This window comes from Dipodomys spectabilis, unplaced genomic scaffold (assembly GCF_019054845.1).
Source record: "Dipodomys spectabilis isolate Male_0828 unplaced genomic scaffold, ASM1905484v1 ptg000051l, whole genome shotgun sequence".
Classification (NCBI taxonomy): Eukaryota; Metazoa; Chordata; class Mammalia; order Rodentia; family Heteromyidae; genus Dipodomys; species Dipodomys spectabilis.
In genome coordinates this window covers 12518536-12658885 of record NW_024870728.1, presented here as the reverse complement: position 1 = coordinate 12658885, position 140350 = coordinate 12518536, and the positions used below count along the sequence as shown (strand labels likewise).

The 140350-nt window shown below is 46.5% G+C and overlaps 6 protein-coding genes and 1 non-coding gene across 10 annotated transcripts; 4 read left to right on the top strand and 3 right to left on the bottom strand.

Moving 5' to 3' along the window:
• Positions 1-1197: 1197 nt before the first annotated feature.
• LOC122107404 (C-X-C chemokine receptor type 1-like) lies at positions 1198-6040 on the bottom strand. Its single transcript, XM_042679100.1, has 2 exons — positions 5976-6040; positions 1198-3500 (listed from the first exon to the last, which is right to left on the bottom strand). The coding sequence occupies exon 2, from the start codon at positions 3490-3492 to the stop codon at positions 2422-2424; it is 1071 nt and encodes a 356-aa protein (XP_042535034.1). The 5' UTR covers positions 3493-3500; positions 5976-6040; the 3' UTR covers positions 1198-2421.
• A 32258-nt stretch (positions 6041-38298) lies between these two features.
• Arpc2 (actin related protein 2/3 complex subunit 2) lies at positions 38299-79795 on the top strand. Of its 3 annotated transcripts, none has more exons than XM_042679090.1 (11): positions 38299-38378; positions 38594-38675; positions 50056-50090; positions 51856-51968; positions 59418-59463; positions 64661-64847; positions 66870-66963; positions 72854-72980; positions 75262-75362; positions 75629-75729; positions 79342-79795. In XM_042679090.1, the coding sequence occupies exons 2-11, from the start codon at positions 38602-38604 to the stop codon at positions 79364-79366; spliced, it is 903 nt and encodes a 300-aa protein (XP_042535024.1). In that variant the 5' UTR covers positions 38299-38378; positions 38594-38601; the 3' UTR covers positions 79367-79795. The 3 variants fall into 3 exon arrangements, with proteins under 3 accessions (XP_042535024.1, XP_042535025.1, XP_042535026.1); XM_042679091.1 differs by having other exon boundaries at positions 38342-38387; XM_042679092.1 differs by having other exon boundaries at positions 38374-38391.
• On the top strand, positions 56690-56821 carry LOC122107591. Its single transcript, XR_006147377.1, has one exon. It is a non-coding gene; the product is annotated as a small nucleolar RNA SNORA63 (small nucleolar RNA).
• Positions 79796-88778: 8983 nt separating the features above from the next.
• Positions 88779-91542, top strand: Gpbar1 (G protein-coupled bile acid receptor 1). Its single transcript, XM_042679044.1, has 2 exons — positions 88779-88939; positions 90235-91542. Exon 2 carries the CDS (start codon positions 90280-90282, stop codon positions 91264-91266), a length of 987 nt encoding a protein of 328 aa, XP_042534978.1. The 5' UTR covers positions 88779-88939; positions 90235-90279; the 3' UTR covers positions 91267-91542.
• A 106-nt stretch (positions 91543-91648) lies between these two features.
• Positions 91649-100175, bottom strand: LOC122107369 (angio associated migratory cell protein). Its single transcript, XM_042679043.1, has 11 exons — positions 99940-100175; positions 99316-99471; positions 97493-97612; positions 96076-96215; positions 95708-95852; positions 95412-95495; positions 95201-95316; positions 93345-93448; positions 93112-93202; positions 92759-92913; positions 91649-92158 (listed from the first exon to the last, which is right to left on the bottom strand). Exons 1-11 carry the CDS (start codon positions 100058-100060, stop codon positions 92083-92085), a joined length of 1308 nt encoding a protein of 435 aa, XP_042534977.1. The 5' UTR covers positions 100061-100175; the 3' UTR covers positions 91649-92082.
• Positions 100176-100370: 195 nt separating this feature from the next.
• Positions 100371-136362, top strand: LOC122107334 (probable hydrolase PNKD). 2 transcript variants are annotated; one of them, XM_042678947.1, is made up of 3 exons: positions 100371-100572; positions 101369-101537; positions 136156-136362. In XM_042678947.1, exons 1-3 carry the CDS (start codon positions 100506-100508, stop codon positions 136334-136336), a joined length of 417 nt encoding a protein of 138 aa, XP_042534881.1. In that variant the 5' UTR covers positions 100371-100505; the 3' UTR covers positions 136337-136362. The 2 variants fall into 2 exon arrangements, with proteins under 2 accessions (XP_042534881.1, XP_042534880.1); XM_042678946.1 differs by lacking the exon at positions 136156-136362 and adding an exon at positions 102653-103020.
• Tmbim1 (transmembrane BAX inhibitor motif containing 1) lies at positions 105774-121269 on the bottom strand. The gene is made up of 12 exons (XM_042678945.1): positions 121181-121269; positions 112193-112433; positions 110454-110551; positions 109623-109687; positions 109437-109490; positions 108914-108964; positions 108244-108283; positions 107859-107896; positions 107577-107664; positions 107210-107305; positions 106355-106408; positions 105774-106014 (listed from the first exon to the last, which is right to left on the bottom strand). Exons 2-12 carry the CDS (start codon positions 112392-112394, stop codon positions 105868-105870), a joined length of 933 nt encoding a protein of 310 aa, XP_042534879.1. The 5' UTR covers positions 112395-112433; positions 121181-121269; the 3' UTR covers positions 105774-105867.
• Positions 136363-140350: the final 3988 nt, after the last annotated feature.

Below are 140350 nucleotides of genomic sequence, written 5' to 3'. Positions count from 1 at the left end.
ACACTTATTGTCTCTTTCAAAGTCCTTTGACTCCATGTTTTGCATAGTAAAATCTATTCTCCACCCTTTTTTCCACATTCAAATGATAGCAAACAAAAAAAGCAAAAAACAAAAAAAATACAGGCACCTAACAAAATCATTGAGTTTCTAGGTGACTTGACTACAGGCCTAGACTGGAGTCTAGGCTGGATCCCTCACAGCTCCAAGGACACCGACAGCTAGCTATGCTGCTATTATGAACTGGGTATGGCAGTGCCAACTGGAATGTTCACTACCCAGGAGGCAGAAATTGAGAGGACTGTGTTGCAGAGCCAGACTGAGCAAAAAGAACTAGCAACCCCATCTCAATCAACAAGCCTCTCTGGAGTCCAGCTGCATGGGAGGAGTAAGATAGTGGATTGTAATCTAAGGACAGCTAGGTCAAAGCACAGAGGAATGAGGTGTAGGAGAGTAAATATGGTTGAAGTTGAGAATGATACAAAGGGTGACCTTGATCACGATGCATTATACTCATAAATTGGCAGGTTGGCTTGAACCCCTTTGTACAACTATTTAAAGATAATGAAAACATTTAAAAATGGTTGAAGTACTTTCTATGCATGTGTGAAAAGAGAATAATGAAATCTACTGCATTCTTTTAGGAAAGGGAAAAAGGAGATGAAGGGAATGCATTTAATCAGCATACATTATATGCAGGTATGAAAGTGTCACAATAAAAACTCTACTTGTGAGATTAATTGGAATATATTGTAAATGTATGTGGAAATGTAACCGTGAAATTCCCCTCTGTAGAGCTAATATAAACTAAGAAAAATGCTTGGAAAAGGGATAGAAAACTATAATCAGGAAAAAGTTTTTTTTTTATTTAAAAAATAACAACCCCCCCCCCCCCGCACCATGTAGAACTAAGGCATGCTAATAAAAAAATTAAAGGAAAAAAATGACCCTATTTCCCATAAACTAACGCCTTCTCTGTTTTCCTTTAAGCTAGTTTGCTTTTCTAGCATAAGCAATCAAATGAACTCTGATGTCTTCAGTACTGACTTGCAACATTTTTACACAGCTAAAACTGAAATAAAAAGAAACCACATAGGCAAACTCGATGAGTGAAATACAGAGACTGGACAAGTGAAAAGAAATAGATGCTCTGAGCAGATGGAGTGAAATGAGCATTTTGAATATAACTCACTCATTCAATAAGATTTACTGAGGGCATTTATTGGGTCCCAAGAATGAATCAGACACCAAGGATGTAGAGTAAACAAAACAGAAGGCTCCTGCCTTCATCAGGGAAAATCAGATGTAGAAATAGCAGGTTCTAAGGAAGCTTCTGGAAGGAGAGAATTGGGAGCTATTCATCTCAGGGATCCAGCGAAGGTGCACCCAGAGAAGACATTCAAATGGAGTTGAAGCTGAGACTCTCTGAAGGATCCTTCCATTCACAAAGGGACAAAGGGACTCTCCTCAGCCTGGGGTGTAAGGGTGATCACGAGACTGTGCTTCCAGAAGCAATTCTAGCAAGGGTGAAATCCCAGGGACAAGCTTGTCGGCCTAGAAATGCTTTGGGGAGAAAGCCACGCCCATTCTACTTCAGGAACAACCAGCCATACCACACACACACTTCTTACTCTATGTCACAAACCCCAACCCACTTCCACAGGGACAAACATGGAACAAAAGTTTTATTGGAGAGCGCTCTCTGTCCAACTGATTGACGGCTGTGTCAATAACATTGCTGATGCTCCAAATCAGATTGGAAGCACCAGAAGGACAAGAACTAAAGCTGCTGGTCAGTCTTGTTTGGTCTGTGGTTAGCAGGGACTTAGCACACATAGCATCATCTTGTCTGGGATGCTGACCATGGGAAGAAGGGGATTCCCAAAGGGTCTGGCTTCCCAGGGGAGATGCTTTCCAGCTCCAATACACGGCTACCTTGTAGCTTGATCTCGCAGTAGTAGCTGGCTGAGTGTCTCCAGCACACACAAGTGATATCTGAGACACGAGCTCAGATCATAGAGCTACTTTAGCTCGAACCTGACGAGGCCATGCTCAGCATTTGCAGTCTAGAGAGGATCATCAGGAAAGTCCAGCCCACAAAGGAAACCATTGTCAGTCCCAATTCTTGAATGTTGGATTCAAACTACAGATAGAAGCATTCTGGTTGCCCAGCTGGGAGATCCAAGATGGCTGAGTTCAAAGGAAAGGATGACTCTCCAGTTCATGGAAGTGAGACACGAGTGTAGGAAGTCTCTCAGCACTTCCTCAGAAGAGGTGTGTGAGCCTGAAGACTCCTTCCAGAAGATGCCTTCCTCTCAAACCCAGAGAGCATCTGCCCAGAGCAGACGAACAGCACACACATGCCATCTTGGGGTGATGGTTATTCTTTCCTTGGAGGGCGAGATTTTCTTTCGGTGGTACTTTTCAGAGGTTTGAGGGGACAGTGATGGAGGAAGAAGTATAAGATGGAACACGATGACGTGTCAAGAACTCCTTGCTAACCAGGCCGTGGGTGGCCAAGATCTTGAGGAATCCATTGCGGAAATTTTGGCCAATGAAGGCGTAGATGATGGGGTTGAGGCAGCTGTGGAGGAAACCTAGAATCTCAGTGGCCTCCATGGCCCGGTCAATGTCACTGCGGCGCTCACAGGTCTCTTCAATCATGCCGGTCCTCATGAGGGTATCTGCCAACAGGACCAGATTGTAGGGCAGCCAGCAGAGCAGGAAGACAAGCACCACAGCAAAGATGACCCGCATGGCACGGTGCTTCTGCCCCGTCTGGGTCTTAAACAGTGTGCGCATTGTGAATCCATAGCAGAACAGCATGACCAGCAGGGGCAGGAGGAAGCCGAAGGTGTGGGGCAGGATACGTAACACCATTCGCCATTTGGCTGTATTATTGCCCAGGACCTCATAACAGGCTGGGCTTGAGTTATTTGGACTATAGGCCTCACGGAAGATAAAGAAAGGCAGGGATAGCAACAAAGACAGCCCCCAGATGCCCATACATATGAATTTCACCAAATGACGCTTCTGGGTCAGTGTGCGTGTGGCGTGAACAATGGCCAAGTAGCGGTCCATGCTGATGCAAGCCAGTAACAAGATACCACTGTAGAAGTTGACTTCCTTCAAGAGGGATACCACCTTGCACAGGGGTGTGCCAAAAACCCAGCCTTTCTCTTTGGCAGCTGCCCAGATGGGTAAGGTCAGGGCAAAGAGCAGGTCTGCTATGGCCAGGTTCAGCAGGTAGACATCAGTGACGGAGCGGCTCACCCGACTGTATAAGATGACCAGCATCACTAAGGAGTTTCCCAGAAGGCTTAGCAGGAACACCAGGGAATAGATGACAATAACAATGTTCTTGTTGACAGTCTGAGGGTCTATTATACAGGGGCTGTACTCATACCCAACAGGTGGCATGCCAGTGAAGTTTCCAAAGTCATAATCAAAGTCCAGATCAGCAGCAGTGAAGATGAACTCCTTACTTTGGGTCATGGTGATATCTAATTGAAAGAGTTGAAGAGAAAAAAAAAGTAATTTAGTTACTGGGATAGCAATTGCTTCTCTGTTGCTTTGGCCACCGGGGATCACACAGATTCACACACACACACACACACACACACACACACACACACACACACACACACACACACACACACGCCCTTCAACTTTAGCTTCATTAGAAGTTGGCTTTTTGGTGTTATGAACCTTCCAAAAGTCCAAGGCCCAGCCTGAGTATAGACTACAGGGAAAATGTCTTTCTTTGCCTTTGATTGGCTCAGCTTTACCCCCAGCTCTCTCTCTTCCCATTCTAGCCAAGCCAGACATTTATGTGGGAGGACCAGGCTGCTCTTGTATAAAACCTAAATGTCTATTTAGGGCACGGCCAGTAGTCAGAAAAACGGGAAGAGAAAAGCCTCTCCCAGCTCTCCCTTTACACTTCATTATGCCTATGTGCTCCCTGAATCTTATTTACTCTTAAAATCTAGGAGAAGCCAGGAGCTGGTGGCTCAAGTAGTAGAGCACCAGTTGTGAATTAAAAAGCCAAGCAATAGTTCATGGCCCTGATTTCAAGAGCCAGTACCAGCACAAAGAAAGATCTACTGAGAGAAGGAAGAAATGGTGATAAATTACACTAAACTGCATGGTGCTCCTCAGCTTACAATGGAGCCCACCAGAGACATGTCATAAACTGAGCATATTCAATACACCTAACCTATATCATAGTTTAGTCTAGCCTACCTTAAATGTCTTCAGAAGATTATATAACTTGGCCAGGCACCAGTGATTCACACCTGTAATCCTTGCTGCTCAGAAGGCTGAGATCTGAGAATCACAGCTAGAATCCAGCCTAGGCAGGAAAGACAGTGAGACTCTTATTTCCAATTTACCACCAAAAAGCCGGAAGGAGAACTGTGGCTCAAGTGATAGAGGACTAGCCTTGAATAAAAAGCTAAGGTGTTCCAAGTCCTGATCAAGCCTCAGTACCAGCAGCAAAAATAAATTACATTACTCAACAGTTGGCAAAATCCTTTAGCACAAAGCCTATTTGTAATAAAGTAAATAACTCCTGTAATTTATTTATTTGATTAAATTTGTTTATCTGAATAAACAGTTATATATTCAAATAAAATTAATATTTACTTAATTTATTATTTAGGTTATTGTTTTAATTATTTAAATGTTTAAATTATGTGAGCTGGGCATTAGTGACTCATGCTCCTCAGGAGGCTGAGATCTGAGGATCTCCCTTCAAATCTAGCCTGGGCAGGAAAAGTCTGTGAGACTCTTATCTCCAATTAACCTCCAGAAAACCAAAGTGGAGCTATGGCTCAAAGTTGTAGAGCACCAGCCTTGAGTGAAGGATCTCAAGGACAGTGCCCAAGTCCTGAATTCAAACTCCACAGCCACCAACAACAACAAAAAGTTATTTGAATGAATAGTTAAATAAATTTGTTTGAGTAGCTCATGGGATTTATTTATTGACTACTATAATGGAAATGAAAAACAGAATGGTCAGATGGGCACACTTTCACACGATTGGAAAATCAAGTCTCTATTTTGGCCCCTGAGATGCCTCCTAAACATCTGTAGAATCATGCAGTAGTTTTCAAATCATTAGTAGTACTAGTAGTAGTAGTAGTATCATTCTCATGAATACTTGGTAGAAACAAAACCCTCCTGGAAGCCCAGGAGGGCTAGATGGAGGCTGAGCTGCTGGGGAAGGGGCAGTATGCTCTTCTCTTCTCCCAGACATCCCTAATGACCCTCTTCTGGACCCCCAGGGCTCTCCAGAGAACAGTCTAAAAGCCTTTGGAAGTTTCCAGGCATTCTTACCTCCCGTGTGGTCTTTACTGAGGCCTTTTGTCCCTAGAGATTTCCATTTTCCTACCTGCAAGTTAAGGGACACAGCAAACCTCCCTTTTGCCTCCCAGTCTGTAAAATACTGTTAAGTTCATTCACACCCACACACCCTGCCCGTGACTGCATTTTGACAGAAAACCACATTTGAGGGAAAAGCACTGCATTAGAGAATTGTCTATCTCTGCCCACCACAGGAGAGAAATAAAAAAGGAAAGCTATAATCCTAGCTACTCAGGAGGCTGAGATCTAAGGATTGAGGTTCAAAGCCAACCCTGGCAGGAAAGTCCTTGAGACTTTTCTCTCCAATGAACCACCAAAAAGCCAGAAGTGGTAGAACACTAGCCTTGAGATAAAAAGCTCAGAGACAATGTTCAGGCCCTGAGCACAAGCCCCGAGACACAAACACACACACACACACACACACAAGGAAAAGGTGAAGAGGTTGTGACATTTTGTCATCTGCTATAACCATGAAGGTCAAGGTTGAATGCGTGGTCCCAGGGAGGAGACAGAAACCCAGATCCTAGAGAAATGAGTGAATTTTCCAAAGTTCAGTCCAATCAGTCCTCCCTCCCACTAAAGAAAAGTCTTGGCCAACAGAGTTGGATTCCTACCTGAGGCACCAGCCAGGTGTGTTCAACCACTGAGCTTGAGGCCCAGAAACCAGAGTAACCTAACAGTTAGAGGAACTGGAAGAATAAAGGGAAACAAAGAAACCACAGCAAACCACACCTCCCTTCTGAGTCCCACCCATGCCCATATTTGGTGAACTAAAGATTTAAGTCATAGGATTCTGGGCATCCAAGTTTCCAGGGGTCCCTATGTCCAGCAAGGTACCTTGTGCGAAGCTGGAGTTGAGGGTTTCGTTGTCTGGACTCTCCACTTTGTGGATGATCACTTTGACTCTCTCCATTGCCTGAATTTGCCTCTACTTGTTTATCCTCAAATTCCCAAGTGGGTCATCTTCCAAAGTGTCCAATGTTGCTGGCAAGGAGAGAGGCTAAATAAAGGATGGGTCTTTAGATAGCTAAGGTTGTATGGTGGAGCCCTCCACCATAGACTGGTAAGCTGGTATAAAGAGTCTCTCACTTTTACTTACAGCTGGCACTCTACCACTTGAACCATAGCTCCATTTCCTGAGGATCTAGACTTATAGGTAGGAGCCACAGATACTTGGCTAAGTATATAATTTTTAATTCTATCTTAGACTTCTTTAGCATAGTCAAGATTTAGAGGAGAAACCCAAGTCCTCTCTTTCAGACAATCATTACCAGTCATTGGATGGTTTGAGTAGCTCTGGGCTTAGAACACGGACCATTCCTGGAGTCTGACTGGAGGGCAGAGAGATCATTAGGGCTGGAACAGTCACAGGCAGAAAGCTTGGGGGTCCATGTCAATATTGCTCCCCATTTAGTAATAAAGGGCAGCAACTCTGGGAAGCTGCCCTAGCTGTCTACTAGCCTTATTCCTCTGTCATTTAAATCACTTCTCCATTTTAGCATAAACTCTACTGTACAGTAGTCATGAGTTTACAAGCCAGGCTCTGCCCCTACACTGTGAGCTGCTAGAAAATAAGAATCTCAACCTAGCTTTTCAGGAGGCTAAGATCTAAGGATCAATTTGAAGCCAGCCTAGACAGACAAATCCAACACTTTTGTCATCAATTAACCACCAAAAATCTGGAAGTGAAGCTGTGACTCAAGTTATTGAGCACGAACTTGAGCCAGAAAAAGCTAAGAGACAATGCCCAGACCAGAATTCAAGCCCAAGTACTAGAACATACATACATACATACATAATAAAAACAGAGCTGGGAATGTGGCTTGGTGGTAAAGTACTTGCCTAACACCCATGAAGCCCTAGATTCAATTCCTCAGTATCACATAAACAGAAAAAGCCAAAAGTGGCACTGTGGCTCAAGTGGTAGAGTGGTAGCCTTGAGCAAAGAAACTCAAGGACAGTGCCCAGGACCTGAGTTCAAGCCCCAGAACTGGCAAAATTGTAATAAAATACAATAAAACTCCCCCAATTTGTCTTCACATCATCTGCCAAGGAATATTCCAAGTTCTTGACTATAGTTATAGAAGGGGAAAAATATGACTTGTTTCTTGTGACTCATGAAGCACAAATCACTTCTAGCCTCTAGAATCGGCCTTTTTTGGCCACATACTTATACCTCTGGTATGTCTGTCAGCTTTGCTTCTATAGCCAGGCTGCATGGCTCCTGCCCAGCCTCTTATGCTATTTGAAGTCGCTGCCAATCTTTCTAAGTGTAAATCCTGTCCCTCCCATAAAGGCCAAATTTCCATGTTGCTCATGCCTGCAGTTGTGCTGTTGAAAGCCATATTGGTTTTGTTTGGTTGGCTTTGCTTTGGTTTTGGCTGGGGTCGGGGTACGCGCTGGACAGTGTATTTTTTTCGGCCGAGTTGTGATCTTCTCTGGGATGGGAGAACAATAGGAAGTGTCAGAAGACCATTGCCTGGGAGTTACACTACTTTTTACTGACGCATGTCTCTTTGGATCTGATGCCTGGACCAGAAAGGACTTGAAGACAGAGTAGCCCCAGAAGGAAGGGAATCCCTCTCAGTTACCTTGAGATAAGGCAGTTCATGCCTAGAGTGCATGACACTTCACAAGCAAGCCAAGTTGCTTAAGAGGGAAGAGTTTTCACCACAAGGGGGCAGCACTCACAGGCCAGCCAGGCACTGGCAGGCAAACCCACTGGGTTGTCCAAGCTTATATGTTAAACCCAGTTTTCAGGGCTTTCTCTAAGCCCTGAGACAAGCCACTCCTGTCTACTTCAACAAATGACTGTAGAAGCTGGGCGCTAGTGGCTCATGCCTGTAATCCTAGCTACTCCGGAGGCTGAGATCTGAGGATCAAGGTTCAAAGCCAGCCCAGGCAGGAAAGTCGATGAGGCTCTTATCTCCAATAAACCACCAGAAAACCAGAAGTGACATTGTGGCTAAAGTGGTAGAGTGCTCACCTTGAGTTGAAGAACTGAGAGGCAGCACCCAGGCCCAGAGTTCAAGCCCCATAACCAATAGGAAAAATAAATAAATTATATATATTCATACACACACACACACACATATGAATGACCATGGAAATACATCTGGTCTACCTTGGTGGCTCTCCAGGGAAGCACTCAGTGACAACAGTGAGGGCTTAGGTTCCGACAGGAAGGTAGATCTGGAGGACAGAGGTTGGAAAGAATCACTTATCATTTTATAGTAGGAAAGCGCATTATCGATGGAGGAGGAGGAAAGGCACCCAGAGATAAGCTTGAAGTACAATTTTCCACTTAAAAATGTTCCCGCAAGTCAGCCCACCCCGGCCCCACTCCCACTCTTGTGTATCTCTGCTCCCTCTCGCTCTGACTTATGATACTCCCATTAAGAAAGCATCGTTCTAGTCTAAGAGAACACTCAGTCCACAATCATGATCCTGGCAGGTCCAACTCGAGCGCCAGTCAACTGGCAAATCTTGAAGGCAAGGACGCTCGGGTCTCTTTGCCACGACTTTGTCCTTGCCATTGCGTTTTCAGAAGGAAGGCTCTTAGGCAAGATGATGTGAACAGGTGGGAAGTGGCAGCTCACACCTGCAATCCTAGCTACTCAGGAGGCTGAGACTTGAGGATCAAGGTTCAAAAGCAGCCCAAGCAGCCAGATCCAAGAGATTCTTGTCTCCAATGAAACAGCAGAAAAGTCAGAAGTGGAGGTGTAACTCAACTGACATAAAGCACTGCGAATGAAATAAACCTTTGGAGAATGTAAAGGTCTGAATTCAAGCCCCAGTGCTGTCAACAACAACAACAAGAATAAACTGATCTGAGTAGCACAATGCAATGTTTCTTTCTTACCCCTCCTTCAGCTCAAGTGCCTGCCTAAGCATCTCCTCAAATTCTTCCAGAAGAAACTGCTTGGCTCAGGAGATCAAAGTGAAGGAGGGTTTCTCCTCTCTTTCTGTGACATCTCCATGGCCACAGAGACCTATTTTTGAGGGTAAGTATGTAACCGAAGATAAGCCACAGGTCAGGTGTTTTTTTCAATGCCTAGGAGAAGCAAATGTGTCATCTCCTTACAACTGGCAGCCATTTTGTATTGATACCAGGAGTATCAATACAAGTCTACGGAGCCAAACTACACACTGGGAGGAAGGCAGAGTTAAAAGAACCACCAGGAAATGGACCCAGGTTCCTGAACAAATCATGCCAAGGGCCATCTTTCCTCTGTACTTATCAGTTCCCTGAGGTAGTGAATTCCCTTCATTGCTAAGACTAATTCAAGTTGAGTTTTCTGCTACCTGAAACTCAGATCATGCCCAAGAGAGAATTCTGGAGGACAAGAGTGATCTTGGATGAGAGGGGTCAGGGATGTCAAGAAGTCTACACTATGACAGAGGACAGAGCAGTCCCTGGCAGAGGTGCATCCTAGACAGCCACAGACAGGTACCCAGACTCCAACGAAAGCCCAAGATGGATCTTTTTGTTTTCCTTTTTCTTTTGTTGGTCATGGGGCCTGAAGTCTGGGCTGGCGCTCTACCACTTGAGCCACACAGCGCCATTTCCAGCTTTTTCTGCTTATGTGGTGCTGAGGAATCGAACCCAGGGCCTCATGCATGTGAGGCAAGCACTCTACCACTGAGCCACCTTCCCAGACCCTTTTTATTTTTGATCCAATTTTCTCATTGGCTAGCACTCTACTAACTGAGCCATGCCTCCAGCCCCCTAAGAAGAATCTTGAAAAGTAGACACACGAGGACTCATCCTGAAGAGATTAGGAAATCCTTCTGAAGGATCTAGAAAGCCCTGCTTTCAGCCAGACCATGATTCAAATGCTGCCTCTAGCTTATGCTAGTACATACCAGCACGTGCCTGCATTTTGGAAATAAACCCTACCTCATGTAAACAAGTGAATTCCGCCATTTTTATTTCTCTTCTTTTGTCAGTACTAGGGTTTGAACTCAGGACCTTATGCTTGGTACACAACTAGACCACTTGAACCACACCCAGCCCTTCAGCCCAGTGAATTTGAGAAAATCTAAAGGCCTTGAGTATCTCAAGGGGGGTAATCTGTCTCTTCCTCTCCCTCTGGGCCTCCACATTACCAGCTGACTTTGTTTACTCAGGCTGCCCTAACAAAGCCTTACAAATGGAGTAATAATACAATGTTACAGTCTCACAGTTCTGAACAGTCCAAGTCTATGAACAAAGGATCAGCAGGGCTAGTTCTTTATCTGAGAGCTGGGGACAGTCTAGGCCACACCATGCCTCCCCTCAGCAATCCCTGGCCTCCTCTGGCCTGTGGACATCCCTGGCCTCATCTCTGCACTGTGTTCTCCCAGGGTGTAGGTGTTTGCATGTATTCCCCCCTTCTCTAAGGGACACCAGTTTCATTAGATTAGGGCCCTCCTCTCCAATGACTTCATCGCAACTAATCACATCTGAAACAAACATAATTCCAAACAAGATTGCCTCCTGATCTTCCACCCAGAGCCTCCTCCGGCCAAATCCTCCTACTCTACCTGGGGGCTCTTCTGCTTTGGACACCCACCTATCTGTTGTTTCTGCTGAAAAAACTCTTCCTTAGACTCCCTCCAAGTACATACTACCTGCTACCTTCTCCCAAGGCCCACCCTGTCAACTGTACCCCTCCCACACCCACTTTCCTGATGTCCCTTCCATAGTCTATTTTAAACACTGTCCCTTCCCACCGAGCTCATCCCTTCTAACCTAGTTCAGACTTCGTTTATCCAATAGTTTATTGTTTGTTCTCTCTCTCTCTCTCTCTCTCTCTCTCTCTCTCTCTCTCTCTCTCTCTCTCTCTCCCTCCCTCTTCTCAAGGCTATAAGCATCAGCAGGACCCAGCGTCCCTATTATTTGGCCACCATATCTAAGCTACATAGGAGACAGCCTCACAGGTGAACAGTGCCTTGAAGTTGTTGCAGAAACTCTAAACAAAGAAAGATAAATTCCATTGCTAGATACCAGGAGGCCCACCAGTGATTTTTCCCCTTGTGTCTCACGTGCCTTCAGCCTCTGGGAAATCACACTGGAGGAATAATTTAGCTCACGTGGCTGTAAGAAGCTCTGCTTAGCAAGTGGAGCTGTTCTGGTAATACACCTGGGATCAAGCAAAGGGGAGATCTATTCCTAGAGGCCATGGGTGTCGTTACAACACTTTTCCAGGAGGGGGCAGCATTGCCTTCAAAGCAAACCAAGTAACTGGAGAGGGCCAAAGAAATAGTCCCCAAGAGGCTGGATGTATAGCTCAAGCTTGCAGAAATAGCAGCATGAGGGAGCGTTGGGTTCAATCTCCAGTACCTCCAAGGAAGAAATAAACCATCCTGGGTACCCCCATAGCAAAGTACAATGGTATCTTGGGCTAGGCAGCACACAGAGAGGACCTAACTGCAACTTAAGGTTTGACATTCTTTGGTGTACATTTGTATTCCCCAGAAGTCCCTCCAGGTCAGCATCAAGCAATTGCCAGAATGTGAGCAGAGTTTCAAATCAGCAATTCAACTCTCTTGCGCCTTCCGGTGCTCACAGGTTATTGACATTGAGGTAGAATTCAAACATTTATGATTTCTGTCCCTTGGACCAATCTCTCTGCCCAACCAACAGACTTTTCCTCTAGTTTGCACCTCTTTTAGTTATTCCACATTTTTTGTTGTTGTGGGGCTTGAACTCTGGGCCTGGACGCTGTCCCTCAGCTCTTCAGCTCAAGGCAAGCGCTCTACCACTTGAGCCACAAGGCCACTTCAGGTTTTCTGGGGGGTTAATTGGAGATAAGAGTCTCATGGGGGCTGGGAAGGTGGCTCAGTGGTAGAGCGTTTGCCTTGCATGCCTGAGGCCCTGGGTTCGATTCCTCAGCACCACATAAGCAAAAAGAAAAAAGCCAGAAGTGGCACCGTGGCTCAAGTGGTAGAGCGCTAGCCTTGAGCTGAAGAGCTGAGGGACAGTGCCCAGGCCCAGAGTTCAGGCCCCATGACCGGACACCCCCCCCCCCCAAAAAAAAAGAGTCTCATGGACTTTCCTGCCCAGGCTGGCTTTGAACTGTGATCCTCAGACCTCAGCCTCCTGAGTAGCTAGGATTACAGGCGTGAGCCACCAGTGCCCGGCTCCACTTTTTTCCCAAACCCAAGATCTCACTATGTAGAGCAGGTTAACCATCTTCCTGCTTCGGCCTCCCCAGTACTGCGAGTATAGGCCTGAACCATTCCAAATAGCTTCTGAATCTCTGGTCAGTCAGGCTTTCTTACCATAGGTGACATGATACTTGACATTAACAATTTAAGGGAGAAAGGATTTATTTTGACTTGAAGTTTCAAGTGTTTCTAGCTGGGCACTTGGTGGTTCACACTTGTAATTCTAGCCATTCAGGAGGCTGAAATCTGGGGATCACAGTTCAAAACCTGCAGAAAAAGCCATGAGACCCCATCTCCAAAATAGCCAGCAAAAAAAAACGGGGCTGGAAGTGTGGCTCAAGTAGTAGAGCATCAGTGGTAGAGTACCAGTCTAATAACTGCAAAGACCTATGTTCAAAGTCCAGTGCCCAAAAGAAAATATAATTGACCACCCCAAAACCTCTTCAGTACTTCTCAAGGTCTGCACCCCCAAACACCATCCCACAGATGCATTTGGGACATGGATTACTTTGGAGTATTTAGGATTCCAACACCTGTCAACACAAACACTCAGTCCCTAACAAGGATCATGTCACAGATTGGGCTAGAACAATTTCTGTCTCTGGTAGTGTTCTCTTACATATTCATGAGGGAAGGTTCCAGAGAGTTCTAATAAACTTTTATGTCAGGAACAGGCTTATTTATTTTCTCTGACACGCGGCCAGCTGTACCAAGCTTTACCCTGTGTAGCCCAACCAGCATAGTCAACATGCTGTCTGACAGACCCGCTGCCAGAGTAGTGAAAATAAACCCCACACATGGCAACGCTGGGAGTGAAGGGCTGACGCTGGAGACTGGGCAGATGGGAGGGGGAGACTGCTCTTCACAATTTTTAATATTTTGAAACATGTGAAATAGTTCGCATTGTACATTGAGTGAGAGAGAGAGAGAGAGAGAGAGAGAGAGAGTGTGTGTGTGTGTGTGTGTGTGTGTGTGTGTGTGTGTATGTGTGTGCTGGTACTGGGGCTTGAACTCAGACCCTTAGCTATTTTGCTCAAGGCTAGCCCTCTTCCATTTTGAGCCACAGCCCCATTTCCAGCTTTTTGGTGATGAATTGGACATAAGAGTCTCATGGAGTTTCCTACCTGAGCTGGCTTCAAACCATGATCCTCAGGCTGGGTGCTGGTGGCTCACGTCTATAATCCTAGCTACTCAGGAGGCTGAGATCTGAGGATCATGGTTCAAAGCCAGTCAGGGCAGGAAAGCAGTCCCTGAAACGCTTATCTCCAATTAACCAACAGAAAACTGGAAGTGGCAATGTGGCTCATGTGGTAGAGTGCTCGCCTTGAGCTGAAGAGCTGAGGGATAGCGCCCAGGCCCAGAGTTCAAGCCCCACAACCGACCAAAAACAAAAAAGATCCTCAGATCTTAGCCTCCTGAGTAATTAGTATTACAAGTGTGTGAGCTACCAGTTCAGGGCTCCGTTGTACCTTTAGAATGCTAATAATAAATAAAATAGAGAAAACTCCAAAAGCAGTACCTGAACCTCGGCCGTGGGAGGTCCGGGGCTGCTGAGAAGCCTGCCCTAGGCTCTGCATATCTCTGGTGAAATCTTCTTGGGCCCTGGGCTTCGAGGCCAGCCTTCCCTGTATTCCTTCTGCTCTGGCCTCTGGTCTCCAAATCAGATTTGGGTCCTTGTTTTAGCTCAGTAGGGGAGAGTGCTTGCCTGTGTGCCGAGGGGGTAGGGAGGGGAAGGAGGGAAAGAGAGAGGAGGGACAGAGTGCAGGAGAGGAAGGGGTGCAGTGTCTTTCCTCTCTGGGCCCACAACTCTCCAGCTGATAGTGAGAGAAAAACAGCCAATCAGGGAATTGCAGCCTGTGCAGGTGCAGGTGGCAGAAGAAGGTGATAACCAAAACTTGCCTGACAGTGAAACGGGGTGAAACTGGGTTTCCAAGAGTCTCAAGTTAGATCTGGCCACTCGCCCCCATGTCCAGTAAAGAGACACGGTGAAGGGCAGAGAAAGGAGATTTATTCCACGGCAGCCCTGGGAAGACTGCACGTCAGTACATTATCAAACCATCTTCGGAGGTGCAGACATTGGCTTTAGGTTAAACAGGGAGTGTCTAGGACAAGGGAAGAGAAAGGTCTGCATAGGTTAAAAGGGTCCCAGGTCCCAGGTGATGATTAGCTCAGTCTTTGTCCTTGGAGTTCTGGAGAAGTTATTATTTTTATGTATGTATGTATGTATGTATGTATTGCTGGCTGTGAACTCTGGGCCTGGGTGCTGTCCCTCAGCTCTTCAGCTCAAGGCTAGCGCTCTCCACTTGAGCCTCAGCGCCACTTCCGGCTTTTTTCTGCTTATCTGGTACTGAGGAATCGAACCCAGGGCCTCATGCATGCAAGGCAAGCACTCTACCACTGAGCCACCTTCCCAGCCCCGAAGTTATTATTTTATTACTGGAACAGAACAGGAATAAGGTGACCTCTTGAGTGTGAGGCTGTGTGTTTGAAGATGATAAGGAGACTTTGCTTGTGTGAGGGACAGTTTGCCTTCCACACAAGATTGCTTATCGGGCAGTCTGGTCTTTCTTGGAGCCCAGGGTGATTGCAAAGTTGACTGCAGCAGAGAATAGCTCAGATCAAAGGGCACAGATACAAAGTTGGAGGGCTTTTAGTCCACTCACAGGATCCAGCTAAAGCATTTTTGGCCCCTGTCTCTTACCCAGGCAGGGAGGGCTACAAAAGAATGAGGAAATCAGAAGGCATGTTTGTACCACATTCTCGTTTTCCTGTATTTCTTTTCGAATCAGCTTTGCTATTTTTTTCTTAATTTTTTATTTTTGCCAGTCCTGGGGCTTGAACTCAAGGCCTGAGCACTGTTCCTGAGCTTTTTTGCGCAAGGCTAGCATTGTACCACTTGAGCCACAGCGCCACTTCCAGCTTTTTCTGTGTATGTGGTACTGAGGAACTGAACCCAGGGCTTTATGCATGCTAGGTGAGCACTCTACCACTAAGCCACCTTCGCAGTCCAGTTATCGCTTTTACTTAGATGCAAGTCTTACCTGAATTCTTCCTTGTCAGACGCAAGGATCGAGTTGGTTAGCTGACCTAAACTCTTGGGTAATGTATTTGACAAAGTGAGGGATTAAGGATGGCTTTTTTCTGGCTTGGCCTGCAGACCCCTCCAGGTGTTCAACCACACAGATGCTCCCCAGCCCTGTCCTTTGGGGGTTTTGTGGAGACTTCACTGGACAGGCATGACTGCTAACAGACTGAGGGGAACCCGGCCAGGCCTGTCTGTTGGGATTCTAGGCTTCTCCAAGAGGAAGCATTCCTCCAGGGTAGGATGGAATGCCTGTGAGGCCGAGGGTCTTATGACATAATGTGTGCAGCCAGGGTAAGTCACAGAGTTTCTGAATGACCAGCTCCAGGACAAAAGGAAGGGGATACGCTTTTCTGAGATCCTCCTGAGGGAAGAAAAGCATCCGTGGCCTGCCTTGAAGAGGGAAATTTGAACTACAAACCGGGGATACGCTCTCCCCAAGACCCCCTCCCAACCCCCTCCCCCTCTCTCTCCCAATATGGTTATTCGGGAAGCTGAAATCTGAGGATCAACATTAGAAGCAAGGATAGACCGGAAAGGAAAGTCCATGGGACTCTTATTTCCCATTAACCTTGCAAAAATCCAGAGTGGAGCTGTGGCTCAAGTAGCAGAGCACCAGTCTTGAGTGGAAAAAGCCAAGTGAGAGCCCATGAAGCCCTGAGTTCAAGCACCAGTACCAGCACAAAAAGAGAGCTATCTTTAATTGTCATGTTTAATGAACACCTACTAGAACAAAAAACACCGGTCCTGTGGGCTAGGCATAGGCTGTCACAGAGGTGTCAAGGGAATAACTATACAAACACACCAACAAGCTAAGGGAAGTGTCTTAAGGAAGGTCATGTAGGTATATACAAGTTCTTCAGCGAGACTGGGGGAGGACAGCTGCCTGATCTGAAAGAAAACAGTTAAGGCCTTGAGTTCAAGTCCCAGGACTGGCAAGAAAAGAAAAGAAAAAAGAAAGCCGATGAGACTGGACAAGGAGACAAGATGGACCCATCCTGTTGGTCCTGCCTCAGAGTTTGGGTTCTGTGCTGTTGACCAAGAGCCCCTTCTCTTTTTTTCATTTTTGGTGTGGTTTTGTTGTTGTTTTTAAGTCTTGATTTGTAGCCCAAGGCTGGCCTCAAACTCATGATCCTCCTGTCTTAGCCTCCCAAGTGCTAGGATTACAGGAAATATACCACCATACCTGTCTCAGAAAGACTGTTCTACATTAGAGTAAGGCTAGATTCACGAGAGAGAGAGCGCTGAGGCATGAGACTAGCAAGGATCCTATGAGATCCACGGTTCAAAAAAGGGCCCTGCTGTGCACGCATCTGAACTCCAGCCCTGTGGAATCTAGGCTGTAATCAACAAGTGCCCTGCACTTTCCAACATCTGGCAAAAGAGAGTTCCCTGAATGCCAGAGCCCGAACACTACGGGAGGTGAGGGGCATGTGGAAGAGAGCTGCAATGTGATGCCACTTTGCACACCTGGATAAAGATTTTGTGCCTGCCTGGCTGGTTGTCTGTTCACCAAGAAAGGGGGAACAGAGAACTGGAAGTGTGGTTCAAGTGGTAAATCCACTCGCCCCAACAGTGAGCGAGAAAACGGAGCAAGAACATAAGGCCCTGAGTTCAAGCCCCAGTGCAAGCACACATCAAAAATAAATAAACCATAAGATGCCAATAGTTAGATGCCAGTTGCTCACACCTTAATCCCAGCTACTCAGGAGGCTGAGACTTAAGGATTGCAGTTAGAAGCCAACCCTGGCTGACAAATCCATGAGATTCTTCTCTCCAATTGACCAGCCAGAAGTGGAGGTGGGGCTCAAGAGGTAGAGGTAGTGTCAGCCTTGAGCAAAAAAGCTCAGCAAGAGCTCAAGGACCTGTACTGGCATAAGGAATGGCAGACAGAGAGTGGGAAAGAGGGAAAGGGAGAGAGAGGCAGAGGAGAAGGGGAGAGAGAGGGAGAAGAGAAGGAAAGAGAGAGGAGAGAGAGAGGGGGAGAGAGAGGGACAGAGAGAGGGGGGAGGGAGAGAGAGAGAGAGGAAAAAGATAGGAGAGAGGGAGAGGAAAGAGGAGAGGAAAGTATCAGCTAGAACAGGAAACTGTCCCAATATTGGCTCTGAGGATGAGTGCACCAACAGTGTCTTGGTGACAAAACCATGGTCAGCTGAGCTGGCCAAGGAGACCCAAGAGTGACAAGGGTCCAGATACCCATGAGGTCAATTGTGCTCTCACATGCATCTGTGCCTTACGCTCCTTCTTACCACGGTAAGTTGTAATCACAGCAATAAATTACCTCAAGTTTGGAAACAGACAAGCAGAGAACTAAACATTCCCTAGCACTCCAAAACCCAGATGCCTACCAGAGGCACAGGCCTTCCTGCCTTCTGATTTAAGTCCAGGACAGCTAATGGGTGACATTGACAGGCCCCAGAGGAAACTCAATCTCCCATCTATTTATTCCCTTTGTCCTCTTACAGCTATTTAAGGAACAAACACTTCCCCTTTAAAGATAGAAACAGCTGGAAGAATATACTAGCTGTCAGAGAACCAAGGTTCTAGTCCTGTGACAGTAAGCAACTTCTTCTACTACTCCTAGCTCTTTCTTTCTCTGTGTAAAATAAAGATAATACTAATACAAGAAAAAAAAAAAATGAGGGAGCAAAATCTTTAGCCAGGAAGTTCACACCTGTAATCCTAGCTACTCAGGTGGATGAGATCTTACCATCTGAAGCTAGCCAAGACAGGAAAGTCTGTGAGATTCTTATCTCCAATCAAACACCAAAAAGCCAGAATTTTGGAGCTGTGGCTCAAGTGATAGAGCATCAGCCTTGAGCAGAAAAGCTCAGAAACAATGCCCAGGCCTTGACTTCAATCCCCAGTCCTGGCATAATAAAAAAAAAAAAAAAGAAAGAAAAAAGAAAGGAAGCAAGGGAGGGAGGGAGGGAAGGAGAGAGAAAAAAAACCAACTTTAAAATGTGTACAAAACGGGCTGGAAAGGTAGCTCAGCGGTAGAGTACATTTGCTTTGCAAGCATGAGGCCCTGGGTTCGATTCCTCAGCACCACATAAACAGAAAAAGCCAGAAGTGGCACTGTGGCTCAAGTGGTAGAGCTCTAGCCTTGAGCTGAAGAGCTAAGGGACAACGCCCAGACCCAGAGGTCAGGCCCCATGACCGGCAAAAAAAAAAAAAATGTATACAAAACTCTATACAGGGCTGTAAAGAATGTGAACACATTTTAGGAGCTGAAGCGGAACTTGAGCTGGTAGAGATAATCACCAAGCCAGGTGCCAGTGGCTCACAGCTGTAATCCTAGCTTCACAGGAGGCTGAGATCTGAGGATCGCCGTTCAAAGCCAGCCCAGGCAGGAAAGTCCATGAGACTCTTATCTCCAATAAACCACTAGAAAACCAGAAGTGGCGCTGTGGCTCAAGTGGTAGAACGCTTGCCTTGAGCTGAAGAGCACAAGGACAGCGCCCAAGCCCAAAGTTCAAGCCCCACAACCAACAAAATAATAATAATAATAATAATAACCAAGACACTCATCCTCAGAGCCAATGTTGGGATGGTTTCCTGTTTTGATACCTTCCTCTCTTCTTTTTATTTTTTTATTTTTGTCATTTTTTATTGTGAAAATACTGTACACAGGGGTTACAATTACATAAGCAAATAGTACATTTCTTATCAAGCATTGTAGCCTCCTCCTTTGTTTCCCCTCCTTCCTCTCTTTTCTCTCTCCTGTCCCTCTCTCTCTTCTCTCTCTCCCTCTCCCTCCTCACTCCCCCCCCCCCTCCAGTACTGGGGCTTGAAAAGGCATTGAAGTGCAGCTGGTCCCTGAGGGTGAGTTGCTCCTGCTTTGGCACGCCCTTTGGGGTCCTTCGGTCACATGTGGCCATTGTCTCTCCACTATTCAGTTCTCTTCCTTCCTCACTAACAGGAGATCTCTCAAAACAAAGATGTCCGTTTACCTGAGGAAGAGTTGGAGAATACTGGCCAGTCCTTTGCCATGTCCATACAGACAAGCTACAAGGCCGAGGAAGCAATAGGATGCACAGGCCAGTGGACACTGCTGGCCCAGCAGAAGCAGGAAGTTCCTTCATGAGATCCGCAACCCTCCAGCTTCATGGATGTGTGTGCATTCGATTGTAAACCTAACACTTCAGCTGGCACCAGTGGTTCATGCCTGTAATCCTAGCTGTTCAGGAGACTAAGATCTGAGGATTGGGGTTGGAAGCTAGCCCAGGCAGAAAAGTCCCTGTGAGACTCTTATCTCCAATTAACCATTCAAAAACCAGAAGTGGTGCTGTGACTCAAGTGGTAGAGCACTAGCCTTGAGCAAAAGAGCTCAGGGAGAGAGCCCAGGCCCTAAATTCAAGCCCCATGAACAAAAAAAAAAAAAAGGAAAAGAAAATGAACTATGCAACTTGCGGGTAGAGATAGGAGGGGAAAACTGGGAGAAGGGGAGGGAGGGGTGACACTGTATAAAAAGAAATGTACTCTTGACCTGGTTTACCTAACTGTAACCCCTTTGTTACATCACCTTTATAATAATCAAGAAATGAAAAAAAAACATCCTGGAGAAAGCTGTATAAAAGAAGACCATGAGCCAAGCAGAGAAGGTTCTATTCCTTCATCTGACCAGGAGGGCCTGTCCAGTCCTAGGTGCCCGGGAACCCATCTCAGCGGCCCCCTCTTCATGGTCCTTCTCTCTCCAGCTATCCCTTAGTCTCTCCTCCCTTTCACCAAGGCTTCTAGAAAGAATCCTCTGCTGTCCTTCCATTCCCTCACCCATCCCTCCTCCACCCATGAAATCAGCTGTGAATCCCACATCCCACCTAACGTTTCTCCCGTGCATGCCTCCAGTCCCGCCTCTGCTTCTCAGCAGCATTTACCCGCACTTCTCAGTGTCCTTTGTCAGCAGGTCCTCTCTGAATTCACTTCTTAGTACGGGGGTTTTCAGAACTCAGTTCTCCCTCTGCCTTCTGTCTAGTCCCCTCATCCAAGACAAAGTGGGATCACTATACAAGCAGTAATGACTTATTTCTCCCAGTCCTGAAGCTAGCTCAAAGCTAGTGCTCTACCACCTGAGCCACAGCCCTTTTTTTTTTCTGAATAGTTTATTGGAGATAAGAGTCTTACAAACTTTCCTGCCAGCTGGCTTACCATGATTCTCAGATCTCAGCTTTCTGAATAGCTAAGATTACAGGCGTGAGCCACTAGCACCCAGCACCAATGCCTTCTGAAAACCTCATCCATGGAGAGCTCAGTCAGGCCTGGCTGTGGGAAACACTGGCCTCCTCACAATCTCAGTTTCAGTGTCTTGCAGTTGTCATTCGTTCATTCACTCCATGCAACTGAGCACCTGCTAGGTGTGGCAAACCACAGTGGGCATTGGCTATCGAGTGGAGAACGCAGCAGGCATGGCTCCTCTCCCCGAGTAACTTAACTCCACATTGCAAGACTGAGTTTAATGCCAGGCACCAGTGGCTCACGGCTATAATCCTAGCTACTCAGGAGGCTGAAATTTGAGGATCTCAGTTCAAAGCCAGCCCAGGCAGAAAAGTCTGTGACACTCTTATCTCCAATTAACCACCAGAAAACTGGAAATGGCGCTATGGCTCAAGTGGTAGAGTGCTTGACTTGAGCTGAAGAGTGCAGGGACAGCATCCAAGCCCAGAGTTCAAGCCCCACAACCAACAACAACAAAAACAAAAAACTGAGCTCAAGGTCCTCCCTCAACCATGCTTTCTCTCAATAAACAACACGATTTTCCACACCCACCTGGTCAGGCCTAAACCTAAGCATGAGAGCTAGGACTTGTTCAACCTGTAGAGTCACACACACACACACACACACACACACACACACACACACACACACACACACATCTGCAATGAGTCACATCTTTGTCTACTCCTGTCCCCTGAGGGAGAATCTGTGACACAACTGATAGAATATATGGCCAGGTGGTAGCTGTTATGTCTTATGGAAAGATGGCACGCCCATGGTTAACTTAGGGCATATCAGACTCCATCTCCATAGGCTGGAGTGAGATAGACTCCCTAGATAACTTGGAGAAGGAAGCCATCATGTTTGCTCAGGAAACATGAGTGGCTTTGAACTGCAGAAGAAAAATGGGTTACAGAGGCAAGGATATGAATTTTACCAATGATAAGGAAGCTTGAAAATCAATCTTATCCCCAATTGAGCCTCTACTGAGACCACAGGCCTAGTGAACATCCGGATGGGTCTGGTGTTCCCCAAATCAGGGGGCTAGCTTGCTGAACCACAGACACTACGATATAATAACCGGGTACTCCTAAAGGTTTCTGCATTGGTGATTCGCTATACCACAGAAAGAACTTACAACACATGTGCAGTTCCTCGGGAGAACTTTCGCTTCCTTTACGGAAATAATGCTTGAGTATATCCACTTCTCATCTCCACCCATCCCAGAACAAGCTGTCATGGATTTTCCTTCCCCGGGCTGGATTTGAACCACGAGCTTCAGATCTCAGCCTCCTGAGTAGATAAGATTACAGGCATGAGCCACCAGCACCCGGCTAAATGTTTTCTTCTTATAGTTTTCTACTTTAGGCATTTTATTTAGCACATTGATTGAATGGGAATTCATTTTTGTATAGAGAATGAGACACAGGTGTGGCTCAGTGCTCCAGCTCTGTACCTACCAGGCCTGAGGCCCTGGGTGTGAGTCAAAGCACAAAAATTTGCTAAGAATACAACTCCTTTGCAGATCCAGTTGTCCTGCCACAAGGCTATTTTTCCACCCATTAAGAGACACTCTTGTTGAAAGTCAATTGGCCATAACTACTTTTGTTTATTATTAGGATCTCAACTCTATTCAATTAGCCTATTTACATCTATTTTTATGCCAGTTATGATTGTTTTGATTGCTGTCATGTTTTGGTTAAGTTTGACAATTAGACCATATGAGTCTTCTACTTTTTTCCCCAATACTGTATTGTTTTGGCTGCTCAGAGGACTTTGAAGTTTCACGTAAGTTTGAAGATTAATTTTAATTTCAGGGGTGGGGGAGCTATTGGAATTTTGACAAAGGTCACATTGACTCTGTAGATTGCTTTGAAAACTATCTTAACAATATTAACTCTTCTAATCCATGATGTCTTCATATATATATAATTTTATTTATTTATTTTTTGTCAGTTGTAGGGCTTGAACTCTGGGCCTGCACACTGTCCCTCAGCACTTCAACTCAAGGCTAGCACTCTACCACCTGAGACACAGCGCCAAAATTCCGGCTTTTTCTGCTTATGTGGTGCTTAGGAATTGAACCTAGGGCCTCATGCATGCAAGGCAAGCACTCTACCACTGAGCCACCTTCCCAGTCCCAGTGTCTTCCTATTTATTTAGGTCTTTTTAATTTTTTTCATTGTGTCTTATAGTTTTCAGTGCAAGATTCTTTCATCTCATTTAAATTTATCCCTAAGTAATATTTTGGATGTTATGATGGGTGGAATTATTTTCTTAATTTCCTTTTCAGATTGGTCATTGCTGGTATAAAGAAACACAATGTATTTATGTGGTGATCTCATATCCAACAACTTCATGGGGTTCATTCATTTACTATCTCTAGTAGGTTATTTTTATGAATTTTGTGATACTCTATATAGAGCCGTATCATCTGCAGATAGAAAAAGTTTTACTTTTTTTTTTCTTTTTTGTGGGTCCTGGAGCTTGCACTGACAGCCTGGGCGCTGTCCCTGAGTCTCTTTGTGCTCAAAGCCAGCGCTGTACCACTTGAGCCACACAGATGCTTCTGGATTTTTCTGAGATAAGAGTCTCACAAAGACTTTTGTGCCAGAGCTGATTTTGAACCCAGATCCTCAGCTCTTAGCCGGCTGAGTAGCAAGGATTATAGGCATAAGCCACTGATTGGCACTCAGTGTGGGTTTGTTTTTTAAACAAGTTTTTCTGTGTAACCCAGGCTGGTCTCAAACTTGAAATTTTTCTGCCTCCACCTTCCTAGTGCTAGGATTATACTATGCCCAGATAGTTTCCTAAGCTTTTATCAAGAAAATATACTGTCAAATTCTTTTTCTGTATCTATTGAGATGACCATGACTTTTTTTTCTCTGATTTTGTTAATGTGTCATATTATGTTAATTGATTTCCTTGTATTGAACAATTTTCATTTCTGGAATAAGTTTCTCTTGATTATAATGTATAATCCTTTGAATCTGTACTTTCTTATATTATCTTTTTGTTTTGTTTTGTCGATTGTGGGGCTTGTACTCTGGACCTGAGTGCTATCCCTCAACCCTTCAGCTCAAGGCAAACACTCTACCATTTGAGCCATAGTGCCACTTCCAGTTTTCTGGTGGTTAATTGGAGATAAGAGTCTCACGGATTTTCCTGCCTGGGCAGTCTTTGTACCATGATCCTCAGATCTCAGCCCCCTAAGTAGCTAGGATTACAGGCATAAGCCATTGGTGTCCCGGCTTCTTGTACTATCTTTATCTGATTTTGGTATCAGAGTAATTGTATGGCCTCATAAACTGTCTTCTATTTTCTGAAAGAGTATGAATAGAGTTGATATTCTTCTATAAATGAATTACAAGGACTGGGAAGGTGGCTCAGTGGTAGAGTGCTTGCCTCCCATGGATGAGGCCCTGGGTTCAATTCCTAAGCACCACATAAGCAGAAAAAGCCGGAAGTGGCACTATGGCTCAAGTGGTAGAGTGCTAGCCTTGAGTTGAAGAACTAAGGGACAGCACCTAGGCCCATGACCAACAACAACAACAACAACAAAAAAGAATTATAAATATGTTGTTCAAGTTCCACATATTTGCTAACTTTTTCAGTTTTCCTTCTATTACTAAATTCTATACTAATTCTAGTTGGAAGATATTTTGAATGATTTTTCTATTTAAGTGTTTTGAGAATTGATTTATGGCCTAACATAGTCTCTCCTGGAGAGTGTTTTATGTACGCTTGAGAAGAATGTGTATTTTTCTGTTGTTCAGTAGAATAGTCTGTATGAGTCTGTTAGATCTGATTAGTATATAATGTTATTCAGTTCTTTTTAAGACAGATCTTGCTACATTGCCCAGGCTGATTTTGAAATCTTAGGCTCAAATGATCTTCCTATCTCAGCATCTTGTCTTGATTCTACAGACACCCCCAACACACAAATCACACACACACACACACACACACACACACACACACACACATCCCTTGCTTATTCAACTTATTATTGAAAATGTTATGTTGAAGTCTCCAACTATCATTGTAAAAATATTTATTTGTTCCTCCAATTCTATCAGTATTGGTTTCTATGTATTTGGGGGTATTTGTTTGGCATATATTTTTATAATTATATTTTCCTGATGAAGTGATCTTTTATAATATATATAAAACATCTTTCTTTCCTTCTTTCTTTCTCTCTGTTTTTCTTTCTTTCTTTCTCTCGTTGGTCATGGCTTGAACTCTGGGCCTGGGCGCTATCCTTCAGCTCTTCAGCTCAAGTCACAGTGCCACTTCCAGTTTTCTGGTGGTTATTTGGAGATAAGACTGCTCTACCACTTCTGGTTTTCTAGTAGTTAATTGGAGATAAGAGTCTCAAGGAGGGGCTGGGAAGGTGGCTCAGTGGTAGAGCGCTTGCCTTGCATGCCGAAGGCCCCGGGTTCGATACCTCAGCACCACATAAGAAAAAAGAAAAAAGCCGGAAGTGGCACTGTGGCTCAAGTGGTAGAGCACCAACCTTTAGCTGAAGAGCTGAGGGACAGCGCCCAGGCCCAGAGTTCAGGCCCCACGACCGGACCCAAAAAAAAAAAAAAGAGTCTCAAGGAGTTTTCTGCCCGGAATGGCTTTGAACCAGGATCCTCAGATCTCAGCCTCCTGAGTAGCTAGAACTACAGGTGTGAGCCACTGGTACCCAGCTATCTTTATTTCTCTTAGCCATGTTTTACTTAAAATCTATAATTCAATTACTAGTGTAGACCCTTCAGCTCTCTTGTTGTTTTCCTTCATTGTTACTGTTGTAATAGTGGGTTTTCAAACTCAGGGCCTTGTGCTTGCCAGCCAGGTGCTCTACCACTGAGCCATGCCTTCAGCCCTTGTTTGCCAGGGTTATTTTTAAGACAAGGTCTCAATTCTTGCCTGGACATGTCTGGACCACAATCTGCCTATTTTTTTGGCCTTCCCTCTTGTAGTTAGGATAATAAATGTGAAACACCAGGTCCACCATGCTCAGCCTTATTCTGTCTTCTTTTGCATTTGGTCCCAGTGTGTAATGCAAGCTGAGCTTAAATTTTCAGTCCTCCTACCTCAGCCCCCAAGTGTTGGGACCACAGGCGTACACCATCGCACTTGTCTGTGTTTGATTTTTCCAGTGTATTATTTCAATTTCATGTTTATTATTTAAACTTGTTTTCTCAGTGGTTGCCAGGGGACAACAATTGAACTTAAATATGTGGTTTGAATTGATACCAGCTTAATTTGATAACATGCATTAACTCTGTATCAACCCAGCTCCATCTCTCTTTCTCTGATGTTATTGTCACAAATGACATCTTTATACATTGTGCCTATAACAGGCTTGCAGTTACTGTTTATACATTTGACTTTTATTTAGTTTTGGTGCCAATACTGAGATTTGAACTCAGGGCCAGAGAGTTCTGCCTTAGCTTTTTCACTCAAGTGGTATTCTACCATTGAGCCACAACTCCACATCTGGCTTTTTGCCAGTTAATTGGTGCTAAGAATTTCATAGAATCGGGCATCAGTGGTTCACGCCTATAATCCCAGCTACTCAGGAGGCTGAGATCTGAGGATCACGGTTCAAAGTCAGCCCAGGCAGGAAAGTCCGTGAGACTATTATCTTCAATAAACCACCAGAAGACCGGAAGTGGTGCTGTGATTCAAGTGGTAGAGCACTCGCCTTGAGCTAAAGAGCTGAGGGACAGTGTCCAGGCCCAGAGTTCAAGCCCCACAACAGAAAGAGAGAGAAAAAAAGCGTCTCAGAGACCTTCCTGTTCAGGCTGGCTTCCAATCATGAGCCTCAGATCTCCTGAGCAGCAAAGAGTACAGGCATGAGCCACCAGTGCCTCACTTGTACTTGGCTTTGAAATCACATAAAAAATAAGGAAATCACATTGAAGGTAAAGTAACACTGTTCATCATGTTTACCTATGTAGTGTCTATTTACCGGTAATCTTTATTTGTTCGCAGGGCTTCAGGTTGCCATGTGTGTATTGGGATCCAGTTTGTATTAGCCTAAAGGATTCCTCTTAGTGTTTCTTTACAAGATGAGACGCTAGTGACAAATTGCTTTAGCTTTTATTGGCCTGGAAATGTCTTCAATTTGCCTTTATTTTTGAAGGGTGGTGTTGCTGGGATGGTATTGCCCTCAGCACTTTGTAGATATCTTCATTTCACAGCTGTGAGGAGGACTGCAGCAGTGGTCACCAGCTTCTGCCAGCTTCTGCCTTTGTCAAGCACTCCTGGATCCTGCAGCCATCTCAGGACAGCCTACACTTCTGAATAGTTGATACTGCCAGCGCACTGGTTACCTCGGGGAAGCGACTGGTACCTAAAAGACACTACACTGCCCGTTCCATGGAGTTATCTTTTGTACTCTGGACTCTCCTTGATTCCACAAGAAGCAAATGTCACCCTCAAGGTAAGATGAAAGAAGATGCATTTGCACAGGCCCCTTGGCAGAAGTGTGAATGTAGGAGAACCCCCAGAGAGAAGGCAGTAACCCAGGGCCAGCAGCAGCCAAGACAATAGTCTCAAGTTAAGTCCCAAATACTAAGAACCAGGAAGAAAAGAAAGAGCTATGTTGAGGGGACCCCCTTCACAGAAGTAGTGACGTTCAGTTAATGGCACTGCCATTAACTGTCAGAAAAAGAGAGTAAGCCAGATTCTGGTGGCTCATGCCCTGTAATCCGACCTATTCAGGAGGCTAAAATCTAAAGATCAAGTGCTTTTTTGTTTTGTTTCATTTTATTTTTGTGGGTTGTGGGGCTTGAACTCTGGACCTGGGCGCTGTCCCTGAGCAATTCAGCTCAAGGCAAGCACTCTACCACTTGAGTCACAGCGCCACTTCCAGTTTTTTGGTGCTTAATTGGAGATAAGAGTCTCATGGACTTTCCTGTCCAGGCTGGCTTTGATCCTCAGATTTCAGCCTCCTAAGTAGCTAGGATTACAGGCATGAGCCACTGGTGCCGGGTGAAGATCAAGGTTTAAAGCCAGCTCAGGCAGAAAAGTCCTCAAGACTCCATTTCCAGTTAAGCATGGTTCAAGTAGTAGTGTGTTGATTGTAAGTAAGCAAGTATGAGGCTCTGAGTCAAACTCATAACACTAAGAAAGAAGAAGAGGAAGAGGAGAAAGGAGAGAGGAGGAGGAAGGAGGGAGAAAAGGAGGAAGAGGAGGAGGAGGAGGAGGAGGAGGAGGAGGAGGAGGCCAGCAACACTAAGAGGAAGAAAAAAGAAGAGGAGAGGAGGGAGGAGGAAGAGGGAGAAGGGAGAAGGGAGGAGGGAAGAGGTAAGAGGAGGAAGGAGGAGGGAGGAAGAGGAAGAAAAGGACAGAAAGCTCCAATAGGGTCCCTATTAGCCAACCAAATGCTCCCAACCCCCAAACTACCTCCAGCCTCTATCTTTACCATTGAACTTAGCATATTTCTGGCTATTTCAGAACAGTTTATACTTTGGCCAGCAGGGTGCAGCAGGATAAATGTTTTTGTTTGTTGGTTTGTCGATTCTGGAGCATGATCTCAGACCTGGGTTCTCTCCCTGAGCTTTTGTGCTCAAGGCTAGCACTATACCACTTGAGTTACAGCTCCATTTCCAGGTTTTTGTTTTGTTTTGTCAGTCGTGGGGCCTGAACTCTGGGCCTGGGCGCTGTCCCGCAGCTCTTCAGCTCAAGGCTAGCGCTCTACCCACTTGAGCCAAAGCCCACTTCCGGCTTTTTCTGCTTATGTGGTGCTCAGGAATCAAATCCCGGGCCTCATGCATGCAAGGCAAGCACTCCACCACTGAACCACCTTCTCAGCTCCATTTCCAGTTATATTTGGTAGTTTATTGGAGATTAGAGTCTCATGACTTTCCTGCCCTTCCTGCCTGGGGTTGGCCTTGAACTGTAATCCTCAGACCTCATCCTCCTGAATAGCTAGGATTATAGGCATGAGCCACTGGCACCCAGCTAAAATAAATGCATAATCAAGAGGTTATTGACATTATTTTTAAATGGATAATAACAGATCTAATGTTCTCCATTCTAATTTTATCACACTTAAAACTATAATACAGGCTGGCTTGTACCTGTAACCCTAGCTACTTAGAGGGCTGAGATCTGAGGATCACGGTTCAAAGACAGGCCAGGCTGGAAAGTCTGTGAGACTCTTACCTCCAATTAGCCAGCAAACAGACAAAAATGGAGCTACAGCTTAAGTAATAGAGTGCTAACCTTGAGCTAAAAAACTCAAGGATATTACCCAGGCCCTGAATTCAAGCCCCAAGAGTAAGCTGGTATGGTGACTCATGCCAGTAACTACAGCAACCTTAGAGACAGTGGTAGGAGGATTCCTATCTGAGGCTGGCTTCAGGCAAAATGTAACCACTCTAGCTGAAAAGTAACTAAAGTAAGAACAAAGCATGGCTCAAGTGATAGAGTACTAGCAAGGATGGTACTTTGAGTTCACAACTATGAGACGAACAAAAGCTAAAATACAAAACTATCCCATTTGGGATATGCTTAGTGACATGAGCTAAGTCCCAGCTCAACCACTATATATATGCGTGACATCAAACACATTCTCTAGCATTTCAGCATCTCTTTTATCATCTACAAAATGAACTAATAGGAGCATTTGCCTCTTAGAATCCCTGTTGTCTTAGGGATTCAAGGAGACGTAAAGTTAAAACAGCACCAACATCCAGATCCTGGTATCTCATACCTATAATTCTAACTACTCAGGAGGCTGTGATCTAAAGAACACAGTTCGAAGCCAACCTGGGCAAACAAATCTTAGAGATTCTTACCTTCAATTAACTAACTAAAAGCCAGAAATGGAGCTATGACTCAAGTGGTAAAATGCCAGCCTTGAACAAAAAAGCCAAAAGGGAGTGAGGGGGGCTGGGAAGGTGGCTCGGTGGTAGCATGCTTTCCTAGCATGCATGAAGCCCACATACACAGAAAAGGCCAGAAGTGGCACTGTGGCTCAAGTGGCAGAGTGTTAGCCTTGAGCAAAAGGAGCTCAGGAACAGGGCCTAGGCCCTGAGTTCAAGATCCATGACTGGCCAAAAGAAAAGGAGAGGCCTGAATTCAAACAGGAAGAAAGGAAGAAAGAAAGAAAGGAAGGAAGGAAGGAAGGAAGGAAAGAAGGAAGGAAGGAAGAATGGAAGGAAGAAAGGAAGGAAGGAAGGAAGAAAGAAAGAAAGAGAGAAAGAAAGAAAGAGAGGAAGGAAGGAAGGAAGAAAGGAAGGAAGGAAGGAAGAGAGAGAGAGACGATAGGATGGAAGGACAGAAGGGGAAGGAATGAAGGTGGGAAGAAAAAAAGAAGAGAAAGGAAGAAAGAAAGAAAGGAGAATAGAGGGAGAGAGAAAGGATTTAAAGGAGTATTTTCAAATGGAAATATGCAATATGATAGTTTCTATACATAAAAAGCTTAAATCATAGGAAACAAACCCTACATATTTATGGAAATATATGTAAAATAAAAGTATAGAGTAAAAGTATGGGATATATAAACACCTCCTGCAGTGTGCTGGTTATATTATTGTATAGAAGGATGGCAGAATGATAGAGTAAAAGTATGGGATATATAAACACCTCCTGCAGTGTGCTGGTTATATTATTGTATAGAAGGATGGCAGAATGATAGAGTAAAAGTATGGGATATATAAATACCTCCTGCAGTGTGCTGGTTATATTATTGTATAGAAGGATGGCAGGATGAGGGACATAATGGATGGGGCTCGCGGGAGGATTCAGCTACATTTTATGTTTTTTGTCTGTTTGTTTTCTCAGTTGGGCTTGAACTCTGGTCCTGGGTGCGGTCCCTGAGCAATTCAGCTCAAGGCAAGCGCTCTCCTGCTTGAGCCACAGTGCCACTTCTGGTTTTCTGGCGGTTTATTGGAGAGAAGAGTCTCATGGAGTTTCCTGCCCGGGCTGGCTTTGAACCGTGATCCTCAGATCTCAGCTTCCTGAGTAGCTAGGATTACAGGCATGAGCCACCAGTGCCCAGCTTACATTTTATGTTTGAAAGACCTAAAGCAAATTTAACTATAGAGGTTAAATTTCAAGAAATCTGGGTGGCAAGTACAAAGACATTTGTTCAATGAATCATATATTTAAATAGACCAAAGCTAGATAAAAAAAACTGAGATGACTGGTTGAAAATCCACATTGGAAGCCGGTAGATTCCAGGTCCCTTAACAGTCCATTGAGTCTGTCCTTTTCTGCCCCACCCATCCCACCCACACCCCTTTCTCCGGCTCCACCCCTGAACTTTAATTTTCTATACACTGCAGCTGGGCAGTGGAAGGCAGTAGAAACAAGGCTGGTAAAAGGAAAGAGTGGAAGTCAGAGGAACCCAAAAAAATCCATTCCTGCTCAGTTTACTCTGGGAATACTTTCACACCACCAAATTCAGAAGTCTGAGTGATTTTCTGGCATGTTATAGTTGTAGTGAGCCCATCTTAAAATGCAGTCTGCTACTATTCACATTCTTTTGCACTTTGTGTGGGTTTTTTTGTTTTTGTTGGTTGTGAGGCCTGAACTGTGGGCCTGGGAGCTGTCCCTCAGCTCTTCAGCTCAAGGCTAGAGCTCTACTACTTGAGCCACAGAGCCACTTTTGGCTTTTTCTGCTTATGTGGTGCTGAGGAATCGAACCCAGGGTCTCATGCATGCAAGGCAAGCACTCTACCACTGAGCCACCTTCAACCTTCCCAGCCCTTTTTTTGTTTGTTTTTGTCAGTTGTGGGGCTTGGCACTGTCTCTGCACTCTTTAGCTCCAGGCAAGTGCTTTTACCACTTGAGCCACAGTGCCACTTCTGATTTTCTAGTGGTTTATTAGAGATAAGAGTCTCACGGACTTTCTGCCTGGACTGGCCTTGAACCATGATCCTCAGATCTCAGCCTCCTAAGTAGCTAGGATTACAGGTGTGAGCCACGGGTGCCTGGCAAGAGGCATTCTTTTTTTTTTCTTTTTTTGTTGTCGGTTGTGGGGCCTGAACTCTGGGCCTGGGCGCTGTCCCTCAGCAAACCAGCTCAAGGCTATTGCTCTACCACTTGAACCACAGTGCCACTTGCGGCTTTTTCTGCTTATGTGGTGCTTAGGAATCAAACCCAGGGCCTCATGCATGGGAGGCAAGCACTCTACCACTGAGCCACCTTCCCAGCTGGAGAGGCATTCTTGAACAAAGAAAATACATAAAAGGAAATAATAAAATTCTTCCTCATGGCATGCTCAGAACCAAAAAAGACCCCACAACAACCCTATAAAAAGTTACTGCAGGGCTGGGAAGGTGGCTCAGTGGTAGAGTGCTTGCCTTGCATGCCTGAGGCCCTGGGTTCAGTTCCCCAGCACCACATAAGCAAAAAGAAAAAAGCTGGAAGTGGCTCTGTGGCTCAAGTGGTAGAGCGCTAGCCTAGAGCTGAAGAGCTGAGGGACAGCGCCCAGGCCGAGTTCAGGCCCCACGACCGGACCAAAAAAAATTAAAAAAAAAAAAAAAGTTACTGCAGCCCAGTGCCCTTGGCTCACACTTTTAATCCTAGCTACTTAGGAGGCCAAGATCTGAGGGTGTGGGTTCAAAGCCAGCCTGGGCAGGAAAGTCCGAAACACTCATCTCCAATTAACCACCAGAAAACCAGGAGTGGACCTGTGGCTCAAGTGGTAGAACACAAGCCTTCAGCTGAAGAGCTGAGGGACAGCGCCTAGGCCCTGAGTTCAAGCCCCATGACCCAACAACAATAACAAAAGTAACTGCAAGGCACATCATTATAAAACTCCCAACCAGCTAGGCAAGAAAATAATTCTATTTCAGAGAAATTAGAAAGTGTTTGGCTAAAAAACACTGACTCCTCCCTTGGACCCACAAGTTAAAAGCAGGATGAAAACTTTGTGTCCCTGCTTTTACTTTCTTTTTTGTATGTCTCCTTTGTCTTAAAACTTTGGCTCAGACTCCTGCTTAACTGCACATAGGTTGTTAATCACTCAAGGAGTAGCTGTCTGAAACCTAGTGATACCTCACTTACTTCCCTTGTGCCTTCAAGGGTGAAGGCACAAAGGTAAGAGTGACTAAAGCCTTCTTCCTGCCACATTTCACAATTGTTCCAGGCATTCCCTGGAAAAGTCACAGGAAACAAAGTTTTCTGACTTTTCCAGGTCTTCCATTCCAGCAGGAAATAGTTACTGAAGAAAAGGACTATTGACCTTCAACCCTGCCATAGACAGAGTGATCATTGAGAGTAGATATTTTAAGGGGAACACTGATGACTGGCAAATCAAATTCCATTTTGTCTCTCTTTGGCTGTTTGCCTCTTTTTTTTTTTTTCTTCTGAGCCACTCTTGCAATCACTTTGGATTTCTGCAAGAACAGGACTGATTGATAAACATCTTTATGACAAGGGAGTGAAACTACTCCTATGCAACAGGAAGTTTAGCGAAACAGATCTCACACACAAACACACATACACACAGGCAAATGATGACTATTGCCTATGGTGGTGATGCTGTTACCTGAACCAGGAGCAATCTCTCCTGGAAACTGAATTGTCCCCTCAAGCCATAGGACTTGCTTGGGTTTTGGTTATTCTTCTGGACCAGAACCAATAATCATCAATCATCAGCCTCATTTAGACCAAGACTGCTTAACTATGCATATGCATGATTCTTACCCCCTGCCCCAATTCTTCCTCCTGGATTTAAACCTAAAACTCATATTAGTACCCCAATGGTGGGTTGAAATGCTTTTCCTTTTCCCAACATAATTATTCTTTAAATCCTGCCTATCTTTTATCCATTACTTCTCTATGTGTGTGTGTGTGTGTGTGTGTGTGTGTGTGTGTGTGTGTGTGTGTGCACATGATTTTGGGGGGGCGGGGGGAGTGAGGAGGAGGGATGAATAGCTGGACCTGATATGTTGGAAACCTCATAATAACACTAGGATTCAGGTTATTATGAAGCAAGAAGGGCTAGGGATAGCTCAATGATGGAGTGTTTACCTAGCATACATAAAACCTTGGGTTCAATCCTCAGCACCACAAAAAGAATTGTTTTTTAAAAGTCCTTTAATTTGCCAGGCACCCATGGTTCATGCCTATAAGCCCAGTTACTCAAGAGGCTGAGATCTGAGGATCACAGTTCCAAGCCAGCCTGGGCAGGAAAGACCACGAGACCTGTTATCTCCAATTAACTACTAAAAATCCAGAAACAGTGCTGTGGCTTGAAGTAGAAGAGCACTATCCTTGAGCATGAAAAAGCTCAGGGACAGTACTCAGGCCTTGAGTTCAAGTCCCAGGACTGGCATACACACATACTACACACACACACACACACACACACACACACACACACACACACACACACACACACACACACACACACAGTCCTTTAATCATCATCTAAAAGGATCAAGAATGTAAATAAAGGCTGGGAAGGTAACTCAGTGGTAGAGTGCTTGCCTTGCATGCATGAGGCCCTGGGTTCAATTCCTCAGGACTTCATAAGCAGAAAAAGCTGGAAGTGGCACTGTGGCTCAAATGGTAGAGGGCTAGCCTTGAGGTGAAGAGCTGAGGGACAGCGCCCAGGCCCAGAGCTCAGGCCATGCAACCGACAAAAAAAAAAAAAAAAGAAAAGAATATAAATAAAATCAAACTTTTTAATAAAAGTGTAGAAGTGTGAAGATAATGAAGTGGTATTTTCAAAATAAAACAGGAGGGGCTGGGAACGTGGCTCAGTGGTAGAGCGCTTGCCTTGCATGCATGAGGCCCTGGGTTCGATTCCTCAGCACTACATAAGCAAAAAGAAAAAAGCTGGAAGTGGCTCTGTGGCTCAAGTAGTAGAGCACTAGCCTTGAGCTGAAGAGCTGAGGGACAGCGTCCAGGCCCAGAGTTCAGACCCCACGACTGGACCCCCCCCCCCCAAAAAAAAAAAAAAAACAGGAGTCAGAGCCAGGTACCAGTGGTTTATGTCTATAATCCTAGCTAGTTACTCAGGAAGCTGAGATCTGAAGATTGTGATATGAAACTAGCCCAGACTCTTAACTGCAATTAACCAACACAATATCAGAAGCAGAGGTGTGGTTCAAGTGCTAGAGTACCAGCCTTGAGCACAAAGCTCACGGACAATACCTAGACACCAGGTTCAAGCCCCAGTCTGTCATTAAATATATGCATACATATTTTTTAATAAAAGGGAAATTCTTTTCAAATTTGAATATCTAGCACAACTACAAATCATGTCAGGATATAATTAAGAGATTTTCAACACACAAAGATTGGGTGGGGGATGTTTTGTTTTGCACCACCATATTTGGCTTTTAAGTTACTATGTAACCTAGGCTGATCTCAAACTCATGCTCTTCCTGCCGCCTAAATTTTAGGATTACAAGCATGTACTGCCACACTTGGCTAAATGTTCCTCTCTTAGAAAGTTACTAGATGAGATGCTTGAGCAAAACTGAAGCAAAGCAAACTTAAGAAAGAATATAGGAGGGGCTGGGAAGGTGGCTCAGTGGTAGAGCGCTTGCCTTGCATGCCAGAGGCCCTGGGTTCGATTCCTCAGCACCACATAAGCAAAAAAAAAAAAAAGAAAGAAAGAAAGAATATAGGACATCCCAGAAATGAGCAAAACCAGTTCAGACCAGCAATGAAAGAAAATCCAAGCCAGGCACCAGTGGCTCATGCCTGTAATCCTAGCTACTCAGGAGGCTGACATCTGAGGATCAAGGTTCAGAGCCATCCTGGGCAGGAAAGTCCGTGACACTCTCACCTCCAATTCACCACCAGAAAATCAGAAGTGGCGCTGTGGCTCAAGTGGTAGAGTATTTGCCTTGAGCTGAAGAGCTCAGGGACAGCACTTAGGCCCAGAGTTCAGGCCCCAGGACCAACAAAAAAAAAAAAAAAAAGAAGAAGAAGAAGAAGAGAAAAGAAAACCCCAGAGTAACAATAGTACTGCAAGACTCCAGAGCAGTCAAACTGAAACCAGAGTGAAGAAGGCTCTGGGACAAAGACCTGAAAGGTGAAACTCATATATTACGTATATGGAAAATATTGCTAGGTTGTTTGACAGTCTTAACTTGGAGAATGGGGAACCAACTGAAATATATTGAAAATCAGACAAATCAAAGTAAAAATAAAAATAATTACTCTAAGAAAAATGAAAGGCTGTATAAATTAGCAGAACTGTCACTCTTCTTGGCTCATCAGTGAATATTTGCATACATAATAACTTAAGTTCATAACTGTATGTCAGAAGTGATAGAGGAGTTATTATATACCATGGCAGGAACTCAACAGATAAAGCTTAAAATGAGCAAATCAAGGAAAAATGGGACAATATGAATGTACACATCAGGATGAATTTGTAAAAGAGTTGAGGCTATTGCCTGTGAAGAGGGTGCTTTTTTCTTGACAAGTGCTTTTGGTGTCATATGTAAATATTTTCAAAACTATATGCATCATTTTAGTTCAAAAACATCAACATTAAAACACTGTTTATGTAACTTGAGGGGAATCTATAATTTCCTAACATTATTTCCAGCCTCTAAGGAAAGGAATCTGTTTTTCCTGGGGCAGGCCAAGAGTGAGGGGCAGAGATAGGACTTGAGATGAGGGTCAAGGGTTCTGTGAATCACACACACACACACACACACACACACACACACACACACACACACACACACATTTTTCTCCCAGTGTTCTGTAATATTGAAAAGTCATTTCTGAAAAAAAGAGTGAAATTATAAAATTAAGGATTTTTATTGCAAATAATCAAGTTAGGATGCTTGCTTGATGAGATGCTACCTATGAGTTGCTGATAGTAGGGATCAAAGCAGGTCTGTCAGCTGGGTGCCCGTGGCTCACGCCTGTAATCCTAGCTACACAGGAGGCTGAGATCTGAGGATCATGGTTCAAAGCCAGCCCAGGCAGGAAAGTCCGTGAGAGTCTTATCTACAATAAACCACTAGAAAACCAGAAGTGGTACCATGGCTCAAGCTGTAGAGCGCTCACCTTGAGCTGAAGAGTTCAGGGACAGCACTCAAGCCCAGAGTTCAAGCCCCACCACCGACAAAAAAAAAAAAAAAAAGCAGGCCTGTCTTGCCATCTGTACAGTATGCCAATCACTACAAGATGTGTTTTGAGAAGTTCATTCCCCAGGCAGCCAGCATGGAGACTGGACAACAAATCTCAAACCCAGCTCTCTGAGTAGGGTGAGGAGATATCCATCGGATAAAGAAGCAAGATGTTTAAGGGCTGGGGAAAGGTGGTTGGAAAAAGGAAGTAAAACAATCTATGGTATATACACACAAACCCAGGTTCATGGCTCTTCATGGGTCAGCAGTGGCTTATGTATCCTCTGAGATTTTGGCCCTTGGAAGTCAAAAGGTCACCCTAAGTGAAAGATGTCTGTGGCTGGCTTCAACCAGCTGATGCTAGACAAAAGCTGCCCAAAAGTTCCTGTAAAACAACTGTGGGAAGCCATTATCAGGACCATACATCTGAGGTAATATTTATAGCAAAGCTAGTGGGAGTCTAATAATAGCTTTTATAGAGCTCTGAATTTTGTGATTTTTAAAGTCAACTAAGGCCAAAAGTGGTACTTTACACCTTTAGTTCAAGTTACTTGGGAGGTGGTGGTTGCTGCCTGTGATGCCAGCTATACTAGACACACAGGTATAAGGGTCTTGGTCCAAGCCAGCATAGGATCTTAGCTGAAAAATAAAACAAGAAATGGATGAGGGCATGACACAAGTGGTAGAGTATTGCCTAGCAACCAAGTGGCCCTGAGTTCAAATCCCTGTGCATCAAAAATAAAGTCAACTAAAAACAAGTATGTAAAAGCAAGCCAGGGACTTAGGTGTCCTGATCATCATCAGATTTGCTCTTGTATTTAATGCTTAGACCAATTTATTATTTAATTTTTATGCTGGTGCTAGGGCTTGAACTCAGGGCCTTGTGCTTTACCACTGGAGCCACACCTCCCGTTCTGACTGTAGCCCAGTACAAAGCAGGACCCTACTAAATATTTAACCATGAACCTGGATTGAGGGAGCCTCTACAACAAACACTCCTCCTGTGGAGAATCCTGAAACCCTGGCCCAGTTACATGCTTCTTGCAGGATCTCTGAAATGACACCACCAGAAGAGTGGAATCCATCCTTTGGGATAATAAGAAAAGAGCAGCTGGACATTGACCCAAATCTTGGGGGACACGAAGAGAGTAGAGGAAGTACTTGTAGCAGGTCCCTAGAGTGTGTGGTTGGGAGGTGAAGGGGGCGGGGTCTGTGGGAAAGTGGAGGCAGGGAGGCAGGCGGCACCACGCACGCGCAAACGAGTTCTCCCGTACTTCCCCCCGCCCCATCCTCGCCGGACGCGCTTACGTGCGCGTGCACGTGGGTTCAGAGCGGAAATGGCGCCTCGGGGCCGCGCGTCCGGGCGGCGAGCGGAAGTGGGTGTGAGAGCGGAAGTGGCCGGCTAGAGCCGGAGGCTGGGCGGGGACCGGGGTTGTCGGTGAGGCGGCGGCGGCGACGGCGGCGGCGGCGGCGGCGGCGGCGGCTCGGCGGGCGGGTTCAGGCTTCGGGGCCAGGTCGGTGCGGTGGGTGGGTATCTCCACAGCCAGCGTGTGCTCGGGCCAGCGCGCGCGGCCTCCCCGTCTCCCATCCCGGTCCCTCTCCCCTTCTCCCCTAGGCTCCTACCCCACCCAGCCGCCCTCCTCGGGGGGCAGCGGGGCCGCTCCCGCCGTCCTTCCCGGCCTCACCTACCCTCACCCGCCCTTGTGTCTCCTTCCCCTGCCCGGGGCAGCCGCCGCCATGATCCTGCTGGAGGTGAACAACCGCATCATCGAGGAGACGCTCGCGCTCAAGTTCGAGAACGCGGCTGCCGGGTGAGCGCGCGTCCGGGGCCAGGGGCGGCGGGGGGGGGGGGGGGGGAAGACGGAGTTGACCTCAGCCAGGGCCCGGGGGCGGCCGGCCCCCCTCTCTTCACCCCCGACCTGGAAGAGAGAGATGGAGGGGTCTGGCCGGGTGTCGGGGCTGCCCGGCCCGGGGAGACGTGGGAGGCGACTGGGCGCGGTGGGGTGAGGGGCCGAGATGCGTGGGGAGAGGCTCCGAGCCGGGATGCGGAAGCCGCGGGGACCCGAGCGTGCCAGCCAAAGGGCAAGCGGACCTGTAGGACGCGGGGGCCAGCGGAGGCCGGAACTCACGCGGGGAAAACCATCTGGGGTGCGAAGAGGACCACCACTCGGTTCTGTTCTCTGTCATTGTTACAGACCCAAAGAGACTCCCTTCTGCGATTAAGTTGGGTAGAGTATTTAGGAATTCCCAGGACGTAGTGGAAGATGCAGGCCCAGATCTCACTTCCCCACCCCTGGCTCCCCTGGAAGGAGCCGGAGGGAAGACTGAAAGCAGACCCTGTCGGGGGCGGGGGAGGGGAGGGAATCCATCTCTCCACATCTCTAGCTTCCCTTTCCCCCATTCCCTACTGTGAGAGACACTGCTCATTTTGTTATATATTTCTGCAGCAAAGCGAATAGTCATTCACACTCTCCTTATCTCTCTCCTGAGATTGTAACGATTTTTCTCCACCCACTAGCTTTTATCTGGTTGATGTCTGCCTTTAAATTCTTCCCGGAGACCCTTAATCTGTATTTTTTTTAATTGTGGTGATCCTGGCCCAGATGTATACTCAAGCCTCCAGAATCTGTGAAGTTCTTAGCCTTTTTTAACATTGACCTTTTAAAAAGATGGGCTTGGGACATATTCCAGCCTTCTCTGTCAAACCCAAGCCAGCCTCCTTTCTTGCAGCTATTTGCTTTCCTAGTATCTAAAACATGAACAAGAATTGGATTTTAGCGTGTAATTTTTAGAGGCCAGTGGCTAGTCCTTTTGTCTCATTTCCCCATCTATGAAGATGGAGCTTCACATCTTGGTTTCACAGTTAGGAAATAAGTGCAAACTGTTTCTGGTGAACTGGGAACTAGAAATAGGAAAGGAAGTACTTGAGATCCACCAAAGGGAGAAGATTGATAGAGGGGAAATTCTAAGTGGTTATAATGAACTATTGTTTACAGCATTTAAAGAAGAAAAGGGCAAGGGGAGCATTAGCTAGGTCTTAATGGCTCATGTCTGTAATCCTTGCTACTCAGAGGCTGAGCTCTGAGGATCATCATTCCACCATGGCTGGAAAGGCTGTGAGACTTTTCTCGGGTTAGCCACCAAAAAGCCGGAAGTGGAACTGTGACTCAAGTGATAGAGTTCCAGCCTTGATCTGGAGAAAAAGTGAAGGGTCAGTATGTAGGGCCTGAGTTAAAGCCCCAGTAACCTCCCCCCTCCCGCCCCCCACAAAGTATTGACCCACAATTTACACTGAATATACTGTGTGTTCTGTTTTATAAGGTCACAGATTTTATCTGTAAGACAAAGCATTACTTTCCTTGAAGTAATTTATGCAGTGAGCAGGTACTGCTTCCTGCCAGGGGCTGCAGTTGCTACTATGTTCAGATGATTTCCTTGTCTTCAGCCTCTCCTGCCACTTCTTTGCATTTTAAGTATTCAAGTGAATCATCTCAGGGTTTTATTTTGAGTGATTACTGTGTACTTCATTTGAGCAGTTTAGCATATAGGAGGAAGTTGAAATAACTTCTGCATTTTCACAACTGATCTTAATACGTTCTCATGTCCAGACTAGCAAGGAATGAGACCTGGGTGGTTATAAGCTGATCTACAAGATAAGTAGCTATGTATTTTCAAGTATAGGCATGCCTTTTTGGGAGTGTTTTCATATTTCCTTTTGTATTAATAATTTGGGACTCAGAAATGTAAAACATTACTCACAACTCTTTCTTTTGGAGAATTCTACTTAAAAGTAACAGAAAGCTGGCTGCTAGTGGCTCATGCCTATAATCCTAGCTACTCAGGAGACTGAGATCTGAGGATCACAGTTAGAAGCCAGCCCAGGCAGGAAAGTCTGTGATTCTTATCTCTAATAAACTCAACAAAAGCTGGAAGAAACACTGTGGCTCAAGTGGTAGAGCACTCACCTTGAGCAAAAGAAGCTCAGGAACAGGGCCCAGGCCCAGAGTTGAAGCCCCAGGATGGGAAAAAATAATACAAAATAAAATAAAAAGTGGACAGTAGCAGATCCCAGCACTCAGGAGGATGAGGCAGAAGTAGTTCCGTGCCAGCCTAGGTTGCATCATGAGACCATGTCTCAAACAAAAAAGCAGCTAACCATTTTAAAAGTAGGCTTTCAAATCTGACATAAATTATAATTCCCAGGGATTTTTTTTAAAAAAATCAAAGATACATTTTGTAAGTAGAGTTTGAATATGGGTGGGGTTAGTAAGTTTTTCAGATCTTTCTCCCCTTTGAGATATGACTGTCAATAAATGGGCTTAATACATTCTGCTGAGAATTATTTTAAAAATCTTTAAAAACAGATAGTGATGAAGGGGAACTGGGAGAGAACGAGGGGAGGGGTGACGTCCAAAAAGAAATGTACTCTTTGCCTAAATTACGAAACTGTAGCCCCTCTCTTTATCAACTTTATAATAACAATAAAAAAAATTAAAACAGCCAGTTATCTTGTGCCTAGTAAGTAGAAGTTTTCTAGCCTAGCATTGAAAATGTAATGGCCAGCAGAAGGTTGCTTTCAGGCAAGAGTGAGCTTCCAGGTAAGTCTGTCAAGTGAGTCAGTGAAGCAGTTAAGTGTTTATTCAGGCACATGGCTACACCAGAACTCGAAAGATCACTGATATGTTCATCATAAACATGTAGGGTTCTGGCAGTGCTCATCAGTAGACAGCAATGGAAAAAAAGGGGGCCTCTCTGAGAGAGCCTGTTAGCACAGTTACAGAGGAACTAAGGGATAAACTGGGTTGGGGGTAGGAGGGAATCAGAAAGACAAGGAAAGGGAATAGCTTGGACAAGAAACTTTGTGATTTGAATGGCTTTGCCAGTATGGGAACCTACTGGGAGAGGTCAGCTCCACCCTGCTTTTTACACCTCTCAGAATGAGCCAGTTGAAGAAATTGTGGTTCAGTGCAGCCTTTTTCAGAGTGCATCTTCCAGCTCTGCAATGTCCAATATTATAGCCATTTGCTGTATGTGGCTGATTAAATTTAAAATATAAATTAAAATGAAGTAAAGTTAAAATTTAGTTTCTCGGGCTGGGGAGATGGCTCAGTGGTGGAGTGCTTGCCTTGCATGCATGAGGCCCTGGGTTCGATTCCTCAGCACCACATAAGCAAATAAAAAAAAAAATGTTAAAATTTAGTTTCTCATGAGCTGAGTGCTGGTGGCTCACACCTATAATCCTAGCTACTCGGGAGGCTGAGATCTGAGGATCACGGTACAAAGCCAGCCTGGGCAGGAAAGTCCATAGACGCTTATCTACAATAAATCACTCAGAAAACTGGAAGTGGTGCTGTGGCTCAAGTGGTAGAGCACTAGCCTTGAGCTGAAGAGCTGAGGGACAGCGCCCCAGGACCAGAGTACAAGCCCCAAGACTGGAAAAAAAAAAAAAAAACCCTCAGTTTTTTTGTTTTTTTCTAGTGTTAAGTTGCCGCATATGGGGAGGTAGCTGCTATGTTAGACAGTACACACATACACATATAGACATTTCCAAGATTACAGAAAGTTTGTTGAGCAGCACCCATCCAGTTACTGAAAATGGAAACATTTTCCCCCCCAATGCTAGGTATCAAATCTAGGGCTTCGCACATGAAAGAAGCTTTCTACCACTGAGGAACATCCCCAGCTCTCATTAGATAGTCTCATTGTTTAACAATACTTTGGGGCTGGGCACCAGTGGTTTACATCTGTAATCTTAGCTACTCAGGACACAGATTTCTGAGTATTGCCATTCAGAGCCCAGGCAGGAAAGTATGATAGTCTTACCTCTAACTACCAAAAAGCCAGAAGTGTCTCAAGTAGTAGAGGACTAACCTCGAGCAAAAAACCTCAGGGACAGTGCCTAGGCCCTGAGTTCAAGCCCCAGTACCAACACACACACACAAGAGGGAATATTATTCTTTGTTTGTTTGTTTGTTTTCCTGGGGTCCAGTCGTGGGGCCTGAACTCTGGGCCTGGGCGTTGTCCTCAGCTCTTCAGCTCAAGGCTAGTGCTCTACCACTTGAGCCGCAGCGCCACTTCCGGCTTTTTCCTTTTTGCTTATGTGGTGCTGAGGAATCGAACCCAGGGCCTCATGCATGCAAGGCAAGCACTCTACCACTGAGCCACCTTCCCAACCCCTATTCTTAGTTTTTCTACCTGTATAGATACCCTCACAAAGGGACACTACAAGTAAATTGGTTTTCTGACTGCAAACTAAGAGTGTGTGATGGATTAAAAAGCTACACTCTCATGGTTCAGGTGGTTCATGCTTACAATTATAGCTATCTACCTAGGAAGGAGGCTGAGATATGAGAATAGTTTGAAACCAGCCCAGGTAGGAAAGTCCATGAGACTCTTACCTCCAGTTAACCACTAAGAAGCCAGAAGTGAGGTGGGTTAAGTTGGAGAGCACTAGCCTTGAACAGAAAAAGCTCTGGGACAGTGCCCAGGCCCTGAGTTTTAGCCCCAGGACCTGTTTTAAAAAAAGCTGCACTCAGCACTACAAATAACATGCTCAAGTCTTAACAGTATTGTCTTTTCATTTAGGGATTCTTACTCAGTCTCATAATTAAAGCAGAAGTAATCTGGCAAATTATTTCTTTTGTTACCATATATACACCAAGAACCTTTTCAGCTTCAGAAGTGAGGTCTGTCAACTTAGCTAGAGAATGTAGTCCAGAACTGAGGAAATGCTGTCAGATGCAAAATTGCTGTTGATTTTAAGTGCCTTCTGGCTCCTTGCCACAGCATGTGCATATATTGTGGGGAGCTGTGGTTCTGTGAGGGGGAGTGAAGCTAAGCAAGCAAGCAGTGCCAGTTCGGGTGGGTGAGGACTGTGGGAGGAAAAATTTGAGAAAGGAATAAATTAAATCTTGCTGATACCTTGTTCTCATTCCCAAATCTGCTGCATATGTCCTCAGAGAGACAGACTGGTTTAAAATGGTTCAGAATTAGGACATTGTTTAAGCATATAGAAGAAGCAGACTATAGTATCTGACTCTTTAAGATCTAGTTGGTTAGTTTACTAAGTGTCATAGTTTACACACTATTCTTTGGTCTCCTTTGGGTCCTTTGGGCTGTGAAACCCCAGAACTACATTCAACTAATTGATGTCTCTAGCTATCTGTATAATTTCACTCTTTCATTTCCTCATATAGAAGCAGCTCAGTACATGTTTTCTTGAAGGAATGAATGAAGCTAGATAGAATGATTGTTTTCTTTAGAAGCTTATCACTTTCTGAGTTAGCTTTTAGAATTCTTTTTATTCTCCTTATTTTAACAGAGTTTAGGAGAGAGGAGGATCTCCTCTAACCTAATAGGATTCCCTTTGTAGTCTTTAAAGAGAGTAACCAGGAACCTTTAGAGTAAGCAGAGCTCAATAATCCTACTGCAGGATATAAAAGGTATGGTGATGGTATTTATATTGGAGAATTGCATCCTAGGATGCATGCAGGAGCAAAAACTCCAATGTCCTTAGTGGAAAAAGAATTGTATAATATTGTTGCCAGTAACTCTTCATTGAGTGATTATTGACATTCTAGAAGCTTCTTTAGAAAATGGACAAGTAAAATTTTCTAAAGGATATTAATATCTTTTAAAGCTCATCTGAATGCAGTGGATTTTAGTGTCTTGAGCTGTCTAGTCAATAAGGACCATCCAGCTGGCTTGCTTGTTCTAGAATTCCAAGCATTACAGCTGTCCTGTCCCATGCAATAGGAGTCCTATTTTTCCTAGTACTATTAGTAACTGAACTGTTCCTGATTCTGAGAGCTACCAAAATGCCAAAACCTCTCCCACTCACCGCTTCAAAAATCTAGTCCCTTCTAACTCATCTGGGAGGAGAAAAACTAATTTATTCATCATTTTCTGTGAACCAGGCACTGTGCATACTTTACCATTTAGTTCAAAATGCACCAGTGTAAGTTGCTAGATATCTTGTTTACTGATTAGAGAACTAGGTATCTTTGGGGCTAATTTTAAGTAACTTCCGTGTACTAAGGATTGTATTAGGTTTCTATCACTGTGGTTCCTGGCCTGCTTTATCATAAGGGACAGATATGAACCGAGCCTGGTCATGATTTTTCTTTTTTTTGGGTCCGGTCGTGGGGCCTGAACTCTGGGCCTGAGCGCTGTCCCTCAGCTCTTCAGCTCAAGGCTAGTGCTCTACCACTTGAGCCACAGTGCCACTTCCGGCTTTTTTCTTTTTGCTTATGTGGTGCTGAGGAATCGAACCTAGGGCCTCAGGTATGCAAGGCAAGTGCTCTACCACTGAGCCAACTTCCCAGCCCCTCTGGTCATGATTACATGGTACATTTGGGTAAGTAGTCTGTGTTGAAGGCACTCCCACTGGCTATTATTCTAAGGATTGTGGGAATCTTTATCTCAGTATATCTGTACTTTAGTCATAAGACACTGGTTGGGAAACTTTGCTGCATATACATCATCTCATTTAGACTTCACAACTGCTTTGTGAGGTGTATGTTTATCATTTTTACAAAGGAGAAACTTAAGACACAGCCTCAAGTTAACATTGCATCGGGTCATATAGCCAGTAAATAATAATAGCTATTTTATCTTTGGGCCATTTTCTTTTTGGCCTTTTAAGTGGTGCACTCCCCTTCTCTAAAAGTTTTATCGGCCCCTCTGTAGCAGTAAGCCACAAAAGTGTAGTAACACTTGGTCTTAGTATTGAAAATGACCCCATAATGGTGTGCTTTACACTCAGCAGTCTCCTTGTTTGGATATGGAGTTCTTTTTTTTTTTTTTTTTTTTTTTTTTCAGGGGTCTGGTCGTGGGGCCTGAACTCTGGGCCTGGGCGCTGTCCCTCAGCTCTTCAGCTCAAGGCTAGCGCTCTACCACTTGAGCCACAGCACCACTTCCGGCTTTTTTCTTTTTGCTTATGTGGTGCTGAGGAATTGAACCCAGGGCCTCATGCATGCAAGGCAAGCTCTCTACCACTGAGCCATCTTCCCAGCCCCGGATGTGGAGTTCTTAGACCACTAACTCTCAGACCAGTTTTTGTGAAATCTTCTCTGGCCAGATGCCGGGGTTTTGTTTTGTTTTGTTTTGTTTTGTTTTTTGTTGGTCGTGGATTTTGAACTCTGGGCCTGGGCCCTGTCCCTGAGCTTTTCATTCAACTCTACCACTCGAGCCACTGTGCCACTTCCAGTTTTCTGGTGGTTAGTTGGAGATAAAACTCTCACAGGGAATTTCCTGCTGGGGCTGGCTTTAAGCTGCGATCCTCAGATCTCAGCCTCCTGAGTAACTAGGGTTGCAGGTGTGAGCAACTGGTGCCCAGCTCAGATGCTGTTCTTAATAGCCTTTCTCCTTTGGCTTGAACTGTGGGCCTGGGCACAGTCCCTTAGCTCTTCAGCTCAAGGCTAGCGCTCTACCATTTCAGCCACAGCGCCACTTCCGCCTTTTTCTGTTTATGTGGTGCTGAGGAATGGAACCCAGGGCCTCATGATTGTGAGGCAAGCACTCTACCACTGAGCCACCTTCCCAGCCCTCCTCCAAATTTTTTATGCAACCATGAATGGTAAACTAAAATGCTAATGGCAGTAATTTGATAGATAATTCCAAGTCATGCAACACACTACTTTGGACTGATCTTAGCCATTTTTTACCAATGGGGATCTGTGCTTAGAGTCCATGATACTTTGAAGTCAGAATATTTATTGCTTGGAATCCTAAGCTACTTTACATATAGTTGATTTTTCTCAGGTCTCTTGATGAAGTGGGAAAGTAAGAAACTCAACCCTTGACTGAATTAAAGCCTTGATGTTTAGAAAACAATGTAAGGGCTAGGAAGGTGGCTCAGTTAGGTAAAGTGCTTGCCTTGCATGAATGAAGCCCTGGGTTCAATTCCTCAGCACTACATAAGCAGAAAAGGCTGGAAGTGGTGCTGTGGCTCAAGTAATAGAGTGCTAACCTTGAACTGAAGAGCGGAGGGACAGTGCCCAGGCCCAGAGTTCAGGCTCCACAACTGACAAAAAAAGAAGAGAAAAACAGAAAGCAATGCAACTACCTGCTAAGTCATGCACTATAGGCTTTTTATCAACTCCATGACTCCAGCACTGGCTAGCCTTCCCCAGGAAAATGTGCTACCATGCTTGCTTCCTTTGTCATCCATCCTCTTACTAATTTATTCAGATGGGCCATAGAATATTGTTTGTTTCTTTGTTCTGTACCTTTGTATTTTTTTGTTTTTTGCTGGTACATGGCCTTGAATCCAGGTCTTCAAACTTAGCTGGCTGGTACTTTACCACGTAAGCCACTCCTTCAGCCCAGCTTTTTGCTAATTATTTTAGAGATAAAGTCAAAACAGACTTTTATGTGCTGATAGCCTCTTGAATAATTACCAGTGCCTAGCGTGTGTAGTTTTCTAGAGGTGAGGAATGTTGCTGGCTATTCATTGCCTTTGTATCCTGGTTGTATTTTAAAGAAAATGCTTAGAGGCAGTTTAGCTCTTTCCTCTTGTTCTGAACTCTGCTTCTCCATAAGCACACTTGATCCTTCATTTTTACAGAAAAGATGTCCATGTCCGTATCCTAAATCACACATGGATGACTTTGAATAAGCAATGAGAATCTTTGTATATGATTCATATAAGTTAATTTTTTTTTGGGGGGGGTTGGTTGTGGGGCTTGAACTCTGGGCCTGGGTGCTATCCCTGAGCTCTTCAGCTCAAGGCAATACCACTTGAGCCACAGAGCCATTTCCGGTTTTTTGATGGTTAGTTGGAGATAAGAGTCTCAAGGGGAATTTCCTGCCCGGGCTGGCTTTGAACCACAATCCTTAGATCTCAGCCTACTGTGTAGCTTGGATTTATAGGCGTGAACCACCAGTACCCGGCAAGATTCTTTGTTGTTGTTTTTTTTTAATCGTAATGCATCCAGTTTCCTTAAAGGATGCTGCTTAGCCTCTCTATAAGCTTTAAAAATCATAAACCCTATCAAATGTTCTACTATTTTCAACAACCCTGGAGAAACTCAGTCTTGATTCCTTTTACAAGTGAGGGAGCAGAGAGAACAGTAAAAGATACATTATACTGGGTTGAGAGGTAATGAGCAAATTGGGTACAAACAAATGTGGAATGTGTACATCTTGCCTATTAACCTATAAAACAAAATACAGTTAGTTTCTAACTCCCACTTCCTACCTGAGTAGCAGGAGATGTTTCCCTTTTCTTTTTATCCCTACTTTAACCCTGTTATACTAAAATAAATACTTGCCAAAACTTAAAACACACACACACACACACACACACACACACACACACACACACACACACACACACACACACACACACACACACACACACACACACGACTGGAGATGTGGTTTAAGTGTAGGGCACTCACCCTGAGGTAGATTTTTTTGCCCTCTACTTTTGGCTTTGAGGTGAAAAAAGCAAGGAGCCTTTGCTCAGTTAATTGGGCATTATTGCTTATATATGTAGAACATATGTGTATTTTCTTGAACTTAGGGCCTGGACACTTTCCTTGAGCGTTTTTGCTCAAGGCTAGCACTCTCCCATTTGAGCCACAGCACCACTTCCCATATGTGTACTTTCTAAGACTAACAGTATCCAGGAGCTGGTGGCTCACATCAGTAGTAATCCTAGCTTCTTGGGAGACTGAGATTAGTAGGTTTGCAGTTGGAAGCCAGCCCAGGCAATATAATTTTCAATTCAGTTGAGTGAATAGCTAGTCACAGGCTCATGTGCCTGTACATCCGAGCTGTATAGAAAGCCTAATGTAGATAAGTGTTGCTCAAGTAAGAAGCAAGACCTTATCTCAGAAATAACCAACAAAAATCAGGGCTGGAGGCCTGACCAGTTAGAACACTTGCCTAACATTCACTAGTATATGTCAAATAAAAGTATACATGTCAGATCAAGCCAGGAACCACACAGAATGTCTTCAGGTCCATTTTGTTTTGTTTGTCGCAGTTACGTGAGATAATGTGAGCAGTTACGTGAGGTTTGTTCGTATCCTTCCATTTTATAGATAACATTTTAAAAAAAGTTCATTGATTCCTCAAACAAAAACCTAATTTAAAAAAAACAAAGTTTAGATGATTTCATGGTGTTATTTTGTGCTATTTTCTATGTAGATATAGAAGTAGAATGACTAAAGTAGAACCAGAGAGGGCTGGTTATAAAGAAAGAAAGATTTGTAGAAAGACTTTCAGTGAGTGGTCTTTGAAATGGAACAGCGCTTGCTATTTTGTTTTGTAGTCTCCAGTCATCCTTACACTTTAAGCAAATTAAAACCATTCTAACTAGGTGCAGGTAGCTCACTCCTGTAATCTTCCCTACTTGAGAGGCCAAGATCTGAGGATCTCTGTTTGAAGCCAGACAGGGCAGGAATTTACATGAGACTCTTTTTTTTGTTGTTGTTGGTCGTGGGGCTTGAACTCTGGGCCTGAGCGCTGTCCATCAGCTCTTCAGCTCAGGGCTAGCACTCTACCACTTGAGCTACAGCATCACTTCCGGCTTTCTGATGGTTTATTGGAGATAAGAGTTTCACGGACTTTCCTGTCCAGGCTGGCTTTGAACCACGATCCTCAGATCTCAGCCTCCTGAGTAGCTAGAATTATAGGCGTGAGCCACCTGTGCCTGGCTTCCATGAGACTCTTACTTCAATTAACCACAAAAAAAAAAAAAAATGAGAAATCCAGGTGTGATTCAAGTGATAGAGTACTAGCCTTGAATGGAAAAAGCTCAGGTACTGTGCCCATACCCTGAGTTAAGTCCTGGTACTGGCACCAAAAGACAAATATTTTTACATTGTAGTTAGCAATTTTCCTTCCAGTTTGTCACCTACTGTTACTTTTATCCTGTGGGGGGAGATGTTAAACAAAAGATGGCATTATATGTGGTTCACATGTACAATTGTGTGTGTATCATGTCAAGGAATTAAGAATTTCCTGTAAGCACCAACCATGGCAGGCGATCCAACAGCTGGCAAAAACCAAAAGGCTGTACCTATCTTTTACCTTCCACTTCATGAGAAAATGTATGATGTACTCTCTTTAACTTAACATTTACACAGAATGCTCTGGTCAGGAGCTTTCCCAAGTCCTCTGGGAAGCAAGAGGCAGCATAAGTATCTTAACTAAGGGCCTTTTTGTTTGTTTGTTTTACAGTAACAAACCAGAAGCAGTAGAAGTAACATTTGCAGGTAAGTCTCTTTATTGTAGCCATATTAAGTGAGAACACAATATAAAAAACCAGAAGGGCTTAAGTGAGAAGAGTTCTTGCCCAGCAAGAACAAGGCTGATTCTAAACAAAGTGTATGTGCACTTGTGTACGTACATTACATATATATATATATATATATATATATATATATATTAGAAAACAAAATTTTGATGGTCTGTTTGGGGTCTTAGGTGACTTAATTTTATATATTTAGTACATTGACAACTGATTTTAGAGTTAGGTAACCTGTGTGTTTACCTGCTAATATCTTTTGGTTTCATTTTGTTGTACAGTCTCTTTACGCTGAAAGTCCTATAGTATTTTTTTAGTAGCTATCATCTAAGTTTGCCTAGTGCTAGAGTAGGAGAAGTAGGAGCATGGTAATTGCCCCTCAACCTGCCCCCCCTCATTAAATCGGAGAGATGCTACTGCCCTTCATTGTTATGCAGAATTGGTGGCTGTGACTTACTTGCTGTGTGAACTCTGAGGGATAGTGCAGCCACTTCTATAAAATGGAGTGCTTGATTAGATTATCTTAGATAACTGCTGAGTTCTAAGGTAGTATCTGTGGTTCTAAGGAAAGGCACCATCTCTGTCCACTCTTACTAACTAGCAATACCACAGTTCTCATAATCCATGACTCTCCTTCTAGCTCCCAAAGTGATGGCACTTACACCTAGCTTCAAGAAAGACCCAGACTGAATCATCCATGGTGTGGTACAAGAGAGAGGCCTAGAGATTACAAAAGACTTAAAACATAGTCATATCTATTATATTGATCTCGGCTCCTAACCCAAATAAAGACAGTTGAGTTTAAAATTTTTTTGAGACAGTAAGTCATTTCAACAGTTGACTGGATATTTGATAAGAAGAAAAAAGTTTAAACATGGCAACATTTCTTTAAATATAGTCATCTTTGGGGCTGGGAATGTGGCTTAGTGGTAGAGTGCTTGCTAAGCATGCATGAAGCCCTAGGGTTTGGTTCCTCAGTTCTACATAGAAAAAGCCAGAAGTGGCGCTGTAGCTCAAGTGGTAGAGTGCTAGCCTTGAGTAGCAGAAGCTCAGGGACAGTGCTCAGGCCCTGAGTTCAAGCTCCAAGACTGGCCAAAAAAGAAAAAAAAGGTCATCTTTAAATAAGGGAACCGATGACACCATATAAATGGAAATTATTTATGACCTGACACATATAAATGTAACCCCTGTGTATATCACTTCTATAATAATAAACTAAATGCATTACAAAGCTAGAGATTGGTGACTCATGCCTAGCTACTCAGGAGACTGAGATCTGAGATTCAAAGCCAACCCAGGCATGAAAGTCCATAATACTATCTCTATATAACCACCAGAAAGCCGGAAATGGCCCTATGGCTCCAAGTAGTAGAGTGCTAGCCTTGAGCAGATAAGCTCAGGGACTGCACCCAGATGGAGTTCAAGCCCTGGGGCACCACAATAATAAAAATAAAAAATAAATAAAATGCATCACAATAAAGGTCTTACAAAGTTCTTTTAGGACTAAGCTATGGTTAAGGTAAAAATAGTAGCTTTCTAAGTTTAGGAAAGAACAAAAGAGGTACATTATGCAGAGGTATTTTTGCTGACTGCTCACGGGATTTTAAAATAGACCATTGTTTTACAAGTGTCTTTGTAACAAAAGGTCTTTATTGTGGCCTGATCTAAGGTAAGTGCTTGGAGAGATCATTCCTTCTTCCCAGGGTAAGTCATTTTATTTGCTTTCCTCACAGATTTTGATGGAGTCCTCTATCATATTTCAAATCCTAATGGGGATAAAACAAAAGTGATGGTCAGTATTTCTTTGAAATTCTACAAGGAACTTCAGGCACATGGTGCTGATGAGGTAAGTTCCACATCATTTTTCTAGGACTCTTACCCTCACCTTTTGTTGGCAGCTTTACTCTCACAGTAGAATTTGGTACTAAGTCATCCCTACCACACACAAGACACCAGCCACTCTGCACAGTTTGCTTGCTCACCTAGCCAAGTGGCTCTTGGCTTCATTTCCTATAACCATGAAAAGAAATGCTTCCCAGAAAAGATTTTGGCTTTTTGCCTGTGTGCTTTTTAACTTGGAGAAATAAAGATGTTCTGTAACCAACGTTTAATAACTTAATCAATATCTTAAAGGGATTTTACCATTTTCTCCAAATAGGTTACCAATATTTTACAAACAATGGGAACAAAGACAAAATAAGTTAGCTTTTCTTTAAATAGCAGAGAATAAGTATTTTGTTAACTAGTACAAAAATAGCTATTGTAAGAATAAAATAGGTTCTGTTCTTATTTTAGAACATCATGGAGGCAGTAATATAACTATGCTAAGATTTTATAATCTTAAGCTTTTGCTTTGAAGTTTAGTCAAAAGTAACTTCCCTTTACAGTTTTTTTTTTTTTTTTTTTTGTCACTCATGGGGCTTGTAGTCAGGGCCTACACACTGGCCCTGAGCTCTTTTTGCTTAAGGTTAATTAAAGTTAATATTCCACCACCTTGGGCCATAGTATCACTTCCGTTTTTCTGGTGTTTAATTGGAGAGGAGAGTCTCCCAGACTTTCCTACTCAGACTGGCTTTGAACCATAATCCTCAGATCTCAGCCCTTCTGAGTAGCTAGGATTATGGGCGTGAGCCACTGGTGCCCAGCCTAAGTTAGTGTTCTTTAGAGCTGGCCCCTTGACATACTTCTTCCTTACAACTACCTTAGGGAAAATTAGACAGGATATACAAACCTTGTGAAACGTTAATGGTCATGCCTTGTGACTAGCTTTTTCAATAGCCGAAAAAGCAGGTTTGGTTCCCGTTGAACTATATTTGCTCTGGGACATGCCATTTATGGAAGAAAGAAAATACTGTTACACCAGTACGCTCACATTGTGGTTGTGTCTCAAAGCAGGAAGTATGACTCAGTTCCTGAATCAGTTTTCAAATATCTTAGTTTTAACAAACTAAGCTGTCTTTAATCTGTTGAATGAAGATATACAGCCATTTCTTTTTCTTTCCAAAGAGTAGTAGTTTTGAATAGTTTAAAAATTATGTAATGGAAAGCTATAAAGTATGATCAAAAGCTTGATAATTTTTTTGTTATAAAACTAAAATTAGACATGTCAGAATACCCTGCAACATAGAACCACTTCTTCAGTTATTCAGATGCAAATAATTTACTCCCTCAGCTCAAGAAGAAACATTTAGAGAAGTTGAATTTGGGGCACCTTGCCCAAAAAAGGGGAATCTCTTTCTTTTTTGTCAGTTATGGGGCTTGAACTCTGGGCCTGGACGCTGTCCCTCAGTTCTTTAGCTCAAGGTGAGCACTTGGGGCTTGAACTCTGGGCCTGGGCATTGTCCCTTAGCTCTTTAGCTCAAGGCGAACCCTCTACCACTTGAGCCACAGCACCACTTCCAGCTTTTTCTGTTTATGTGGTGCTGAGGAACCGAACCCAGAGCCTCATGCATGTGAGGCAAGCGCTCTACCACTGAGCCAACTTCCCAGCCCAAAAGGGGAATCTTTTAAGAGAAAGACCTAGTCTTTTGGAAACTTATGAAGGACTGTTATTATTATTATTATTATTTTTTTTTGGTCTGGTCGTGGGGCCTGAACTCTGGGCCTGGGCGCTGTCCCTCAGCTCTTCAGCTGAAGGCTAGCGCTCTACCACTTGAGCCATAGCACCACTTCTGGCTTTTTTCTTTTTGCTTATATGGTGCTGAGGAATCGAACCCAGGGCCTCAGGCATGCAAGGCAAGCGCTCTACCGCTGAGCCACCTTCCCAGCCCCAGGACTGTTATTATGTAAGGGAAGTGGGTAGCTCTTCTCTACCAGATAAAAAGCACAGGGAAACAGGGCTGTCCAGGAAGTCCTCCTCTTGATTAGCTTTAGGATGACTGCCCGAAAAGAAGTGCTAAACATTTGAACAGATAACTACAAAGTTATGTAATTATTTTCCTAGACAGTAGTCCTCTTTTTAAAGGTCTAGGTGCAATGATAATTCTGCAGGAAAGAGAAGGAAATGTTTGACTAGAATGATTGATTTGATTGACTGGGCAATCTTACTATTAAGTCCAGGCTAGTATCAAATTCCTGATGCACCTTCCAGGTGGCACCGTACCTGTACTTTGCTCACAATGGAACTCCAGAACACATTACAATTATTTTTTATTGTTGTTGTTATTATAAAGGTGATATACAGAGAGGTTACCGTTTCATAAGTCAAGTAATTAGTATATTTCTTTTTGGACAATGTCACCCCTTCCATCACTCTCCCAGTTTTTCCCTCCAGTCCCCACCTACAAGTTTCAACAGAGTGTCTAGTGAGTACCACTGCTTCACTTGTTCACTTATTGTTTTTCCATTTCTGTGCCCCATCCCCTTAGCCTCTCAAAGACAAAAGAGCAAACAAGACAAAAGGAAAAGACACAGCAACAAAGGCAAAACCTCTTTCCATTTCCTGGAGTTCATTTTGAGAAATACTATTTTATATAATCAGAGGCACTTGTGCCTTCACATTGCAGTTCTTGTAGCTATCCTGTGGGTCAAAGAACTAACACACCCACTTAAGTGGGTGGAGTAGGTAGCATTCACTGTGCTATATAGCAGGCATGCAGTAAATGGTTCCCTGGGTTGGTTAAACAGTGACCAGCCTGTGATAACCATAGGAAGCTTATTACTTTGTCACCCAGCCCTTTTAAAAGGCTGAAGGTCTCTGCTGCTAGAATGGAAAGATCATAACAGCAAGGAGTGAATAGGTCTCTTCCACTCATCTGGTATCTTAGGAACGGAGGCACAAATTTGAAAATGAAGTATGATTTTTTTTTTTTTTTGGTCAGTTGTGGGGCTTGAATTCTGGGCCTGGGTGCTGTCCCTGAGCTCTTCAGCTCAAGGCTAGCACTCTACCACTTGAGCCACAGCACAACTTCCTGTTTTCTGGTGGTTTATTAGAGATAGGATTCTCAGGGACTTTCCTGCCCAGGCTGGCTTTGAACCACGATTCTCAGATCTCAGCCTTCTGAGTAGCTAAGATTACAGCTGTGAGCCACCAGCAGCCAGCTTTCTACTACTTTTAAGTAGAATTTTCCAAAAGAAAGATTTCTGAGTATTTTACATTTCTGAATCCTAAATTATTAATACAAAAGTAAATGTGAAAACACTCCCACATAAAAAGGTTTATGAATGAATTGTGATTTAAGATACAAGTAAAGCCAGCCACTGAGGCTTATACCTGGTGTAATCCTAGCTACTCAGGAGGCTGATACCTGAGGATCACGGTACAAAGCCAGCCTGAGCAGTAAAGTCCATGAGACTCTTAACCCCGATAAACCACTCAGAAAAGGGAAGTGGTACAGTTGCTCAAGTTGTAGACTGCTAGCCTTGAGCTGAAGAAGCTGAGGGACAGCATTCAGGCCCAGGGTTCAAGCCCCATGACCCACAAAAATAAGTAAAGTACAAGTAGATCCATGGGTATGGTGAAACTGAGGCAGGAAAATCCTAAATTCAAGATAGCCTGGGCTACCAACTAGCAAAAACATGCCTTAAAAAAGGGGGGAAAAAAGATGCAAGTGAAGTAGCAGGAAAATGTTGGCTGATTATGTTGACTTCATGCATATCACTATTATCTTAGCAAGTAGGGAATTAATTGAAGGGCTGCAGTTTCGCCTACATCTGGTCCACCCCCCCCCCCCCTTTTTTTTTTCTAGTGAGTCATGGGGCCTGAGCACTGTCCCTGAGCTCTTGCTCAAGGCTAATGCTCTACCACTTGAGCCATAGCACCACTTCAGGTTTTCTTTTTTTTTTTTGTCGGGCTTGAACTCTGGGCTTGAGTGCTGTCCTTGTGCTCTTCAGCTCTTCAGCGCTCTACGGCTTGAGCCACAGCACCACTTCCGGTTTTCTAGCAGTTTATTGGAGATAAGAGTCTCATGAACTTTCCTGCCCGGTCTGGCTTTGAACTGCGATCCTCAGATCTCAGCCTCCTGAGTAGCTAGGATTACAGGTGGCCACACACTTTTTTGATGCTGGTACTGGAGCTTATACTCAGGGCCTTGTGCTCTAGCTGGCCTTTTTTGCTTAAGGCTGGCACTCTGCCATTTGAGGCACACCTGCACTTCAGATTTTGCTGGTTTATTGGAGATAAGAATTTCTTGGATTTGTCTGCCCAAGCTACCTTCAAACAGTGATTATCAGAGCTAGGATTACAGATGTCACCTAGCTTGATTTCCCCTTTCTTCAAGTACCAGTAATACATGTAGTACAGAATTGCATGCTGGTTAAAATTCTTGTGGATGAACATGTTAAATTTTTCTCCAAAACTGTTAGAACACCTGAAGATCAAATCGCTGTATACCACTAACATTCTGTGACCATGAAACACTATTACCTGAAACCTCCTTTTAGTTCCTATTTTGTAAAAGAGATCCCTCTTGGTGGTTGTGTGGTTAGCAACCAGGAATATATGTGGCATTGCTTACCTTTTGCCTTTATGTAAGGAAGTATGATCATGGGTTCATGATGAGGGCCATGCTAGTATCGTATTTTTTTTAGATTGGAAATATTTTCCAGCTATAGAAAAATAAGTAAATGCAGCAGGATTGAGACTACAGTGTAGCTGTTAGGAACTGTGTTGTTGTTTGCCCTGTTCAGATTAAAGTTGTTTCTTAACTATACCTGTCTGCTGTACTCCTGTAGCAGCCAGGGATGCTTTGTCTCATACATGTTATGAAAATAAAAAATAATAATTAAATCAGTATATAGAATATTATGAAAATATTGTTCAATAGACTTATTTACAAGCAACTAGGTCTTCCCAAATAACAAAGAGTACACTCTGGGATGTAGTTCAGTGGCAGCACTTGCTTAGCATGCACAAAGCCCTGGGTTTGGTCTCTAGCACCACTAGAAAAAAAAAAAAGAATAAATTGGGGTTGAAGAACTTTACCATATGATAGTATTTTTCTCAAAGGAAACATAAAATGTATGGTTTCTTTTTGTTTGTTGTTTTTAAATATTCCCTAGAGCATAGAAAGTAAGATGAAAAAATTGGTATTCCTGTGGATGCTTATTGCTTATATTTGTATGCTTTTGTTTGCTTGTCCTGTTTGCATGGAGCTGGACCCTAGTAGCACTGCCTATGTTTCTCTTGCTACTGAAATTATTTTAAACAAGCATGTATAACTTAATATTAAGACAGCAACTTTGAGGTTTTGATTTGTACTTTCTCTGATGACATTCATCTACTTATTAGCCAATTGCAAAGATTCTATCTGGAAATGTCTATTCTTTTGCCCATTTTTAATTGGGTTATTTGTCTTTTTATTATTGGTTAATAAGATTTTATTTATATAATTTTCAATTGAAAAGAAAGATAATTAAAATATATAATTTTTTTAAAAGACAGAAGAAGCTTATGTTTTTTGAGGGGGTTGGTTTTTTTTTTGTTGTTGTTTTGTTTTTTGGTTTTTTTTTTTTTTTTTTTGGTCATGGGGCTTGAACTGGGCCTAGGCTCTGTCCCTGAGCTCTTCAGCTCAAGGCTAGGTCTCTACTACTTGAGTCATAGTGCCACCTATGGTTTTTCTGATGGTTAATTGGAGAGAAGAGTGTAATGGACTTTCCTTTCCTGGCTGGCTTTGAACCGTGATCCTCAGATCTTAGCCTCCTTAATAGTCAGGATTACAGGAGTGAGCCACTGGCATCTGGGTATGGCTTTCATTTTTAACTTGATAACTTACATTAATTAAAAGTTGTTTGTGGGGGCTGGGAAGGTGGCTCAGTGGTAGAGCGCTTGCCTTACATGCTCAAGGCCCTGGGTTCGATTCCTCAGCACCACATAAGAAAAAAGCCGGAAATGGCGCTGTGGCTCAAGTGGTAGAGCGCTAGCCTTGAGCTGAAGAGCTGAAGGACAGTGCCCAGGCCCAGAGTTCAGGCCCCACAACCGGACCCAAAAAAAAAAAAAAAAGTTGTTTGTGATGAGAGAGTATTAGAAATGGACTTAAAGACAAAAATCCTGAATTCTGTTATAGTACTGAATTTTAGTATGTTGGCTCTAGTTTTACCTTGGCACCTTTCCTCCTTCGTTACAAATTTTTAATGAGGGTTTCTAGTAAATACTCCCTGTCTGGTTTTTGTTTGGTTTGGTTTTATTTAAGACAGTTTCATGTATGTATTTCAGGCTAGCTCTGTCCTAGTGATCCTTTTAACTTCCTTAGTGCTGACAAATTACAAGATTCCTTACCATGCCCAGAAACAAGTCAATTTTTTATTCTTACTTTAATTTTTTGTGTTAGTCATGGGGCTTGAACTTGGGGCCTAGGCACTGTCCCTGAGCTGTTTCGTTCAAGTCTAACCCTCTACCATTTGAGCCACAGCTCTGCTTCCAGCTTTTTTGGTAGTTAGTTGGAGATAAGAGTCTTGTAGGCTTTTCTGTCCTGTTCTGGCTTCCAACCTGGATCCTCAAATCTCAACTTCTTAAGTAGATTTGCAGGAGTGAGCCACCAGTGCCCAGATATTTTTTTGTTGTTGTTTTTTAAATATCAGGATTGCTAAACACCAAAAAGCTCTTTCAGGTTGCCAGTGACTAATACACTTTGTTTCTATGTCCCAATAAGTGCCTTTCCACTGTTTAATGTATCACTTACAACATTTATATCAGATTTTCATCAGAAACTTCTGTTTCATAAATCATGTCAGTCCAGCAAATTATGCCAGGTGAAGCAGTCACACTGGCAGAAAAAAAATAGGAAGGCGTAACTGCTTTATTGTTTTTGTTTTTTTGTCATCTACTTCAAAAGGCTGGAATGTAGCCAGCAATGAGTGTCAGTTTGGGAAAACACTGGGTAATGTCTGTGGAGTCACCGATATTAATAGTTCACTGAGTTTTTATCCATTTTATTTTGCCTTAAAGCTGCTTATGAACTAAAATATTTTAAAGCTTACAAGATTAGCAGACTAACAGAAATCTGTTCCCTGCAATTATTTTGTCTCTTCATTCACCTGGGTTAGTGGCTCAGCCTATCTTTAGTTGATACTAACATAATCTATCCTTTCCCTTGTATTTGTCATGCTTCTCTTTGAAAACAAAAATGATTGGGTGCTATGTAGGATCCCAAGGAGAACAGAAACACTGAGTGGGTGATTAGTTTTTTGAAGTTTAATCCCATTCAATGAAGGACCCGATTTAGATAAATCCACTTGTCCCTTTAGTTTCCTACCCTCCCGCCCCCCAAATGAAAGTTAAGAAAAATGCTCTCCTGAAAGAACTTGACAGGTTCATTGTGGATTTTGGATTAACTTTTGTTTTTCTTTAATTTTATAGTTGTTAAAGAGGGTGTACGGAAGCTTCTTAGTAAACCCAGAATCAGGTATGTAATTATGTGACAACTGTGGAATGATAATGGAAACATGTACTGTTTGTTCTAATCTTGGGTTTTTTTGTTTTTTGTTTTTGTTTTTTGTATGTCATTAGGCCTGAACTCTGGGCCTGGGCGCTGCCCCTCAGCTCTTCAGCTCAAGGCTAGCCCTCTACCACTTGAGCCACAGCGCCACTTCCAGCTTTTTCTGCTTATGTGGTGCTGAGGAATCGAACTCAGCCTCATGCATGCGAGGGAAGCACTCTACCACCGAGCCACCTTCCTAGTCCCTAATCTTGTTTCATCTAAAGTATTTCATTTAAATATTACTTTCCAGATATTTCTTTGGAAGCCTAGTTCTCAATTCAACTCCTTCCATAAATATACCTTATTAGGAGCTCTGTTTCGTTGCATGTGGTATCTAGTAGGTGGTACAGAATTAATGTGCCATTATTAAACTATATTTGATGTTGCTAAAAATGACTGACTTAACCTCTCAGCTGTAGGGCTACCTTTGTTTGCTCATGGTGATTAAAATGCCCTTGATATGACTGAACAAATGTAAACTCCTACTCACAACCCCTAATAATACCTTTTTCTGTACAGCGCATATTTGGAGAAGAGGACTATTCATACTATTCTTACAATTTCAAATTTCAAAAATATCCTTCCTCTTTTTAATTCATCCTTATAATAGAGGATCGCTGTGTTCATTGTTAAAGACATGGCTGTGAACTGCTCCATCCCTAAGTAGCACAACTATAACATACTAGCTTAAAGGTGAACAGCATTTCACCCCTCTAATGTTGTCTCAGCTTCTGAGACAGTGGGGTTTCCAGAGTGAGACCATTTAGCAGGACCATTTGGACATGTTTTTTTGCTTAAACGTTCTTGGATCTTGGCTAGCAGAGTGTTGTGAAAAGGAAGATCCCCCTGTGTCTCTCTCTTAACAGCACTCATTGTGGTGTTCCACCTTCACATGACACTGCCTAGCCACCCACATTAGAATTCTTCACCTCCCTGGATTCCTGCTTCTTTCTAATAAAGGTACCTTTCAGTGCACCTTGTTGCCAGGAATATTTTTGGATGGAAACTTTGAAAGCAGTCTATAAATGATACTGAAATATGTTAATCATCAAATTGATGGGACAAGTGCATCATAGAAATAATAAAGTAAATAAGCTGGGTACCTATGGCTTATGCCTGTAATCTAGCTATTGGGAAGGCTGAGATCTGAAGATCTCAGTTTGAAACCAGCCCAGATAGGAACATTTTGTGTTTTTTTGTTGTTTTGTTTTTGTTATTTTGTTATTGTTTTAGTCTGGTCGTGGGGCCTGAACTCTACTCTGGGCCTGGATGCTGTCCCTCAGCTCTTCAGCTCAAGGCTAGCGCTCTACCACATGAGCGACAGCGCCACTTCCGGTTTCTTTTTTCTTTTTTGCTTATGTGGTGCTAAGGAATCGAACCCAGGACCTCATGCATGCAAGTCAAGCACTCTCCCACTGAGCCACCTTCCCAGCCCAGATAGGAACGTTTGTGAGACTCATCTCCAATTAACCATCAAAAAGCCAGAAATGGAGCTATGGGTCAAGGTAGAGAACTAACTTAAGCAAAAAAGCTCAGGGACAGAGCACAGGCCTGAGTTTAAGCCCAGGACCCACATGAAAAAACAGCAAAGAAGTAGATAACACTGTAGGTTTTAAAAGGAATCAAAGAATTTAAATAAGTAAAAAAACAGCTGAGCACTGGTAGTCCCTCCTATAATCCTAGCTACTTAAGATGTTAGAATCTGAAAAGAGATTCAGAGCCAGCCTAGGCAGACAAATCCATGAGATGTCCATGTCCAGTTAATCAGCAAAAAGTTAAAAGTGGAAGCAAAGCTTAAGTGGTAGATCGCCAACTGTAAGCCAAAAAAAAAAAATAGCGTGAGGCCTGGAGCTCAAGTCACAGTGCTGCACAACACAGATCTAGAATACACGTTGGAACTTGGCCATGCTTATCACAACTGGATCCTGACACATAGCTTATGTTTCTCTCCTTGGGTCTGTCTTCTACTATCCTGTAGAAGCACAGACATTGCCAAATTGCAAGGAATTCGTAGAAGTACAGTCTGATTTCATTTGACTTATTAGACAGCAAACTTTAACTTTCCTTCTTGAAATCTAATTTCTAATTTTCTTATAGCCATCTATTTGCCTAACTGGCTTTTCAGGTACCCAAAACACAATAGTGATTATTTAACATTAAAATGACAAATATGTGCTAAGCATTATGTAGAAAAAAAGATTTAGATAGCTTACCCTCAAAGAGGATAGATCAAAAAGAACAACAATAAAAACAGATCTTTGGAATGCTCTTGGGAAAAAATGCAGTAGTATAAAAATTTGAAATATTGAGAAGTGCGAGATTGTTACAGCTCTAGTAAAACTATTCCTGTCAGTTGCCTAGAATGTGACTTGAATCCTTAGTGGCCTGGAACTCAGGATCCTTCTGCCTCGGCCTCACTTAATTCTCAAATTACAGGCATATGCCACCATGCCTACCTTAAGTTTTCTTTTATTCTCTCTCTCTCTCCCCTCTCCCTCCTCATCTCCTCTTTTCTCCCTCTCCCCCTCTCCCTCTTCCTTTCCTTACCCCCCTCCCTTTTTGTGACAGTCTTAGGGCTTGATCTCTGGGTTCGGTCCCTGAGCTTTTGTGCTCAAGACTAATAATGCTCTAATAAGAGTTTCATGGACTTTCCTGCCCCAGCTAGCTTCCAACCACATTACAGCTCTTGGCTTCCTGAGTAGCTAGGATTATAGGCAGGAGCCACCAGCACCTAGCTTTTTATGTTCTTTTATTTTTATTTTTTGTTTTTTTGTTGGTCGTGGGGCTTGAACTCTGGGCCTGGGCGCTGTCCCTCAGCTCTTCAGCTCAAGGCGAGCGCTCTACCACTTGAGCCACAGCGCCACTTTTTTATGTTCTTTTAATGCCCACAACAGTCCTCCCTGTCTACATACCCTTAATTTTAAACAGATGAGGAAATTGTAAAGATTAGGTTATTTTTCAAAGCCATATGGTGATAAAACCAGAATTTAAACTCTGTATTGTTCAGCTTAAAACAGAATAGCCTCTACCCATATGTTGTCCTGCATTGAACAAGTCACTGCTTTTTTTTTTTTTTTTGCTGGTTGTGGGGGCTAAACTCTGGGCCTGAGCACTATCCCTGCACTCTTCAGCTCAAGGCTGGTGCTCTACCACTTGAGCCATAGCACCCCTTCTGGCTTTTCCTTTTTATGTAGTGCTGAGGAATTGAACCCAGGGCCTCATGCATGCAAGGCAAGCACTCTACCACTGAGCCAGCCCCAAATCACTGCTTCGTTCAGCCTTTTTCTTTTAAAATAAAATTTTTAGTTGGGTATCGATGGCTCACACCTGTAATCCTGTAATCCTAGCTAGCAGGAGGCTGATATCTGAGGATGGAGGTTCAAAGCCAGCTGGGGCAGGAAAGTCCATGAGGCTATTTTTTTGTTGTTGTTGAATTAATTTAATTTTATTGTAAAGATGATGTTCAGAGGAGTAACAGTTACATAAGTAAGGTAATTAGTACATTTCTTGTTGAACAGGGTTACCACCTCCCTTGTTTTCTCCCAGTTTCCCTCCCTTCCACCATGCCCGTGAGACTTTTATCTTTAGTAAACTACCAGAAAACCAGAAGTGGCCCTATGGTAGGGCACTAGCCTTGAGCTGAAGAGTGCAGGGGCAGCATGCAGGCTCAAGAGTTCAAGTCCCATGACGGACAAAAAGTAAAAGTAAAATTTTACTGCCCGGCACTGCTGGCTCATGCCACTCTGGAATGAATGCCTGAGATCTGAGTAACAAGGTTCAAAGCCAGTCCTGGCAGATAAATCTGACTCTCTTACCTCCAATTAACAAGCAAAAAGGTGGAAGTGGAACTGTAGCTTAAGTGGTAGAGCTCCAGCCTTGAGCATAAAATGCTAATAAACAGGAGCTCAAGACACATTCAAGTTCCAATATCCTTACTAGATATCATTATTTTAATATAGGTGATCACATGAAATAACAGTTTGAAAATGTTAAGAGTGTAGTCAAATGGAAGTTATTAAACAAGTATAATACGTGCTTTGGGTTTTCTACCTGGCTGCTTCTTATAAAGGATTTGTGGTGGCATGTAAGTGGCTGTGTTTTCATCTACCCAGATGCTGACTACATTGGTACATTAATCCATCAGAAAAATTGATAGCTCAGCTGGGTGAGGATGGCTTATGCCTATAATCCTAATGAGATCTGAGGATCAAGGTTCTTAGCCAGCTCAGGCAGGGAAGTCCTTGGCACTCTTTATCTTCAGTTAACCACTAAGAAGTCAGAAGTGGAACTGTGGCTCAAGGCTAGTTGACAGTTAGCCTTGATCAGAAAAGTTCAATGACAGTGCTCAAGCCTTGAGTTCAAGTCCCATGACCAACCAAGAAAAAAATGTCTCTAAAACACTGTATTTCTTATTGAAGATTCTAGATTATGACTTATTCATATTCCTTATTTGTAATCAATCATTTTTAATGCTGATTAAGATTTTTGCTTAGCATTTATTAGTTGTAGATATTGACAAACACTGAGCTTTCGTTTTGATTCATTTTGCTGTATGAGGTATATAAATGATGGTGAAACACAATGACATGTCATCGGAACCTGAAAAAAATCTGTCTTGTGTAATAGTCTTTAGATACTGATTGCCTAACAAATTATTTTTATTTATTTGAGGCTTCTTAAAGTTTTTTCTTTTGCTGGTCCTGGGGCTTGGACACTGTCCCTGAGCCTCTTTGTGCACAAGGCTAGTACTCTACCACTTGAGCCACAGCTCCACTTCCAACTTTTTTTTTTTTTTCTGGTTTGTCATGGGGCTTGAACTCTGGGCCTGGACCCTGTCCCAGAGCTCTTCAGCTCAAGGCTAGCTTTTTGTCACTTGAGTCACAGCGCCACTTCTGGCTTTCTGATGGTTAATTGGAGATGAGTCACATGGATGTTCCTGCCCAGGCTGGCTTTGAACCGTGATTCTCAGATCTCAGCTTCCTGAGTAGCTAGGATTACAAGCGTGAGGCCACCAGTGCCCAGCCTCTTAAGGATTTTTATTAGCATTAGTTGTACAGAGGTGTTTTGTTGTGACATTCTGATGTATCCAGTAACTTCTGAGTAATTTGTCTTCTCTCTCCAGGATACAATGTTTCTTTGCTATATGACCTTGAAAATCTGCCTGCTTCCAAGGATTCCATTGTGCATCAGGCTGGCATGTTGAAGCGAAATTGTTTTGCCTCTGTCTTTGAAAAATACTTCCAGTTCCAAGAAGAGGGCAAGGAAGGAGAAAACAGGGCTGTTATCCATTATAGGGATGATGAGACCATGTGAGTATGAAATGCACTTCTCAAGCTGGAGTGTGGCTGTCACAGTAGGGTGGCACCTAGAGAATAGTGCAGTCAAACCTGAAACCCTCCTGTGTGAATCCCTCTGAAATGCTCTTCTTATGAAATGATAGTGGCAAAAAATAGGACTGCTTCTGCTCTGCAAAATTGACAAAGATAAAAGAAAATTCTGAATCGGGTTAATGGAGTATCACTCATAAATCAGACAGCAAAAACTGACATGGGTTCTGTTATTGAAACTCTTGAGTTACCTCCATCAATCTCATGTATACTAGGAAATAAAATGTATTATAAGTGGTGTTCTGCAAGGGCACTGGTGGCTTACACCTGGACTCCTAGGTATTCAGGAGGCTGAGATCTGAGGATCACAGCTTGAAGCTAACCTGGACAGGAAAGCCTGAGACTCTTATCTCCAATTAACTTCCCAAAAAGCTAGGAGTGGCACTATGGCTCAAGTAGTAGCAGAAAAGCTCAAGGACAGTGCCCAGTCCGAGTTTCAAGCCCCAGAACCCCCCCCACCCCACCCTCCCCACACACACATAAATTTATTTATTCATTTTGTCAGTCAAGGGGCTTGAACTCTGGGCCTGGGTGCTGTCCCTCAGCTCTTTAGCTCAAGGCTAGCGCTCTACCGCTTGAGCCACAGAGCCACTTACTGTTTTCTGGTGGTTTGTTCGAGCTAAGAATTTCATGGCAGGCTGGGAAGGTGGCTCAGTAGTAGAGTGCTTGCCTTGCATGCATGAGGACCTGGGTTCGATTCCTCGGCACCACATAAGCAAAAAGAAAAAAGCCGGAAGTGGCGCTGTGGCCCAAGTGGTAGAGCACTAGCCTTGAGCTGAAGAGCTGAAGTACAGCACCCAGGCTGAGTTCAGACCCCACTGGTCGGACCCCCCATTCCCCCTCCCCCCAAAAAAATTTCATGGCTTTGGGCTGGGAAGGTGGTTCAGTGGTAGAGTGCTTGCCTTGCATGCATGAGGCCCTTGGTTCGATTCCTCAGCACCACATAAGCAGAAAAAAGCTGGATGTGGCGTGGCGCTGTGGCTCAAGTGGTAGGGTGCTAGTTTGAGCTGAAGAGCTGAGGGGCAGCACCCAGGCTCAGAGTTCAGCCCCCACGACCAACAAAATAAAAAAAGAATTTCATGGCTTGTCCAGCACGAGTGGCTCACGCCTGTAATCCTAGCTACTCAGGAGGCTGAGATCTACGGATCCAAAGCCATAGGAGGCTGAGATGTACGGATACAAAGCCATCTGGGGCAGAAAAGTCTGTGAGACTCTTTTATCTCCAATAAACCACTAGAAAAATGGAAGTGGCACTGTGGCTCAATTGATAGAACACTCAACTTGAGTTATGGAGCTCAGGGACAGTGCCCAGAGCTCAAGCCCCATGACCAATTTAAAAAAAAAAAAATCATTTTTCGTGTCCAAGCTGGCTTTGAACCGCTATCCTAAAATCTCAGCCTCCTGAATAGCTAGGATTACAGGTGTAAGCCACCAGCAGCTGGGTAAAAAAAATTATTTTAAGTGCTGTTCTGAAAGTACTTTAGATTCTGTGTCATACATTATAAGTTAATATTTGTAAATTAGTAAAGTCCCCTTTGATCATTCGTACTTCCTACTTCTTGGGATTCCCTTTATTCTGACTTCTGTTAACTGCAAATAACTAGTCTAGTCTTTTGGCATGCCCTTGTTTTTTGTTTTTTGTTTTTTTTTTTTTTTTGGTCCGGTTATGGGGCCTGACCTCTGGGCCTGGGCACTGTCCCTCAGCTCTTCCGCTCAAGGCTAGCACTCTACCACTTGAGCCACAGCGCCACTTCTGGCTTTTTTTTTGTGCCTATGCGGTGCTGAGGAATCGAACCCAGGGCCTCATGCATGCAAGGCAAGCACTCTACCACTGAGCCCTATGCCCTTGTTTTATGGATTCAGAAACTTAGGATTTAACCTTCTACTTCACTTCTAAAACCCAATTCTAATTATGTACTTAACTCTCCTGTTTTTTCCCCACAGGTATGTTGAATCTAAAAAGGACAGAGTCACAGTAGTCTTCAGCACAGTGTTTAAGGATGATGATGATGTGGTCATTGGAAAGGTGTTCATGCAGGTATGGAGCAGACATCTTGGGGGGGGGGGGCGCGGTGGGTAGTGGTATGGTGATTTTATGCCAGTGCACCAAAGTACACCTTAACCAGAAAAGAAAACCGTTTATTATAGGTACATGCCTATAATCCAGATGCTCAGGAAGCAGAACAGTCTTGAAAGTCTGAGGCCATTCTGGGCTAAGTACTTTGACCTGCTATCCAAAGGGAAAAAAAGAAAGGAAAAGAGAACCAGCAACTCTGTTGATATTGAAGATTTAATAACATTGAATGTTCTTTTCTTTTCTCTTTTTTTTTTTTTGTCGGTCATGAGGCTTGGACTCTGGGCCTGGGTGCTGTCCCTCAGCTCTTCAGCTCAAAGCAAATGCTCTAGCACTTGAGCCACAGCGCCACTTCTAGTTTTCTGGTGGTCTATTGGAGATAAAGAGTTTCACGGACTTTCCTGCCCGGACTGGCATTGAGCAGCAATCCTCAGATCTCAGTCTCCTGAGTAGCTAGGATTACAGGCTTGAGCCACCGGCACCTAGCTTGAGTGTTCTATTTTTACTTTGTGATTTTGAACTTTTTTGTAGTACCCAGGTTTGAACTCAGCCTTGTATCTGTTTAGCAGGCAATCTATACACCTCGTTCTGGTGCTCTCACCGGATAGAATGAAAAGACAATTTGGATGCTGTTAAACATTCTAGATTATAACTGAATATTGAGTATTCTTCCTACCATGAATTTGTTGGTGATTGGTTGTTTTTTATGTCAGACCTGGAGCTTGAACTCAAGACCTGAGTCCTGTCCCTGCACTTTATTGCTCAAGGCTAGTGATCTACTACTTTAGCCACAGCTCCACTTAGAGCTTTTTTTGGGATTGATTAATTGGCCATAAAAATGTCACAGAGGCCAGGTGCTGGTGGCTAACACCTGAAATTCTACCTGCCTTGGGCTGAGATCTGAGGATCAAGGTTCAAAGCCAGCCAGGAAAGTCCAGGAGATTCTTACCTCCAATTAACTACCAGAAGACCGGAAGTGCAGCTATGGCTCAAAATGGTAGAGTTCTAGCCTTGAGCAGAAGCTCAGGGACAGTGCCTAGGCCCTGAGTTCAAGCCCCAGAACTGGCCAAAAAAAAAAGTGTCACAGACTTTCCTGCCCAGGTTGGCTTTCAACCCCAGTCCTCATGTCTTAGTTTCCTGAGTAGCTAGGATTACAGGTGTGGGCCACCAGTGCCAGGGTACCATAAAGTTTTTGACCTAAAATGTAATCACATTTCCTAACATCTGGTTTTGCTCAGGTTTGTAGCAAGTTCTGTTCTTGGCTTGGATTAGTCCTAAGGTTTTTTCAGAATGATCTGTAGCAATTTTTTTTTTAATCAATCCTGGAGCTTGAACTCAGGCCTGGGCACTGTCCCTGAGCTTCTTTTGCTTAAGACTTGCACTCTACCATTTAAACCACAGTGCCACTTCCTGCCTTTTCTGTTTATGTGTTGCTGAGGAATCAAACCTTGGGTTTCATATATGCTAGGTAAAAGCACTCTATCACTAAGCCACATTCCCAGCCCCTATAGCAAATTTTGAAGTGGAAAATTATATTAGATGTATTTTTTGACCTGACAGGGGAAAGCCTGAGTTTGAGTCACCATAGAGTGACTAACAGCTAAGAAGAAGCTTAGCTGCTAGGAAGAGTAATATAGGACATTACTGTCAGGACATTTTGTCACTGCTTTTTTGGTACAATTGGGCTCAGCTCATACCCATTTTGACTGTGTCATCTTGTCTGTCAGCCAGTTCCTGGCTCTAGAACATGAGGGCTCCTTGGTCAGATGGTATACAGACTGGTTTCTTCTGAAATGAGTTAGCATTCAGTCTAGTACAGTGGTTAAATTTTTAGAAATTCATATTTTCATTCTGTTCCTTGGTACATTGATGAGATTTTTCTTTTCTTTTTTTGGGGGGGGGTATCCAGTCGTGGGGCCTGAACTCTGGGCCTGGGCACTGTCCCTCAGCTCTTCAGCTCAAGGCTAGCGCTCTACCACTTGAGCCACAGTGCCACTTCTGGATTTTTTCTTTTTGCTTATGTGGTGCTGAGGAATTGAACCCAGGGCCTCATGCATGCAAAGCAAGCGCTCTACCACTGAGCCACCTTCCCAGCCCCTTGATGAGATTTTTTTTCAATTCTGAAATAACATTTTGTCAGGTTTGGAAAATAGCCATGCCTACCATAGTAGGGGGATCGGTAGCCTTCTAAGTGACTTAGGGACATGTTCAAAATTATCTCCACAATTTGCTTCATCTCTAGTGCCTTTGTGTTTTGGCTGGTTAAACTATTTTGGGAATCCCTTTGCATAAAAATTGGAATGTCAACACTAGCATTTTGATAATACTGAATTTAGATATAAACATATACACAAACACACACAATTTGTTGGGTCCTAAAAGTAAAGCCTCTATAGACAGCCATTTCATCAACTTTTCCTGCAGAATTAACAGGGTAATTAATTCAATGCAGTAGCTCAGAAATTGGGCTAAATCCAAACTAAAAACTAATTTTAAAAGCTATGATTAGATTTGGCTGGATTTCTTAACAGTCTTGTTACATTGCATCCCAGGAAAACTCAACTTATTTTTTTACTTTAAACAGGTCTTAATCTTGAAGAGTTTATTGGAGATATGTTTGATAGAACAATTTATATCTTTTTTCTTTTTTCTTTTTCTTTTTTTTTTTTTTATCGGTCGTGGGGCTTGAACTCTGGGCCTGGGTGCTGTCCCTCAGCTCTTCAGCTCAAGGCGAGCGCTCTACCACTTGAGCTACAGCGCCACTTCCAGCTTTCTGGTGGTTTATTGGAGATAGGAGTCTCACGGTCTCTCCTGCCCGGGCTGGCGTTGAACCGCGATCCTCAGATCTCAGCCTCCTGAGTAGCTAGGATTACAGGCGTGAGCCACCAGCGCCCGGCTATATCTTTTTTCATGTGTAGCTAAACTTCACATCAAAGTCCATGTGGTGTGGTATAGGGCAGTTACTTTAAAGGAAAAGGAAAGCCTCTTACTAGTGTTCCATTTAGTGACTGTCCTGGTGCTCTGTAAGCTAAATGGTATCTAGGAATGTAAAAAGGTTGGGTTCAGGGTCTGGGAATGTGGCTTAGTGGGGTAGAGTGCTTGCCTAGCATGTATGAAGCCCCGGGTTGATTTCCCAGTACCACATAAACAGAAAAGGCCAGAAGTAATGCTGTGACTCAAGTGGCAGAGTGCTAGCCTTGAGCAAAAGAAGCTCAGGAACAGTGCCCAGGCCCTGAGTTCAGGCCCCAGAATTGGTGCCCCCCCCCCTCCCCCCCAAAAAAAAAAAAAATTTCATGGACTTGCTGGTTCAGATCTCAGCCTCCTTAGTTAGCTAGGATTGTTAGTTTAAGCCACCAGCACCCCTCACATGTTTGTTTTGAGATACATTTTCACTATGGGTTAGAAGAAAGAAAGAATGAATGCTTAGCACAGGAAGCTATAACTGATTTTCTAGTATGGTGCTGGGCACTGGTATATTATCTCTCTGGACATAACTACTAAGTACTAGAGAAAGCCTGATAGGCACTGGTATTTCCAACACTCATGCCATGAAAAGCAGTTGGACCAGCCAGCCCTTAGGCTCTGGAGATAGGAGTATAATCCATAAGAATTGTTGTGGACAACAGTCTCTCAGGCAGTTGTGAAGATGTTATTTTGAGGACCCTTTTTTGCCTATTTACATATGTAGGTATATATCTATAGTTGTTTGCTGAGCTGGAAACACTGGGTCTATCTGTAATCTAGGTAGATACTGCTAGCTTCTTCTCCATAGGACGCGTTGCCCTCCTACCAACAGTGGATAAGTACATACTGTCCTGAGTGTCAGACTTGGATTTCTGCTCTTCTGATAGTTTAAGAATGGTAACAGCACCCTCTTGTATAAAGTCAAACCATCTGTATTAAAGTCTATTTGTTTTTCTTTTCCTGTGACATGTCCATTTTCATTTTTTCACTGGATCATTGATCTCAGCTTTTTTATATACTAAGGAGATTAGCCCTTCATCTGTGATAAAAGTCACAATATGTTTTTCAGTTTGAATGTGTTTTGTAAGCTTTTTTTATCCATATGGAAATAAAGCCAACTATGTCTGGCTATTGGAGATGATGTTACAAAAGAGGATGTATGAGCAGCAGCAGCACATTTGTAGACTAAGGGCTATGTGGTAGTATTTTCTGGGTTCTAAACATGAGAGACCCTCAGTTTCATGCTTGTGCCATGTCTTAGAAGGCCCCACTCAAGAGAATTTGAATTGTCCTATTATTGGCATTGCTGGAAACTCCGTTCTTTGGGGTCTGCATTGAGAGAGGTCCTTTGTATTACTTGTCTATATAGGTATGTGGGGATTATGAGACCCTAATGTCTGGGATGAGAACATAGGAGGACTGGCCTGATTTTTACATCTGGAGAGGTCAAATTAAGAGTGACAGGTGATGAGCTCTTAAAAAGAATGCTGGTGTGCCAGGTGCTAGTTACTCATGCTTGTAAACGTAGCTACTCAGGAAGCTGAGATCTGAGAATCATTGGTTCAAAGCCAGCCTGGGCAGAAAAGTCACTGTGAAACTCTTACTTCCAATTAACCACCAAAAAACCCAGAAGTAGACGTATGGATCATATGGTGGAACACTATCCTTGAGCATAAAAGCTCAGGAACAGCACCCAGATACTAAGTTCAATCCCCAGGTTTGGCCTTTAAAAAAAAATTTTAAAAATTAGACTCTTGGTATACACGCCAACTTTATGAACATTAAGACAACTGTCTTTCTCTCTCTCTCTCTTCCTTCCTTCCTTCCTTCCTTCCTTCCTTCCTTCCTTCCTTCCTTTCTTTCTTTCTTTCTCTCTCTCTCTCTCTCTCTCTCTCTCTCTTTCTTTCTTTCTTTCTTTCTTTCTTTCTTTCGTCTTGGGTCTTGAAATCTGGGCCTAGGTGCTATCCCTGAGCTCTTCAGCTCAAGGTGAGTGCTCTACCACTTTGAGCCACAAGCCACTTCCCAGCTTCCTGGTGGTTAATTGGAGATAAGAGTCTTATAGGCTTTCCTGGCTGGGTGGCTTTGAACGGCGATCCTCAGATCTCAGCCTCCTGAGTAGCTAGGAATATGGGCATGAGCTACTGGCACCCAGCTTTTGTGGGGGGGGTTGGAGGGGGTGGGCTACTCCTGGAGCTTGAACTCAGGGCCTGGGCACTGTCCTTGAGCCTCTCTCTGCGCAAGGTTAGCTCCCTACACTTGAGCCACAGCGCCATTTCTGGCTTTTTATGTGTTACTGAGGAATTGAACCCAGGGTTTCATGCATGCTGGGCAAGCACTCTAATGCTAAGCCACATTCCCAGCCCCATAACACTTATTGCTTTAACTCCATTATCTTCTGCACCCTAGAATGGCATGGAATTGCCCTAGTTTTTAAGGGTTTTTTGGTTTGTTTTTGTTTTGCTTTTTTTTAGCTTTTAAATTTAAAAAAATTTTTTTGTTATTATAAAGGTGATGTACAGAGTTTGTGTGCTTTTTGATGCTAGGACTTGAACTCAGATTGAGAGCACTGTCCCTTAGCTTTTTTCACTTAACTTTGGAACTCTATCACTTGAGCCACAGATGTACTTCCAGTTTTTGGTGGTTAGTTAGAGATAATAGTCTCATGGACTTTGCTGCATGGGCTGGCTTTGAACCACAAAACTCAGAGATCTCAGGCATCTGAATAGGTAGTATTACAGGCATGAACCTAAGGTGCACTGATAGCAGCCAGCACTTGTAATTATTTTTAACCATCTGCTGGTCCAGAGGGCTACAAGGTCACAGCACATAGTACAAACCCATAACAGAAGTTGCTGCTCGTGCTACATCAGCTTTTGTTTTATCTCCGCAGGAGTTCAAAGAAGGACGCAGAGCCAGTCACACAGCCCCCCAGGTCCTTTTTAGCCACAGGGAACCTCCTCTGGAGCTGAAAGACACAGATGCTGCTGTGGGCGACAACATTGGCTACATCACCTTTGGTGAGCTGGGTGCAGTTGCCATACCAACATAAAGAGTTCACAAAGGCAGAATGGCAAAATCAGGGCCTTCTTGGTTAACATGTTTAGTGGATAAAGGCAGCTCTGCCATCTTTTTCCTGTTGTCACTGCTGTGACCATAGAAGGATTATCACAGGGTATAGATTACAGAGTAAGCCAGGTGCTATTTTGGCACAGTAGTCATTTCCTTTTTCTTCTTTCTGCTTTTCTTAAGTCTTAAGGGGAGGAAAGTAGCTTCTGATGTCAGTAGAGTATGGCCATGGCATTAATGCGCTAAGCAGATGGATGGAGTTCTGTCATTTGGTATACTGGTGGGGTAGGGATTGCTTCTTCAGTCTAGGTCAGCCATGATTTGCAATTCTCTCCTTTCTTTTTTTTTTTTTTGGTGGGGGGGAGTGGTCCGGTCGTGGGGCCTGAACTCTGGGCCTGGGCGCTGTCCCTCAGCTCTTCAGCTCAAGGCTAGAGCTCTACCCACTTGAGCCACAGTGCCACTTCCAGCTTCTTTCTTTTTGCTTATATGGTGCTGAGGAATTGAACCCACGGCCTCATGCATGCAAGGCAAGCGCTCTACCACTGAACCACCTTCCCAGCCCCCAATTCTCTCCTTCTTCAGTTACATCAGCCTTGTAAGCTGGCAGATCATGAGAACTGACAGCTCATTCCTACCCCAAACCTAATGCCACTAAAATGGTTTCTTTTGTGAGGTCTTATCTTTGAACTGATGATGTACCTCCTTTTGGATGATGAGTGAAATGACATAATTTTTTTTAAATAAAATTTCCTACCCTTGAAGTTGAAGTGCCTCTCATGGCACAATTTACTTGACAACATTTCTTTTTTTGTTGTTGTTGTTGGTTGGTTGGGGGCTTGAACTCTGGGCCTGGGTGCTGTCCCTCAGCTCTTCAGATCAAGAATAGCGCTCTAGGGCTGGGAAGGTGGCTCAGTGGTAGGGCGCTTGTCTTGAATGCATGAGGCCCTGGGTTCGATTCCTCAGCACCACATAAGCAAAAAGAAAAAAGCTGGAAGTGGCACTGTGGCTCAAGGGGTAGAGTGCTAGCCTTGAGCTAAAGAGCTGAGGGATAGCGCCCAGGCCCAGAGTTCAGGCCCCATAACCGGACCCAAGAAAAAAAAAAAAAAAGAATAGCACTCTACCACTTGAGCCACAGCACCTCTTCCAGTTTTCTGGTGGTTTATTGGAGATGAGAGTCTCACGGTCTTTCCTGCATGGACTGGCTTTGAACCTTGATCCTCAAATCTCAGCCTCCTGAGTAGTTAGGATTACAGGCGTGAGCCACTGGCACCCAGCTTGCATTTCTTCCTTTATTATACACAAAATCATGGTAAACCTACAGTTACATGCATCATAGCTTGTTTAAAATATAGTTTTCCTATACTAATGTTCTATTTAGCCAGGACAAACTAACATAGGAGTCCCACCTTTTCTTTTTTTTCTTCTTTTTTTTTGGGGGGGGGCGTCTGGTTGTGGGGCCTGAACTCTGGGCCTGGGCACTGTCCCTTAGCTCTTCAGCTCAAGGCTAGCACTCTACCACTTGAGCCACAGCGCCACTTCTGGCTTTTTTTCCCCTGCTTATGTGGTGCTGAGGAATCGAACCCAGGGCCTCATGCATGCAAGGCAAGCGCTCTTCCACTGAACCAACTTCCCAGCCCTTCCACCTTTTCTTATTCCTTTTCATTTTAATGAAACCTCATAGAACTCAGTGTCTGATCAGTGAGTAGAATAAGTATAGACAATAAACAAAGAACCCAAGAGAAAGGGAGGATGCAGGTCTGTTGGTGATCAGATTGGCCTGTCTAAAGGGTTCTAGTCCTTACAACCTAGTGTCAGTTTTTCGCAGCAAGCATCTTGGGTATTCAATGGAATGTAGTTTCTCTGAAGGCTTACTCTATACAATAGAGCATCAAGGACCCAAGGCAAGCAGCTTTGTCTCATTTCTTAAGGTTACAGGATTTGCCCAGCTGCAAAGGTGACACTAGTAGGGGCATGACAGAATAGATGACAGCTTGCACAACTACAAATCCAGGCCTGGACCAATTAATTGCTCAGGGTCATGCTGTTTTTCTACCATGAGCTCTCTGGTACCACCCCTGACCATGCTCTTTACTCCCTCCTTGTCTCAAAGACAAAACCCTGTCAAAGTTTAAGGAATGGCAAAACAAGAGGATTAGCCTGTATGAAGAGGGAAGGGGCCTTAATGGTGGCTGCTGTTCTAGCTCTCCTGATGCCTTTTTTCTCCACCCTTAGTGCTGTTCCCTCGCCACACCAATGCCACTGCTCGAGACAATACCATCAACCTGATCCACACGTTCCGGGACTACCTGCACTACCACATCAAGTGCTCCAAGGTGAGGGGCCTACCCACTTCTCAAGAATCAGCTGATGGGCAGGAGTGTAGTTCAATGATAGAACATTCACTTCACATACTTAAGGCCTTCAATTCAGTTCTCTGTACTACCAGAGAAAGATAGCACAGTCATCTTTTTCCTCTTCCAGCTTCCCTTATGTGGTAGCTTGGGTCCATCTCCACAATATATTCCTAAGCTTTCCTAGTGGCTTTTCCTAATGAAAGCAAAGTTGTCTTCTAGACCATGATGGCTTTGTTTGCTTCCAGGCCTATATTCACACACGTATGCGGGCAAAAACATCAGATTTCCTCAAGGTGCTCAACCGTGCACGCCCAGATGCTGAGAAAAAAGAAATGAAAACAATCACGTGAGTAGGCCACTTTCTCCTTCCTAATTTCAGCAAGAAGTAGGTGGTGAGGACCTGGTATCCTGGCCCTCTAAGTGTCTGGGCAGTGCCCTGGGTGAGGCCAGCAGGGTTGGAATTCCTTTGCATCTTTGTAAGCGATAATAATGTCAGCTAGGAGAAACAAACTATTTTTGGGGGGGGGGGGGGGGGCCCGGTCATGGGCCTGAACTCTGGGCCTGGGCGCTGTCCCTCAGCTCTTCAGCTCAACGCTAGCACTCTACCACTTGAGCCATAGCGCCACTTCCGGTTTTTTGTTTTTGTTTTTCTGGTTATGTGGTGCTGAGGAATCAAATCTAGGGCCTCATGTATGCAAGGCAAGCACTCTACCACTGAGTCACCTTCCCAGCCCTGTCTTTTTTTTTTTTTTTTTTAAATCAAGTAGTTATACTCTTTGGTTTTGAATTGAAAAGTCATTCTTGTCCTTCCGTTGTTCCTGGAGAAATAGAGAAAAATCACTTAAAGACATTTAGTTATGTTTGGACCTGGAACCACTCTCAAAGTGTTCTCTCTTGTGCTGTGCTTCTCATCAGGAAAATGGCATGGAGAGAAAAACTGCCTTTGTCAGGAATGGAAACTATGAGCAGAACTGTAAGCAGTGTGGCTCAGTATGGAGAAGAGACCTAGTCTTTGGTAGACTTCAAGCTCCTATCCCTGTCATGTAAAGCCCCTTCTACCAAGTTAGTTTCTGCTGCCATTTGAAAGGATGAGAGGTGTCTCATGTTGATGGTGAGAGTTTTCGATCATAGGAACATCAGGCAGCTATACAAAACAGCGGAAGCTCATCCCTGACTTTCAGTAGAGGCCCTTCTATTATTAGTTCTATGCTGTCATCCAGAGCCTAAGGACTAGTGTTTAGCTGTGTCAAGTGGCAGCTATATAGGATATCTGAAAACAGCAGGATATCCACAAATATGGTACAAGCAGAGCTGTGCCCAGGATTCATGTGTTCTGGTCACCTTTCACAACCTTGCTTCCACCCTACCATCTGCAGTTTCCTTTCCCTGCTCACTCATCACAGGAATGCTTTTCTCACTACTTTGGTGACCTCAAGTGTGAGGCAGCTGATTTCATGCGATTTTCAAGGCCCATGATCAGGATGGGCAGTTGAGTAGTGGCCAGGAGAACTGGTAGCTAGGTACAGCCAAAAGGAAGCTTGCCCTAGTCTACCATCAAAGCAGAGAAGCCAGCCAGGTGCTAGTGGCTCACGCCTACCTACTCAGGAAGCTGAAGGATCATGGTTCATAGACAACCTGGGCAAGAAAATCTGTGAGATTCTTTTTTTGTTTTTTTTAGGTCCAGTCATGGGGCCTGAACTCTGGGCCTGGGTGCTGTCCCTCAGCTCTTCAGCTCAAGGCTAGTGCTCTACCACTTGAGCCACAGCACCACTTCCAGTTTTTTTTTTCTTTTTTGCTTATGTGGTGCTGGGGAATCAAACCCAGGGCCTCATGCATTCAAGGCAAGCACTCTACCACTGAGCCACCTTCCCAGCCCTGAGATTCTTATCTCCAATTAACCACCAGAAAACCAGAAGTAGTGCTGTGGCTTAAGTGGTAGAGCCCTCACCTTGAGCTGTAGAGCTCAGGGACAGCACCTAGGCCCAGAGTTCAAGCCCCATGACCGACAAAAAAGTAGAGAAGCCAGGTGGCCCCTGCCTATTGGACCTATCTGCTTGTGAGACTGGAGTTCAAGATCAGCCTCAACAACATTAGTGAGACTCTTTCAAAAACAAACAAAAAACATAAAACCAAAGTTGGGCACCAGTGATTCACACCTTATCCTGGTATTGGGGAGTCTGAAAACAGAAGGATGACAGTTCAAAGCCAGCCTGGGAAATAAAGTTCACAAAATTCTCAACTCATAGCTGAGTATGTACCTGTCATTCCAAGCTGCTTAGAAACCTGAATTGGAAGGATCAAGGTAGCAGGCCATCTCCAGCAAGAAAGTCTATGATAGTCAATCTCCATGAAAAGAAAGTTGGAGGGGCTGGGAAGGTGGTTCAGTGGTAGAGCGCTTGCCTTGCATGCATGAGGCCCTGGGTTCGATTCCTCAGCACCACATAAGCAAAAAGCTGGAAGTGGGCTGTGGCTCAAGTGGTAGAGCTGAGGGACAGCGTCCAGGCCCAGAGTTCAGGCCCCACAACCGGACCCGGAAAAGAGGGAGGAAAATGGCTGTACCTTACCCCAGAAACGGGGTCATGTTACTGATAATGGGTAGGGGTTACTGTGAGCAGAAGCCAGGCCCCCCACAGGAGGGGAGGGCTTCTGAGCAGGAGGAAACTACAGTTGTAAACAGGTGAAATAAGGTGGAGGGCCTGCTGTGAGAAGTGGGGCCCTGGGTCTGAAGTTGAGAGGCTGCTACCCCTCAAGATTCCACTTTTCACCTCAGGAGAAAGGCAGTCAACTGCTGCTTGCTTGGGAAGAAAAAAACAAAGAGCCCTTTTCTTTGCTTTCTATTCCCATAGTTCTCAGTTGTTTTTTCAGGCTGTTTTGCACAGTACCCTTAGGCACCTGCCATAGGCTCTGTCCTTGGGAACCATAGCCCCTTCAGAGGAAATAATGGGCACAGCAGATTCCCACTGCTCTGGATCCCAGACCCAGGCAAGTGTTCTGTAAGCCAGAGTGAGTTACCATATGACACCAGAAGTCTTTTACCCTGAAAGTTAGTTGTTTTTGTTTTTTGCCAGTCTTGGGGCTTTGAACTCGGGCCTGGATGTTGTCCCTGAGCTTTTTCCATTCAAGGCTAGCAGCACTCTGCCACTTGAGCCACAACTCCACTTCCAGCTTTTTTAGTATGTAAGAGTCTTGGAGTTAAGAATCTCACAGACTTTCTTGCCTGGGCTGGCTTCAAACTGTGATCTCACATCTCAGTCCCTTGAACAGCTAGGATTACAGGTATGAGCCACCAGTGCCTGGCCACCCTGGAAGTTGTAAAGATTGCTTTAAGTGTCCTTCTTTAAGGAAGAGGGAGGACTAAGGAACTGCTATCTAAACAGGATTGAGGGGCTGGGAAGGTGGCTCAGTGGTAGAGCGCTTGCCTTGCATGCATGAGGCCCTGGGTTCGATTCCTCAGCACCACATAAGCAAAAAGAAAGAAAAAAGCTGGAAGTGGTGCTGTGGCTCAAGTGGTAGAGCACTAGCCCTGAGCTGAAGAGCTGAGGGATAGCGCCCAGGCCCAGAGTTCAGGCCCCACGACCAGACCACCCAAAAAATAAAAATAAACAGGGTTGGCTGGATAGGAGAGGCTTGAGCTGTGACTAATTAAGTAGCTGAAATTTAGGTTTCATCAGGGTCATCTAGAAATTATGAGCAATGTATTGCCAATAATTTAAAGGTACATTTAATGTCCTTATGGCTTAGAAAGGATGTTAGCTGGCATCTGGAAGTACAAAATAGGAGGCATGGTAAAACCAGTCTTAAAGGTTGGATCTTGGCTGTGCCTTGTGGTCGCAGTAGCTCTGCCTGGGGAATCTCTCTTTTCCTCTGCTTGGTGTCCATTTGGTATCCCACCAAATGGAGTGTGGGTTGGAAGGAAAGCACAGCTGAAACCAATCTTCACTCTTCTCTGTTTTTGAAGGGGGAAGACGTTTTCATCCCGCTAACTCTTGGGAACAGAGGAGGCAGTGCTGGCAACCGAAGGCTGGGCCGCTTGCTACTGGATAATCGGAGCCCTTCATGTTGCACCTCTCCAGGTTCTTAAGGGAGTCTCCATTTGGGTTCCATTTTGTACGCGTTTGGAAAATAATCTGCAGAAACGAGCTGTGCTTGCAAGGACTTCATAGTTCCCAAGAGTTAAAAAAAAAAAAAAAGAATTCCACTTGATCAACTTAATTCCTTTTCTTTTATCCTCCCTCCCTTGTTCCCCTTCCCTCCCACCCTCTTTTCTGAGCTGTTTTGCTTTGCAATATGTTACTGGTAATGAGTTGCAAGATAATGCAATCTTGTTTTCTTCTAAATATTTGAGTTCAAAACTCCTGTATCTAAAGAAATACGGTTGGGGTCATTAATAAAGAAAATCTTTCTATCTTAAATGAGAATCTGTTGGGTTCTAGACTGAATTTAAAAGAAAAGGGTAGACTTGCAGTGCCCTTGAATCTCCAGGCCTGAGCTGGACAGGCCATAGGTTCAAGAGCCCATGTGGTCTGGATCCTCACCCCCTTAGAGGAAAGAACATCCAGTTAGGGAGCTGTATGCTTGTTTGTTTTCTTTTTCCCTTTCTCTTTCCCCTCCCTCTCGTTTTCCTTGCCCTTTTCCCTTTGTTTTTTCTTTCAGCAGGGTTTCACTATGTAGCTCAGGCTGGCCTTGAATACTCAACCTTCCTGCCTCAGCACCCCCCCCCCCCCCCCCCATGTGCTGGTGTTGCAGATGTGGGTCACCATATATCCAGTACACAGGCTATAAACTTGAACATGCTTCCCATAAAGCTCGGTTGTGGAGACTTAAAGCCTGTCTTCAGTGGCCAGGAAACTCCCTGATGGTGACAGGCAAATTAAAGTGTTTATGGCTTTCTTTTATTATGAATAATATATGGCATTTCCAAAACTGTGTTCCATGGTGTGTGTGGTTTTGCAGGACATTGATTGCTATTTGGGTGTGGATCTAATGCAGACTAACTGGCCACAGACCTTACACAGCATCCCCAAAGCTTACTGCACATAGCTCACTGTGGGAGATGCCAGCCTAACGGATAGTAAGGAGCCTAGCTGAACACCCTGTCCCCTAGCAGGACACTGACTGATCCCCTAAAATAAAACTAGTAGAATAGTATATGGAAAATTTTAGGAGCTACTTGATCTGAAGCTTGTCCTGATGTTATATGCTTTCTTGCTTTCCTGTTTTGTTACTAACACCAGCTAATTTTTTTTTAAAAATTTATTATAATAAGGGTGATAGGGCTGTGAAGGTGGCTCAGTGGTAGAGCACTTGCCTTGCATGCTCGAGGCCCTGGGTTCGATTCCTCAGCACCACATAAGAAAAAAGCCAGAAGTGGTGCTGTGGCTCAAGTTGGTAGAGTGCTACCCTTGAGCTGAAGAGCTGAGGGACAGCGCACAGGCCCAGAGTTCAGGCCCCACGACCGGACCCAAAAAAAAAAGGGTGATATACAGAGAGATTAAGGTTACAGTTACCAAAGTCAAGGGCTGGGAATGTGGCTTAGTGGTAGAGTGCCTCCCTAGAATGCATAAAGCCCTGGGTTTGATTTCTCAGTACCACACACACAGAAAAAGCTGGAAGTAGCACTGTGGCTCAAGTGGTAGAGTACTAGCTTTGAGCCAAAGAAGCTCAGGGACAGTGCCCAGGCCCTGAGTTCAAGCCCCAGGACTGACTGGCCAAAAAATTTTTTTTTACCAAAGTCAGGTAATAAGCTCTTTTTTTTTTTTTGGCAGGGGGGTAGGGGACATAGTCACCCTTCCCTCACTCGCACTCTCTCAGTAATTATGTGTGTTGTTTGTGCCAGGGTTTGAACTCAGCTTCATGCCCTCTTGCTTGACTCTTGGTAATAGCTGGCACTACCAGTTGCCATACCTCCACTTGGCATATTCCTAAACTGTGAGCTTTGAGAGTAACTATGGATTTTCATATTCAGTTAACAGAAATACTCTTGTTCTGGTGAAAAGGGTAGGGACATGGTGAATGACTACAGTACAATATCGAATTTTTTTGCTTTTGTGATACTGAACCTCAGGACCTCCTTGCTAGTCTGGCATTCTACTACTTGAGCCATGTCTCCAGCCCTGTTTTTTGCTGATTTCTTTGGGGATAGAGTTTCACTTCTTTCCTGAGCTTGGTGAGGTTGGGCCTGAGCTTCATTCTGCCTCATTATAGGCTTCCCATAGTTACTGGGATCATAGACACAGATCACTATGTCCAGCTTTCCTTCATAGTTGTCTTGTGTATTTTTTTATTTTTTTTTTTTTGGTTCGGTTGTGGGACTTGAACTCTATACCTGGGTGCCGTCCCTGAGCTCTTCAGCTCAAGCTAACGCTCTACTGCTTGAGCCACAGGGCCACTTCTGGCTTTTTGTGTTTATGTGGTGCTGAGGAAACAAACCCAGGGCCTCATGTATACGGGGCAAGCACTCTACCGCTGAGCCACCTTCCCAGCCCATCTTTTGTATTCTTCTGCTTGGACTGGCCTAGAACATGTTCTTCCCAATCTCAGACTCCCACAAAGCTTAGAATGAGAAGCAGTCTGTGTTGTATCTGTGTGTGTGTGTGCGCGCACACGCGCTGATTCTGGGGCTTGAACTCAGAGCCTGGACACTGTCCCAGAGCTCCTTTTGCTGAAGGGTAGCACTCTACCACGTGAGACACAGCACCTTCTGGCTTCCGGCTTTTTCTGTCTATGTGGTACTGAGGAATCAACTAGGGCTTCATGCATGCTAGGCAAGCACTCTTACCACTAAGCCTCATTCCTAGCCCTTGGCACTTTTTTTAAAAACTGGAATCCTATAGACTGGAGCAGTCTGCATCACACCTAGTGTTTTTCAGAGATGTGATTTTTTTTTTTTAGCGTGAACACCAGGATGGGATGAAAAAACAGACTTGATCAGTCAAGTTTGAAAGCCCTAGGTTGGGGTGGTTTCAGTCATCAGACTTCTTTTTTTGTGTTAGTCCTATGCCTTCAACTCAGGGCCTGGGTGTTGTCATGGAGCTTTTTGTATTCAAGACTAGCGCTCCACCACGTAAGCCACAGCTCCTCTTCCAGGTTTTTGGTGATTAACTGGAGATCAGAGTCCCCCGGACTATCCTGTCTAGGCTGATTTCAAACCACGATCCTCAGCTCTCAGCCTCCTGAGTATCTAGGACTATATGCATGGGCCACCAGTACCCAGCCAGACTTCATTTTATTTCAGTGAAATGGGCTTGTGTGAAGGTCATCCGTTTCCCTGGCCACCTAGATCAGCAAGTGAAAATGGGGCCAAATAGAAAGTGTTGAGAGATGACTTGTAATCTGGGCCTCATGAGTTACTTATGGAAGTCTGGGATGGCAGCTTATGCTGACTTTGCACTTCACCCCTTGTTAGGTTGGAACCCTTGTGCTGTCTTACCAGTAGTGGGAGTCCAAGTTCTGACTTGGCAAAACCAAATGGTTTGAAATTAGGAAGTTTAGAGGAAAACAAAAGGCCATTGACTTTTTTCTGCTTATGTGGGGCTGAGGAATCAAACCCAGAACCTCATGCATGCAAGGCAAGCACTCTTTACCACTGAGCCACCTTCCCAGCCGCCCATTAACTTTTATAGTAGTAAGCCCTAGGAAGCATTGTCAGCATCAAATATCCATGAAGCGTGATTTATCTAGAGTTACTCTTCTCACCTGAATCCAAGGCACATTGACTTCCATGGGGCTCTGGTTTCAGGAAACTCCTCCGTGAGCAGAAGTGCCTGCTGACTCCAGCGAAGACTTAAAAGGGACAGGAGGACAGAGGGGCAGGTATTCAGAGAAGCATGAGCTGGAAAAATGACTCAGTCTCCATTACTGTTTGGCTCCCTTGCCCCAAAGTCATCTGTACCTGGGAGATGGAAATGCCTTTGAGTTTGACCTGTGCAGATAGGTTTTAGAAGTTGGGTGCCGGTGGCTCATACCTGTAATCCTAGTTACTCAGGAGGCTGAGATCTGAGAATTGCAGTTCAAAGTCAGCCTGGGCAGGAAAGTCTGAAACTCTTTATCTCCAATAAAAGGTACTCAGAAAAAGCTGGAAGTGGTGCTATGGCTCAAGTAGTAAAGCACTAGCCTTGAGCACAGAGAGGCACAGGGACAGGCCCTGAAGTTCAAGCACCCAGACTGGTAGGGAAAAACAAAATTTGAAAGGGACCGGTTTGGATATAGTTCTGCTGGCTAAAAGTTCCATGACAAAAGGTTGTTTTTTCTGAGACAAAAGCTTCTTTTGTAGTTGGACATACTACATATCCCACAAGTTGTTAAAGGAAGAGAATAGATAAGATGCTGCCACAGCATAAACAGACAGAAGAGTTTTAATTATTTACTCACTTATTGTGGCTCTAGAGGTAGAACCCAATAGCTCATGCGTTATCTCCAGTTAACTAGCAAGAATCTGCAAGTGGAGGTGTAGGATTCCTTGAGCAACAAAAGCAAAGTGAGAATGTAAGGTCCAGAAGCAGCAGGAGTGAATGAGTGACTGAATCTTAGTTCCCTTTACGCTCAAGGGGACCCGAAGTGACAGACTAGAAAAGAAATGTGTCATTTAAAGCAAGCCTTCTGTCTTGGGGTTTTTCAGCTCTTCCCCCGGGGAAGATGTTGCTAGAAAGGGCAGGAATCCCCAGCTCTGGATGAGGTGTGGCGTCTGTACAAGCTAACAGGAGTTTACCAGGAAATGAGATTACAACAGGAAGGGGAAAGGGTGTTGAAACCAGGAAAAGCAACACCCCTTGCTGCTGTGACATCAGGGAGCTTGAAATATGGTCACATCAGTCAGGTGCCCATCCTGACCTAGTAACTCAGGCCTAATCAGATAGCCTGTGTTGGCTTTGATGGAGTTCAAATACTACTACCCACTTCTGGGGATTACTGCCATTTCTGTACCTCTAAGGTAATGACTGACCTAGACAGCCATCTGTTGGGATGGAGAGGGGGAGGGGGAGGGTTGCCTCACACAAACTATGCAAGTGCTCTACCATTGCGCTACCACAGTGCAATCCGGCCATGTAGACCTCACAAGAGAAGGGTTTCTTTTGCCCGGATCCTGGCCAATCTCAGTTATAGGATCTGAAATATTCGTCTAGCTTAGAAGAGTAGAGTGTTGAGCACTTGTAATCCCAGCATTCTGGAGGTGGTGAGTTCTAGGCTAGCTTGGGCTACCTGGCAAAATCCTGTCTAAAACCTGTTGAGCAGCAACAGAGGAAAGCCACCCAGGGTCTAGGAAGCTTCATCCCAGGATTGCCTCCCTGGTCCGGAGTCAGTGAGTACCACACCTGCCCACCCTGGCACAGAGAAAATGCATAAGTGAATGGCAATGGATCAAGGAAGCCCAGGAAGATTCTGGACCAGAGTTTGGACTGGGCACCCAACAAATGTTCTCCAGGAAGACAGCAGGTCAGAGCACGGCTAGACGGATGGGTCATCTGAAAGCTTGGACCAGACCACAGTCCTATGGGCTGAAGGAAGAAGCCAGGAATGATGAGTCAGTTCCAGACCTAACAGACTCATAGAAAAACCAGACATACTGGTAAGGAAGAAGGGGCTGAAAAGGGGACAGAACCCAGGCTCCCCAGCCCCCCACCCGCCTTCACAGGTCAGGCCACACAGTGTTTAGACAGAAGTGAAGAAGAAACACAGACATCCTGGCTGCCTCGGGGAAGAGGCCAGGACTGGAAACAGGGCCATCTGTTTATTCTTGGCAGTCCATTATCCGAGAGGCCCCATACCACTTTGTCCAGACCCCAGGCTGAACTCTTCCAGAGCCTCTGACTTCTGCCCCACCAGATAGTGTGAGTCTGGAGGCTGTGTGTTAGCTTGCTGGAGGGTGGGTTAAAGGCTGGCTGCTCTCCTCTTCCTGCTTTCTATCCCAACTAAAGCCTGCCTCCCCAGGACCCTAAGGATGGTATGGGGCTGACTGCCCGAGTCCTGAGCCCACCAGCCCTTTTAGCAAATCCCAAGAGCCTATGCTCTTTTTTTTTCTTCTTCTTTAATCATGGGCTTGAACTCAGTGTTTGGGCACTGTCCCTGAGCTTTTTTGCTCAAGGCTAGCACTCTACCAGTTTGAGCCACAGCTCCACTTCCAGTTTTCTGGTGGTTAACTGGAATAAGAGCTGACTTTCCTGCCCAGGCTGGCTTTGAACTGTGATCCTCAGATCTGTCTCCTGAGTAACTAGGATGACAGGTGTGAGCCACCAGTACCTGGCCTCTTGCTGCCTTTGAGGAGGGTGTTTTTCATATTTCAACTCCAGCTACCCCTAATCCCCCCAAACCTGAGGCTTGAACTCAAGGCCCGGGTGCTGTCCCTGAGCTTTTGTGCTCAAGACTAGTGCAGTTCCTGCCTGGAACTACAACCCTCATATCTCAACCTCCTGAGGAGGATTAGCACCTGGCTTTCACTTCCAGCTTTCTTGATTCAGCTTCTATCTGTTTTTTTCCTTACCCACCCAAAGCTGCCCTTGGGCTCCCCTGCCTGGAACTTGCCCCTCTTTTCCCTGTACCTAGCTTCCTCAGTTTCCCTGTGGAGAAGTGACATTTCCCTTCTCATAGAATGACTCTCAACAGAGTTTTTGCTTCCTGGAAAGGTACATAAAGAGGCAGAATCCCCAATGATGATAATAGCTGTCATGCTGGGTACAGTGACGTGCCTCTAATCCTAGCTACTCTAGGCTAAGATGAGGATCCCAGTTCAAAGCCAGCCTGGCAAACAAATCAGAGAGACTTAGCTCCAGTGAATCAGCAAAAAGCCAGAAGTGGAGGTTGGTTCAAGTAGTAGAGCACCTGCCTTGAGCAAAAAAGTCAAGCAAGAGTTAAGAGGCCTTGAGTTTAGGCCTCAGTGTCAGCATGCACAAGATGTGAATACAGTTTGGAGCTCCATTTTACAAATTAGGAAATGAATGAAAGAACAGTTTGCCTGAGTTCACACAGCTTAAAGAATGGATTTGTAGCCAGTTCTCAGCACCAGTGCCTGCCTCTTACCCACCATGGAGGAGGGAGGAGTCATTTGTAGAAATGACTGCCTCATTGCTGTCTAGCATTGTAGGATCCACGATTCCCTGATAATTCACCTCCCCGCCAAAAGGTAGTCTCTTTTGTTCCCAGTTAACAGGTGGGAAGACAAGCCCAGCAGTAGCCTGCCAAAGGTCACATCCTGCCAGTGAGTATAGTGGCTCCAGCCTGTGATCCTAGCTACTAGGGAGGGATAGAGAGAGGATGGCTCAGAATGAGATCATGCAAAAAGTTGAGATTCCATCTTAAGCAGTGGTTGGGCGATGTGAGGGAACACAGATAGGATCACAATTATCCCTGCTGTGGTTCAAGCAACCAGGTTATGTGGGTGACACAACCCACACCCCAAAACATTGTGCCTGGGGGCTGATCCCTGCCTTGTCTGCTACTCTGAGGGAGAAGGTACAGAGGACCCATCCCTAGAGTAGGACTAGGGATACAGGCCAGCCTAAGAACAAAGCAAAACCCTATCTAAAAACATAACCAGGGCTGGGAAGGGGGCTCAGTGGTAGAGTGCTTGCCTTGCATGGATGAGGCCCTGGGTTCGATTCTTCAGCACCACATAAGCAGAAAATGCCAGAAGTGGCACTGTGGCTCAAGAGCGCTAGCCTTGAGCTAAAGAGCTGAGGGACAGCGCCTAGGCCCAGAGTTCAGCCCCCACAACTGACAAAAAAAAATAATAACCACTGCACACCAGTGGCTCACATCTGAGAACTGCTGTTTGAAGCCAGTCTAAGGAAGACAAATCTGAGGTATCTCCAGTTAACCAGCACATAAGCAGGGAACCAGTGGCTCACACCTGTAATCCTAGCTACTTCAGGAGGCTGAGATCTGAGGATTGTGGTTCAAAGCCAGCCCTGGCAGGAAAGGTCGTGAGACTCTTATCTCCAATAAACCACTCAGAAAACCAGAAGTGGCCCTGTGGCTCTAGTGGTAGTGCTAGCCTTGAGCTGAAGAGCTGAGGGACAGCTCCCAGGCCCAGAGTTGAAGCCCCATGACCGATTAAAAAAGAAAAATTAACCAGCACAACCTGGAGGTGGAAGTAGGCTCAAGTAATAGAGCACCAATCATAATAGAAAAAGCCAACCTGGCACCAGTGGCTCTAGTGTGTAATCATAGCTACTCAAGAGGCTGAAATCTCAGGATCACAGTTCAAAAGCCAGCTTGGGAAGGAAAGTCCATGAGACTTTTTTTTTTTTTTTGGGGGGGGGGGGGTCCAGTCGTGGGGCCTGAACTCTGGGTCTGGACGCTGTCCCTCAGCTCTTCAGCTCAAGGCTAGCACTCTACCACTTGAGCCACAGTTCCACTTCTGGCTTTTTTCTTATGTGGTGCTGAGGAATCGAACCCAGGGCCTTGAGCATGCCAGGCAAGTGCTCTACCACTGAGCCACCTTCCCAGCCCCTCCATGAGACTTTTATCTCCAGTTAAACATCCAAAAAACTAGAAGTAGAGTTGTGGCCCAGGTTGTAGAGCCCCAGCCTTGAGCACAATGCTCAGGAACAGCACCCAGATGCTCAGTTCAAGCCCTAGGAGCAGTGTGCGCGCACACGTGCGCGTGCACACGCACACACACACACACACACACAAAGGCATAGTGAGAGTATAAGGCAAGGAGTTCAAGCTCCACTACTGGCACCAAAAAAAAAGTAAAACAAGCTAGCAGTTTATATGATAGAGCCCCTGCCCCGCAAGCATGAGACCATGAATTCAAACCCCAGTACTGATGGGGGGTACAGGGGAAGGGAATCACATCCTCAAAGCTATTTCTAACTTATACATAGTCCAGAACTTAACTTGCAAAGCAGTTGAGGAAAGTACAGGTGACCCCCAGATTCAGAAAGGGAAAGCTAACATTATAATGTGATGGAAGACAGTGAATTTCCCCAGGCTCCAGACCTCCAAGCAATACCAACACACACACACACACACACACACACACACACACACACACACACACACTACCCTTTGATGTGCCATCAAAGTTTGGAGCTGGCTGTGCAGTTCACTGGTTGCTTTAGGGTGTAATCGTCGTAGAATGTACATATAATAGCTGGAGGTGTGGAGGGGTAGAGTCAATCATTTTTCATTAACTGGGATGCATTTCCCAGATTAGCTGGGCAGTGGTGGGCGAGAAGACTTCCAGAGGGAAGAAAGCCACCACTTAGGTGGCCCAGTGTTGGCTGGCAGCTGGGAAGGAGGTCACTAGCACAGAGAGCTAAGGAGGCAGTAAAATACAGCTGTGCCTCTCAGTAGCTGCAACTCAGGATGTGCCTGGCCCCTCCCCCAGGGCGGGGCCAACGCTGAGATCCGCCAGCTAACTTCAGTCCTCCATCCCTCTGGGAATCCAGGCTGGGGCAGAGCTTGAGCAGCCCTCCTGTACCCAGAGGGGAGGCAACTTGTACTCGTTGGCCAGGACACCAGACACAGTTTGAAGCCCTGCAAGCCCAGCTGCTGTGACTCCCTGACACTCAGACACCCCAGGCTGGCAAGCGCCACCTGTCTCCAACAGACATGTGAGTAGCTACTCTCTCCCCTTCCTCCCCATCCCTGCTGTGGTTCAAGCAACCAGGGTGTGTGGGTGGCACAACCCACACCCCAAAACATCATACTTGGGGGCTGATCCCTGCCTCACCTGCTACTCCGAGGGAGAAGGTACAGGGGACCCATCCCTAGGGTAGGACTAGGGATCTCCAGATCAGGCCTGGTGTGGAGTAACAGATCATGTCTTGTGGTGTTTAATACACAGAATGGCAGGGAAAAAGAGGAAGAGAAACTGGGGGTTGTTGGAGAAGGAAAGATGTCCTGGGTGGAGGACTTTGGGGGAGACTGAGGAAGAGGAAATGGGCTGGGGACGGGGCGGAGGGGAGGGGGAAGGGCAGTCTCCATTCAGGGCCTGGAGATCGTGGGAAGGAAAGGGGAGCATCTCCCTTCCCTCACGGTGGCCATGGGGTTGATTCTCTCACCCCAGGGAGGGGAAGAAGGAATACTTCCTTAGTGACCCTGGCCCTAGCAACAGCAACTGCTCCCCTATTGACAGAGGCAGGACCCCCTCTCCCTGAGCCCCCAGCTGGGGGGATTGAGACCAAGGAACCAAATGAAGGGGCAGAGACAGATCAGAGCCAGAGGCCAGGCGCTGCCCTCTAGCTCCTCCTCCCTGTCCCGAGCCCACCCCCAGCGCCTGCAGGGTCCATTCCTAGCCGCTGGTATCCCTTTACTGCCAAGCATCTCCCCACCCTCTTTCCCCCTACTCCCCGAGTTCCCAGGAAGGAAGGGCCTGTTGCCAGCGTGGAACGAGTCAAGTTTATGGGCTGGAAGTCCTACCCGGAGGCTGCTCACTGAGCTGTAACAGGCTGCAAGTGGGGAGGGAGGGAGGGGGAGGGGACAGGGCACCTGCTCTGGCTCCAGATGAAGCTCACAGGCATCTCCCCCAGTGACTCCATACCAGCTAACCCCTGTCCTCTATTTTGGATTAGCATGAGATCTCTGTGAGTGGGACAGAGGGACAAAATGTGTTTGCCTTTCAGTCTATAAACAAAGGCATAAACACAGCTGCCCAGAGACCAGGCAGACAGGACTAGGTAAAACTGCCTACCACGGATGGTAGGAATGGCCCAAATGGCAGCCACCATACAGAGTGTGGGTGTTGCCAGACCTGACTTCCAAGAGAAACCAAAACTACGACTTTTTAAGCATAGAGTCACTGTGGCCCACAGTCCATGGGCTTGCAGCCTCTCAATCACCGTGCAGGCTACTGTCCTGACAGGAATAGTAGCACTCCATTGTAAACTTTTTCCCCTCCCCAATACAGGCATGCCAGCTGCAGCGCCAGCCCTCCCCGACCCCACAGCCCAAGATGACATCTAACAGCACCGGGGACATACCTGGCCCCATTCCCACAGGCGCCCTGGGACTCTCCCTGGCCCTGGCAAGCCTCATTGTTGCCGCCAACCTGCTTCTGGCCCTGGGCATAGTCCGAGACCGCCACCTGCGCAGCCCACCTGCTGGCTGCTTTTTCCTGAGCCTGTTACTGGCTGGGCTGCTCACGGGCCTGGCGTTGCCCATGCTGCCAGGCCTGTGGAACCAGAGTCGTCGGGGCTACTGGTCCTGCCTCCTCCTCTTTTTGGGTCCCAACTTCTCCTTCCTCTCCCTGCTTGCCAATCTGCTGCTGGTGCATGGAGAGCGTTACGTGACAGTGCTGCAGCCACTGCGACCACATGGGGGCAAGAAGCTGGCCCTGCTCCTCACCTGGATAGGCCCCCTGCTCTTTACCAGCCTGCCTGCCCTGGGGTGGAACCACTGGAGCCCTGGTGCCAACTGCAGCTCCCAATCTGTCTTCCCGGCCCCCTACCTCTACCTGGAGGTCTATGGTCTCCTGCTGCCGGCTGTGGGGGCTGCTGCCCTCCTCTCTGCCCGTGTGCTGGTAGCTGCCCACCGCCAACTGCAGGACATCTGCCGATTGGAGCGGGCAGTGTGCCGTAATGCACCCTCCACCCTTGCCCGGGCCCTCACCTGGAGACAGGCTAGGGCACAGGCTGGAGCCACGCTGCTATTTGTGCTGTGCTGGGGACCCTACGTGGCCACTCTGCTCTTGTCAGTATTGGCCTATGAGCATCGCCCACCCCTGGGACCTGGGACTCTGCTGTCCCTCATCTCACTGGGCAGTGCCAGTGCAGCAGCTGTGCCAGTAGCCATGGGTCTGGGTGACCAGCGCTACACAGCCCCATGGAGGCTGGCTGTCCAAAGATGGCTACGGATGCTGCAAAGAACAACCTCCAGGGACAGTCCAGGCCCCAGCACCGCCTACCGCACCAGTGCTCAAAGCAGGGTGGAGTTGAACTAGAGGGGACGACCAATGTTCATCCATCTCCGCCACAAAGCTTCTTCCTGTGCTTCTCTTGGATCAAAGGCCCTGCCCCTATTTGAGCCCACTCAGACTGAATAAAACGCCTCTGGCCACCTACAGTCCTTAGCAGCTATCTCAGAAATGGGGGCATGGGGAACAGCCCGTGGAAAGAAGCTAAAGACAGATCATGTGCCAAGGGAGATATACCACCTCCACAGAAGCAAGGCCCTGCCACTTACCTGGGGAGGATGCTGACGCATCTTGATAGGAGGCCATGTGCTGGGAGACTGGGTGGAGAGGGAATAGGGAGACTCAACCTGACATGGCCTTTGTTAGTTCCTCCTTATCTAGCCACCACAAAATCCACACAGACACTGCCTCTGGGAAGTATATTTTATTTACATTTTTAAAATCTTTAACTAGTATCTCTTCCTCCTTTCCATCCCCTGAGACGTGGGAAGGGAAAGAACGGGAACCTCAAAGACCTACTCCCCACATACAAATACGGACCCCATGGCTCACACCAGCAAAGGAAAGTGAAAGAGAAAGAGGTCTGCCCTCCCCCGGAAGGGCCCCGCAGGGCAATGGAGACAGGGGTGGGGAGGGAGGGAGGCCCCAGGGCAAGGGTGGGTCTCAAGAGAAGGACAGAGAGGGGACAGGTCAGTTGAAGGGGTTGCAAAGTAGTCCAAGCCCCCTCCCCTCTTTTCTCTGTACCCCATGCCTCTGCTGGTGGTGGTGGTGGAGGAGGGGGCTGGAGGAGAGTCCCCCCTTCATCCCCCGCAACACCAGACACCACGCCAGAGACAGCAGCCATTAACGGTCAGGCCTCTGGACACAAAATACTTTTGCTCTGTGGTCTCCTGACGTAGTTACCACCAGGGAGGCATCTCTGTGGACAGAAATCACAGGATCAGCTGGGCATTGCTGGCTCATGTCTGTAGTTGTAGCTACCCAGGAGGCTTGAGGCCTGAGGATCACTATTCAAAGCTAGCCCGGGCAGGAAAGTCTGTGAGACTGTCACCTCCAAATTAAGCACCAAAAAAGCCAAAACTGGAGCTGTGGCTCAAATGGTAGAGTACTACTAGCCTGGAGCACAAAAACTCAGGGACAGTGTACATGCCCTGAGTTCAAGCCCGAGGACTGGCACAAAAAATAAAAATAGAAAAGGAAGAAAGCTTAGAAACAAGAGGTCTAAAGAAGTTGGTCCCCACTCTCTATTCTAGTGCCTAGCACTGTTTTGACAAATACAAGCGGCTGGGGGATGAGAGGAGGAAACCCTCAGGGAGGGAGACCCCCAGGAAAGTCACTGTCAACCACTGAATGGCCATGGGGCTGGATCAGAAGTGAGGTTTCCCAGGCTCCCGGGCATTCCTGCCTCATGGGCTATATCTGGGCCTTGGAGTTCTGCTTCCCTAGAAACCCCTGCCACCCTATTCGGCCACCCGTTTCCAACTGTTCAGAGATCCTAGTCCTTGCCCACTCTGCTTACTTGCTGAGGGCGAAGTCCAGGATCTCGGCCGTGTGTCCCCTATAGTCAGTGAGCAGACGGCCGGTCCGGGCGTCCCAGAGGCGCACGATGCCATCCAGGCTGCAAGTGTACACCACAGCAGTGCCAGCCTCCCACAGCAGCTGTACAATGCCGGACTGCCCCAGGGCACAACAGAGGAAGGCAGATCAGAAGAGACAGCAGAGGCCTCGGCTGCCACTGGGAACCTCCCCAGTGGGAGCAGGGGAGGCATAAAGACCATGCAGGAGCCAAGCATGGGGCAGATGCTCCCCAAGGCCTGGGCTTCCCTTCAGCCATGATCATAGACACTGGGAACCTGGCAGCCACCATCCTACCTGATGCTGACACTGATGCCTGAGAGTCTGTGTAGACAGGTCATAAATGGCCAGGGTTCCATCTAAGTAGCCAACAGCAGCCAGAGGCATCCTGGGAAGTAAACAGACCAGCAAGGTTCCTGAAACCCTGTACTCACCTTCCCTCCTTCTTGGTCCCCCAGGCCAGGCCCCACCACACGCCTTCTCTTCCCACCCTTGGGGTATCCAGGAGAGGGGCCCTGATTGGCACTTACACACTGCAGAAGCCCAGGGACTCCACGGAGTTGGACTCACTCTCCTCCCCCTCGACCAGACTGGGCTGGGAGGCCACAGACTCAGGTCTAAACACGCCCACCACCTATCAACAAGAGAAAAGATCAGAGGGGACTTGGGTTCCTCCTGGTCCCCTCCAGAAGAAAGGCAGCAGAGAGGGAACAAGAAAGGAAGGGCTGGGGCTGGAGATACAGCTTGGTGGTAAAGCACTTGCCAACAAGCACATGGTGTTTCAGCCCAAGCACCACCAAAAAATGGAGAAGGAAAAAGAAAAAAGAAAAGTGGGCTGGGAAGGTGGCTCAGTGGTAGAGCGCTTGCCTTGCATGCATGAGGCCCTGGGTTCAATTCCTCAGCACCACATAAGCAAAAAGAAAAAAGCTGGAAGTGGCACTGTGGCTCAAGTGGTAGAGTGCTAGCCTTGAGCTGAAGAGCTGAGGGATAGCGCCCAGGCCCAGAGTTCAGGCCCCACAACCAGACTCACCGCCACCTCCCCCCCCACCCCCCAAAAAAAGTGGGCTGGGAATATGGCTTAGTGGTAGAGTGCTTGCCTCGAATGCATGAAGGCCTGGGTCTGACCACATAAACAGAAAAAGCCAGAAATGCTGCTCTGGCTCAAGTTGTAAAAGTACTCAAGCCCTGAGTTCAAGCTCTAGGACTGCCAAAAAAAAAGCAGTGAACTAGTTAATGTCCAGCATTATTTGAGCTGGACATGATGGCATGCACCTAGAATTCCAGCACTTGGGGCAGTGCAGGTCACAGTGTTCTAGGTGTGTTCCAGACCAGCCTGGAATATACAAGGAGACCTTGTCTAAAAAAAATAAAATAAAAATCCAGAAAATTACCAGATGTGGTGGCACATGTCTGTAATCCAGCTACTCAGGAGATGGAAATTGGGAAGGAGGCAGTTCTGGGTCAGTACAAGCAAAAAGTTATCAATATCCCATCTAAATAAACAAGGCACATGTAGTGGCCCATGCCTCTGGTTCCAGCTATGTGGGAGGCATTAAATAGGAAGATCATGGTCCAATATCAACCCTAGGTTTCAAGTGCCCAACACTAAATGAAAAATAAAGCAAGCCAGGAGCCGGTGGCTCACACCTGTAATCCTAGCTACTCAGGAGGCTGAGATCTGAGGATCTCCGTTCAAAGCCAGCCCATTCAGTAAAGTCTGTGAGACTCTTATCTCCAATAAACCACCAGAAAACCAGAAGTGGCACTGTGGCTCAAGTGGTAGAGCACTAGCCTAGCACTAGCACTAGCTGAAGAGCTCAGGGACAGCGCCCAGGCCCAGAGTTCAACAGACAGACAGAGAGAAAGAAAGAAAGAGAAAGAAAGAGCAATAAAGACCAGAAGAATAAGTAGTAGCTCAAGTGATAAAAGGACCATTCTGTCTGGCAAGCACAAAACTCTTGAGTTCAAACCTCAGTATACTGGGGGGGGGGGGGGGGGGGGGGGGGGAGAAAGGGCTAGGAAAAGACACTACCTGTGAGGCAGAAATGAGTAAGACTGAGGTTCAAGGCCAGTCCAAGCAAAAAAGTAAGAAAGACTGGATGTGGTAGTATATACTCATCACCCCAGAGACCCAGGAAGAGTAAATAGGAAGATTGAGTTTAGGCCAGTTTGGAAAAAACTCAAGACCTTATGTTTACTAACTAAAGCAAAAGGGCTGGGGTATGTGTGGCTCTAGTGGTAGAGCACCTGCCTTGCTGTCAGGAGGCCCTGAGTTTAAGTCCCCCCCTCCCCCCCAACCCCCACCCCCGTACCCCGCTTACCACGTACCACCAAGAAAAAGAAAAAGGAAAGCAGAGGCCCCTAGCCAGGGCCCAGGTCCACTCACCTTGCCAGTGGTGGCACTGACCAGCTTGGCCTGGCAGTCCACCGAGCCAGTTAGAATCAGGCTACCGTCTTGGTTGGTGGCAACACAAGTCAGAGGACCCTGGTGACCCTCGGTGCCTAGGATGGAGCACAACAGGTCAGGCTCTGAGTCCTGAACCTGGTTCTCAGGCCTCCTCAAAAAGCCTGTGAACACCTCCCTGCACCTCTGATACCTTTCAGCACGTGGATGGGGTTTCCCTGCTTCAGGTCCCAAATCCGGATGGTACCATCTTCATAGCCTACCACAGCTCTCTTCCCTAAGGGCCAGAGGGTGCACTCTCAACACAAGAGGGCGGAGGAAGGGAAGGAGCATAAAAGCACCCACACTCTCCGGGAGAGTCAGGTAAGGGCACGGGTGGCTTGTGGCCTAACTGCAGGCCTATGGCAGCCCACTAGCCATAAGAGGGATGTGTGATACCAGAGTCTACTATGCACCGAGGAAGGCAAACCCAGGGCAGCAGCCCCTCACCATCGGGGAGGACGCGGCCACAGGTGGCTGGGCAGTTGGGGCCCTGAAAGGTCTTGCAGTCACCATTCGGGACCTTCCACATCCAGGTGTTGCCATCAGCTGTGCCGGCCAGCAGGACAGGTGCCCGAGGGTGCCACTCCATCCACTGTGAAGGGAGGATGGTCGGCAGTGAGGAGCCACCATGAGCCCTATCCATTTTCCTGTTTGTAGGGATCTTAGGAACTTCCTGGTCATATGTGCAGACATTCGTGCTATGCCATTGGGTGTGCTGGCTCAGAGCAGGCTTGTCCAGTGTAGGAAGGACTGGCTCCCACAGCTCTCACCCTACCCGAGGTCCCAGGCATTGAATCCCACTGGGAAGCTCTCACCTCCAGGTCTCCTGCTTCAAAGGACCAGACTTCCTCCTTGGTGTCTACCTGCCACACTTTTAAGAGACCACTCATGTCTCCTGTAGCCACTAGGGTGGAATCATGGCTGAAACCAGCACAAGTCACAGAGTCTTTATGGCCTGAAAAGAAAAACAGGCAGATAGAGTTCAAGGCCAGCTTGGGCTATCAAACAATCCTGTCTCAAAAACAAACAAAACAAAAAAAACGTGTAGCCGGGCACCTGTAATCCTAGCTACTAAGGAGGCTAAGACCTGAGTATCACCCTTCAAAGCCATTCCCGCCAGGAAAGGCTATGAGACTCTTATTTCCAATAAACCACTCAGAAAACTGGAAGTGACACTGTGGCTCAATTGGTAGAGTGTTCACCTTGAGCTGAAGAGTTGAGGGACCAGAGTCAAGCCCCACTACCAACCAAAAAAAAAAAAAAAAAATGTGTAAAAGGTAAGTAAGCTGGGCACTGATGGCTCACACCTATAATCCTAGCTACTCAGGAGGCTGAAATTTGAGGATCTTGGTTCAAAGCCAGCCCGGGCAGCAAAGTCCATGAGACTCTGATCTCCAATTAACCACTCAGAAAACCAGAAGTGGCACTGTGGCTCAAGTGTTAAAAGGCTAGCCTTGAGCTAAAGAGCTGAGGGACAGCACTTAGGCCTAGAGTTCAAGCCCCATGAACAACTCCCCCCACCCCCCCATCCCCAAAAAAGAAAAAGTCAAGAAAGCAATAGAATACCTAATGTTGGAAACACATGCCCTGGGTGGATGGCCTCCTAAAAAGACCAGCTAGGAAAAAGTGGTCACAGCCCCCAAACTCACTGTAGCTCTAGGAACCAACCACATCCCACATCTTCCCAGAAGAGACACTGATGCTTGTCCCCAGCCAGTCAAAAGCCCAGGCCTCCGGTGCCATTCCATACTTCTGTGCCTTCTGAGCCTCTGCCTGAAATCCTCACATTTTTCCTTCCCTCGGCCCATTAAGTCCTACATCAGTGTCACCACTTCTCAGTCTTTCCTAAACTCCATCGGCCAATTAGCACCTCCTGTACCAGAATCTACACATTATTAATCTTTTTTTTTTCAGTCCTGAGGCTTGAACTCAGTGCCTGAGCACTGTCGATGAGCTTCTTTTGCTCAAGGCCAGCACTCTACCACTTGAGCCACAGCACCACTTCCAGCTTTTTCTGTTTATGTGGTACTGAGGAATTGAACCCAGGGCTTCATGCATGCTAGGCAAGCACTCTACCACTAAGCCACATTCCCAGTCCCATTATTAATCTTCCTGTGTTCCTACAGCCCAGCCTAGAGCTAGCACAAGACAGAGATTAAAAAAGAGCTGCCAGATACTTAGTCACTCAGGTCACCCCCTAAACTATGTCTAACGGAACACAAACCCACTCACCTGCACACTCAAATAGCAGTTCCCCGTCACTCAGCCTCCACACAAAGGCTTTGTCATCTTCACCCCCCGTCACTGCCAAGGTGTTGGTCTTGGGGTCCAGGCTCACACAAAACACAGATGCTGTCCCAATAAATATTCCATAAGTGGACAAGGCTACCACCTAGAGTTCTGTCCCCCAGAACCCCGGGAAGCCCGCCTCTTTTCACCCAAAGTATTATCCTTCCCACTGAAAAAGAAGGGTACATCCAAGTTCTTCTGGGTTTCAAGCAGCAGGTTGTTGGGAGAAATTCTTCCCCAAGCCTACTAAACTCAAATCCTTCTCAGGGAAGATCCATCTGCTCCTCCCTCATCACCCTATCTGAGGCCAGGGACAAGAGGTAGTCACAAATGTGCAAATTTATGGCTCTTGGCATAAACTGTTACTAGGCTAGGTATGAACAGAATGAGAAGAACATCATGTTACTGGATTCTTCTATAAGCTATTGTTCGTGAAAATTACATAAAATATGCTCAAATCTAGTAGCATTTTTAGCTAGATGTGGTAGTATACTCCTGTAATCTTATCAGGGAGACTGAGGCAAGAAGATGGTGAGTTCCAAGTTAGCCGGGCTATAGTAACAAGACTGTCTCAAAAAAACACAAATCCTGGGCTGGGAAGGTGGCTCAGAGGTAGAGCGCTTGCCTTGCATTCATGAGGCCCTGGGTTCAATTCCTCAGCACCACATAAGCAGAAAAAAAAAAAGTAGGAAGTAGCACTGTGGCTCAAGTGGTAGAGCACTAGCCTTGAAATGAACAGCTGAGGGACAGTGCCCAGGCCCAGAGTTCAGGCCCACGACTGGACCCAAAAAACAAAACAAACAAAAAAAAACCCCACAAAGCCAGGTGCTGCCAGAAAAACAAAGTTCCAGTCCCATGAAGCTGAGCAACTTATTCAATGCATAGAGCCTCTTTCTTCTCTTTGTAAAATAAGGATAATAACACAAAGGGGGGGGGGGGAGGGAGGGACACAACTTTAGCTGGGCACCAGTGGTTCATGCCTATAATCCTAGCTACTCAGGAGGCTGAAGTCTGAGAACTGGATCATGGTTCAAACCCAGCCCAGGCAGGAAAATCCATAAGACTCTGATCTCCAATAAACTACAAAAAAGAAGTGTAGCTGTGGCTCAAGTGGTAAAGTGCTAGCCTTGAGCAAAAAAGGAAAGCAAAAAAAAAAGCTCAAGGACAATGCGCAGCTCCTGAGTTCAAGCCCCAGGAATGGTGACCGAGTGTGCTTGTGTGCTCAAGTGACATAGCATCTGCCTATCAAGCAGGATGCTCTGAGTTCATATACCCAGTGCTACCAAACACACACAGGTGCATTTGTTTTAGTGTAAACTGTCTCTAATTGCCACTCTGGTTACTTTTCATTAAAGATAACTTTTTTTTAAAAAATTGGTCATGGGGCCTGAACTCTGGGCCTAAGCACTGTCCCTCAGCTCTTCAGCTCAAGGATAGCACTCTAGCACTTGAGCCACAGTGCTACTTCTGGCTTTTTCTGCTTATGTGGTGCTGAGGAATCGAACCCAGGGGCTCATGCATGCAAGGCAAGCGCTCTACCACTGAGCCACCTTCCCAGCCCAACTTTATTTATTTATTTTTTTAATGAAAACAGAGCCAGAAAGGTTAGTAAAGGCAATTAGCAGTGATAGAATTTCAACCTGTGTCTCAACTCCATGTCAAACTTATTAAGCCATTTGGCCACAATGCCTACCTACTGTGAGATACGGCCAGCAAGACCGGGCAGCATCTTTCCCCAACACTGTCTCATGATTCTCAATGCCCACCTGAGTGCAATGCAAAGGTCACCTCGCTGTCATCAGGGCCCTCCATGCTGCCGACCACCCCTTCCTGGGGTTCCAGGACCCAACCCTCCTCATTGCCCTCTTCCTCTTCTTCCTCTTCTTCGAAGTCCACATCTTCCATCTCTTGAGCCAAATCATCTGCTTGGAGAACAGCGTTAAAAGATGGAGCTCGAAAGGCATTAAGAAAGATGGGAGAAGCGGAAGGAGGACGAGGCTGGGATGAGTCGTATGGCCAGAGGGTACGGTGGAATGGGTCAGAGGGAGTGTAGTGAGGAGAGGGCAGGAAAAGGGGGTTGGTGAGGCAGGAGGGGGCAGGCGAGATCTGAAAACCCGGGGTTGGCCGGCGACCGGGTGGGAAGAGAGGACGGAGGGCATGATGGGAAGGGGGTGTGTGAGGGGACGGGCCAGGGGAGGCGTCAGGGAACCCCCACCCCGCCAGGCCTGAAAACTAAGTGTGGGGGTAGGGGAGGGAGGCAAGGGGAGCAATGTCGGTGGGAATGACCGGTGGGGTGAGTGGGGGGGGGCGGGGGGGGGGAGAAGAAGCAGGGGTCAGAGGCCAGGGGTGAGCGCCTCCTATCCCGTGGCCTGGGCAGCGGCAGTTCTCACCCGGGTCCGGCGGGCCGGGATCCAGTTCTACCACTTCGATAATCTCTTCATCACCATGAAAGCTTAGGGTCTCCAACGGAGGGGTGTCAGCGGCGGCCCCGCTTTCCGATTCGGACTCCATGCGGCGCAAGCAGCCGAACCACTTCTCTGGGCCCAAACGCCTCCCAGAGTCAGCTCTGCGCGACGACGCGGAACTCGAGCCCCTCCTCCCAGGAGGAAGTAGGAGTCGGCGACTCCCGGCAGAAAGAGCGACGACCGTCCCTCCAATGGAAATTGTGGTGAATTAGCGAAACCACCAATCACAGGGCAGAGCTGGGAGACGGGGCAGGGGCGTGGCGGGAGAGCCCAAGCTCCGCCCAACCTGGCCCCGCCCCCAACAGGAGGGAAACAAGCGAGCGTGCGCGCCTCAGGGGTCTCCTGGGAAGAGTAGTTCTCTTGGGTCTTCCCGCGGGCTTCTGGGAAGTGTAGTTTCTGGTCTGTGGGCAGGACGGAAGGAGCGGGGGAGGCCCCTTACGCAAACTACAATTCCCGGCGGGGAGCGCGGTGAAGGGGGGTGGGATCTGAACATGGCGGCGGTGGTAGCTGCTACGGCACTGAAGGGCCGGGGGGCAAGAAATGCCCGCGTCCTCAGGGGTAAGGAGTGGGACCCCGGGGCGAGGGCAGGACTATAGGAGATTGCTTTGCTTTCATATTCCTCCCAGAGATTGCAAGGGGTCAAGACCGCCAGTTCCTGCCCACCCCTCTCTGCGGGGTCTTAGAGTCTGGGGGTGGAAAGATGCTCCGTAGAGGTCACCCAGTCGGTCCCCCCCGCGTTCGGGGGACACGACAGCCCTGGGGTCTTGCTGCGAATGGAAGCCTCTAGACTCCCGCGCTCCAGGTGTTTCACACTCACCGCAGTGCAGAGGAAAGAGCCCTGTGCTTCTGGAGCCTTGGGTGCTAGCCTTGGGTAATTAGCAGTTTGACCTTGGGCGAAGCAGTTCGTCTCTCTGGGCTTCAGTTTCCTCTTCTATAGAACGGGGGGCTGGAGTAGACTATCTGTAAGCTCCCTTCCAGAGCTAATGTCCTGCAGTTTAAAAACAAACCACCTTTCTCCGGATTTCCTTCATACGTCTTCTGTGAGTCCCTCTGCAGTCCTTCCCATCCTGTCGTCTGAAATGAAGAATAGCGAAGCTGCCTCTCCTGGCACCAGGGTGATGAGTGCGCAGTGACGTGGAAGTGGCTTCTAAAGGTGTCACCTAGATGGCGATTTTTCAAATTTCTCTTTTGGATTCTCCCTAGCACTTGTTACTCTAAACTGCAGTCATTTAGCATACTCAGATCTCAACTGCTCCTTCCCAGCCCTTGCCCACCCTATTCCTACTCACATCCCCCTACCATTGCTGGCTTTCTTCTCACCTCCCAAACTGACTTTCCTTACCTTCATCCATAGGGATCCTCTCGGGAGCTACTGCTAACAAGGCTTCCCAAAACAGGACCAGAGCCCTGCAAAGCCACAGCTCATCAGAGTGCAAGGAGGAGCCTGAGCCCCTGTCACCTGAGCTGGAATACATTCCCAGAAAGAGGGCCAAGAACCCCATGAAAGCTGTGGGACTAGCCTGGTGAGTTTTAACTACTCTTTTATGTCCAGGGGAGGGGAGGGCAGAGCCTGGAAACCTGTATTCTTCAGGTGGTGAGCTGAATCTCTAAGGTTGTGAAGACAGAATTGCTGGGTTCCCCAAATGGAATCTCCAAGGAGTGGGGCAAGGGAGGTAGGGAAGTGTGTGGAACTGGGTTTTTTTTTTTTTTTTTTTTCAGAGTAATCTGAGCTGATCTAAGATTTGAGTCCCTGGCATCATCCTCCATTTTGGGAGCTTAGGATGAGATCCAAGTACCAGTAATTAGATAATTGAAATCATGTAAGATGGATTATATTAATTGGATAGTAGCTACATATTGTTCTATATCTTATTTGACTCTGATTCTGACCCTAATACATACTGATGATCAATATTTAAGGGAAAGGAGGGGAGAGTAATATTTTTCAGCACACCTGAGTGTAACAGTACTTTGCCATGAAATGTGTTAGGCTTTTGAAGATAAATATTATGCGCTCATTCCAGGGAAGGGAACTAAGACTTAGGGCTGGGATTTCTCTCCAGGTGTTGAGACTCTGTGTTCTTTGTCCAACACCAAAGCACCCACTTAGTAGCAATTACTCAGGTTAAGAAAGGGAGGACTGGGGTTTGTAGTTCAGTGATAGAGGATGTGTTTAGCATGCGTAAAATGCTATGTTTACTCCTCAGGGGATGGGAGGGGGGAGGGTGGGAGGAGGAAGAGAGGAGGAAGAGGAGGAGTTGAATATAGGAAGGGATGTAGGGCAATTTAAGCATTGGAGAACTTTGGTCACACTCCAAAGGAAAACAGCTAGGCTGTTTAAAGACTCAGGCCAGGCCATTGGGGAAAAGGAGTAAACAGGTAGGCAGAGACTGGACCACACGGAGCTTTTTGTGCTATGCCTGGAAGTTTGGACTGACTAGAAAGGATGGAGAGTTGTTATGGAGTCTTAAGCAGGACAGCAGCAGTATCTATGTGGGTTCCTCTAGCAGCCAGTGTGGAGGACAAGTATACACAAAGAGATATCCTGCGTTTGGTAAAGCTGGATTAACTTCCCCCAACAACTCTGACTTAGGGTTTAGCTCCTGCCCAAATCCCGTGCACATCTCCCCACCCCTAGGGCCATCGGCTTCCCCTGTGGTATCCTCCTCTTCATCTTCACCAAGCGGGAAGTGGACAAGAACCGTTTGAAGCAAATGAAGGCTCGGCAGAACATGAGGGCGTCCAACACGGGCGAGTATGAGAGCCAGAGGTTCAGGGCCTCCCAGTATTCCACAGCCCCTGAAGTTACATCTGGGGCTCAGGCCTGAGAAGCACTGCAACTCTCCCCTAGGCTATTTTGACTGTGAAGTCCTGGTTGGCCAACTCTGGTCATTGCTTTTGAGGTCCACCAGAGGGCGTGTGAAGCCCAGGCTATTGCCATCTCCTGCCTATCCCATAACAGGAGCCCACTAAAGGCAAATAAAGTTTTGTTTTGTTTTTGTTTTGTTTGGTTGGTTTTGGGTTTTTGTTTTGTCGGTCATGGGGCTTGAACTCGGCTTGGGCGCTGTCCCTCAGCTCTTCAGCTCAAGGCGAGTGCTCTACCGCTTGAGTCACAGTGCCACTTCCGGTTTTCTAGTGGGTTTTTTTGGAGATAAGAGTCTCACAGACTTTCCTGCCTGGGTTGGCTTTGAACCTCAATCTTCAGATCTCAGCCTCCTGACTAGCTAGGATTACAGGCATGAGCCACCAGCGCCTGGCTAAATAAAGTTTTTGAGTGTTGGAAAGGAAGTAGGTCTGGGTTCCTGAGTCCCCTGGGAGAGGGAGGAGCAGACAGTGGGGCTGGTTACTCCCTTGTGTTCCCTCTCAGAAAAGTTGTGTTCCTGGCAGGTGTAGGGGCAACCACAGATTTAAGTGAAACAAGCCTAGGCCAAGCCCTGGGGACCAAGCCCTCAGAATTCCCAGCCAAAAGGGTGGAGACCCACTCAGCTCCAGATAATAAAGAGAATCAAAGGCAGCACTCAGGGTGCGGAGACAAAAACACTACTCTTAGCCCAGTCCAGATGACTCAGCTTCTCTGGACTCAGTTTCCTCATTTCTGAGAGATAGTCATGAAGATTTTTTTTGGTATGCAAAACACCAGTATTGGATCTTGAACTCAGGGCCTCATGTCCTCCCTTTTATGCAAGGCTTGCACTTTACTATTTCCAACTTTTTACTGGCTAATTGGAGAGATCTCCTGATTTCATCTGGCTGGCTTCTTGAGCCTCAATCCTCAGATCTTAGCCTCCTGAAAAGCTAGAATTACAGGCATGAGACACAAGCACCTGGCTTGGACTGTAATTCCATGTGTGTGCACGTGCACCAGTCCAGGGACTTGAACTCAGGGTCTGGACACTGTCCATTGAGCTTTTTTGCCCAAAGTTAACACTCTACTATATAAAGCCATAGCTCCAGTCCCAGCTTTTTTGCTGGTTAGAGACAAGAGTCTCACAGACTTTCCTGCCTGGGCTGGCTTCAAACCATGATCATCAGATCTTAAGCCTCCTGAGTAGCTAGGATTACAGGCATGAGACACCAGCTAGAGTGTTGTTTTGTTTTGTTTTTGTTTTTGCTAGTCCTAGGGCTTGAACTCAGCATCTGGGCACTGCCTTTGAGCTAATTTTGCTCAACGCTAGCACTCTACCACTTGAGTGATAGCACCACTTCCGGCTTTTTCTGTTTATGCAGTATTGAGGAATCGAATCCAGGGTTTCGTGTATGCTAGGCAAGCACTCTACCACTAAGCCACACTCCCCACCCCAGCTAGAGATTATTGAGAGAGCTTCTAAAGGGGGGTTCCCCACCCCATCTTCAAAACATGGCTTTGTGAGAACAGTTACTAGCTCTCGAGAGTTTTTGTGAAGGATCCATGCATAACACACAAAAAATGATCAAGTGGAACGAAGTCTCTTATGAGTCCTATACTACAGCCAGCTCTACAGCCTCTGCATAGCCATCACAAGAAGTACTGCAATATAGTGGGCTTAGTTACCTTGGATAGGTTCAGGAGACAGGGCCAGAGTGCAAAGGAAAGATGCAGTAGTGGATGCAGTGGGCAGAGCCAGACATAGACTCCCAGAGCCACCACCATCCAATAAAGAAAACCAGAGCCACACTGGGTTTAACTTCTAAACACAGGACTATATTTCGAATTGATACCTCTTCATGTGATATATTTAGGATCAACTACTCAATAGAGAAGTTATAATGATATCCTTGTACTGATGTCCCCAACCTCCATCCCAGCTTCAGGCACTTGTATTACGAAGAAAGCAGTGGCTGGTGGCAGTCAGGGCTCCAGTCTAAAACCCTCCAGCAGGAGGTCAGACCAGATGGAGAAAGGACATCACTCTCCACCCGGGACCCTCCCTGGGTGAGCAGAGGAAAGGACACACAGTCTCCTTGGGTACCATAGCCGGCTTCAGTATTTCTCAGACCAGTGGACCCTAAGGCATTTCCCCTGTTCCCACTATGGCTCCTCACCCTGCTTCCCAGTCACGCTTGAGACCTTACAAACCAGTTTTGCAGACCTTCGGCCTCCCTCCCCACTTCTCCTCTGAGCAACTGTGTGGAGAAAGGCTCCTGTGACAAAAGATCTCAGCAGCCCTCAAGTAGGTTTGAAGAACAGGATCTAGATGGCTCCAGTGGCTGTTATCTGCCACCATCCAAGCCTGAAAGAAGCCCAGGATAGATATTGCTCTGGATTGGGCCCTATGGTCTACTTTGCTTTCTCTCTTCCCCCACCCCTAATCTAGATAAACAATATATACATGTTACTGAAACATGAAGTTGGAGTAGAGGCTCTGGGTGCAGAGCTCTTCTATCATCCAGAGCTAAGAGGTGCCAAGCCTAGGGAGTGCGGGGTAGAGTCCTATGAGTCCAGGTGCTGGTGACACGGCTATATGGCTTTTGGGGGTTTAGGAGCGAACAGTTCTGGCTACCTGGCCTAGGATCCTGTGGCAGAGGAGGGAGATGAATCTCTTCATCTTGAAGGCCCTTCCATGTTCATATTCCCTTTTGACAATAAAAGAAGCTCCTTTCACACATACACACAACCGTAGCTGCTAAGAGTTATGTGGAAGGCAGAGACAAAACTTCAGCCTAGTCCTTGCCTGGCTACCAAGGGCAAGAGTTCTCAGCAACTTGAGCCCCTCAGGTTCCCATACATCCACAGCTAGAGGCCACCCGTCCCTAGGACAGAAAGAAAACTGGACATATTACGTGAGGGTAAGAAGAGGCCTGAGGCCCAGAACCAAGGCCCAGGGCCTGGCCCTCCAGGGAAGGGAAAGGCCAGGGTGTGTGAAATGGGGTGCTTCAGTTGCGATCCCCCAAGAGCTGCAACACAAAGGTGAAGATGTAGACGATGTCTGTGTAGATCTGCAAGGCACCCGTGATGTAGTCTTCCGGGCTGATGGTATGCTTCCGGTTCCCCAGGACCAGCTGTGTGTCGTAAGCCAGAAACTGCAGAGACAGGGACAGAAGTGAGTACCCAGTGTCCCGGGGTCCAGAGCTTATTTCTGGTCAGCAGAGTTGTCTTGAGAGCCTGTGTACCATGCAGCATGCATGGACCAGTGTGACACAGGGCTCTGCCCTCAAGCAATTCACTGTCTAGAGAGGATAGACACTCAGCTGTCTCTGAATACAGCCTGTCAAACATGCTAACAGCAAGCAGACAGTGGAATCCTAGAAAATCACTGGACTCCTTTTGACAGTGGGAAAGGGAACCACCCATTCCTGTCTCTCAAGCCACCTAATTCCATCCCTGTCCCCTCCCAAGCTCCCGGAGGACCCAGGGACTTACCAGGGTGAAACAAATGGCCCCCAAAGCAGCATAGAGCATGTGGAGCCAGTAAATCTGGGGAAGAAGGACACGGGTTAGTGTTAGAAATCTGAGCAAAGACAACCAAGGCAGACCCTTGAGACCCATTGAGACTTGGGATTTGGGCATGAGTGGGGAGTTTGAGGAAGCTAGCTGTCCAGGAGCCCAGATCATGCCTTTTTAGGTCCTGGGAGAAATTAAGAATGGTGATATATGTGGCAGAAAAAGCAGAGGGCATCTTACAATGGCCATATAAAACCAGCATAGCATCTTTTAGCCAAACCAATCTTCAGAGCTAGTCAAGGTACAGGCAGCATCTGAGTTACAGCCCTAGTAATGGTGAGCACTCAGTAGACCAGGTAGAGCAGCCTCCTGGTTCCTAAAACCCATCCTGGGAGGGACAGGCTGAAGAAGAGGGGCTCTCTCTCCCCGTGGTCAGGACCCATGCTCTCCCTCAGGTGACGAGAATCCAAGAAGGACCCAGAGTGAAGGATTCCAGAAGTCCCTTTCATCTAGGCCCATTTCTTCAGTCCTTTTGTTGGCTTTCCCACTGTCTCCCAGAACAGATGGTGGTCTAAGCTATCAGACAGCTAACCCACTGCATAGGAACTCAGAGCCACTGTCTAGGGTTCCAGGTGCCATGGCTCCCAGGGCAACCTGTCTCCAAAGAAAAATGAATTATACCGTAACTGAAAAAGACAGCACCTTTGCTGGCCAGTGGAGAGGTTCTGGAGGTCAGAGCCTGCCTAGGGGCCAGGGGCCAGGAGGGGCCCTGCTGTACACAGCAAATCTGCATTGAGCACTGGGCCCACAGATCCCATTCCTCTTGGGACTCACATATTTGAAGTACAGCACAATGCTGGTGACAATCCCAGTCACCATCAGCACAATTCCCAGGACACAGAAGAGGCCTGTACAGGAGGTGAAGTCCACCTACAGGAAGGCAGAAAGAGGTACCATCAGATGACTACCATAACAGCCACACTGGCCCTGCCCCCTGCTGGGGGCCCCATGCTGACTCCTGACCACGACCATGGCATGCAGAGGACAGACACACAAAACAGCTGTGTACATGCAGGTGGAGTGGTGGGGAGGGAATTAGGTCTGTAGGATTCTGGGCCCTCCCAGGCCAGCTCAGGTGTCAAACCCAAAGGGTATAGAGGAAAGGGGTGGGTGGCTATGGAAGGGCCCTCTGTGCCCTCACCTTGGTCTGAAAGCAGAAGATGGTGACAGAAATGGACACCACTGCTGTGATGATCATCGCAATGATGACGGCTTTGGTTTGGTACATACTGCAGGGGGCGGGGGGCAAGAGGGGGAAGGAGGGAAGAGAGGCCGAAAGTATAAGCTATTAGAAGACTTCAGACACCACTTTCAGAAGAATCCTGCCCAGGCTCCACTTCCCAAAGATAACTGCCAGCCCAAGAATAGCCCACTCCCCTTACTTCACCCTCCCAAGAGTGTGGCAGTCTGTCCCTGAGCGTACCTGGAAATGGTGCCTGTCATGAAGCCCATGGCAAAAGTCTGAGGGAAAGAGAGAAATAAGGGCATCTCGTAAGAAGGGTAGGGCTGGGGTATAGCTCAGTGGTAAGGGCTTGCCCAGGATGCAGGCACTGGGTTCCATCTCTACCACCAAATTAAAAAAATAATAATAATAAAGCAAAAACAAAACCACACAACAGCGAGGCTCTCGGGGACAGCCTTGGTAGTCTGCTAGAGCCAGAGGTGACTCAGATGTGACTGAGCTGGAAAGAGCAGTCACTGAGACCACTAGCAGGAGGCAGGAGGCTAGGAGATATCCAGGGTCTTCCTTCCACAGTGGTGTCCCTGGCCTTATTGGGACCGCCTTCTTGCTACCCTTGTCGACTTACAAAGAGGGTCAGCAGGATGATGTTCCATGGGAACCGGCGTCTGAGGAGAAAGGGAAGCACTGGTTATGTGCCTTGAGGCAGTTGGGTCGTAGGTCCCTGGCTCCTGAGCCTGCTTGCAGGAGTAAGCCTAGCTCTTGGAGAGAGGACCTTCACATGGCTTTTGGCGCCTGCTTAGGTGTTTACACAGGGACAACATGGGACATACCTGTCCTGTGGGGCCAGAAAAACTTGGTCTTGTTTGCAGCGCTTAGACTGTCTGCCTGAAGGCTGGGAGGAAGTTGCTCAGCTCAGCCTTCCTAAGTCTTGAGTTCTTCCTACTTGGGCTTTCTTAGTTTTATTTTTGTACCCTGTACCTTCCCGCCCCTTCCTTTTTTTCCCTTATTCTCTCCTCCCCCCACTTTTTTTTTTAAACTTCTTTTCTATTTAAATAGTTAAAATGCTGCATATCCTGCAGGGTTGCTATCAATCAGACTGATAGCTAGATAGATCCCCATAATAGTACTTCCTGCTTTGTACATTAAACATTAACCACATCACCCTCAACATCCTTCTAATATTTCTTAGGAGTCCATTCAACCACTATGAGAAAACCCATTTTTCCCAAGCTTGCCCAAGCTTGGTCCCTGTTCTACCCCTTGCACCCTTCACTGCCTACGTCTGTGGGACTCACCTGGGTCCCTGGCAGCAGGCGAGGGTCAGGTAGGTGACAATGAAAACGGCACTGTGAAGATAGGAGAGAGATGAGCTGCCCTCCTCCCCTCCCAGCTAGCCTGGGCATTGCACCCAATGGCTGCTCAGAAGTCTGCAGAAAAGCTATTTAGTTGGAAGAAAAAGGACATCCTCTGTCTCTCTCCATCCCAGCCTGAGGACCCCAGCCTATACCCTTTCCACAGTCAGGGGCCCTGAGAGCTCAAATACAAGGGTTCAACCAGGAAGGAAGTTTAGGGAGCACCATGCAGTCGCCATTACGGTCTGTCCATCATCCCCCACCCTACCCTGGCATTCTGTGATCCTGCTACTCTTCATCTGGGTGTACTCCTCAGTCTAGGAACCTAGCCCCTACCATGGGGAAGGATGCTCAGAGAGCATTTTGAGCCTAGCTCTAAGCAAAGCTGGTTAGCTGGAAACCAGGACTGCCAGCCCTCCTCCTCCTCTCCCTCCTTCCTCCCCGAGCAGAGACAGCACATACTTACTAGGACACGTAGTATACTGCCACGTTCCTCCTCACAAATGCACTGACTGGCTCCCTGTGAGCAGGGGAGGATGAGAGAGACACACCATGGCTTCTCTGCCTCCAGGCCCAGGCTATGTAGGCAGCCCAGTGGGGAACCCCGAGATCCCAGGGCCGACTAGAGTAGGCAGAGGGCCCAGAGACTCACACAAAGGTGAAGATCGCAATGATGGCCACTGTGATGAGCAGCTGGACTGAGATGATGGTGTAGACCTGGAATACAGATGGCCAGGAACCTGGGTCAACCCCACTCCCACCCCATACCCTGGGCTCTCCTAGAAAGCAGCCAGCCCAAGATCAGGGGGTCCAAAGGACACAGGACTCTTGTTCTTCCCTGTGGCAGGAGGGGAGTTTTTCTTTCTGAAGGTTCTGTTCCTCTTGTGGTCACTTAAAGGTTCCTCCTCCATGGCAGCCTGGCCTAGATGTGGCCCCAGCTGGGAGTCTGGTTCACAGCCTCCATCCCCCTCCAACTGCTCCTGGTTATCTCTCTCCTGACCAGCATCCAGCCTCAGTTTTCCACTGCCTCACCCTGCCTGGCTGCCCCTGCAACTCCAGTGGTGGCTGCGCACCTTCAGTGTTCAGCACAATAGGCTGTGTGTTCTGAGCAGGGCTCCATGCAGAGGGAGCAAGGGAAGGATGGATTAGGCCTGAGAGGGATCGTTTCCAGCTCCTGGCTGCTCTCTGTCAAGCAGAACAAGGTCTGGGGAAGGCCACACACTTGGGAGGAACCCAGGTAGGAGATTTTCCAAGATTGACTCTGCCCTCCCAAAATAAGGTCAAGAATGAGAGGATGGAAAGGAGGGGGGCATTAGAGTTAGAGAAGCCAGGAACACCTGTGGAGGACAGTCCAGGACCAAGGGAAGGTGATCAGCCGATGTATTTACATGTGACTGCGACCCCAGCCCAGGACTGATACATCCAGCCCTCCCCTGTCTCTCCAGTGCAAGGGCATGGGTCCACCCATCGCCCACCATCTTACCTTTCGGATGAAGGTATGTCGTACTTTCCGGTCATCCCACTCTCCAGGCCCGAAGCTGTCACTCACAGCTCTCTCTTCCCCATCATAGCCACCAGGGCCTAGAGACAGATTACATGGGACCGACTGGAGACCTGGGACACAGGGCCTCCCTTCCATAGCCTTGCAGACCCTGCCTCATACAAAGACTCAGGTATCTTCAACCTAAAGACAAACATTACTATGCAAGAACTGCACTCCTAACCTAGATTCCCTTAGAGCAAGCCCAGCTGGCCTGGCACAAAGGGTCTTAGATGAGAGCCATCCCATCGGCGTATCTGCTAAGGATTCTGGGTGCCTCACTTAGGCAAGAGCAGAGTTGGTTGGCAGAGCAGTGGCATCTAGGATGGAGGGGCTGAAAAAAGGGAAAACTGCACATTGTAGGTGTGTGCAGGGGATACAGGGTAAGGGCTGTGGACTACAGCAGACATCCCAGGCATGCTGCATGACTCACATGTGAGGGCTGTCTTACACCTGCATCAGAACACCTGTCCAGGTGAGAACTGCCACACACTGACTCCATGATGCTAGAGCTGCTACAGGCCTCCCACATCTCTTGGTTGCCTCTTTGGGAACTGCCTGCAGAATCTACCCAGAATGCAGCTCAGAGGTGAAGCATGTGTTTAACATGTACAATACTGGGCTCAATTCAAATGCAAAAAAATAGAAAATTAAAAAACACCGGGCTCGGGGCTAGGAAGGTGGCTCAGTGGTAGAGCGCTTGCTTGCCTTGTATGCATGAGGCCCTGGGTTTGATTCCTCAGAACCACATAAGCAGAAGAAGAAAAAAAGCTGGAAGTGGTGCTGTGGCTCAAGTGGTAGAGCGCTAGCCTTGAGCTGAAGAGCTGAGGGACAGTGCCCAGACCCAGAGTTCAGGCCCCATGACTGGACCCAAAAAAAAAAAAATACCAGGCTCAAGGCATGGCTCAAGTAGTAGAGTACCTGCCTAGCAAGTGTGAAGGTTTGAACTCAAACCCAAGTAGTTACAAAATAAAAATTTCCCCAAGAGAAGAGCATCACTACATCCTAGTCTCACCTGAGATACCCTGATATATGCCAAAGGTAGTTCTAAATGACTTGGGATAGTTGCAAAACTCAGACTCTACTTCATAGAAGAGGATGCATCCAACCCCAGGACTTTTTTTTTTTTTTTGGGTCCAGTTGTGGGGCCTGAACTCTGGGCCTGGGCGCTGTCCCTCAGCTCTTCAGCTCAAGGCTAGCACTCTACCACGTGAGCCACAGCACCATTTCGGCATTTTCTGCTTATGTGGTACTGAGGAATCAAACCCAGGGCCTCATGCATTGCAAGGCAAGCGCTCTACCACTGAGCCACCTTCCCAGCCCCCCCAGGACTTTTTATAAAACCAACATTTAGGGGTACAGAAAGAGTTCCTAAGGAAGACATGGCAGGATGACAGGGGACTTGTTGAGAAATATTTACTTAGGTATCCATTTAGACACCATTACTCCATCCAACTTCTTCCCTGAGGCCATGTCTTATGGCCTCAGTCTCCTTGCTCAATACTGGGGAAGCCAGGAGAGAGAAGTAGAAGGCGAGGGAGACAGGAAAGGAAGGAGATCTAAACCAAGATGAGAAGAAAGGGACCAAAGGGGAAGATGAGAAGGAGACTGAAAGGAAGTGACATCATCAGCCCTAAGCACTGCGTCCTTCCCCTCACCTTCTCCTACCTTCTAGCACTCACCATAGTTCATGGGCATCGGGTGCATGGGAGGCATTGGCTGTGGGTAGCCAGCAGGGTGACCGTAGCCAGGCTGTGGGTAGGCAGGGTAGGCAGGGTATCCGCCTGGCAGAACAGATGGTTGTCCATACCCTCCAGGGGGTGGAGGGCCAGGATACAGAGGGTTGCGGTCCTCATATGGAGGCGGGGCGGTGGGGTTAGACATGGCCACTCAAGAGATGAGGGAAACCCCAGCTGTTAGGAGCTGCAAGGGAAAGCAAAGCCGTCAGGAGTGTGCCGTGTCTCACCCTGTCCCCTTCCAGGAAGTCTACCAAGAAGAGAGAGACTCTGTTCCTAGATCATACATGTCACTTACTGCCTGAAGGCCACCCCCAACACCTAACCCCTGGCCCTCCTACCTTTAGACTGTTTCCCCCCAGAGTCCTCCCTTCCCTGTGAAACTTCTGGCCACAGGAGAGAGGGAGGATTCCTTAGATGAACAGAACTGTAGCTAAGCATCAGTGGTGTGCCAGGCAAGAAAAAGGGTCACCCCACAACTCCCTGAACTCAGTTATGAAAACCTTTGGGTGTTGGTGGTTTCACAACAGAACCAGGGAAGAAACAGGGAAATGGCTAGATGGTCCAAGCAGAGTCACCTAATGAGGGCCAGGGTTAGCAAGGACCCTCTGGAGGGTCAGCCCAGCCCCCACAGCAGCTGGCTGAAGTGCCAAGCCAGAGAGAGTCAGAGCTGGAGTGGAGCCAAGACTCAAATTGGAGAGCAGGGAGGAAGAAGAGGAAAACAAGCCAGCCATGCCAAAGCTGCCAGGCCCCAGGAGGAGAGGCCCTCCCAGGCCCTGGCCAGGGCAGGCTGAGCTGGAAACTGGAGGCCCTGCAAAAGTGCAGGCCTGAGACAGGACTTTGTGTTTCCCTTAGACAACTGCTGCAGCTTGGCAGATAGTCAGCGGTGGCCTGTGGCCCACGCTCTGTACCCTGGCCTTCCCAGGGCCCCGACAGCCCTCACTGAGGGCATCTCTGGAGTCTCCTCTGGGGCAGTGACTGGTCAGGAGGAGAGTAAGCTGTAAGAGGCTGTAAGACAAGGAAGGACCTTTGCAGCAAAGAGAGCCCTGTGTGGAAGGCCTGAGTGGCAGGTGGAAGGGACCTTCAAGTTGAACAACCCTGAATGCTCACTTCAGGTGAGAGTTAAAAGCCAGGATCAGGGGACCACACAACTAACAGGTTAGTAGCACAAACAGAATGAAACTCTTTGGGATTCTGGGCACTTGTCCTTCCTGGTAGTCTGTTCTCCTTAGGCCTCCTCTCTGACAAAGACATGTCCCCTAACATGGTGTCCCCATGTGAGGTGGCATTTAGTGTCTGGACAGAGCTAAGGAGAATATCCTCCTATCCTGAATAGGAGAAACCTTTCCAGAGTCTGCATCCCTTGACAGGACACCCCAGCCCCCAGCATCACCCAGAGCAGATCTTGAGGACCCACAAGGAGGACACCCCAGATTGAGGTCAGCAACCATCCTCAGAGCACTGCTGGAAGCAGGAGCATCTAGCCTCTCTTTTCAGGACACCCAGTGTAGTTCAGGGATTAGATAAAGGCCTGTCTTCTGTCTTCTCTCAGGACAACTCGGGTGATTCAGAGTGGGAGGTGGCAAGGATTGAATAGCAGGCCAGGTCTCTGGACGGTTTATTTGGAGGAAAGCTCTCTCCATCTCCCCAGAGCAGATGGGACAGAACGAGAGCAAGACTGCATCAGGTGAAGGAGAAGAAAGCCTTCCTGACAGGCAAACCAGGAGAGCCTGTGGGGCCACGGTACAGCAGTGTGGCCCCCCCAGCTACTAGCTTGGGAAATGGCCATGGCCATGGAAAGGCAGAAAGACCATCACAAGTAATTGTAACTTGTGGCGCCTCTGAAGAGGAGAAAAGAAAGGAAGAGAAATTGTGCCTCTCTCTTCCCCTGGAGCGAAAGGTTCCACACCAAACCATGATGTAACCATTACCTGGTAACATTTGCCCTTTGTAGACCATGTCCCTCCCTCTTCCAAGACTGATGAGGAAATGTGACTCACAGAGAGTAGGATCAGCCTGGGATGGGGCTCCAGGGTCCAGTTGAACTCAGCAGGCTGCTGATTCACTGGCCTTCACTGGCCTCCCTCCTTCACTCCCTGGCCCCGCCCTGTGACATTTCTGGTTTCAGAGCTCATCAGTCAGTAGACCTGCTTGCTGGGACACGCAGGCCCCAGTCCACTTCCTTAATGAGTCAGTCACCAGCCCGACCACACCAGAGACCACCACTGAATACCCCACCCAACCATGCCTGGGTGTCTTCACCTACAAAATGAGCTTGACACTAGTCACTGCAACCCACCCTCCCCCCAGAGTTGTAATTATGAAAGAGAAAATACACACAGAGCACTCAGAATGATGCCTGACTCCAGGCGCATTTTGGCAGCAGTCAGTAAGGACGTCATTAAATCCTCACATGGCTCAGCAGGGTAAATAGTTGTTATTGTCCCCACTCACAAAGAAAGACAGAGACTTGGAAGAATGAAGTCTTGTGGCCAGGGATACCTGACTAGGGTGGAAGAAGAGACTTGGGGTCCCACCACTGACTGTGGATCCTCTCTGAGTCCCTCTACTTCAGTCTCTCATTGATCCATGCTGTCTACCTGAACTTCCCATCCCTGTTACCATGGCTTCCAGTTTAGACACAGATGATGACTGGCAGGTGTATGCAAGACCAGAGTGCACATCACCCTGTCAGTCCCTGAAGAGTGGGCTCCATTCCCATCTGTGGACCTGAGGTCCAGAGACAAGAGAGCACTCGCTTACCTCAGGCCAAGCTAACTCTACCTTTTCCTACTCAATAGCTACAGGACATGGGGTGGTGACCCATCCTTGTAATAGAGCTGGTCCCAGGGCCAGGACACAATCTGAGCTACCTGGTCTTTGGTGCAGGTGGGGAAACCCCTCACGTTAGTGCCAGTCGTGAGGGTGCCAACTTCTACCACACCCCTCTGAGCCATGCCAAAATTCAACACTGTCGGACCAGCAGGAGTGGCAGCTTCTGCACCTGCCCCAGCTTCCACCAGGCCTACAAGAGGGGCCTCCCACGTCACACCTCTGCTCAGGCTGAGGGTTAGAGTTGGCATGGTCCAGAGAGGAGGGGAAGGGAAGGGACCAACTATTTTCCTAGCCATACCTAGACATCAGAGCTGAAGAACAACAGTGGAGAATGCGAAGTCTGGAAAAGGAGACAGGAAAACAGAATATGAGCCGTAAGCCTAGAAATCAGGTCCTCTGGGTTCTCCTGGTGGCTGTGAGGGCCTGCGAGGCACCCAATGGAAGCCTACATTTTCTGAGGCATTAAGCCTCTACTTGGAACAAATGCCTACAAGCAGTTGGAATCATTACAAGGTTGAGTTCAGGCTCTGCCCTGTCCTGGCAGTTACACATCTCAGTTTGTTCCCCTCTCCCCAGCAGTAGAAGTGGGTGGATTCTGGGCCCAAATAGCAGGACTTACTGGTGGACAGAGTTTTTACATGCAGAGCTGGGGGAGCAGCTCCTCCCCCCCAGGTACCTCAGTAGGGTGACCCTGCAGGTCTAGCCTGCTGAGGTCAGGCTCCCTCTGGTTCTCCAGACATGTGTGAAGGGTTAAGACTCTGGAATCTGTAGAGAAGAGGAGGAGCTACTGGGATTACAGCAAGAGGGTGTGTGTGCTGGGACTTGGGGGGGTGGGGAGGAAGAAGTGGAGAGGACAGAAAGAAGCAGCTGACTGGTCCAGGCAGCCTGCCCTCCTGCCTGCCAGGAACCGATGCCCAGAGCAGAATGGAAAGAATAGCTCAAAGTGTGCATCGCAGGAAGCCCCACCCAGCAGGCTCAGCAACACACCCGACCCACTGTGCCCAGGTCCCCAGGACTAGCTCTTTCCCTCCCTTTTCCTCCCCCACTGCACAGCCACAGGAGCAGAGGAATTAAAGACACACTCTGCAGTGTCTAGGCCCGCCTGGACCAAGGGGCTCAGAATGTACTCTATACCCTTTGGTTGGCCTGTCTGGAATTAAGAAATGAAATTAAGCAGGCCTAAAAGCTGAAATACAAATGATAAATGCTGGGAATATGGCTTAGTGGTTACAGTGCTTGCCTCGCATGCATGAAGTCCTGGGTTCGATTCCTCAGCACCACATACACAGAAAAAGCCGGAAGTGGTGCTGTGGCTCAAGTGATACAATGTTAGCCTTGAGGCAGGGTCCAGACCCTGAGTTCAAGCTCAGGACTGGAAAAAAAAAAAAAAAGAGCTGGATGGACTTGAGAGATCATCTGGTCATTTGACAGACCAGGAAGCCTCAAAGCTGAGAAAGTTCCTGTTCCAGCCCACAACAGTACTTCTTGGTCAGGGGTTTGGAAATTCCTTCTCAGTTCTGCCCACTGTCTGGGAATTCAAAAGGACAGAACACACACACACACACACACACACACACACACACACACACACACACACACACACACACACACACACACACACACACACACACACACACACACACACACACACACACACACACACACACACACACACACACACACACACACACACACACACACACACACACGACAGAACAAGTGCGCATGCGCGCACACCCCCACACACACGCGCGCACACCCCTCTGGAAAGAGACCGGAAGAAGCCTATCCCCCAGTTTCCTCATAATCTCTACTTCAGGATGCCAACCTGTTACTTCCCTCCCCAGCTCTGTCACCCTCCAGACCCAGTCTCTTGCCAGGTGGCCTCTCTCCAGACCCACAGAGGGCTGGCTCCAGTCTCCAAGGGAGATAAGTCACTCCCGGAAGCATGACTGCTCCCCCAGGCCTCTGGGGGCAAAGACCCCAGCAATGTCAACACTCAGATAAGAAAAAAGGAAACCATTTGCAAGGCAGGTACCACCTCTGGCACACAGCCCCTAACACCTCCTTTATGTTTAACTTTCCTGCCTTTCAACTGAACTTCCAGGTTGGAAGGGGAGAGTGGCAGAGGAATGAGACGGATAATGAACCCACAGTGGAGAACCACAAGTAGGCAGGGATGGCGGAGAAGCACTTACCAGTATGGACTTACTAAGCAACTATGTCAGTAGCAACTAAGACACTTCTGAAGCTCACAGAAGATCCCATTCCATCATTGAGAAAACTGACATTCAAACGAGAAGCATTTCTAAGACCCACAGCAGGCAGGCAATGTGGATGGGTTTAAACAAAGCTGAGGCTTTCTTTGAAGTTCACAGCCTGTGCTTTTACACTGCCTGGAGCAGAAGCACAGGGCCCAGGGTGAGCCAGTGGAAAACAAAAAGGCCAGGAAGAAACTGAGCGAGTGTGTTGTTGAGATCTACTCTATACCCTAAGGAAGTATCTGATGCTTGGGCATGGGTTTAGGAAGAAGGGACCAATTCCTGTCTTGGCTTTAGTACTGACTCCAGTGAATGAGTCAAGGTAGTCAGCTTTACATCTCCTGACGTAATTTTTACATCTCTTTTTTTTTTTTTTTGGTCACGAGGCTTGAACTCTGGGCTTGGGTGCTCGCTGTCCCTGAGCTCTTCAGCTCAAGGTGAGCACTCTACCACTTGAGCCACAGTGCCACTTCCAGGTTTCTGGTGGTTAACTGGAGATAAGAGTCTCATGGGACTTTCCTGCACGGGCAGGCTTTGAACCATGATCCTCAGATCTCAGCCTCCTGAGTAGCTAGGATTACAGGCATGAGCTACCACGGCCCAGCTAATGATCTTTAAGATGAGTATCCTCCCCTCTGAATGATGGAAGTCCACTCCACCCTACCAGTTTGGCTCTCAATAAATAGTAGCTGCATGACCTGCACCCTAAGGACACAGTGGGAACACACTACTGACTGGACAAGCATATACCACATTCTTGGTATGGCTGGTACCATAACTCTCCTCCCAAGCTCCTTCCATAATGCTGTGAAGGTACTCTGGCCAGCCTCTGATGCTCAATCCCCCACAGCCTGGAGGGATAGCCTAATGTGGTAGAGAAGAGGAAAGGGCAGGGCTTAAGAGGCTAGGTTCCTGTGATAGCTGGTCTACATGCAATGGAAGAGCAGAAACTAATTTACCAGAGACTGCAGAACTCACTGGCCAGGCAGTTCCCTGAAGATATTAGTGAATAAGTGTGCAAATAGAAAGCATCTATATCCTCTTACTGGAAGTTCACAAGTCACAATGATATATTAAAAGTCCTAGGGGTTTTGGGGTTTGTTTGTTTGTTTGTTTTTGACAGTCCTGGGGCTTGAGCTCTTTTTGCTCAAGACTATCTCTCTTGAGTCTTCCGGCTTTTTCTCAGTATTTATTGGAGATTAGAATCTCACAGACTTTCCTGCCTGGACTTGCTTCAACCCATGATTCTCAGATCTCAGTCTCCTGAATAGCTAAGATTACAGGCGTGAGCCACTGGTGCCCAGTAAAATGTTTGGATTTTTTTCTTTTTTCCTTCAGTTGGTCCTGGGGCTTGAACTGAGGGCGCCTGGGTGCTATCTCTGAGCTCTTTTTGCTCAAGGCTAGCACTCTACCACTTGAGCCACAGCTCCACTTCTGGCTTTGTTTTTGAGTAGTTAATTGAAGATAAATGTCTCCCGGACTTTCCTGCCCGGGCTGGCTTTGAATCCTCATATGCCAGCTTCCTGAGTAGCTAGGATAACAGGTGTGAGCCACCAACACTTGGCTCAGAAAGTCCTGTTCTAACCACCTTTTTTTTTTTTTTTTTTGTCGGTCGTGGGGCCTGAACTGGGCCTGGGCGCTGTCCCTGAGCTCTTCAGCTATAGACTAGCACTCTACCACTTGAGCCTCAGTCCCACTTCCAGCTTTTTCTGCTTATGTGGTGCTGAGGAATCGAACCCAGAGCCTCATGCATGCAAGGCAAGCACTCTACCACTGAGCCACCTTCCCAGCCCCTCTAACCACCTTTTCAGCATTCCTCCAGCCTGAAACCTTCACCCAGGGACACATATTCATAGCCTGTGTGCTGCTGTCCAGGCCACCTGTACTTTACAGATGGACCTTACTCAGAAAAAAATTCCATGTCCTAATTCCTCACATGCTTCTACCCAGCCTGCCTCTGAGAACAACTTCACTAGGAAGCAGGCCTGCACCCTCACTCATTCTGGAGGAGTCAGCTACACAATCCGCTGGCAGCTCCCCACTCCACCCCAGTTCCTGTGGCTACGGTAACTTCCACAGGTGACTCACTGCCACGGTACGGAGGAAATCTCCAGTAGCAGAGTCAGGAAGCAGCTCCAAACACTGCCATTACGGACTGGGAAAAGGACAGGTCAGTCTAAGAGAGAGGACTCAAACCTTCCTCCATGACCAACATATGGAATGTCCCCCAGCCGCTGTAGACTTCTAGCTGTCATTCCTCCTTCAAAACAAAAGCCAGGACTTGGCCTAGAATCTGAGCTTGGAAGTGGTTAGTTCCTCCCAGGAGAACCTGAAGGGCCATATCGTGTTAGCCATGTTGGTAGAACTTTTCAGAGAGGTGTCTGAGTTCCCATACTCTGATCATTCCAGTGTGGCACTCAAAAGACCCATCAGAATATGAATCCCTTTGCTGTGGCTCCCGCTCTTTTGTTGTTGTGTTTAGGTAGAGGTTAAAAACAAAACAACAAAACAAACAAAACCTGTAGCTCTACAATCCAGGCCTGCATGAAGTTCACCTGGAACTCTCCATCCTCCTCCATTACCTTCTGGAGTGCTAGGACTATAGGTGTATACCACTAGGCTCAGCAATTCTCCTTCCAAAGGGCCTAGGATGAGAAGTTCAGGGGTTGGAGGTGCTCAGAGATAGACAGCTTCTGTCTGCAGAGGGAGGAGGCTTGGCTGAGGTGGCTATTACCCCAGCTCATGACAGGAGGTTCTCCTAACGCACAGAGCACCCATCATTACCTCTCTGACGTGTTCATTTTTACAAGTGAGGCCCTAAAGTCATGCCACAAGAAGACAGAGGATGTCAAGGCGTTTGACAGTGTTCACACCCCTTCCTATAAGCCTGTATAAACTGAGTGGGCTTCAGGACTGGAGAGACAGGGAGAGCAGGTAGGTGAGGAATAAGTATTGGCTCCCACTTTGATGTAGACAAAGCAGCCCCAGTTGGCTCCCCCTGCCTCCACTAGCCAGGCCAAAGGCACCAGCTTTGAAACCAAAGCTCATCCGCAGGATGAATATTTCAGAGCCCCAGAGAACCAGACACCTGACGGGCCTTCCATGACACGAGGCTCTGTCCCTAGCTCCCAGCCTTCCCCACTCCTCCCTCACCCCGTGTCCAGGGTGCCCAGGTCAAGCCCCAGCCATGGACAGGGACCACAGTGGGGTGGCTGGGGATGGAGCCCCGGCAGAACTCCAGCTGATGGAGAACCTTCCTCTTTCCCCAGCTCCGTTCCTGTGCTTTCCCCGCGTACTTTCTCCATTTCCGTATTTCATTCTCACTGACCTGAAGAGGTCATGAGGAGAGTGGCCCTTCCCAGAAGCTGGCGAACCCGGCCCAGGGGCTGGAAGGTGGGCAGCCGAGGGCCTCCACCCCTTCCCCCGCCACTTAGCCACGCATCCACCTGTCTACACCCAGACAGCAACGTGGGGCAGGTGCCGGGCTCCGAGGTCCCACTCACAGCTGGCCCCACCGGGGCTGGCGTGGTGGACGCGCCCTGCGGCAGACAGCCACGCGTGCCGGGGGCCATCCCCAGGCCCTGGCCAGCTCTCCCGGGGCCCCAGTGCGCTGCCCGGCCCCGGGAAGGCAAAGCGCCCGCGGCCCGGGCGGAGGGTCGCTCTGCCGGCCCACAGATCCCGGTTCGGGATCCCAGGGCCCAACAGGCCCGCCCCAAGCCAGCTCCGGAAGAGGCCGGCCGCCGGCCCACAAAGTTTGCGCGCCCCGGTGCCGGGCCGCCCCGGCTCGGTCCCCGCCGGTCCCCAGGGACCTCCTCCGCCACCCCGGCCCCCGGCTTGCCTGCGTGGTTCCCGGCGGTGCGGTGCGGCGCGGCGCGGCGCGGTGCGGGGCGCGGGTGCGCTCGGGCCTCAGAGTCCTGCCGGGACAGGGCTGGGCTGGGCTGGGGATCCGCGCCCCGCCTCGTCGCCAGCCAGCCTCTGGGGGCGGGGCCTCGGAGCGCCGCCAGGGGGCGCCGGGGTCCCCAGTGACCCGCCCCGCCACACCCCACCCGAGAACTTGAGCCCCAGAACTTTGTCCCCTTGGCAGGAATAATGCTTTGCTCGTGGATGGAGAGTGACACAGCAAGGAAGAAAACTTCCCGGGCAGGGAAGGTGGCTCAGTGGTAGAGTGCTTGCCGAGCATGCGTGAAGCCCTGGGTTCGACTCCTCAGCACCACATAAGCAGTGTGTACAAGCTGCTTTCTAGTTTTCTTTGTGTGTGTGGTTAAGTGATTACATAAATTTTACAAATTTCACATTGTGAGAAAGTGATACTTAAAGTCACAAACACATTCTACCTCCATGGGGCAAATTGTCTTTACTGTGGTCTATAAGGTTTGTGAATTCTATGAACTTTGACAGTACAGTTATTTCTTCCACATCAGGTGATATGTACATTTCTTTCCTTTTCTGGTTTATTTTTTTGTTTATGTGGTATGAAGGAATCGAACCCAGGGCCTCATGCATGCTAGGCAAGTATGCTGTCACCATATTCCCAGTTTTTGTTTTTTTTTTTCCCGTTTGAGACAAGGTCTTGCAATGTAGGACAGGCTGGCCTGGAACTCCATACTCTCCTGCCTCAGCCTTTTTAATCATGAACATTTTTCTTTTTTTTTTTTTTTTTTTGGGGGGGGGGGGTCCAGTCGTGGGCCTGAACTCTGGGCCTGGGCGCTGTCCCTCAGCTCTTCAGCTCAAGGCTAGCGCTCTACCACTTGAGCCACAGGGCCATTTCCGGCTTTTTTCTTTTTTGCTTATGTGGTGCTGAGGAATCGAACCCAGGGCCTCATGCACTGCAAGGCAAGCGCTCTACCACTGAGCCACCTTCCCAGCCCCAATCATGAACATTTTTCATCACTCACCACTTTGAAGATGAGAGTGTGCCTTCATCAGCCCAGTGGTAGAGAGCTTGCCCAGCATGTGTGAGGCCCTGGGTCTGATCTCAGCACAGCCACAACAAAGGGAGTTAATGCAGCAAGTGAATATGATAATTTTAAAATCAATTTCATCCTAGAGGACATTTGTTCCCCATTTTTACATTATTATAAATTAATATGTGATGAACATCATTAATAACTCCATATTTTTAAGATGGATATATTTTTCAAATTTAAAACTTCAAGTATGCAAACAGACATGGGAACTAGAATCTCTATTTAGAATTAGTCATGAGTGACTTAACAATGGGAACACATTAGGTTAGGAGATTTCAGCCCTGTGCATATCTCAGAGTGCACACACACAAGCTGAGATGGCCACCAAGCCACTGAGCAGTTATTATATCTTGCATTGAAATGTAGATCAGTAGTTCACACTACTAATTCTAGCTATTCAGGAGGGTGAGATTTGAAGATACCCAGTTCAAAGCCAGCCCAGGCAGACAAATCTTTGAGACTTTTTTTAACTAATTAACAAACGCCAGACTGGAGGTATTGCCCACGTGGTAGAGAGCCAGCCATGAGAAAGCATGAGGCAGGCTGGGAATGTAGCTTAGCGGTAGAGTGCTTGCCTAGCATACATGAAGCACTGGGTTTGATTCCTCAGTACCACATAAACAGAAGTGACGCTGTGGCTCGAGTGGTCAAGTCCTAGCCTTGAGCAAAAGAAGCTCTGAGATAGAGCCCAGGCCCTGAATTTAAGGCCCAGGACTGGTGAGAGAGAGAGAAAGGGGGTAGGGAGGGGGAGGCACTCTTACAAAGCATTGAGTTCACACCCCAGTACCAGCACAGAAAGCAAGAGAGAGAAGAGAAGAGGAGAAAAGGAAAAGAAATGTCTATTAGTACATACAACTTGGAGCTAGGGAGAAGACAGGTGTAGTGGTGCAGGCCTGTGATCCCAGCTGAAGCTGAGTCATAAGGACAGAGTGTTCAAGACCAGCCTGAGCTATATAGTAAGATCATGTCCCAAGAGATAGAGAAAAAGAGATGAGAGAGGAAGAGAGAAAGGAAGAAAGGAAGGAAGGAAAAGAGAAAGAAAGAAAGAAAAGAAAGAAAGAAAGAGGGCTGGGAAGGTGGCTCAGTGGTAGAGCACTTGCCTTGTATGCATGAAGCCCTGGGTTCGATTCCTCAGCACCACATAAGCAAAAAAAAAAAAAAAAAGCCGGAAGTGGCGCTGTGGCTCAAGTGGTAGAGCGCTAGCCTTGAGCTGAAGAGCTGAGGGACAGCGCCCAGGCCCAGAGTTCAGGCCCCACGATTTGACCCCCCCCCAAAAAAAAAAGAAAGAAAGAAAGAAAGAGAGTAGCAAGAGAACTTAGGGGCAGAGAATGTAACTTAGTGGTAGAGCTCTTGCCTGGCCTGTATAAGACCTTGGATTCCCAGTGCTGTCAGGAAAACATTTCACTTTAAGATGCTCACCCATGGGCTGGGAAGGTGGCTCAGTGGTAGAGCGCTTGCCTTGCATGCTCGAGGCCCTGGGTTCAATTCCTCAGCACCACATAAGCAAAAAGAAAAAAGCCGGAAGTGGCACTGTGGCTCAAGTGGTAGAGTGCTAGCCTTGAGCTGAAGAGCTGAGGGACAGCGCCCAGGCCCAGAGTTCAGGCCCATGACCGGACCCAAAAATAAATAAATAAATAAAAGATGCTCACCCAGACCCACACACCAGCGATCCCAAAGGATCTTTTGAGCTGAAGTCAGGTGCCTGAGTCACAAAGACTGGCAGGGGAGGCTTTGGAAGCTGTAGAACTCTCACCATCTTCTGGATAAACAATAAACAAATAATTCTCTGTGTAACATAGCCCCATCCTATCAGCAAATACTTACACTAAAAACTGTGCATTGTTTCTCAGCAATTCAAAGTCTGGGTGTCTGGTATTTCTCTAACCTACTCCCCCTGGAGGAAAGTCAAGTCTATGGACTGGGGATGGGGTACGGGAGGGAAGGAATGGCTGAAGTTTATTTTAGGAATTCAGAAGCTAAAGCCCTGGGGAAGGTGAGAAAGGGTAGACCTAAGGAAGCTGGAGGGAGTAAGTTAGAAAAATTAATGAGAGTGTGTGATCCAGACTTTCTCTGCTATTCTTCCCGCAAGCTCAGGACTCCACAGACTTCTCCCACAGCAGCCTAATTACCTAGTATTCCTAGACTTCTCTACCCAGGCAGGGTTAAAAAAAAAAGTCCCATTTATCTGTAGGCCTCAACACCTCCTGGTCTGAACTGCATACTCTCTCCGGTGGGGTGGGAAGGCTGCAAGGCGTGAATGACTGATGGGACAGGGGTTGCTGACATTTTCCCTTACATACTAGCCTTACTGTTCATAAATGCAATAGAATAAAAAGAATGTTGAGTTGGGGGGGCAGGGGACCCCAGGAATAGGATCGTGTCCCAGCCTGGGGTCTAACTCTTCATTTACAAATGAGTCCCCCATGATTTCTACCTCCCGGGACTCCAAGCCTTAGATGAAATCATCCACAAGAAAGGCTTCACTAACGACTATGCAGTCATGCGGAATGGCTCAGACACCTTCCCGGAACCAGAAGTGGGTAACACTGGGTGGTGTGAGGAAGCGTGGACGCACAGGACCAGTCAACCTGTCACCCTCCAAGGTGCAGCTGGGACAAGGAGGTGTTTTCCATAGGCTCCCCCCTTTGGCCCCCCCCTCCCACAGTCAGAGTGAGCTAGGGTGCATGGGAAAACGTGGAAATCCCTTTGGGGATTACCTCCCTGCAAAACGCCCTCCCTGGGAACCCAAATCTTAGACATGTAAGCTAAGGTCAGCACTAGCCAGCTCTGGGCCTGAATCCAAGTTCAAATCACTTGGGGCTATTTGACCTTGGGGAAATAATTTAACTACACTGAGCCTTGGAGGCCTTATCTATAAAAAGGGAAAGTAATAATTAGGGATGATTGTAGGGATTAAAAATAGCAGTTGTTGCCAGGCGCTGTTGGCTTTCACCTATATTCCTAGCTACTCAAGAAGCTGAAACATGAAGATCTGCAGTTTGAAGCCATCCAAGGCAGTCCATGAAACTCTTTTTGTTGGTGGTGGTGGTGCTGGTCACAGGGCTTGAACTCTGGGCCTGGCTGCTGTCCCTCAGTTCTTCAGCTCAAGGCTAGCACTCTACCACTTGAGACACAGTGCCACTTCTGGTTTTCTGAGTGGTTTATTGGAGATAAGAGTCTTACACGGACTTTTCCTGCTCCAGCTGACTTTGAACCATGATCCTCAGACCTGAGCCTCCTGAGTAGCTAGGATGACAAGCGTGAGCCACTAGCGCCCAACTCCATGAGACTCTTATCTCCAGTTAACCACCAAAAAAGCCAGAAGTAGAGCTGTGGCACTAGTGGGAGAGTGCTTGCCTTGAGCAAATAAGCTCAGGGACAGTGCTCAAGCCCCAAGTTCAAGGCCCAGGACCTGCACAAACAATAATAATGCCAATAACAGCAGTTGTCATGTGTTTACTGCAGAGTTCAAATGGGTCTTTGTTATGGTTTCAGAGCGTGATTCATTGATAAACACAGCCTCTGGTTTGGAAAGACTAATTGGGACCTGATGGGTGAATTCCCAAGTCCTGGCTTCTCAGCTAGACCACTGTTACTGCACTTTGGCCTCCTGGGCCAGCTAGGCTGTTGGTTGCTTTCAGATTTTTTTCCCACTGTTTTTTGCTTTGTATTTTTAAAAATTGTTATTATAAAGGTGATGTACAGAGGGGCTACTGTTTCATATGTCAGATAATGAGTACATTTCTTTTGGACAATGTCACCCTTTCCTTCACTCCAGTTTTTCCCTTCCATTCCACCCATAAGTTGTATAGTTCATTTCTTTCTTGTTTAGTGAGTACCTCTGCTGCATTTGTTCACCTTTTGTCCCTCCATTTCTGTGCTGTCCTTCCTTGCCTCTCCAAACAGAGAAAAGAACAAACAAGACAAATAGAAAAGAAAACAAAAACAAAGGGAAAAAAAACCCTCTACTGGGCTGGGATGTAGCTCAGTGGCAAAGCGCTTGCCTAGCAAGTGCAACGTCCTGGGTTCGATCCCCAGTACCAAAAAAGAAAAGACAAAAAAAAAAAAAAAAAACCAACCCTCTACTTTCCGTTTCCTGGAGTTCTTGTCAATCAATATTATTTTTTATGATCAGAGATAATTCTGTGGTTAATTGGAGATAAGAGTCTCAGACTTGGGGGCTCAGTGGTAGAGCGCTTGCCTTGCATGCCTCAGGCCCTGGGTTCGATTCCTCAGCAGAAAGCAAAAAGGAAAAAAGCCGGAAGTGGCGCTGTGGCTCAAGTGGTAGAGTGCTAGCCTTGAGCTGAAGAGCTGAGGGACAGCGCCCAGGCCCAGAGTTCAGGCCCCACAACCGGACCCAAAAAAAAAAAAAAAAGAGTCTCAGACTTTCCTACCTGGGCTGGCTTTGAACTAAGAGCTCAGATCTCAGCCCTATGACTAGAGGTCAAGCCACCAGCCCCCAGCAGCAAAAGCACTTTTACATTCACAATAGCTCACAATTGTAATCTATTTGGGAAATTGGAAGGATTGTGGTTCAAGACCAGCTCCAGAAAAAAAAAAAGGAGGATGGGGGGAGACCTTATCTCAACCAATAGCTAGACATAGTAGTATGCGCCTGTTATCTCTTGGGAAAGGTAAATAGGAAGACCTCAGTCTTTGCCAGCCCAGGCAAAAACCTATACCCTGTCCCCAAAATAGCAAAAGGACCAGGAGCATGGTTCAAGTGGTACAGCACCTACTTGGCAAGTATAAAATTTCTTGAACTCCAATACCCAGGAGAAGAGACACTGGCAAATTAATTTTGACTTTAGGGCTGGGAAGGTGGCCCAGTGGTAGAGCGCTTGCCTTGCATGCCTGAGGCCCTGGGTTCGATTCCTCAGCACCACATAAGCAAAAAGAAAAAAGCCGGAAGTGGCGCTGTAGCTCAAGTGGTAGAGTACTAGCCTTGGGCTGAAGAGCTGAGGGACAGCACCCAAGCACAGAGTTCAGGCCCCACGACCGGACCAAAAAAATAAAAATAATAATAATTTTGACTTTCTATAAATCACTCAAACTTTCACACTAGGCAAGCTCTCTACCACTTGAGCCATACCTTCATTGGAATTTTGATTATGTATTTGTTTAACCCAACATATGCAAAAATGTCACAAAAAATTTATTCTTAGAGGTGGGAATGGTGGCCTATGCCTGAAATCTCAGCAATCAAGATGCTAGGATTGGTCAACCTGAGCTATGTACTAAAACCTTATCTCAAAAAAACAAAACAGGGGCTGGGAAGGTGGCTCAGTGGTAGAGTGCTTGTCTTGCATGCCAGAGACCCTGGTTCGATTACTCAGCACCACATAAGCAAAAAGAAAAAAGCTGGAAGTGGTGCTGTGGCTCAAGTGGTAGAGCGCTAGCCTTGAGCTGAAGAGCTGAGGGACAGCGCCCAGGCCCAGAGTTCAGGCCCCACGACCGGACCCCTCCCCCCCCCCCCCCCCCCCCCCCGCCAAAAAAAAATAAAAAAAAAAAAAAAAACAAGGGCTGGGAAGATGGCTTAGTGGTAGAGTGCTTGCCTAGCATGCATGAAGCCCTGAGTTCGATTCCTCAGTACCACATAAACAGAAAAGGCTGGAAGGGGCACTGAGGCTCAACTGGTAGAGTGCTAATCTTGAGCAAAAGAAGCTCACTGACAGCGCCCAGGTGTTGAGTTCAAGCCCTAGGACTGGTTTTAAAAAAATGCTAATATCATATTAAGTCTTTGAATTCTGATTTATTTTATGCACATAGCATATCTCAAGGTTGGATTTACATAAAATATATTAAGGTTACATTCAAAATATTTAATCAGAAAACATAAACATATGTTTAAAATGTACGTGCTTGAATGTTTTGCCATAACTGAAATAAGCATCTTTTTTATTTAAATGTAAATTAATTGGACTGGGAATGTGGCTTAGTGGTAGAGTGCTTGCCTAGCATGCATGAAGGCCTAGGTCTAATTCCTCAGTACCACATAGACAGAAAAAGCCAGAAGTGGTACTGTGGCTCAAGTGTAGAGTGCTAGCCTTGAGCAAAAGAAGCTTAGAGACAGTGAGTGCCCAAGCCTTGAGTTCAAGCCCCAGGACTGGCAAAAAAAAAAAAAAGGTGAAGAAAAATAAAAAAATGTACCCAGGCACTGGTGGCTCATGCCTGCAATCCTAACTGCTTAAAAGGCTGAGATCTGAAGATCCTGGTTCAAAGCCAGCCCAGGCAGGAAAGTCTGTGAGACTCTTCTCTAATAAGTCACCAGAAAACCAGAAGTGGCACTGTGTCTCAAGTGGTAGAGCCTTCACCTTGAGCTGAAGAGCTGAGGGACAGCACCCAGGCCCAGAGTTCAAGCCACATGACCGACAAAAAAATAAAAAGTAAACTAGTTAAAATTGAACAAAATTCAAAATTGAGTTTTCTAATTGCTCTAACCACATTGCAAATCTCAGTGGCCACAAATGGCTGGTTTGTGGCTGTCAGGCAGAACAGCTCCGGACGTAGTGCTGTGTAGGTGGCTCTAGGGGTCAGAGTCTGGGGCACTTTACCCTGGCTAGATGCCTAGCCCTGGGCCTGCACTCAGTACCTGATACTGAATTCAGTTTACTTCCTCCAACAAGCTGGGACATTGACCTCTTGAGAGAGGAAGAAAGCAAGTCAAAAATTAGTTTCCAGATATGACCACTAGGGGGCAGGATCTGGCTATGCCTGATTGGCAAGGAAAGGGCTGGAACAACTTTTCAGACTCAGGTAGAAGCTCATTCAGCTCAGTGTTTTCCACAGGGTGGTTGAAATTAAATAACCAGCATTAAAAGCAGTAAGAAAATAGTCTAGGTGGAGCTGGGAAGTTGGCTCAGTAGTAGAGTGCTTGCCTCGCATGCATGAGGCCCCGGGTTCAATTCCTCATCACCACATAAGCAGAAAAAGCCAGAAGTGGCTCTGTGGCTCAAGTGGTAGAATGCTAGCCTTGAGCTGAAGAGCTGAGGGAAAGCACCCAGGCCGAGTTCAGCCCCCACAACCGACAAAAACAAAACAAAATAACAACAACAAAAACAGCATTAAAAGCAGTAAGTAAACAGTCTAGGTGGGGCTGGTAAGGTGGCTCAGTGGTAGAGTGCTTGCCTTGCATACATGAGGCCCTGCATTTGATTCCTCAGCAACACATAAGCAGAAAAAGCCAGAAGTGGTGCTGTGGCTCAAAAGGTAGAGGGCTAGTCTTGAGCTGAAGAGCAAAGGGACAGCGCCTAGGCCCAGAGTTTAGGCCCCACGACCAACCAAGAAAGAAAGAAAGCAGTCTAGGTAAAGTGAGAATACTGTTTTAGGCTTATTGTGTATGTCTAATGTATGAATTCCAATATAAGGTGTGTTTCTCTTTTTATCCTTTGGCAGTACTGAAGTAATGAGACACTACGCAAGCCTCAAACTTTCTAGGCAGGAGCTCTGCCACTTGAGCCATGTTTCCATACATTGTTTCTTTTTTTTTTCTTTTTTTTTTTTTTTTTGTTCAATTGTGAGGCTTGAACTCTGGGCTTGGGCGCTGTCCCTGCGCTCTTCAGCTCAAGGTGAGCACTCTACCACTTGAGCCACAGCGCCACTTCCAGTTTTCTAGTGGTTTATTGGAGATAAGAGTCTCATGGCCTTTCCTGCCAGGGCTGGCTTTGAACCGCGATCCTCAGATCTCAGCCTCCTGAGTAGCTAGGATTACAGGTGTGAGCCACCAGTGCCCAGCTCTTTTTTCATTTTCTTTACCTGTACCAGTAATGGGGCTTGAACTCTGGATCTGGGTGCTGTCCCTTAGCTTTTTACCTCAATGCTGATAAAGCAGCTCCAATTTTGGCTTTTTGGTAGTTAATTGGAGATAAAAGCCTCATAGACTTTCTTGCTTGGGCTGGCTTCGAATCATAATCCTCACATCTCAGCCTCCTGAGTAGCTAGAATTACCAGCATGAGCCACTGGCACCCAGCAGGATCTATTTTTCTCTGTAGTGTGTTTTTGTCCAAGATCAAGACTCAAACTCGGTATATACCTCTAACCCCTAACCCCTATTTATTTAATTTTATTTATTTATTTATTTTTGTCAGTCATGGGGCTTGAACTCTGGGCTTAGGCACTGTCCCTTGCGCTCTTCAGCTCAAGGCTAGTGCTCTACCACTTGAGCCACAACACCATTTCCAGTTTTCTAGTGGTTTATTGGAGATAAGAGTCTCACAGACTTTCCTGCCCAGGCTGGCTTTGAACCATGATCCTCAGATCTCAGCCTCCTGAGTAGCTAGGATTACAGGCGTGAACCACTGGTGCCCAGCCCCTATTTATTTCTTATTGAGGTCTATGGTTAAAAAAAAAATGGGAAATCTCTACAGGGAAAATGATACAGTAAGGTAATGGATACATATGTGAGAGCTTGCTTATTTTTTTTTTTTTTTTCCTTCTGACTTTAGCTACTTTACATTCTCCTTAACCAGGCTGGGAATGTGGCTCAGTGGTAGAGTGCTTGCCTAGCATGCATGAAGCCCTGGGTTCAATTCCTCAGTACCACATAAACAGAAAAAGCTGGAAGTAGCTCTGTGGCTCAAGTGGTAGAGTGCTAGCCTTGAGCAAAAGAAGCTCAGGGATAGCACCCAGACCCTGAGTTCAAGCCTTAGGACTAGCAAAATAAATAAATAAATTCTGCACCGAAGGAGAGTAGACCTGACTATCCTGAGACTAGACTAGAGTGTGATGTGTGTTCACACATGCGTGCGGTGAGGGAACAGGCATGGGAGGGTGGTAGACCCAACCAGAAGCCCAAGCTTTAAGTATTCCAGAAACATCAATAAGCATGTTGGGCACTGGGATGGGGACAAAAGAGACTGGGGAGGTGAACAAGGCCAGGTCTACAAAGACCTCCTAAAGATTTAAAGTCGTTTTCAGCAGGGGGAACACGATCTGAGGCCTGTGTTAGGAAAAGCTCCCCAATTTTGAGCCTGAGAACAGGAAGGCAAGGAGCTATCTGGGTCCTGGGAGGAAGGGAGGTGACAACTGGACCGCACCCTGATGAGTAAAAACACTCCCACTGCCATTCCAAGGCATCTTCCATCTGGCTGTCAGTCTCTACCCTTTTCTACTGTGCTTGGACCATGTCCCCAGCTTCAGTTTGGCTGGGCCCATGGGGAGCTCCAGCAGGAGGAGGGAGCAGGGGGAGTTGTGACCCTCCTGCCGTCTCTCCACAGCAGCCTACCCTCATCCAAATGCACGAGAGGCCGCAGAGCCACTGCCACTATCCCCCAAAACTGCCCGTCTCTGGTCTCATCACCCCTCCTACCTCTCTATAGATATGTAGAGTTCAACAGTCTCTCCTTATCCTTGGTTTCTAGTTCCTGCAGTCAAATTACTAAATGGAAAATTCCAGAAGCAAATAATTGGGAAGTTTTTTGTTTTTGCTTTTCTTTTGGTGTTACTGATCAAACCCAAGGCCTTGCTCATTCTAAGCATGTGGTCTAACACTGAGCTATGCATAAGGTTTTTGTGGGGTTTGTTTGTTTTGTATTACCTGGGCTTGAACCTGGGCCTCATGTGTGGTAGTTATTGAGCCATGCCTCCAGCTGGCTTTTTGCTGGCTAATTGAAGGTGGAGTCCCATGAACTTTACTGCCCAGGCTGACTTTAAACAGTGATACTCTGGATCTCAGCCTCCTGAGTAGCCAGGGTTACAGGCATGAGCCACAAGCACCCAGATCAAATTCATAAGTATTAATATTCACCATATTGTTATAGTTGTTCTACTTTACTATTAGCTATAGTTGTTACTCTTTCACTGCGCCTAATTTATAAATCAAATTTTCTGATGGGTTTGTATGTGTAGGAGAAAACTGTGTGTAGAACATTGGAACGATCCATGGTTTTAGGCATCCACGGTTGGTAAGGGTGCTTGGGCTGCACTTACCACCTGTGTTGAGAGGTTTCTGTGGTCCTCTAATCTTTCCTGTAGCTCTTCTCAGCTGATCAGCTCTTTCTAGATTATATGCTTCCTGCACAAGCTGGAAGCTTAGCATCAGAGAATAGAGACTTGTGGTTCAATAAAACCAGAAATGAATTTGGATTCTGTCACTTCTTAGCTCTTGAATGGGTGAATCTTTTAACCTGTCCTGGCCTTAACTTGCTCATCTCTAAGAGACACCATCATCCTCTTCCTTATAGAGTTGTCTTCATCCACACTAGCCCTCAGCAGGCCTTAGTCCTTTTCTACAACTGAACATTTATTGCACAAGCAACGTGCTAGGGGCTGGGAAGAGTAAGAGGTCAGAAGTGAAGTAGCTCACCCCTGTAATCCTAGCTACTGGGGAGGGGGAGGGGGGTTGAAGAGCTCAGGATAGGACAGCAAGCCCCATGACTCAGAAACAAAAAATGAAAAGACAGAAACAAAAATGAAACAAAGAATTCAGAAAGCAGTTAGATTTCTTTGTTATTTTACCCAGCCTGGAAGACAAGCACTCTACCATGATGCTATGCCCCCAGATGGGTTTATTTTTTGCTGTGAAGGAGCTGTAAAGGAAGGGCTGATCAGCCTCCCTGAGGACTGAACTCCTTCTGCCAGCCTGCTGGACTCCCCTGATTAAGAGCTGGAGACTTAATTACATTTCCTCCAGGGAATGTGTGCTAGCTTGTGGGGCATGCTGGGTCACAAGGCGCTGGCACAGGAGAGATTTGCCTTATAGGATCTCTCATGTGTGGTGGGGCACATGGGAGCATACATAACACATCAGAAAGCTTATTGAGGAGGTTAGTAAACCAGGTAGTATAAATCTCATTGCGTAGATACTGGCTTCGAGGTGTTATTAATATACTCTCCAAGAACCATTAAAGTCAGAACAATAGACACAAAAATAAAGAATTGTCTCAAGCTGGGTGCTGGTAGCTCACATCTGTAATCCTAGCTACCCAGGAGGCTAAGAGATGTGAGGATCACGGTTCAAAACTAACCTGAAACATTTATCCCCATTTAACCACCAGAAAACTAGAAGTAGAACTATGGCTCAAAGTAGTAGAGTGCTAGCTTTGAGCACAAAAGCTCAGTGACAGTACCCAGGCCCTGAGTTCAAGCCCCATGACAGGGAAAAAAGAAAAGAATTGTCTTAGCAAAGCAGAATTTACTTCTGCAGAACAGTGCACCATCAGCCAAAAATCTGTCAAGCAAGCACACAGAGTAGACAGGCTGCCCCTCTATTTACCCCTAATACAGCAGGCCCTGCCCTCTGCTCAGATTGGTTGAGCTCAAGTTCACAACCTGCTCGTGATTGGCTCGTTTGACCATTTGTTTGTTTGTTTTGCCAGTCCCGGGGCTTGAACTCAGAGCCTCAGCACTGTCCCTGAGCTCCTTTTTGCTCAAGGCTAGCACTCTACCACTTCTGGCTTTTTCTGTTTATGTGGTGCTGAAGAATTGAACCAATGGCTTTGTGCATGCGAGGCAAGCACTCTACCTCTAATGCTAAGCCACATTCCAAGCCCTTGGCTAGTTTGAGTAGGGTAAAATAGATTTACATAAGGTGACTTTGAAATACAATTAACAGTATAAAAGTAATCTCAAATACACAAACCCTCTGCAATTTCTTACACTATCCGAGGTCTTAATTCTATCTTGAATGGTCGCAGTATCAGCTCCCGAGCCTATGCTGCGGCCCTGGCCGGTCAGTGTAGGAACCTTCTCAATAAAGTTGCTTCTTTATTAACAACTTTGTTGCGTTGGGCTCTGTCACTCCAGATGACTAGGTGGGCTTGCCTGACTGAGTAGGGGTCTTCCTACTACAAAGACACACTTCAAAAGACGCTCCTCAGACAGTTCAAGAAACAGAGTATAGGGGCTGGTTAAGTGGTAGAGTGCTTGCCTTGCATGCATGAGGCCTTTGGTTCGATTCCTCAGCACCACATAAGCAGAAAAAGCCGGAAGTGGGGCTGAGGCTCAAGTTGTAGAGCGGTAGTCTATGGCTGAGAGCTGAGGGACAATGCCCCCAGGCTCAGAATTCAGGCCCCACGACCAAAAAAATAAAATAAAATAAAATAAAAATAAAAAATTCTATCTTGAAAAACAAAGACAGTTTATGATAAAACCTTATATTTCAAAAACCCTACCTAAGCAGTTCCTCTTTTCCTTAACAAGAGCCAAACTACCAGGTTAAAGCAAGAACTTTTAAGCAACACACTTTGATAGAAAGGACAGTTTTTCCCACATAGTAGAGGTAGCCGATCGAGAGCTCTTTCCAAAGGCTTCATCTGCTTGGTCCATTGGTTGGTTGTAGAGGGGGGTCTTCAGTGGAGCCTGGCTGACCACCTGAGAGCCTGGTTGTAAGTAACAGCAGTAGACATGGAAGAGAACACACACACAGTATTCATTCCTTGTACATCTGAGCATCCAGAAAGATCAAGCATTGGAGTTGCAGAAGCAGTTCAGATAAAACATCGAGGAGTTGGGTACCAGTGGCTCACGCCTGTAATCCTAGCTACTCAGAAGGCTGGAATCTGAGGCTGAGAATCGCCGTTTAAAGCCTGCCGGGGCAGGAAAGTCCAGGAAACTCTTATCTCCAGTTAACCACCAGAAAACAGTAAGTGGCGCTGTGGCTCAAGTGGTAGAGCGCTAGCCTTGAGCTGAAGAACTCAGGAACTGGGCCCAGCCCAGTTGGGCTCAAGCCCCACAACCAACCAAAAAAAATAAACAGTAAGGAACTTGTAACACATGTCCAGTGAGCCAGGCCCTGTGTCCTTGGCTTGGGTGATCCCAGCTAATCCTCAAAGTAGCTCGTGCAGATTACCAGTCCCTATGAAAGAAAGAGAATGAGGCTTAGATTAAGAACATTGTCTTCAAGGTATAGGGCACTAGGACAGGACCTAGTCAATGAGTCCAGCACCACCTTTCCCACAAGAAAATCCAGGTATAGGGTGGAGGTTGAGGGGGAGGACCAGGAATACCCCCACAGCCTGCAGAGTACAGTGATAGAGAAGTGAGAGTCACCTAGCAGGGGGCTACAGAAGGCCCCCTCCAGGAGCTCATCTATCACTTGATAGATGTATTTCTGGTGCTGCTGTGTGCGGGTCATATACAGAACCCGGAAGTACAGCTGAGAATAAACAGACAGCAGAGCATGGGTGGTACTAGCTGTAGAGCTCAGGGACAGCACCCAGGCCCAGAGTTCAAGCCCCACAACCAACCAAAAAAAAAAAAAAATCACTAGCAAAATGCTGACTGTCTGGCCCAAACAAGTCTACTGAGTCTGAATCTTGGGAGGAGGGCCCAGGAGTCTATAGTGGCAACTGCTAGGCTAAACATGGAATGAGCCAGGCTTGTTGGAGTTATGTGCTGGCAAGAGTATGGACAGAAGAACAGAAACTGGTGTGCAGCACCTCAGACAATGGGCTGGGTTGGTAAATAGACTAATTGCTAAGAAGGTGGGGAGAAAATTTTAAGTGAGACAGGACACGCAGCAGTCTTGATCTACAGTCATGCATCCATGCCTAGTTTGGAGCCATGACAAGGTAGAAGTCGAGGGTCACCTGGAAAAGATAAAGAGCAAAACAGGAGGGACGGAGGGGAATTGAAGATGGGTAAGATTCAGTCAGGGAGGGCACATGGAGTTCCATGTGAAGCAGAGAATGTTGGGAGATTTGCCTCTAAGCAAAGCAAGAGTTTCAGACTGTACAGATTTGTCTCTAAGCAAACCAAGAGTTTCAGCACAGTGGCTTGAAGCCATGATGAGGTGAACTGAAGATGTATCCCAGAGCATCCCAGCAGCCACTTCTGCACTGAGGTACCTTTTCTGAACTGACCGGCCTATGCCACCCTGATTCAACATTTGTCTCTTTTCTCTAACAGTCAGACAGCTCCATTCATCAGTGCCCTCATGATCCTGCCAACGACATCATCTCATCGCCATCATCATCACCATCATCATCACCACCTTGATTTCCTGTATGCCAGCCAGCCAAGCACCAGCTTGAGCCATGATGCAAACAAGAAGTCTGATTGTTCTTCTAAAGGGGACACCCTGGGCTGACAGGAACAAGGGGGCAGACACGAGACCATCCCTCCCGCCCATCCTGGGAACCTGGCGGGGAGCTAGTCCTTTGTGAGGGCACCTCACAAGCTAGACCAGAATGGCTGCTGCTCCCTTGCTTTGGGTTACCTCTTTACTGAGTTAATAGGATCTTCAATGTAGCCTAGGCTGGCCTCAAATTCTAGACCCTTGGGGCTGGGAATGTGGCTTAGTGGTAGAGTGCTTGCCTAGCATGAAGCCCTGGTTCAATTCCTCGGTATCACATAAACAGAAAAAGCCAGAAGTAGCACTGTGGCTCAAGTGGTAGAGTGCTAGCCTTGAGCAAATTAAGCTCAGGGACAGTGCCCAGGCCCTGAGGTCAAGCCTCACGACTGGCCAAAAAAAAATTAAAAAAATCTAGTCCCTCTTGCCTCAGCTCTGTAAGAGCTAGGGTCACAGGCCTGCACAACCAAACCTTTCTGTACCTCAGGTTATTCATAGGCCTCTCCTAAGAGAGTCACAGAGGCAAACCCTAGCCTTGGTAGAGCCCCCAAGCTGTCCTGGAGAGGAAGTTGTGGCTGAAGACTATATGCACAGGGCCTCTGCCTCAGCTTTCCTGACATGGTTTGCTTTGACTCCCTGGTCACAATCTGTCTCCCTGCATGGGGTTTGGCTTCCAAAGAACTCTCCTGCAGGGACCAAGCCCACTGCTCAGAACAAGAGGGTTCCAGCCTTCTGACAGTCCAGGCTCAACAGCAATAGATAAATTATCATTCACCCATTCGTTGCTTCTATTGCTCACACATTCAGCAAACACTTAATGAGCCTGACATTATACACACCAACTTCATGAACCTTGCATTCCAATGAGGAGACAGGCAAGAGTCAGTTGCAAAAAGGGGAGGGAGGAATGGAAGGAAGGAAGGAAGGAAGGAAGGAAGGAAGGAAGGAAGGAAGGAAGGAAGGAAGGAAAGAGAGAGAGGACTTAAGTGATCTCACAGAGAGTAATGAAGTAGTCAGAGAGGACCCCTCAAAGGGATAATCTTTAATTTGATGTAGACCTGACATATGGTAAAATTAACACATCTTTTTTTTCTTTTTTTTTATTGTGAAAATACTGTACAGAGGGGTTACAATTACATGGGCAAGATAATGAGTACATTTCTTATCAAGCATTATAGCCTCCTCCTTTGTTTCCCCTTCCCATCCCTTCCCATCCTCCCCCCTACACATCTTTTTTTTTTTTTGTGGGTCATGGGGCTTGAACTCAGGGCTTGGGTGCTGTTCGGAGATCTTTTGCTCAAGGCTAGTGCTCTGCCCCTTTTGAGTCACAGCACCACTTCCTTAACACATCTCAGTGTACATCTTGGTGAACTTTTGCATTTGTGTATGCTGGTTTATCAACTTGTGTACTGCTGCAGGTATTTGGGGCCATGTAATTCCTTGTTGTAGGGGCCTGTCCTGGGCCTTGTGGGATTTTAGCAGTATCCCTAGCTCTGTCTACTAGCTACCCTGGAACCCTCTCTCTCCTGGTAATTGAGAGCCCCTAGTGCGTGCCATGTAACCACCATTCAGGTCAGGAGGCAGGTTATTTCACATCTGTTGGCATTTGAGCTGATTAAAGAACTAGAGGAACAGAGTTCCAAGTAGAGGGAACATAAGCAAAGACCCTGAGGTGGGAGCCAGCTTGGTACATTCGGGGAACCACATGGCTCACCTGTGGTAGCAAAGGAAAGAATGACATGGAAGAAAGATGAAGAGAAAGGCTTACCCTATCAAGCAGGTGCCTTCTGAGCTAAGGAGAAGAGTCTGAAATTAAAAGAACATTAATGAGTATATAATATGATTATGCCAGTCTACACCATAGTCTAAGTATAGTCTAAGTAAAAACTTAGGCTCTGAGATACTTAGTAAGCGAAAGGATGTGGCACAGGGAACCATGCTTTTTAAGCCTATGCTGGGGGTGAGAAGGTTCAATAAAAACTTATTAGATAGCCGGGTACTAGTAGCTCACACCTGTAATCCTAGCTACTCAGAAGGATGAGATATGAGGATAACAGTTCAAAGCCAGACCAGGCAGAGAAATCTGTGAGACTCTTTTTTAATTCTTTTTAACTTTTTTTCTTACTTTTTATTTTTTGTTGGTCATGGGGTCTGAATTAAGGGCCTAGGTCCTGCCCTTGAACTCTTTCACTCAAGGTTAGTGCTCTACCACTTTGAACCACAGCGCTACTTCCAGTTTTCTGAGTGGTTTATTGGAGATAAGAGTCTCAGACTTTCCTGCTGGGGCTGGCTTTGAACTGTGATCCTCAGAACTCAAGGCCTCCTGAGTAGCTAGGATTACAGGTGTGAGCCACCAGTGCTCGGCGAAATGGATTTCTCAGGATTTTTTTTTTCTTTGTCTGTAGTGGGGCTTGAACTCTGAGCCTAGGCCCTGTCCCTGAGTTCTTCAACCCCATGAAACTTTGTTTGCTTGTTTGTTTGCCAGTCATGGGGCTTGAACTCAGGGCCTAGGCATCATCCCTGAGGTTCTTTTGCTCAAGGGTAGCACTCTACCACTTGGATCACAGTGCCACTTCCAGCTTTTTCTGTGTATGTGGTACTGAGAAATCGAACCCAGGGCTTCATGGATGCAAGGCAAGTACTCTACCACCGAGCCACATTCCCAGCCCCCCATGAGACTTTTATCTCCAATAAACTACTCAAGAAAAAGCCTGAAGTGGTACTATGGCTCAAGTGGTAGAGTACTAGACTTGAGCACGAAGAGGCTCAGGGATAGTGCCCAGGCCCAGAGCTGAAGCCCCAGGACTGGGGGAAAAAATAACTTACTAGGTGCACTGGGGATTGAATTTAGGACCTCACACTTTCTGCTAGGCAGGCACTCTACCATTTGAGATATATGTCTAGTCCTTTTTTGCATTGGTTGTTTTCAAGGTAGGGTCTTGTTTTATACCCCCGTCAGCCTGCTTGGCAGTCCTCCTATTTATACTTCCCCAAGTCCCTAAGGATGACAGGCACACTTCATTCCATTGGTTGAGATGGATTTTGTGAACTTCTCTTTGCCCAAGCTGGCCCCAAACTGGATTCCTCAATCTCTGCCTCCTAAATAGCTAGGATTACAGACTTAAGTCATTGCTTTACCATTTGACTCACAACTCCATTTCTGGCATTTTGGTGGTTATTTGGAGATAAGTCTCATGGACTTTCCTGCCAAGTCTGGCTTTTTGAACCAGGATCCTCAGATGTCAGCTTTCTGAGTAGCTAGGATTATAGGCTTGAGCCACTGGCACCTTGCTGTAAAGCATTCTTGAAGAGAGCATATGGAATCTGAATCTTTAAGGAACAAAGAATAGGTGATGCTCCAAGCAGAAAGAACAGCAAGTGCAAAGGAGCTAGGGTATGAAATAACATGGTAGTTTGCAGACACTACAAGCTGAGAATTACAGGGTAGAAAATGCAGAATAAGTTATCAGTCTGGCTAGGACAAAAGATTTTTGTGGGAGAGGAGGTGAAACTAAAGCAAATTGGACCAAATATGGTAAATCTTCTAGAATCCAGGGCAGGGAAGGATGGGTCCCTGAACTTGGGTACTCCAACCTTACTTCTATGCCTATCCCTGCCCTAACTCCCTTTATTTCATAAAACACACTTTGTATTTCTTACCTGATCTTGTTAGTGTGCATATGCACATGCATGCACACGTTTGTGTGTGTGTGTGAGTGAGTCTGTGTGTCTGTGTGTGTGTGTCTTGGAGATTCAGGGTTCAGTGGAATATGTTGGTTACAGACTTACATCTAAGCCTGCATTTCCTGTTTCAGAAGGCAAGAACTAGCCTTTAATTTTTCCATGTAATGCCTGCCTGGTACAGCCTTTCCCACAGAGTGTTCACAGTGCTCCACAATTCCTTACTTAGCATGTAGAGATTTACAGACAGATAATTTTATTCCTCAATCAGACGCTGGTGGCTCACTCCTGTAATCCAAAATACTTGAGGCTGAGATCTGCCTGAGCAGAAAAGTCTGGGAGACTGTTACC

What these genes read in the sequence shown, in the direction of transcription:
- LOC122107369 (XM_042679043.1), bottom strand. Translation starts at nt 100,060, where the DNA reads ATGGAGTCCGAATCGGAAAGCGGGGCCGCCGCTGACACCCCTCCGTTG. An exon ending in GACCTTTGCATTGCACTCAG is followed by an intron (nt 97,613 to 99,315) that starts GTGGGCATTGAG and finishes TTATTGGGACAG; the next exon opens with CATCTGTGTTTTGTGTGAGC. An exon ending in CTGGACTTCGCCCTCAGCAA is followed by an intron (nt 92,159 to 92,758) that starts GTAAGCAGAGTG and finishes TTCTGTCCACAG; the next exon opens with AGATGCCTCCCTGGTGGTAA.
- Tmbim1 (XM_042678945.1), bottom strand. Translation starts at nt 112,394, where the DNA reads ATGTCTAACCCCACCGCCCCGCCTCCATATGAGGACCGCAACCCTCTG. An exon ending in GCCTGCTGCCAGGGACCCAG is followed by an intron (nt 108,284 to 108,913) that starts GTGAGTCCCACA and finishes CTTTCTCCTCAG; the next exon opens with ACGCCGGTTCCCATGGAACA. An exon ending in TCATCCTGCTGACCCTCTTT is followed by an intron (nt 107,897 to 108,243) that starts GTAAGTCGACAA and finishes TCTTTCCCTCAG; the next exon opens with ACTTTTGCCATGGGCTTCAT.
- LOC122107404 (XM_042679100.1), bottom strand. Translation starts at nt 3,492, where the DNA reads ATGACCCAAAGTAAGGAGTTCATCTTCACTGCTGCTGATCTGGACTTT.
- LOC122107334 (XM_042678946.1), top strand. Translation starts at nt 100,506, where the DNA reads ATGGCGGCGGTGGTAGCTGCTACGGCACTGAAGGGCCGGGGGGCAAGA. An exon ending in AAATGCCCGCGTCCTCAGGG is followed by an intron (nt 100,573 to 101,368) that starts GTAAGGAGTGGG and finishes CTTCATCCATAG; the next exon opens with GGATCCTCTCGGGAGCTACT. An exon ending in AAAGCTGTGGGACTAGCCTG is followed by an intron (nt 101,538 to 102,652) that starts GTGAGTTTTAAC and finishes CCCCACCCCTAG; the next exon opens with GGCCATCGGCTTCCCCTGTG.
- Gpbar1 (XM_042679044.1), top strand. Translation starts at nt 90,280, where the DNA reads ATGACATCTAACAGCACCGGGGACATACCTGGCCCCATTCCCACAGGC.
- Arpc2 (XM_042679090.1), top strand. Translation starts at nt 38,602, where the DNA reads ATGATCCTGCTGGAGGTGAACAACCGCATCATCGAGGAGACGCTCGCG. An exon ending in TTGGAAAGGTGTTCATGCAG is followed by an intron (nt 66,964 to 72,853) that starts GTATGGAGCAGA and finishes TTATCTCCGCAG; the next exon opens with GAGTTCAAAGAAGGACGCAG. An exon ending in CATTGGCTACATCACCTTTG is followed by an intron (nt 72,981 to 75,261) that starts GTGAGCTGGGTG and finishes CTCCACCCTTAG; the next exon opens with TGCTGTTCCCTCGCCACACC.